This window comes from Oreochromis niloticus, linkage group LG3, assembly GCF_001858045.2.
Source record: "Oreochromis niloticus isolate F11D_XX linkage group LG3, O_niloticus_UMD_NMBU, whole genome shotgun sequence".
Taxonomy (NCBI): domain Eukaryota; kingdom Metazoa; phylum Chordata; class Actinopteri; order Cichliformes; family Cichlidae; genus Oreochromis; species Oreochromis niloticus.
The window spans coordinates 45,829,052-45,936,166 of record NC_031967.2 but is presented as its reverse complement, the minus strand read 5'-3'; the positions used below and the strand labels follow the sequence as shown (position 1 = coordinate 45,936,166).

Genomic DNA, 107,115 nt, shown 5'->3' with positions numbered 1-107,115 from the left:
ACTGTTTCCTTGTATGGTGTTTAGAAGAGAGAGGGATTAGATGGATTTTAGCAGTTTTACCCTTTTAGCTACCTGCACACAATAGTAAGTGTTCAGTGGACATTTAGGCAGATTTATGTATACATTTTAGCTTCTGTGGTGGAATTCTCTGTTAATACTGTCTGCGACATGGTCAGCTGTGGTCAAGCTATTTAATTACTGCATAAAGGAGAGCAAACACAGACATGAAACATCATCATACTCATCCAGGAAGTCACAAACTGATCATGATATGTGGTATACCGCATATCATGAGGCTCGCTATGAAACCTAACGGAACAATGGGCATGCTCTTTTGTCCCCTTGGCGTTATCAGCACCTGCAAAGGGAGTTGCCTTCTCCATCAACTGAGGCTGAAATAAGTTCATCTAGGTTTAGAAACTTTCACTATTACAGTGCTACAACAAAGCTTATGTATAAGCACTTAAACTCTTTAAATGAGATTATAGAAATTTTCCATTATGCTTCACTATAATATTTCAATATGGATGTTTAATTTAGTAAATTGTGTTCACAATTTTAATAAGACGTCTGTTTTGTCAAGATAAACATCAAATTACCACCAGTTAATAATAGTTTAATAAGGAAAGATCAGCGGAAGAATTTTAAAATGATTTATTGACACTTGCAAGGGGGAATGACAGATGTGAAGCAGTGGCACCCTTCATGCCACATAGTATGTGGCATGAAGGGTGATTAGCCTGAAGAAGGCCAGCAGAAAAAATGATTGGACTAGATGATGTCACAATTGTCAGGGACCTGGATATGAGCAACCCAGGGTCCCTGAGCAGTTATGGAATTGTATCATATTATATGTTTTTGCTGCACTGTGCTGCTGTTCCTGATGTCCACACTTGTGTGTATATAGGCAGGTGTGTGTGCTTGTGTGGGTGCGGCTGTGACAGGCACCTTCAAGTCTGATGGGTGTGGCCCTGCCAGGTGGTTGGTCACACCTAAAGATCATCACACACCTGCAGCTGATCAAGCCTCGTCGAAGGAGCTACTTAGGAGTGCGGCGGAGCTCTCTCCAATGCTGGGTCTCTGCGTGACTACCCATCAGTGTTTTAAACATATCAGTGAGTGTAAGCCTGTCACAGTTGGAAAGCCTCTAACGTCTGCCTCTATTATTTTCCCAAGAGGGGCCTGTCATGGACACTTGGGAGCGAAGGCACGGAGTACGGACACTGGGAGAAAGACATGGCACGGGAGTCTGAGGTGCACAGGGATTTATTGTTGTGTATTATTTTAAGTCACTGTAAATAAACACACTGCTTGCATTGAAGAGTCCTGCATTTGGGTCCTCCTTCCCCATGGCTTGCCATGGCAAACTGTGACAACAATTATCTTTACAGGATGGAAAAGTGTAAGTGATGTGAAGTTTAGATTAACTGCAAACACCTGGGAAGCAGAGATGTGACGACAGATCTTCCTTATTGAACTTCTGCATAAGCTTCATTTAAATCCTTTTTTAAGCCATTTAATGTCATTATTCATACACTTTATTCCTCCCTTAGGAAGGTTCTACTGATTAAAACATTGCTTTTCTGTTCTATAAATGCTACTCTCCACCTAATATTGTTTCATTTACCTCATGGATTTTAGCCTAGCCTATTACATCAACTTTATATGGGAAATAGTGGAGGAGATGAGGTTGATTTGTACTGTAGATCCATTTTTCTGCAGCAACTGACAATGTGACTGTTAGAGATGGACCGATCCGATATTTCCTATCGGTCCGATACTGACCTAAATAACTGGATGGGATATCAGAGAAATACAAAATGTAATCCGATCCATTAAATATCACAAAAGCACTTCACAAAACTTGCGATATGGCATAACTCGGCTCATTACGTTAGCACGTCGTAGCGGTATGCGTCACGTTATAGAGCGGCTGTGCGAGAGCTGTTGGTGGTCTGGTTGAGCATTTGGAGCCTCGTTACCAAACCGGCATTTCATCTCAGAGAAAGTTATCTCAGAGAAAAGTAAAGCAAGTGTGTAAGTTCATCTCTGAATTTTTGTGAAGTATTTCCACGTTAAGCTTAACAACCGATATATGGAGCGACTGCCTCTCTCTCTCCCTCCCTCTCCTGCTGCTTCTTAAATCATGAAACTGATCAATGATCAGCTGATCGACTTTTCTATCGCGACTCCTGTCTCTCTTGTTTATCGCCCAATTTGCACCAGAAAGAGGAAACCAGCGGATAAACAACAGCAGCACGTTTAAGCTTGATAAGCTGTTGTTAGAATTTATTTAATATTACTTTCTACACCAGGATCCTTTACTTAGCTGACAGCTGATAACTGTGCAGGGGCGGGTCTAGCAAAGTTTTGCCAGGGGGGCAGGTAAGGCATGAACAGGGAAAAGGGGGCACAAAGACATACTTTTCTTCCTTATTCTCATTTAAAATGTCTAGCTTTTAATAAATAATTATCTGAATCTTATAACCAAAGTTTTAATCTGATGTAAAATGTATAAACGTCCATTATTGTATATAGTAACTATTAACTCTAATATATACCCTAGTAAGCTATAGTACTTTTTCCTTTGGGAAAGTACCATCTGTGCAGTCTGCAATTCTGTTGAAGAAAGATGTTGAATCTATTTAATTATTGTGGAAAAATAATTGATTTCTGTGCATTTTTTTACACATGCATTAAATTAAAGTTGATTACGTCGATTTAGCATCATGAGGCGGAGGGTGGGGGGTGGTTCCCTATTTCTTTGCTGGGAGTTTGTAACCCTATTAGTTAGGTTGTTTCATATTTCCACTAAGTACTCATTATAATACCAGAAAAGGGAGGATGGTGTAGGTTTAGGTTTATTAGATTGATCAGTATTGCTGAACAATGAAATATTTTGGGTGCAGTGTATTTTTTACATAAAGGTATAACAGAATAGCTTTAGTGTTGTTGTTTTGTTTTTTAAACTTGAGTATGAACTTATACAAAATGCAGCAAGATATTTAAAGAAATAATTTTATTGATTATAAAATACACTATATCAGAATAATATTGGTATCGGCAAATATCAAACTTTATGATATCGGTATTGTACATAACAAAGTGGTATAGTGCCATCTCTAGCTTTTCATGGTTTAGTCTATTGCATTTCTTGCTCCCTTAGATATTCTTTAGTATTTTTTGATATCTAGTCTTCAGTGTTGGGAAGGTTACTTTTAAAATGTATTCCATTACAGAATACTGAATACATGCCCCAAAATGTATTCTGTAACGTATTCCGTTACGTTACTCAATGAGAGTAACGTATTCTGAATACTTTGGATTACTTAATATATTATCATGCTGTTTACAACTATGTGAATGTACTATTGCTGTGATTTATTACTGTTACTGAAGGTTAGCGGCTCCGAACAGTAGTAAAGGGACCTCTGGCTAATACGGTGGGTTCCCTGTCGGGCTGGTAGCTGAAAACTAGCTTTACTTTGTTGTCTGGGTCAACTTTGCTTGCCAGAGACAGAGAGAGGCGTTGAAAGGCTGCTCCAACGGAACTTATTTTTTCCGGAGGAAAACACGAACACAGTGTACAGTCGAGTCTTAATTACAAATGGGCTCGTCAGGCACTCTTCTTGGTACCCTGCTGTGGTTATTATTATATTTACATGCTTCCAGCTCCCGTTTTTGCTCCGTGACAGCTCGGACTTTTCCTTTCTCTCCCTCCCTCGCTCACAGACACATAACGTGTATGGCAGTCCATTCTCGCTGCAGCACGGACTACACTGCCCATGAGGCTACATTCTTTAGAGCTATGCCTGTAGCATTCTGCCTTTTAGCTTAGCACAACAACAACAACAAAAAAGCGCTCTCTCACCCAGGAAACACGCAGAGAGAGAGCGTCACCCTGTAACCATGGCAACCGTAACGCTGCTGCCTGGAACAACATTACGTAGCTGTCAAACAAACCCAAACAGTCCTGATCCGCGACAATATGAAACAGGAAAGTACCGCCGTGTAATCCATTTATTTCAACAAAGTAACTGTATTCTGAATACCACCTTTTTAAACGGTAACTAACGGAATACAGTTACTCATATTTTGTATTCTAAATACGTAACGGCGGTACATGTATTCCGTTACTCCCCAACACTGCTAGTCTTTAGGTTTTGTTGATGTGCCCCTCCTGTGTTTCTAGTCTTATGTCTAGTCATCCTTATCTCTATGTTTGTGTATTTCCTGTTTTACTTTGACAGTCCCATGTCCTGTGTTAGTGTATTCTATTTTGCTTCCTCCCGGTGTGTGTGTGTGTATGTGTGTGTTTGTATGTGTGTGTTTGAGAGAGATTAGTCTCAGCTATGTTTCCCTCCTGGTCTTTATTCCCTCATTACCCTCTTGTATTTAGTGTCTACATCTTCCTTTGCTTGGCGTCGTGTTCTCCCTCTTGCTGTGTGTCTTGTCTCTGTGGTAAAGCACCTGGTTCATTTTGTCTGTTTACTTCCTGCCAGTTAGCCTTCCCAGTTTGTTATGTCACTGTGGTCAGCAAAGCCTGCAGACCAGTACCACCAAACATAGGAACAGTTTCTTTCCCCTCGCCATCTCCCTCCTAAACAGTTGACTTGCCACACTGCTTCCACTTCCAGACTGCAACTGCACCATGTACATTCCTTGGTATTCATTTCACTTCATTTCATTTCTGTCATCCGGCATTTTATGTATATACGATTTAGATTAGGTTATTTATGGTTGGTTTACACAGCCTTGTGTATGTATGTGTATGCATGTGTACATGCATATATAAACACGTGTGTGTATGTGTGTGTGTATTGTGTTGTTTACATATTGTTGTGATTTACATTGCTGTGCTTGAGAGTCACCATCTACCAGAATCAAATTCCTTGTATGTGTCTGCACATATACATGGCCAATAAATGTGATTCTGAAATAAAACCTTTGTTAAGTTCAGTCCTGCCTGCGTGACTGCAGCTCTACCAGTCACACACAGCGCTGCCTGACAGTGACCTCAATTACCTAAAAAGTTCAATGTCAGAGTGAGCAATAACGTTTGTGAAATTATGTCTCAACTTCAATTTTAAATGATATTTAGAAAGCTCCAACTTCCTCAAAATTTCACCAGTGCTGTTGCTTAACGGTCTGTATGATAATTAGTTTATCCACAAGTCACAGACGTTGGCATGCTTTCCTTGGTTATCTCTAGCTTTGCCTTGTAAAATGAATAAGGGAAAAAAGTGTAAGAAGAAAAACTAGCAGAATATGTTCATAAGTTCAGTATATCTTTGGAGAAATGTTTTGAGATGTTTCTGTCATGACATATTTTTTCTTCACGTGTTTTCAGTTTTTGTGTAGTCGTCATATTTTTGTTTTGATATATTTTGCTCAAGATGAATTTTTAGTCCTCATAATTTGACATTGTGTCCTTAGCGCACCTGAGTTTCCTATCTTAGTTTCTAGTCATCTTTCTTGTTGTGTAATATTTAGTTATCATCTTTTTTTCAGTGCTATCTTTTGTTTTTTTGTTTTTTTATTTTCTTTGTATTATCGGGTATATTCTTATCTGCTCTGGTCCCCAGTTTCTGTATAACTTTGCTCTTTCCTTGAAATCTGTCATCTCTCCAGTTTGTTTCTTTGTTGTAATCTTTCTCTTAGTATCATTAAGTCCTTGTTTTAGTTCTGTGTGCGTTCTTCCTTTATTGGGCGTCCAGTTTTAGTTCCTCCATAGGCATTTTGTTAGTTATCCCCATCTGTGTTCTCACCTCTTCTTCTCCCTCCTTATCCTCTGTGTATATATTGTCTCAGGCTTACCCTGGCCTTTGCCGTGTTCTCCATCTTGCTGTGTATTGTTTTTTTTCTTTTTTTCCCCTTGTAGTTTCCAAGTTTCCTCGTTCCTTACTTTGTAGGTTCTACTACTAACTACTAAGGTTTTGATTATGAAATTCATATACTTAAATATAAAACAGTGCATTTTTCATTTTTCAACAACTTGACATGTTTTTTTTTTAAATTCTTTTTAGAGACTTGCAGCACAGATGCAGACACAAGTTCTGCAAGGGTTCTGAAAAATACTTGAAAACAGTCATACTTTTCTAGTTGGTTTACTCTTCCGTTATGGTGTTCATTATGAATCAGTGCTATTATACAGTAGCTTCTTCAGATTTAACTTTGTTGCAGTCAAAAAAGTTTATGTCATTTAGTCTGTCTCCATGATTCTGTCCCTGAGTAATTAATAAAAAAAAATGTCTGCTGCTTTTGTTTTGAGAGTGCACACATCACTCTTTCGATAAAAACATGGATGTTGCTAATGCATGATGCTAATATTTGATAAACTGTACTTGTGTTTATTGCATGTAATCACTTTTACAATTTCTACTAAATGTTCACACTCAAATCTTCAGTTTTACATTATTACATTCCTTTATTTTGTTTTTTCTAGTTCTTTGGTTTTGTCTTTGTCCCTCCCCTTTTTTATGCCCCTTGTATAGTTTCCTGTCGAGCGTCTCCTATTTTTCCCCTGGCAGCTGTGTCCCCTGGTCTAGTCTGTGTCTTTGTAAATTGTTGTGCTTCCTGTTTTACTTTGAAGGTCAGTGTCCTATGTCAATGTATTTCATCTGCTGTTATTCTCTCCACATTCCCAGTAGTTGGTTTCTCTTGGTTTCCTTTGCTTTGTGTAGTGTTTCCTTGGCCAAAGTATAGGCTTGTTTTTGGTCCGCCTTTCTCTCTGTTTGTCTGTGCTTGGGTCCTCTCACTCCACATGGTTTGCCTCGCAAATTGTGACAATACAATCTGACCACGATATGGACCCAGCACACTCCAAGATGTACGAGCATCGGGAGGCAGCCTTCACCCAGCTGGAGGAAGAGCTCCACTGGAAGCCGTGGTGCATCCCTGACTATGAGCGCATCTTCCGTGGAATTCAGCTGGCTTTTGGACGTCCCCGGAGCTTCTAAAAACCCCCACTGTACTGTCACTGACTGGGACAGAAAATGGACATAATAATAAGGGCTGTTTATGAAGTGATTTTTGATTGCAGATTTCTTTTTCCCATTTTTGATTTGAAATAAATGCAGTACTGTTATCACTTACTATGTTTGACCATTTCCAACAGCAGAATGAATGTTTTTTTGGTTTTTTCTCCATGAGCATTAGTGTTTAAAAACATCCAAATCAATTACAAAATGGTTAAAATTACAAATAGTTCTATGGTCACAAAAGCACCATGTTCAAAACCACAACAGCTTTGTGTGCATGAAACAGTGCCATGGTCTATGGATGGATATTAGTGAAATTCAACTTAAAACCAGTCTATTTGTCCTAGAAGAATACTGGAATAGGTTAGCAGGGGAGTCATGCTTTCAACTGATTTTTGAAACAAAGGGCAGAACTCATTCACTTTGACTGCAACAGTATATTTTGACAATCACACGATGATGAGGGAACAACTGCCTAAGTCATCGACGAATTGAAGATGAATGAATAGCAGTGATGGGAATAACGGAGTTAAAAGTAATGGTATGGTAAAAAATATAACTTTTTTTTTCTAGCATGATGTTGTGCTGAAAAGAATGATGCCAAACTAGGCAGATAAATAGCTTTTAAAGGTGAAATGCAGAGGTAAAAAGTAGTCAAAAACTGGACCCCAGAGCGTTAAGCTTTTTTTTTTTTTTTAAGTATTACTTTTCCTAAGGAGTTTCGAAAGAAAAGCATCTGGACTTCTTTAAGTTGCTTGAGGACATTTCACCTGTCATCCAAGAACCTTCTTCAGTACTAGGGTTAAATGGTGACTGAGAACATTCAATGACAGTTACTGTTCCTAATAATTATTTACTTTTATAATATTATAACTCAGTTACCAACTCATTTACTTTTTTGAAGAAGTAACTAGTAACTATAGATAATTCATTTTTCAAAGTAACTTGTCCACCACGAACCAGCAGTGAGGAATAGTTGCTGAATAGGCCACATCCTGCCACATTATTTTTCGCAACATCTTGTTTAGAGAAATTAAAATAAACAGCAATCAGAAAGTTCCATGTAAATGTGGAATGACGAAGAACTCTTGGTAATTTTCATTTTCCTAAGGTCAAATGGTGCAACCCACATCAGACAAGCAAGTAAAATCATATAGGAGAAAGGAGAAATGAGCCCAAATGTGACATGGATGACAAAAAGATACACCTTCCTATAACAATGCTAAGCCTATAAATCATCACATTTCCTTGGCACTGGCAGGTTTTCAAAGGTACACCCATAGTCATCCCAGCACATTTCAGCTGGAAGTTCAAAAAAAGAGAAAGTCACTGAAAAAAAACATGATTAAGTTTTCTTTGGTCAATGTTTCAGTCATTTTGTTCTGCTAATGTTTATTAAAACATTAGCAGCTTTTTTTTATTGCAGTAAACTTCAGTGAAAGGTTAACGATTTCTTCTTCTGGGAGCTTAAGGGTTCTGTGCAGTTCCTTTGCTGTTCCTAGAACTGAGCTATGGGCACAGATCCTAGAGGTTTTTCCTGAGATCTATCACTACTGCCTACCACCAATGCTGTGTGGTTATCCATCATCAGTTCCCATTTATATCTGGAATAACCCCAGTCAATCTACACCCTAGACAAGTGTCACTTCCTGGTTTTGCAACTATGTAAATTAAAGAGAGTCCTGTGTATAAACACTGGTCCAACTCTGTTCGCACATCTACTCTGGAAGACTGAAGCTACTGGCTGATATTGAAAAGAGTGAAGAGGCTCTACAAAAGGTCTGCTGCAAACTCTCAAATTATCATCTATCACTTATTTAATGAACTGTCAGTCATTTTGGGTCTTTGTTTTTACACAGAGGTACCATGAAGCTGTTGACTGTGTCTGCACTTCTTTGTGTGATGATGGCTTTGTCCACTGTTGCTGGTGAGTATTGCAGCACAATAGTCATTATGTAAAGAAATCATTGCATTATAAAGAGAAAACATAACAAAATTATAATTAAAAATTTAGTTAAAGATGAAATACAACTGCATATAATGGAGAAAGAGAGGAGGAAAGGATTGTCACATAAGAGAACTTGGATTAAGAACGATCATCCAAAAAGAGAAAAAAAAAGATACAAGCAACTCTATTGTTAATCTGACACAACAAGTGTGTTTAATATTTTTTGCTTGTACTCAGGAGAACACCACTCGGTTTTATTGTTTTTCTGAATTATTACAAAGAGTTATTTTCCCCCAGCACGGAGGTGCAGGGGTTGTCCGCAGGGTTGGACTCGGATCCGTCGTCGCTGCTTTCTCTATGTTCCAAGAGCCATGAATTGGGCTGCAGCTGAGGTAAATTTCTTACTTTTTCTCCAACACTTTAAACTGCTATTAAAATACATGTTAGTCCAGTTGTGACTTTGAAAAAACTCTGCTCTGTCTGTCACTCTTCATTAAAGAGAAATTGCCTGTCCATGGGAGGAAACCTTGCATCTGTGCACACCAGCACAGAGTACCATCTGATTCAGAGGCTGACTGCACATAATGGCTATGGAGTAACTTGGGTTGGAGGAACCGATGCACCTGGGGTATTTTTTTTAATCATTACAATATGTGTGCTACAATATGTCTTTTCTCCAGTCTTTTGAAGTTTTCTCTTTATCAGTTTAGCATCTTACAATATTAACTACTTTGAGGAAACTTGGCACCATATAAATAAAATTTAACTGAAATTATTTTTGTTTTTGTTTTTTTTAACTATTTCTTATATGCATCTTTTCCAATAGTTTGTATTCAGCTTGACTTCACTAAACTCAGTTTTGAGGGTTTTTCATTAGGTGGTAATAGGTGGTGCTACCTGATGCAAGTTTTCAAGCTGGTTCGATCTGAAAATACAGCGTCTACACACTGCATGCCACCAGCTGTCCAGTCAATGGTGTCATTTGATGAGTCATGAGAGTGACTCATCACCATCATTTTTGAAAGATTGTTGTCTATATGAATGGAGGATCTGAGATGGGCTACAGTGATTAATACAAAAAAAATTACAAGCAGCTTAAATAATATTGCCTATTAGAGATTTGCTAATTGGTTAGATTGAAAGTTATGATGGTGGGTTGATCTGTAAAAACTGTGGCTAGCCTCAATATTCTGACCTGAACTGTTCTATGTTCAATTTCTGTCCTCTAGGAGGGTATTTGGTTGTGGAGTGATGGGAGCCGTTTCAACTATCAAAACTGGTGCGGAGGAGAGCCCAATAATTATTTGAAACAGGATTGTCTGCAGATAAATTTTAGCGGTAATTCAACTCACATTGATTTACATGAGTTCTTGTGATTAAAAAAAATGTGCAGTATTTTACTGATTTCTGAATTTGAAAATTACAGGTTCCAAATGTTGGGATGACCAGCACTGTCATGTTAATCTGCCATCTATCTGTGCCAGGAAAATATCAAGACGCAGGGGCTGAAACTGAAGCATGAAAATGTCATTACAACACAAACACCCTGATATATTGGTGTTTGTATTCTGCTTGCTATTTTGCTTTATTTCACTTTCCATCATTGCATTTTTCCTCTCCCTCTAGCACCGAACCAGATGAACAAAGTGACAAGTCAACTGTGTTTTAGGCCTCATGTCTATAACAGTAGCAGAGTGATTGTGTTACCAAAGGATTGATTTTAGCACTTTTTTTCTGCAGAGTAAACTTTCTTTGTTTTTTACTCATCATTAAAGCTTTCAGTCAAGCATATTTTCTGTGTCATGTATCTTGTGTTTAGCCACATATAAGTGTAGATTAATATCTACCTGCAACCTCTAAAAAAACAAACAAACAAAAAATGATAACAGAAGAGTTGACAGAGATTTTAAAAATTAAGCCTAATATCCTTCATATTGAGGTTATACTTGCCAAGCACCAGTTAACTACAGTTAACAATAACTCTAGTGCCTTTTAAATAGAGTGTATATAGAGCTTAAAGCATTGAGGGTAGTTCTCATTTGTGCAGTATATCCAAAAACACACTATTTACCAGCTACTACAGAAAGGACAGTACAGAAGTTAAAAACTATTGATATTAATTAAATCAAGTGCAGAAAAAGTTATTGCTCTAAAGAAAGGGGTATTAAACTACAGTGCATGCTGAGGTGGCAACCCCTAACCCTACTCAAGTATATTTAAAAAAATGTAATTTAAAATAAACTAAACTTAAAATAGGGACGTATTCAAAAGTTTCAGGATACCGGTCCTCAGTGACTGGAGTTTGACACCAGGCCTGTGCACAGATGTTTGAAGGGGCGAGTGTTCAAAGTTAAAAACTGACACAGAACCAGGGTGAATAAGAGTAACCCACAAAGGAGCCAAAGAGAGAGCACAGAAAGACACGGGGAAGGAGCCAACTACAAGAACGAGGACTAGGACAAACAAGAACAAATCCAGTCGAAAATCCAAAACTTTTAACAATAAATTTGTTTTGACGTAAATTATTTGGGTGGAACATTCAATCAATGTTCCATTCTTTGAACCAGGGGCAGAAAAGGTAAAAAAGGTAAAAAACAAAAAACAAAAACACCACACAATAAAAAAAGAAAAATTAAGATTAATGTCCTGCACTGGGTTGAAGACCAAAGGGTACAGATATGTTGTGGGAAGAGTTTTAAAAATATTTTGCAAAAGCCAGTTCATTCCATGAAACATAAGCAGAAATCGGAAATGCTCTGTCTCCTCTGAGCTTCTGCTTAGATTTATTGTATGTGCAGGAGTTGGTGAGATAACCCGAGGCTCTGAGCTGGAGTGTAAGGGTTAAAACCATTTGAGGATTTAAGGCAGCACGGTGGCACGGTGATTAGCACTGTTGCCGCACAGCAAGAAGGTCCTGAGTTCAATTCCACCATCAGGCCGGGGTCTTTCTGTGTGGAGTTTGCATGTTCTCCCCGTGTTTGCGTGGGTTCTCTCCGGGTACTCCGGCTTCCTCCCACCGTCCAAAGACATGCAGCTTGTGGGGATAGGTTAATTGGATAATCCAAATTGCCACTAGGTGTAAATGTGCGAGTGAATGTGAGTGCGAATGGTTCTCCGTCCCTGTGTGTTGGCCCTGCGACAGCCTGGCGACCTGTCCAGGGCGTACCCTGCCTCTCGCCCTATGACAGCTGGGATAGGCTCCAGCGCCCCCCGCGACCCTGAAAAGGATAAGCGGAAGCGAATGGATGGATGTCCAAGGTACTCATTCACACTGTCATATAAACAGAAACACTATCTGGTTTAAAAACATGAGAACTTACACATGAGCTTTAAATGGGCAGTCCTTACCTTTAAATCTAACCTCTCTTCTTCCTCTCCTGTCCTCTTTCTTATTTACTGAGCTTTGATCAATGGTCATGAGAATTTGCATATTAATAATCAAGGAACTGACCTCCCAGCCCATTGTTCCTTTAGTGGTGCTAGTTTCAGTCATTGTGCATGTACTCCAATGCAAATGTTTATAAGGTTGCAGTCAGCTGAGACTGAAGAAGTCACTGAGCGATGAAACGTTTCACCCACTGAAAATGCTGCATCCAGATGAACAGAATCAACTTTTGGGGATTTACTAACTAACTAACTGGATGACTGAGCATGCATGAAGACAAAACAACATTAACCTAATGATATTAGCTATACACCACCTTTATAAAGCATCTGTCAAAAAGTAGAAATGAAAAAACAGAAGTGAAGACGTGGGTAAACATTCTGTCAGAGTAATTATTTTATATCTTTAATTCAGTGGGTTTGTGTATGTCTTATATGTATGTGGCATCAGCTGTTATCTGTGTCTTCCTTAGCTGTAGGGTGCTCAGATCTCTTAGTCACTAGTATAAACCAATGTTTCTAAAATAAGCATTTTTTTAAAATGTATTTACTTTTATTGTGCTTCAGTCCTAACATACATGGTGAATGCATTTCTTATGTCAACTTTTACCTAGATCTTTTTAGTGTGTTTAAAAAACTTTGGCCTACAGAACAGGCTGAACCTGTTAGCACTACCAGGTGATGAGTAGATGTCAGCTGGTCTAGAGTTTCAGCTTTCATTTAGCCACATGATAAATAAGCAGAGTTTCATGAACTTGAAGGCCTTACCTTTCAATCAAGTCTCTTACATGCATTTTAATTTGCTTTTCTTCTGGATTGTTTCCATCACAATTATAATGTGTATGTGTGCTTCCATTGGTGGATATGTGCTATGATAATTTTATGAGGTGTTTTGATCTAAATTTTGTTTGTTTAAATTGTTGATTTCTGTAAGTTTATAAGATTTCTGTAAGTTTCTGTGTACAAATCTAAACAAAAGTAAAGGTGCGCCCATAGAAACATTTTTTCACAGCAAGGTCTAACATAGTGTAGCTTTTAATGCGCAGCAGGTGAATATAAAACACTGCCATCTAGTGTAGTTTCATCCTGATGTACACTAAAAGGAAACCAGCATTTACAAAATCCACCTACATGAACCAAAATTACTTCCTCAGCACGTGTGCACAGAGCTGTTAGCAGTGTATAAAGGAGAAGTTACAGAGTCATACTCACCTTAAGGGACCACATTCAACTTTTGATCATTGAGGTAAATATTGACTGTTTGGTTATTTGGTATTTTAGACTGCAAACATATTTAGTATATTTATGCATGTCTTAAGTTATAATTATGCTAAAATGCCTCAAATTATTGTTCACATATCACTTGCTTTATTTTGACACCTAAACTATTCAAAATGAACTGAAAGAGAATAATGAGGTATAGGTTATTCATTTTAATGTAATTATTTTTTCTTCATTTAAAGAGTAAAATAAATATCTTAAAAGCTGGTTTGCATTCCCAGTCAGCGCAAGTAAGTTGACATACATATATATATATATATATATATATATATATATATGTATATATATATATATATATATATATATATATATATATATATATATATATGATGAATATAAAACATAGCTCTCTGTAGCTTAGCTAAACAACAGTTTCACCTGAAAATAAAATAAACAAAGTTGCAGTGTTCTCTTCATGTCAACATGAAGGCCATTTTAAAATGTCACATTTTTCCTTTCAGAAAAATTTCCCTTCTTTTGACCTTGTGCATTTTTGGTTTTGTTGTCCTTACTCTTTTTAACTGGAAACGAAAAGAAAACCATTAAGTATAAAAGTTCTAATGTGACGCAGGTTTATTAAGCAAAATTAATAAAGATTGAATGTATTTTCTTAATATTTCTTGTATTTTCGAGTTGCTACAAAGTCCAAGACTTCCTGGATAAATTAAGGCTTTTTGCAGACTGTACAATTAACAATATGAATATTATGTTTTTGTGAAAGAAGAAAGCTAAATAGAAGAGCATTTCAACATTTTTAACTTTCAGCTGAGAGGAAGTCAGCAAATATTTGAGTTCAGGTGAACCAGAAAATGAGACCGAACCAGTAAGTAAAAAAAACATTGTTCTATCTGCTTCCAAGGAAGAAGGAAACAGTGAGATGCTTGGTTCAGAAGTGACGTCTAATCTGAATAACAAAGATGTTCAGTCAGACATAAATCAGAAACACAAAGCTGAGAAATAGTAATTTAATAGACAGAGAAGGAGATGAAGAGATAGACAAATTACAAACAAATTTCTACTGAATGTTTCTCTGAACACAGGCATTGCGGTAAAGACTTTCGGGACTTTATTTACACAGTTACTTACAGAAGGGAAAATAAGGTTAGTAGGGTGAATGGGGGATCCAATTGTTTGCCAGGACAGAGGCAGAGACCAGCGTCTTTCTGGTGTGACTTCTGATTTTGAGAGGGACATCAGAAACAGGAAGTATTAAAATAGTTTGGTGCTTAACGGAGCCAGACACCACAGCTCTTCCAGTTGAGGGCAAGGGAGCAAAAAGCTTAGGGGCAATAGATTTGGAGACAGAGGGGAAATGTCCAGGAAAAACTGAGAGGAAGCACCTGAATTCACACCTATGGCAACAGAACAAAGTATCAGTGCTTTAGCAGATGGTGACTGATGGAGCTAATCTAACAGATTCTCCACCCCATAACTCATTAAGACCTCACTGACAAAGCCTTAGACACTGGTTGGCAACTCCTGGCAAACACAGGTTCCCTGAGTGGTTTGGTGGGTGGTTGTCAGCAGTCCCTTAGCATAACTGGTCTCAAAGAGCTATATGGTGGTGGATTGATAATGTCCTTGCTGCTTTGTTTCCTAGCAGCAGGGTTTGGTGCTCTGGGCATTCCAATTCCTTGGAGTCAACATCACCGAGGACTTCTCCTGGACCCTTCACACAGACACTGCTATCAGGAAAGCTCACCAGCGACTCTACTTCCTGAGGAGGCTGAGGAAGTTTGGCATGAACACTAACATCACCTCAAATTTCTACAGGTGTGCAATCGAGAGCTTGCTGACAAGCTGCATTACAGTTTGGTACGGAAGCTGCTCTGCTAGCAGCCGTCACTACAGAGGGTGGTGAAGGCAGCAGAGCACATCACTGACATGAGGCTTCCTGCCATTCAGAACATTTATCTTTGACGGTGCCTCCGCAAAGCACACAGCATCACAAGTAGGCTGTACAATCTGCACTGGTCACTTCACTTTATTGGTATTTATATTTAGAAAAAAAAATACAATACTGTAATAACTGCCATTAAATCTTTTCTAAGATTTTAGAAAACACATCAGTGCAAATTATAGGTCTATATCATAATGTCTTTAGTTTTTGTGTTTCTTGTAGGGCTGTCAACATTAACGCGTTAACGCCGTCATCACGATTAGCGCGATTACAATTTTTATTGCAATCAACCCATCTGGAGCGCAGAATGGACAAACTTTGGACAAACTGCCCGAAATGCATTGACAGAGACATTTCAGGGATTTTGAGTCATTCTGAGCTCCAGTTGGGCTGATTGCGTTAAAAATTTTAATTGCGTTAATCGTGATGACGGAGTTAACGTTGAACCCTACTTTGTTGATTTGTTTTTATTTTGTTTAATTAATTTCCTAAGCGGGTTATTAGGTGGTTATCCCCCACCGCCCCACTCCTCTCCTCTCTGTGTGGCAAGCAGCGGGCACACCTCGCAAACGGAGGGCGCCCTTACTTCTCACAAATGAGCAATAGAAAACAGATTGGTGTCCATGCAATCCCCAAAATGAGCTGGCATGTCGGGGCAGCGTGGATGCAAGGAACTTTTTTTTTGCCGATGCTGTGATGCGGCCCTCAGAAACTTCACAGACATGATGCCGCCCCCACTACGATGCTGCCCTGGGCAACTGCCCATGTCGCTCATATCAAAAACCACCACTGGCTAACAGACTGTGACATTCACCTGTATCTTGATCAGAGATGGGCAGTAACGCGTTACTTGTAACGCGTTACTGTAATCTGATTACTTTTTTCAAGTAACGAGTAATGTAAGGGATTACTATTGCAAAAACGGTAATTAGATTACCGTTACTTTCACGTAGGAACGCTGCGTTACTGCGTTACTAAAACCGTGATTTTTTGCGAGAACGTCTCATGACAGTGACGTAAGCGAGTGCGACGTTCATGACAACAGCTGTCTGCAGATCATAATATATCGAGTGCGGGACAGAGTGTAGCATGCAGCGTTTAAAGCGTGGAAGTACTGACCTTATTTTGAGTTTGAGTACATAAAAAGTGACAAAAACATTAGTGTCCGTTGTGCGTGGGAAGAAAACTTCTTTTTACAGCGAAAAAACCCCTAAACTTCCAAGCAAGCACCGAGTGTACTACGACGTAATGTGAAATTCACAGAGAAACTCGCGGAGTCTTCCACTGACCGCTGCGGCACACCTGCACCAGGGTAAACCTCCGCCTACCCCAGTCCTGCTTTACAGGTGAAAATAGAGCAACAGGACCGCTAGTCTTTGATTTTATTTATTTTCTGCTGTGTTTTACTTGCATCTATTTGAAAGAGTGAGTGTAAACACAAAAAATATTTTATGTGCTGGAATGTGCAGAAAATAGGTTTAAATGTTAAACAAATTTCTTCCAGTCAGAGAATGTTGCATATAATTTAATTTTTGCTTGATGCATAAAGTTAAAAGATTAAAACTAATAAAACAAGTTTTAAAAAGAGACTTTTCCATTTGATTACATTTTGTATGATGAATTATGCAGAAAAAGTAGAATTGGGCTGAAAGATCTATCGCTTTATCACCTATTCAGGTTGTAAATCGTGTTTTTAAAAAGTAACTAAGTAACTAAGTAACTAAGTAATTGATTACTTTTGAAAATAAGTAATCAGTAAAGTAACGGGATTACTTTTTGGGGGAAGTAATCAGTAATTAGTAACTGATTACTTTTTTCAAGTAACTTGACCAACACTGATCTTGAATAGAAGATGCCAACTTGTCTGCAAACACTCACGAACTATTTGCTGAGCAGTCGTGAAACTGTGGTTCACATTGCGCTTTTCTGAGTTTTACTATTGCCTGGTCATATATGTACAAACAAATACTGATTGTTTTTAAAACAGGGCCTGAATATTTTTTTATTCACCAAAAATGTCAGATCTTCTACCCAATCAATTATTACATTTATTTTAATGTCATTTTTTCATGATCATGAAAAACTCTTTAAATCATTTGTCTTCATCTATTGTGTAGCCAAGATTTTCACTGTTGTCAGGATGAGCAAAACTTATCTTTTAAGATGACTTTTTAAAGTCCAATTCTATATTTCTCACTTAGACTAGACTAAAGCAAATAAAGCTATGGACCAGACAGATGGGGAGGACAAGAACCGGGAACCTCGGAAGGAAGCGGAAAAGCAAGTGAACACGAATGAGGTGGAGATGAATGAGATTGAAACAAACGAAGCAAAGACAATAAATAAGGTCAAGATTAATGAGGTGAAGAATGAGCTGAAGATGAATGATGTAAAGACAAATGAAATCGAGGCCAACAAGGTTCAGACAAATGAGATAAATGAGGAGGACAGCAAGACCAACGAGGTGAACGTGAAAGATATTTCTTTATCTTCCCTTTAAGACAGTGATTAAGTTCCAGTAACATTCATATTTGGTTTCAGTTATTATTAACCACTATAGCATATTGTATATTTCTGTTAACCAAATAAACACAGTACTAAAATAATATGACCAAACATTTCAAATTTATTTTTTTTTTCAATCGCCTATGCTTCAATGAAAGGAGACGCCTGTAAGTGAGTCTCTGAGTAAAGACATAAAAGCTGATGTCCAGATGCTGCAGGATGAGAATGAACAGAATGAAAACCTGCAGACAGTCAACCAGTTGCAGAAGACACAAGCTGAACTCAAGAGCAAGGATGAGGAGATTGAGGAGCTCAAAAATGAGGTAATTCTATATAACAAATCAAACTATTGTTTTTGATTTGAGGCCCCAGGCCAGATCCAGGACACGGTGCAGACACATGTCTCTCCTGACCTGAGGACTACTCGGTGTTCCCCCATCATGAAGCAGGGGGTTGGGAATAACGAGGTCTAGGTTTTCTTGCTTACTCTGCTGCCCCCATTCCACAAACCTGGATGAGCAGATGAAGATGGATGGATGTGATAATATGTCACTGCTCTCTTCATTTTTGAGCTGAGACAGATCAGCAACTCTTCCCCCCATTCATTATGTAGCCATTAAGCTAAGCTCTAGGAGTATAACCAGTATGACTAATGTAATATTGATCCTCTCCACTGTGTTTGTTTTTGTTAGCTGGAGAGACTTCAGTGGCTGAGAAATGACATGCTTAAAGGGATGGATGAGTCACAACGGACGTTCACCAAGCTTACCCTTGCTATCAAAAGGATGGAGAAAGTAATTCTCAAATACACACACAAACTTGCTCATACAATATCAGCACTGTTCCATTAGGTTTCTGGTAGATTACAACACATGTCATCTCAAGGGACTTATATGATGGGGAGGCAAAACCACTTTGAGAATGAAGCCTTTGTTAAAAGCAGAGTGAGAATATGCAGCAATGTTTACTGTCTCTTTAGTTGGAAGGCAAAGTAAACAAATCTCTACATTGTGAGAATCAGTTTTATGTGAAAACATAAACTATAAATAAATATTAATAAAATTTCTAGCACCAAATCATGTCATCTCAAGTGACCCTGGTATTAGAGACACAGCAGAAATACATTTTAAGCTTAATACAACAACATGGTTCTTTATTTATTTTTCAGTTGGAGGAAAATGTAGACTTAGACAGGCTACAATCACTCTGTTCTAAGAATGAATCGTTGGAGAAAGACCTGCAGACCCTGAAGACAGAGCTCGAAGACAGACAATCAGAGGTTATTGTCTTTTATTTCCTTTACCTATGTACATTCAGTTTGATTTCAAGTTATATCTCAATGCACTGAATATTTTTACATGACCCCATCAACCTCCTGCTAAAAGAGGACTAGAAACAACAACATTTAGCTATTCTCTAGTGCTAAGATTGTTGCCAATCTTTACCATCAACATGAATGCTTGTTAACCAACCACCTGGCTTTCAGAGAGCTTTCTTCACTTTAGTTAGCAGTCAACTCAGCTGTAAACTGATTTCTCATTTTGAAATAATGTTTCCTTTTGCCAAAGTTAAAAGACAAAACTGATGAAGTCATGAAGCTCCGTGCTGAGAAACATAGGAGCACAGAAAATGAAAAGGAACTGCAAACCATGAAGCTGAGGATTGAGGACAAGAATAAAGAGGTACACGATTTACCATTTTTATTACTATTAAGCTTTCAAGCTAAGATAGGGCCTGTTTACATGAGACCACTGACATTTTTTTTTATTATATCTTTAGATATCAAACATGATTTCTTTTTCTTCCACTGATATCTGATGTGTTTTCAAAGCACTGTTTTAAACAAAGTATTAAAATCTGTTGTCTCCTAAAATGTTAAAATATAATTTAAAAAGTAGAGATTGAAAACTCTTGAAAAGATACCTTTCATATCTGTTCCCTCTCCTCACAGCTGAATGATGAACTAGCTGAAGTTCAACATCAGCTCAGGGAACAGCAGCAGAAGAAGAAGGATGCTGAGATAACCGTAGAGACACTGAAGAAAGAGCTGGAAACCAACAGTAAAAAGGTTATTTACTTCAGCTTTTGATTTTTGGTATCATTTCATTAACCCATTACACAATATATTCTCTTATATTGATTCTGTATTAACTCACACTTTATTAATTATAATTTCTCTCTGGACGTGACTATCTCAGTTCTCCATATATTTTGTTTTTAAAATAAATATTGATGTTTTTGTTATTGATATTGTTCTTTATTGTTATTTTTTTTTGATGGTCACTGCAATTTTGTCTCAAATCTGAACACAATACCAACTTTATTCCATCATTTTGGTTTGTAAATATGTTCCCTATCATAGTTGAACTGAAGTAAACTAAGTAAAATTTATTCATATAGCGCGTTTTAAAAAAGGAAGTTATTTCAAAGTGCTTCACATGGGAATAAAAGCATATCAAACGAAACATAAAAATAGTATTAAAACGATATAAAAGCAACAGAACAGATAGATAACCTACAGAGTACAATACAGAAACTTTTCCCCTTTAGTAAGAATGACTCTGATGTTTTCCTTTTCTCCAAGGTCAAAGATCTAGAGGCTGAAGTTCTTGAGCTCCGTGCTGAAAAAGTTAAGAGGTGGGCAGATAAGGAGGAGCTACAGACCACACAGAGGAAGTTTGAAGCTAATAATAAAGGGGTGAATTTTTCATTACTTACGATGAAGAAGCCGATGGTTTGAGGTCACTTAGAATCATTCTCAGTGAGTACTCTTACTCACAGAACACACACAGCAGATAGTGGTTAAACATTTATTTATAAACATTAAACAACCTGTAACCACCACAGCTTAAAACATTTTCTGCTTACTCAGCTGAATGATGAAGTATCAAAACTAGAACATCTGCTTAATAAAGAGAAGCAGAGGAGGAGCGATACTGAGATGGAAGTGCAATCCCTGAAAACAAAGGTGGAGACCAATGAAAAAGAAGTAATTTCATTTTCACGTTTCTTTTTATTATTACATGATTAACCTATTACCTTATATCTGTTATTTGATGCATTCAGGTTTGAACTTTACTCCAAATACAAACATTTTTGAGATATTATATTTCAGCTGCAGTTTCTCTCTGGAAATCACTGTCGCTATTCAATGTCTTTTTTTAAGACTACTGATGTTTACATTAATTACATAAACTAAAATAATCAGGTTAAATAATTAATATTTGATTTGTTCAGTTAAATGTGTCCATTGTTTCTCTTTCCCCTGAATTAAAAGAAAAAGAGGCTGAACTCTTGGAGCTCCGTGCTGAGAAAAATAGAAGAGAAAGAGATGAGAAGGAGCTGCAGACCATAAATTAGAAGCTTGAAGCCGAAAAGAAAGAGGTTCATATTTTGTTCATTAGATTTAATTTCACAATAAAAAAGTTGACATGCATTTTTTTCTCATTACAACTTTATTGTATGTAATTATATTGCATGCAGAACTCTTATAAATGTACCTTCACCATTTTCCCTCTCCTCCCAGTTGAATGAGGAAGTAGCTAAATTACAGCAGAGGCTTGGGAAAGAGAAGCAGAGGAGGCAGGATGCTGAGATGGCCCTGAAATCCTGAATGAAGGAGCTTGAGACCAAAGACATAAAGGTTCATATCTATAATTTAACTGCATTCATCAAGGTCTTCATTACTGATTTTTCATTAAAGGACAAATTTATTCAAATAACCTAAACTTTACATTGGAAATTCATCAAACTAACTATAATATGATTTTAATCCTTTTCTGTTAAATTGCATTGAAATATATCCTTTTTATATTTGTTAATACACAGTGTACACATACATACTCTAATTTTACTTGTACTTTAATGAAGTTGCTTTTAGTGATTAATTCATCCTTAGTAAGTCATCGTTGATGAGACTTTTGTTTTTATTTTGTTTTCCCCATTTTCTGCCTCTCAGCCATTTCTGCACATAGTAGGTCCCACCTCATTTACATGTGTTCATTTCAGTTTATTACTAACCTATACTACTACTAAAAGTGGCTGCGTGTAGCAGGAGATGCAGCTAATTTTGGCAAATTACATTTGACACATTTGTTTTTTGTTTGTTGTGTTTTGTCCAGAATTACACTGCACTTTTTAATCTTTGAATCTTAGAATCAAGATAAATGTAATAAATCTTGTAATCATATACATCATAACATGGATTTATAACAAATGATGGTCTGGGTGTGAAAAGTGAAGCCAATTAAGCAAAGTTTGTTCAACCTCTATTAAGTATAATGACCAGCAGGGGGAGACTACTCTGCAAATAAATGTACTCTGCTGTGACTTATGTAGGTGTTCATTACAGATTAACCTCATTTCTTATATTCCCTTTTCTCTCTTCCAAGTTTGAAGAAAAAGTAACTGAAGTCCAGCAGCAGGTAAAAGATGAACAGAGGAGGGAGGAAGCTGAGTAAGACGTGGAGGTCCTGAAACAGGAGTTGGAAAACTAGATTTACTTAACATGTATATCTTTATAAAATAGATAAAGAGTCATTTTATAGTCCTGAGTCTGTACGAGCCGAGTACATCACTATGATGTCATAGGCTGTGGATACGGTTCATGTAGTCTGGATCGAAAATGCTCAGATTGTTTCCTCTTTGTTCCCAAACCTCTGTTTGTCTTGTTTTCTCTGTATATGTCATATTATCACAGCACTAAAGTACAAGAACTGAGAATGAATACTTGAAGAGTGTTTTTTTTTTCTTTAGAGAAATCTATGACAGCATCTCACATCTTTGGAAGAAACTGTGATAAAAGGGATCCAGACTTCGTGTCAACTACATTGAAAAAAGAACATGTTGGATTTACTTAATTCAATAGTGTAATTGGTTGCACACAAATGTTTTGCTTTGGCTGAAACTTAAAAAACTGAGTTAAATTGACACGACTTATTCATATTCAATAAACCTGTGCATTTTGTGTTGATAAAATGTGATTGAAACATGTTTAGATGAAGTAAGTTGAGCTCTTGGAATATTTTAATCCTTCACAATTTTGTCACTTTATTCCAACAGTATTCAATAACTTTTACCCCAATACTACTTGGTCACTTAAATACTACATGTTGTCTTCATCTTACATAATGTTCAACAAAGTCTAGTGTTTGTTTAACATAAAAATTTCATGGATTTGCAACAACATCCACTCTATCTTCCTAACTTTTTCCGGGTTGCAGGGGGCCGGGGCATAACCCAAAAGTGATAAGAGGCAGGGTAAACCTTGGACAAGTCACCAGTCCATCGCAGGGCTAACAAAAAGAGATAGACACACATTTGCCCTCAGTCACACTTATAGGTAACTTGGAAACAGTAATTAACCTAACTCTATTAACTGCATGACTTTTAGCTGTGAGAGGAAACCGGAGTACCCAGAGAAAACCCACTCCAAACTAGCCTGATTGCAGATTTGAACCCAGGACCCTCTGAGGAAACAGCACTAACCACTACACCATCAAGCTGTCAAGCCAGGCTTAAAAAAGTAGTAAAGCTAAGATTAGGCTTGACAGAATTTTAATTACGTTTTTGTCCTTACAGGTTAAACCGCAATAAACAGCAATAGCATACACGTGATGTGTGTATAGTTGTCTTCCTCTTCTAACCCCAGTGATTTTCCTGTGGTTTAAAATCTTGTGTGATCTTGTGAATTCCGTGAGTCCAGCAACTAACCACTCTAACTAAATTGTATCATGTCATCTCAACAAGAACGAATTAAGTTGTTGAATTTCATGCAGATCCTACATCATTTTTTTGGTTCACCAGAGAAACATGAAATTATTTTGTTCAAATTACAAGTTAGACTTTTGTACATATAACAACCACCCAATTTGCTTGAAGACGTTTCACACCTCATCTGAGAAGCTTCTTCAGTTCTAGGGTCAAATGGTGGAGAGTCCCAGATTTAAACCCAGTGGGGGTAACCCACCGAGAGGGGCAAAGGACCCCCTGATGATCCTCTACCTAATCACATGAGCCAAGATGTGAAAATGGGCGTAGGTCACAATCAGCCAAGGTTTCGGGTGAGCTCATTGTGAAACATAGCCTCACCCTATCATGTGATTTCCTGAGGTCAGATGGCCCAGGATGTGAGTGGCCGTTAAGGCGTCTGGGACAACCACCCAATTTCCCTTTTTTGAGTGTACAAACACACAGGGGAGTGTCAGTGGCAGGCATTTTACCCTGAATGCTGACGGCTCACTTGTCTAAATTCCAAGCCCACAAACAGAAAACATCATAAATACAGTGGCTTGTATTTATGATTTTCCACATTTTGTCACATTACAGCCACAAACATGAATCAATTTTATTGGAATTCCAGGTGAAAGACCAATACAAAGTGGTGTACACGTGAGAAGTGGAATGGAAATCATACATGATTCCAAACATTTTTTACAAATAAATAACTGAAAAGTGGGGTGTGCGTAATTATTCAGCCCCCTTTGGTCTGAGTGCAGTCAGTTGCCCATAGACATTTTAGTTTGTGTATATATATATATATATATATATATATATATATATATATATATATATATATATATATTATGGAATGCCGTTTAGGAAAATATTATATATATATTACAATATATATTACAATCAAAGTCTGAATATATAGAATGAAACTTGAATATATAGAATAAAAGTTGAATATATAGAATGATCTTCTGAATATATGGAATGAAACTTGACGTCAAGGAGGCGCTTGCGCCATCTAGTGTTTTCCTTGTTTGTACCTGCGAGGAATGGCACTATGAGACAGTCCGCACGGAATCTTGTGGCCCAAATTCTAAGTAATGAGGAGCTAATAAACACCCTGGCAAATGCATGTTCTGGCCAACCTAATATTAGTACCAGTGTACCGCATCGTACTACTGATGAAGAAATTTATTCACTTTTTCATCGTGGAAGACCAAATGCAGTGAACCTCTCCGGTCAGATAGCCCCTGGTTATCCAGCTAACGTTATGGAGAACGTGCCTTCCACATCACAGGAGTGCCCCACAACGGGTCCCATCTACAATCTTAGACCTTTCACTCGAAAGGGCCCAAGGCAGAAGAGGTAAGAACAGAACTAAATGCACTGAAATTACTAGTGGAAGGTTAGTAATTGCCCGTAGGTTTCAACTGCTCGACGAAGCTAAGTAAACAAAAATATCACAAAAAAACAGAACAAAAAAACTGTGCGATAGACTGACAGCGTGTGGAGACTAAACTGTGTACAACAGTTAATTTGTTTAATTGTGGAAACATGCGATTTCTATAATATTTCACGTCCCGTAGGCTTAATCTGCAAACATCGTGTAAAAGCAAAGCACATCAGTTGTTACAGTACATAGTTTTTGGCAGTATCAATTTAATGAAACTTTTTTTAAAGCAACAAAAAGTACTCCGTGAATTTAAGAAAATTTTTTATGTGATTGTTAAGTTTCTCCACCCACCCATCCCACTATCTTACATCATCTATCCATCCATTCATCCATCCGTTCTCTTCCACTTATCCAATTCAGGATTCCAAGAGCCTATCCTAGCTACCATGGGGCTAGAGGGTGTTTATTAATGCAAATTAGACATGTGTACAGCATGGTGTATTTTTTTAATTAAATGTACTTCATTGATCAGAGAAATGTGAGTATATTACATGCAGAAATGTTTACTTTACCTTTATCCTCCATTAGGTTTCCAGCACAGCTAAGCAGGTCACATTCTGTGGCTCAGTCTTTCACCAAAGAAGTGATTCTCTTGCCAGACCATCTAACTGCACATGTGCCAAGGCGTAACAAAAAAGCTTGGCTTTTTGAAAATGGACATATAAAATCTGCACTGGAGTTTAGCTGTGACTGTTTGCATGGTAATGCAGGCAATAAGGACAGCCTTCCAGCCAGTTGTTGAAGGATGCAGGTAAGCTTTAGATCCTTTTTTATAAAAAGATTTTTTTGTTACTTAGATTATTATATTATTAAAGGTCAACTTTGGGTATTTCCAAAAAGGATCTGGGAGCACCAATCAGATGACTGGATTGATATCTTTTAGAGTTAACAAAAATTAAGCCTTTTAATGTATTGTATTGTATTGTAGTCTGTTAGCCTTAACAAAAATTTCATATACACTGTTTTCTTCCTCCCCTAGGCTGCAGATTCTGCTGGCATGCCACACCAAACTAGTTGAGCCATCACTCACTTCCAAACAGACTTTGAATGGAGACCTTGTGAAAAAACTGTTTCATCAGAAGTCAATTTATGTCAGACCTGACAAGGTCATCTTATGTGAGGACAATGAATCAGTAAGTAATCCTGAGCATTTCAGCAAATGTATGTATGTTCATAAAATGAGAGTCAAAAAGGCAAAGATGGATTTTAAACTCCCTTAAACATTGTCACTTGTATTATGTTTTAATACATAAACATATTACTAATATTTATTATGCCATTTTGCTGTCAGTATAATGAAATGTATTATCTGTTTTAATTTACAGACATATTCTGATGGAGAGAGTAGCCATACAAGCAGGCAGGATTTCACAGAAACGTTGAATTCTGACAAATGTGGTAAATATTTCTATCTAAAAGTCACTCCAAATAAACTGGAAATTAAGTTGGTTCAGTGTCTGTTACTTAGTCATCTTAGGCATTGTGTCTTTAGTTAAGTGTCAAGTCTTTGTTAAAATCATATTTAAATTTAGTTTAATATTTTGAGCAGGAAGAAATGTACCCCTAAATACATGAAAAGTAAAAGCTATATATGTGATTAGATATTATTCAAAAGTTAAACTCCTGTTCTTTGTGTTCTCACAGTTGAAACTTCTAAAGAAGTTCCCTCAGCCATTCCCATTGTTAACACACAGTCCATGACTGTTGATGATGAGGTCATCTGGTGCGTTGCTACCCAAGATGTTTGTACTGTTGAATCTTCCATCTCTGCTGACACCCTCACAATGTCCACCAATCCTTCTGTCATTGCTACTGATGAGGATGAGCCTTACTCCAGTGGAACATCTGCCTCTGTCAGTTACAACACACCTGGCTTATCAGTGGGTTCTTCTGCCAGTGTTACTGGTGACACACGTGTCTTCTCTAGTAACACCTCCAGTGTGTCCAATGGACCTACCCAGCCAAGTTTATCCAGCACATCCTACAGGTATGTGTTTGTACATGTTTGTATCTTTTAATCTTTTGAGCTATATTGTGCAAAAGTCATGAGCCACCCCTGCTTTCTTTGTATTTTGCTGGAAAAATAGGAAAGAAGCGCAGTGATTTACTGAAGTCTACAAACAGACATGGAAGCGCAGTATATTAGAGTAGAACAAAACTTGTAGAATTTTAATGAGCTTAAAATTCAAAATGTGATATGAGCTACTTTAGTCTTCAACATAGCTTGAACTCTCTTATCCAAGCTTTCTTGATGGTGATGTCTTCTTTTTATTGAATTTCTTTAAGCATGGTTCAGGAATAGTTTTCCAGGCTTTTTGTTCTGTTGTCTGTCAAGATGATCCCACACAACTTTAATAATGCTGAGGCCAATCTATGTATTGTGATAACGTAATTATGTCAACATAATTTATATGTAATTTAACTAAATAATTTACAAAACATTCTGGCTTTGCAGTACATATCTTGGCCTGTTTGAGGAAGAATACCTGTCAGATGACCCCGACCTCCAAGAAGCCATTTCAAGGTCTTTAGACTCAAGTGCAAGTGAAAGGTCAGTACAATACAAACTTTTACTTGTCATGTTGAAAGGTCAACATATTAACCATTATTTTATGTTTGTTGCGGAAAAGGAGTCACTTACTGTCTAGTTTTGGATCAGTTTGAATAAGCAAACTACAAACTGCAACCAGCGATTTCTGTTGTCATTTGAAGATTACCAAGGCTATCAGATTAATTATATTTTACTTGATATATGTTTTGGTTTATTTTTACTTTCTTGAATCGAGGTTGGTTGTCAGTGTTGGATCTTGTTGTTTTTCTTGTTTTGCTTGTATTTATATAGTGTATTTATACTATTTATAAATAATAGTGTATTTATGACAAGATCAAAATTTAAACTTAACTTAAACTTAATCTTTTTTCCATTATCACAAACATTCTTGATTTGTATCTCTTTTTTGTTAAATATCAGTTACAGTCTTAAGGATGGTACATCATTATTCTGTTGGTGGGTTATTGCCATTGAGACTAGTATATTTCTTTACTATTTTTTGTGTGTGTGTGTGTGTGTGTGTGTGTGTGTGTGTGTGTGTGTGTGTGTGTGTGTATGTTTCAGTGACGTCCAGAGCTTAGAGAGAATCTTGGAGCAGATTGTTACTAGAGTAAATAATGACAGCACTGTACGCTTCAACATCATAAGGCGAAATGTGTGGGATGGAGCATCCAGAGCCATGGGCAGATCCAATTTTTCACCAGAGAAAAAAATAGATGTGAAGTTTACTGATGACTATGGAATATCTGAGGGTGCTGTTGACAATGGAGGACCTACTCGGGAGTTCTTCCGACTTTGCCTCTGTGAAGTCAAGGACAAACTTGGCATCTTTGAAGGTCCACCCAATGCTAAAGTTCTTACGTGCAATTCTAAAGGTACTTATGATTTAATTAATTGTTGCCATTTGATTTATTTTACATCAATACATTATACATCAATTGGTTTGTGATTACATGTACGAGTTTAGTATCTCATACAGTTAACTAAACACATTTTTTTGGCAATGATAAAATTTTTGTACCACCACAGAGGATTATAAAAATTAAACCTAGATTGACTGAGGGGCAGATTCTCTGCTTTAATTGAAAGGTTTGAAACAGTACTGCATATTTAGAAATTCTGGCCATTTTTATACATGCTCTCTCATTTCTCAAAAGTAATTATTCAAATGACTGATATGGTGTAATTCAACAATCAGGAGATGCACTTATGAATGGAAACACAGATGTTTTAAAACATGGTGCAATAGTAAATAACTGGAAGGACTTTGCCAGAAAACATCTAAAAGAACTATGCTATACTACTATGAAGATATGGACAGATGGCACCAAGATTAACCAAAATGATGGAAGGAGAAAAGTATAGTAAAGAAAAGAATAGCTCAAGTCACACATAGTGGAAGCAGTGTTATGACATGGGCATGAGTAGCTGCCATAGAACCAAGCCACTACTGTTGTCAATGATATCACTGGTGATTTGTGAGGTGTAAAGGGCAATCTGTTCAGATTCAGCCAAATGCAAATGCTAAATTGATTGGACAGTGTAAATTGATAATAACCCAAAGCATACCAAGCCAGCTCAGTTACCTGATCTGACTGTAAGGCTGTAAAGAATATTAAAGAATTTTAATCCTTGTATTAAAAATAATACATAAAATGGTGTTAGCTTTCAATCACTTGTCTAAAGCAACCATCTTTAAAGATGGTGGATAATGTATAAAATTGACTGTAATTCCTAATCAGCTGGTGCCATTTTTTTAATAAAATATCTCGAAGGAATTGCACTTCAGTATCATCTTGATTGTTTGGTTTTAAAATCCAACGTGGTGGTGCACAGCAAAATTAAGATGATTTTGTCATTATCCAAACTCTTATGGGTGCAACTGTATGGGTTAATATTTTTTCAGAAATAACATTTGGTAACTTGTACTATAAAAAATGCCACAGTAACAAAAATAATGATGCAAGCTTTTGAGATGATGTTTTATTTTATTTGTTAACAGCAATGAAAGATAATGGATACTACTATGCTGGCCAGATCATGGCAATGTCAATTGCTCATGGGGGACAGAGTCCATGTTTCTTGTCTGAACTCTTGTATGAGTGTCTTCAAAAGGGTCCAGATAATGTAAAAGTCAGCACTGAGCATATTACTGATGAGGAAACAAGGTCACAAGTGCAGTCGGTGAGCATATTTTCCTTTGGTTCTTTCAATTTCATTGTAGGTCTTTTTTTGCTTGTCCAACATTTTTACTAACACTTTCCTAATTTTTCTTGCCCGAGTCCTGCACCTTTCTAGTAAAAGATCAAACATTTTAATGGCTACAAGAAGGAAGAACTAAAAATGTGTGTGGCAGGTTATGGTTCTGTTGGTTACTGCCCAAGAAACTCCAAGTTTCAGTTTTCAGAATTTAATGATTGGACTTGTTTTCCAGCTTAATAACTTATACCTCAGCCTCCTGATGGGTTATGGGGTTTCATAGGGTTAATGTACTAATTAAATACTGAAGCTACTAGTTGTGTATGTTCTACTAAATAGTACAGTCAAATAATTCATTTTTTAATTTCCTCATATTGTTTTTAGATCGTACAGGCCGAGAGTGATCTACAGCTGCAAGATGCAGTTGCACAGGCAGCCAGCTTGATCAGTCTTGCTGGTCACAATGTTTGCATAACACTTCAAAACAAACAAGAAACTGCTTTGGATCTGGCTCACTGGTATGTCCTTCAACGGACCCGTGCACCTTTTGAAAGGTATGTCTAAACACATACTGTATTGGTAAAAAATTAAGCCTGTCAAACTAAAGTCATTGTGTTGTGAAACAATGGTATTACCCTACTTATCTTTATTTGGTGGTACAGGTCTGTAGCGCTCCATTCTAGTACAGTTCATAACAAAACAGATATCTTTCATTCATGAAATTAAAATTCACATAAAACGTTGTATCTGTGCCAATGTAGGCATGTGTTTAAATATGTAAATAAAAATAGAATAAAATTGAGTAGCATTTGGGTTGACTGTAGACTGACAGAAAAGTTATGCCAATGGAAAAAGAGATCAGATGTATTTGAAAGCAATTTGTCACTTTTACTCCAATTCATGACAAGTCCCTGTGTATCATATTTCAGCTCAGTTGTTCCATGTATAGGCATTCTTTATCTGTATCTAAGACAGTCTGGCCCTGTAAGGGGAAAAATGTTCTTCACCCCTGATACAGCAGTCCACAGGAAAGTAAAATGTAATTAGTTCAGAAATGTCTCTTAATAAAACCTCAAAACCTCTTGTTATGATACAGGTTCCAAATCCCATCAAATACAAATATAATAATAGTAATATAAAATACAATTTGATTTTGTTTTATTTTGGCTAGGTTCAGAGATGGCTTGAGGTCTCTAGGTGTCCTAGATGCTCTACAGACATACCCTCTTCAGATGAAGTGCCTTTTCGTGAAAGCTGGAATGGCTCTGAGAGCAACTGATATGGAGAATCTGTTCCAGATCATTCACTCTGAACGAGGGAGTAATGCATTTCAAGACGAGTGCCGGACCCTGGCTTTCTGGCAAGACTATCTTCAGGAGGCAGAATGTGAGTTCACTATTTGGCACAATGTTTGACCATGAATCAAAATTCTCACTTTTGTGCAGCAGCATCATGAAATTACAGACATAGACGCCATAACAAAAAAGGTAGATAGATAGTACTGATGCAAGTGCTCGATTTACAAAGAACATTGTATCCAAATGTGATTTCAGTTTGACTTCAGTGTATTAACAGGATAAATAAATAACAGGATAAATAGGAGGATAACTAAATAAATAAATTATTACCAATCCTGTATACTGAGTACAAATAATAGGCTATTTCTGCATCCACGTACGCTTAATATGTTGTGGTCTCCACTAACTTCTTTTTTTGACATTGTGGTTTTACTGTATAGCCTAAATAAGCTTCATGTGTGTCTTTCAAATTACAGCTTAATTTAAAAAAATATACATGTTTCACTTTTGATTTAATCTTTTGGTAATTTAATGTATCTGTACATCAATAGTCTTAGTCAGAATCTCATTATCATTTTGTATTTTTCTATCTTATAGTTGAAAGTGATGTCTCTTTGGAAGATATTCTTGTTTTCTGCACTGGATGTGACAGCATACCAGCCCTGGGTTTTTCTCCAAAGCCAAGCCTTGAGTTCGTCACTAACTGCAGATTTCCAGTGGCCAATACTTGTGAAAATATCCTTCGTATACCAGTTCATGCAGTGTACACTACTTTCAAATCAGACATGGATTTTGCAATACGGAATTCACCAGGATTTGGAAGAGCATGATGTGTTTCCTTAAGGATTGTTGACATGATGAGGATTTGGGTTTTTTTTCTATTTTGCATATGCATTTTTAATTTTCTTGTTTTTTGTTAATGTTGTTAACCCCACATCAGAGTACACCCTGGACAGCAGTAGGACTGTATAGCCTAAATAAGCTTCATGTGTGTCTTTCAAATTACAGCTTAAATACCAGTTCATGCAGTGTACATTACTTTCAAATCAGACATGGATTTGATAAGCCGAAGAGAATGGATGGAATAATTTTGTTTCAGTTTATACATGTGAGGCATTTTTTTGTTTTTTGATTGTAGTTAATTTGTTTTCCTGCTTATATGGCATGTTTTGTCTCTGATATGACCCATAGTAACATTAGATTATTTAGTACCCCTGCAGTGAGCAAAATAATATGCCACAATCTCATTGTTATATAGAATTAAGTTTTCTCAAATGCTCCCTCTGTTCAACTATTCCACATAATGTGAATTTTCAGATGAGATGAGTTAAGCTTTATTTCAGTGTCCCATTTGAACATTTATGATTTACACAGAACTTTGTATTAATATCATTTACTTTTTAGCTTAACTCACAGGTTTAAAAAATGTTTTTGTTAGGTTTTGGTAAAGTTTTGAAAAGTATTACAGTAACCCTACATACTAAAAGGTGGAAAGACAGTATCTCCAACACTGGCAGCAAAGTTGTCTATAAATGTGACAGACATTGGTTTGATCAAACCTGGTTATGTTACAGGTTGAAATATGAACATTATATCACACTATATGACATTACAATCTTATCAAATTATTATATGTTATCAAAGTATTATAAACAATAATAATAATGATAATAATAATGATAATAAACATAACCTGCACTCTCAGAAATAGAGGTACGAGAGGAGAACATTTTTGTACCTATAGGTACATTTTTTGTAAATGTTCCCTTAAAAGTACAATACTGGTCTTTAAAAGTCCAGAAATGCCCCTTGAAAGGTTCAATTTGAAATAAAGTACAAATCTGTACCATTTTGACCTGTACTGCAGTGACAGTGGCAGAATATGGTAATGGGTCAGCATGGGAAAATCTGGATGGGCCTGGTTAATTGTAAAATTCATATGAGATGTGAGTGTGCTCATAAAAGCTACATGTTATAATCAAATCTGTTGGTCCTCTCCTCTGTACGTAAATTATCCTATGATGCAAAGAATATCTGTAACCTACTTTTGTGTAAGTTATGTTAAATTATATTAAAAAAAACACACACACACAATGACATGCAGGCACAACCAAATGATGTTAAAAAAAAAACTGGTCCATTTCCATTTTATTAAGTTCCAGTTATAATTTTTAATGTTTTAAATCTTGGTTGTAGCCTTCAAAAACGTGAAATCATTTTACTGTTATGTTTGGCCATTTACTTTTTCGCTTTTACTACATCCTAGAATTGTTCATTAATTGTGAGGTTTTTATGGAATTTGCAACATCAAGTTAAACCGAGGTTCTTTGGAAGTTAAAATGTCAAGCAGATTTTTATGTTACGGTGACTACATTTTGTAAGTTACAAATATAGTTCGCCAAGACAGCATAACGGTTTCTAAACAACTGCGCATTAATACCACAATGTTGTATTTTCATGTGTCAAGTTCGCAACGCGCATTAATCCCAAAGGCTGAAAAGCCAGCAGCGATGAGTGCTCCGCCTCCGCGCTGACTAGCTTTGACGCAGAAAATGACTCTCAGGGGGTTATTGATGGAGGAGCTCCTTAAAAAGTTGATGGAAGAAGGCATTGATGTGTCAGACGACGAGGCGCAAAGGTTTAGAGGTAAGTCGGGTGTGATTTTGTGTTTTTATAAAAATTACAACGTGTAATTTTACAGTAGAGTTAGTAAAAGTCCGAAGAGCTAGATTTAACATGGGTGAAAGCTAGCAGTTAGCTAAGTTTTAAACAAAGAAAGGTACAAATGTGGACTATTTAGACTGTTGGTGGAATGTTCAACTTCTGTCTGCCCGCCGTATTCGAGTGTTTTATCAATAAATAGTGACTAACCGTGTACAACAATGTAGAAAAATCAATAATTTCTCAAAACGTGCTAGTATGTAAATATAGCTATTAACAAAATCGTTTTCTAAGCAAAATTTATCGCATCTAACTTGTTTCCCGCTCAAAGGGATTTTAAACAATGGAAGGTACACATTTGTACCATTCCACCTACTTAGTGGGATTTGGGAGAGGTGTGGCTGTTTGTCCGCGCCCATTTTTAAAAAATTAAAATCAACTTTAGCTACATTGATTTGACATTGGTCTATAACATACTATTTACGGTAATAACAATATGATTAGAAGAATTGAAGAACACAAAAGCCCCCAGGAAAGGATAAGAGTAATCAGTGTACTGTGGGTTGTTTTTCTTATGTTTGAAACAGGTACCCAACCCACTCAGACTACATCCAGGTCATCAAAGCCCTGATTGTGAAGTATCCTTTCTTAAGAGATGTACACGGAAATGGTTATGTGAGTACCTCTCCTTTTTTGTTTCTTTTATAGATTATATTAATATAAAGTAAGCATAATTAACTACTTATATACATTTGAAACAACTAGGACACCTGGCACAGCCAACTCAAGAGAAAGTTCAAAGCAGAACGGGCTCCCCTAATCAGCAACGAAGAAGTGAACTGGGTTAAAGAAAAGTTTGGACGCACGCAGAAACATCGGACCACAGAGGAATCCAGCAGCTCCTGTCTGAAGAGACTGAAGCCCTCTCTCGTAAATCCTCACACCCTCAGCCTCTAAGAGCTAAGGTAACATATGTAGTCTTATTATGTTCACTGTAAAGCTAAAAGTAAACATTAATTGAAAGAAACATGTTAACAGATAACATTAACATAGAAAAAGGAACTTCACAGTTGATTTAACAAAAGTCAGCTAAACTTGCAATTCCTATTCAACATTTTTGCATTTTTTTCAAAGCATTTGGTGTACAAATTACTGCATTTCGAGTAACATTAACTTATCAGATTTTACTTATGATAATACTGATATCTGCTTTGACAAAGGATTCGTGCTTTGTGGGGGAAGATGCAGCCTCCGTTGATGCTCATATCAAGGTGCTAAATGATCAGCACAGGACGCTACATCCTGACACAGCACTGGTGAAAGACCGCATGACAAAAACCTTTGCATGGAGACGTCGAGAGGTAGCTGAAGGAATGTGTACTGTGGACCTATTAAAGAGATATCCATTCCTGGGGACATCTGCAGGGGTAAGAATTGTTAAGATGATTGGGGAAACAGCTAATGATTTTTTTGTCTGTAAATCTGATTATTATTTTCTGTACTAACTGATTAATCAATCTGTTTATTATCTTTAGAATTTTTGTTCAAGGGTTAAAGCACTTTACATTTATCTCCAGTCTGTGTCTTTAAACATGTCAAAAGTTTAAATCCTCAATGTAAAATGTCATTCTTTTGTCTATTCTGCTCTTTTCATTTCCAGTTGTGTGATGAGGTTGATTTAATGCATCCCTGCCAAGACAACATCTGTTGCCGCTTTAGCGAGAACTTCACTGCTGTTCTTCAAAATGTTCTTCAAATGACCAAGGATTTGCCACTGAAGAAGGTCTACATGGAGGCAAGAGAGAATGCACTGGCTGAAGACATTACAGGTACTAATTTGACCTCATACAAATAGTAAATTTTGTGACAATTCATTTGTGCTCTCTTCCAAAGATAATTGATGTACCATAGTGCCATGTCAAGAGCATGTTAATGGGAATTTGCATGCTATCAAAATCTAATGAAGTGCATTTGCATCTGTATGACCTAGGAATTGACTTCAAGGGGGCACTTCTCCTCTTGCCATCCATCTTCAAGGAGAAGATAGAAGATTTCATCATCCTTGGAGAGGTAAATGCATGATGCAATGGATAGCCTTTGGCCACAAGTTTCATTCTCGGTGTTTTGTTGGCATGGAGCTGAATTCAGCTGCGGTTCAGCATCACAGCTAAGCTAATGTAGGGGAAACACTGCTGTTAATCCACAGACTTACAGAATGCTCTGGAAATGAACAAAAGTTTTACAGATGTGCATTTTCAGGATAAAGTGCTTCAGCGTGTGTCTGCTATATCTGTCAGCAGTGTCAAATATGAACTTGAGGATGTTTTTGTAGTTGGCCATGTACACACTGAAGCCATACCTATATTCTTTAAAATCAAGTATATTTTGAATCTTGATACTTGTTGGGTATTGTGTGGGAAACTGTTACTTCCTTGCACTTATGAATGTCATTTCCATGCTTACCAAGTGGCAGTTCACAATGACTGGATCCTGTTCAATCCAGGAAATGAATTAGACTTTCAAGCTCTAGACACCTATTTAGTTGATGATAGGCTGTTTGTGTCCTTGAGGTATTCTGTGTGACGTGATTGCAAGCACATTTTCCACTTTGTCTATATATATGACATATATATATTCTGGCTTGTTGAAGTAGAGCAAAACATTTGTGTGGACAGTTTTTTAAATACATGCCATCTCTGTGATCCGTCAAAAACATTGTGTTCAGGTGTTTAATGTCTTTATGTGATTGTTTACTTTTTTTAAATGAATGTATTTTTCTTGACATGTCCTATGGCAATATACGAATGTAATCAAGGATGTATTCCTGTGGTTGTTTAAATGCTTTGATGTGATTCTATTATCGAAAATAAATGGTTAAATAACCAAATATTTTGGACTATTGGGGGTACATTTTTGTCTCTTTAGGTACGAAATAGGTTGTCGCTGGGGGGGTACCCTCATAGGTACCCTATTGTACCCTTTTCAAGGGAACATTTCTGTACTATAGTTTGAAGGTACATTTATGTCTTAGGAAAGTACATGATTGTACTTCAGATGGTACAACTTCATAAGGTACAAAAATGTACCACGCCTAAAGGGTACAGAAATGTCCTTCAAAAAGGAACACCCCCAGCGACAAGCATTTGTACCCTTTTTGGTACACTTTGGTACCCCTATTTCTGAGAGTGTGGTTTGCAGGGAGTGTTTTAAGGATTTTGTTTGCACATTTTACTATACTACTGGATAACACATGCTCATTGTAGATTGTTTGGGTTTTTTTTCCTCTTTCATTTGTGTTTTTTTAAGACCAGCCCTATTACTGCAGAATATTATTTCCTTCCTCTGGGTACTGGAAATACACAAATAAAGTGTTCTGTGTTCCTACTTTTTATGTAATTTGTGTCTTTTTTTTTTTTTTTTTTAAAAAGAGAGTTTAAAATGTATAACATATTTTATTTAATGAATGAATCATAATTCCTGTTTATTAACAGATAAATTAGTACATCATACAATCATATGTAACATATACTGTAACATTTTGTACTGTGACAAGTATGGTTTGTCATGAAAAAAAAGTGTAGTCTAAACACTTTATTTGTCTACTTTTATGATTTAAATGACACAAGTGAATATGAAGATAAAACCAGTCTTTTTACCTTACCTTACTTTTACCTAAATAATAGTCTTGGACCTTTTTCAGTATCATGATATTTCACAATTTTTAGTGTCTGGCACTCAAATACATTTTTTAATTAACACAAACAAATTTACTAATAACTTCACTGAAGCATGCGGCATGCTGTCAAAAAAACTTCTATCCCATGATTTCCATCGTCACTCAAGGGGTCGATCTGCCTCAAGTCAGCCGTCAACTGCTGGTGATGGTAAGAACGATGTCTGAAGTGCACTTGACTGAGCGGTCTGTGATGCTGAGGAAGTTGCAACATTCCAACAGTCCACAGCTGCAGCAGGGAGTTATTTTCCATTGTCCTTAAGCTGTGATGGTTCCACTGATTTACAAATTCATCCACAGATCTGTTAATTCTTGGAAGATATACATGGTGAAGAGCCCTAATATGAAATGGGTCAGTGCTATCTAAAATCCCAACATTTTCCATAAAGAGGAAAAGGTCTTTAAAGTATGCTGACACAACTCTGTTTAGTTCACCCCACAATCTTTCAATTCTTTGATTATGCACACTTCGTCCAACCATAAAGCTTCCTCTGTTTGGCCCTCGATGTTCAATCATAAACCGTGCAATATCAATATTCTCACTGCCAGCATCACCCCTGACACGTTGTGGGAGGCCAAAGAGATCAACGGCACTCTGGAAAAGTTGCATAGCAGTTGATGCTCTGTTATCTGTGCAGCATCTCATGTAGGTAATGCAGCGACTATAGCCGTCAACTCCTCCATGAAACACAAACCCCCAAGGATTTAACTTATGGTTTGTGTCAATATGCCTGGAATAAGAAGAAATATATTATTATTATGACACTAGATGTACATTAAAATAAAGGTCTATGACTTTGACATTGTACTTCTGTCATGTAACCTATTTCTGGAGATAAACAATATTTTAAACCCAGACATTATACAACATTGTTTATTAAAACACAAACAAAATATTATATTACTACAATGCAGGAAGTAATAATTAACATTAATCAAATTTAAAAAGTGAAAAAAGGCATACCACACTTGATTTGGGACAGTGACATTGTAGACCCTCCTCTGAATTGCTCTCCGTCTTCTCAAAGCTCTTCCCACTGGATCAACTATTCTTAAACGTTCTCGCACTCGCCACCGCTGAACTCTGATTCCTCTTCCTCTCAAACTACCACTAATGTAGGATTCTCCTGAGCCAGGGGTATGTGTAAGAATCTCAGTAATGAGATGATCAAGATCCACATTTGAAATATTATTAAAAGTTCCATAGTCCACTAAACCTAGTTGTATCCTGTGGTTGTACAGTGTTCGAACATTTACTGACAACATTTGAGATATGGCCATCCAACTAAACCCCAAGTCTCGCATGTCAGTCAGCTGAGTAGCTGGTATGTTGTACCTAAAAGAGTTAGACACAAAATAACAAATATGTTAACTTCTTTCTTATTTCTTGCATTCATTATCTTGTTTGCCATCTCTTGACTCTCTCAAGTGCCATACACATTATGAATAAATTTGTTTCCATTTTTATCACTTACCTTGGCCTTCCTCTTTGAGATGTAGAATGGTATAATGAGCCCATAACATGTGCTTCAGCTTCTGCTCGAAGTGTTAGCTCAGTTGACATCTCCATCAGTGATTGATAAATTCCCTCAAGAAGTGTGCATAATCTTATCCCAGAAACGTTTTGTTGAACATTATTCATGAGCACTAGAAATGTTGCAATAATGAAAACGTGTTCTTCAAGGTGACGTAGTATAAATTCCAAATTATTTCGACCATTTGTAGTTTGAACAGCTGTCGCAAAACAGTTGTCAAGCTCTAAAAAGTACTGAAATAGTTCAGCTGATGCCATTTTGTAAAGGCAGAGATTTCAGAAACACCTCATCTCTAAAAATGAGGTTCATACATTCTATATATTCAAGTTTCATTCCATATATTCAAGTTTCATTCTATATATTCAAGCTTCATTCCATATATTCAGACGATCATTCTATATATTCAAGTTTCATTCCATATATTCAGACGATCATTCTATATATTCAAGTTTCATTCCATATATTCAGACGATCATTCTATATATTCAAGCTTCATTCCATATATTCAAGCTTCATTCGATATATTCAGACGATCATTCTATATATTCAAGCTTCATTCCATATATTCAGAAGATCATTCCATATATTCAAGTTTCATTCCATATATTCAAGTTTCATTCTATATATTCAAGCTTCATTCCATATATTCAGACGATCATTCTATATATTCAAGTTTCATTCCATATATTCAGACGATCATTCTATATATTCAAGTTTCATTCCATATATTCAGACGATCATTCTATATATTCAAGCTTCATTCCATATATTCAAGCTTCATTCGATATATTCAGACGATCATTCTATATATTCAAGCTTCATTCCATATATTCAGACTTTGGCTGTAATATATATATATAACATTTTCCTAAACGGCATTCCATAATATATATCTATATATCTATATATATATATATATATATTATTATCTTTATTTATTTATTTATTAAGTGGGTTTACTTGAAAAGAGACCAATGAGGATTTCCAATGCTAGTGTATTTCTTTATTTTGTTCTTTCTTTCTAATATGTATATTTCTTTGCAGGTGCAGTGTGGAACACAGAGTGTACAGGTAGGTTAAAGTGCTTAAACATATCACCGTTATCGCTTCATCAGCTGTCGGCTTTATAAGTGAGCACAGTGCACGACGTGTGTGTGCAAACGCATCTGTATGCAGCCTTAGATGATAACATCAAGGACCTCTTCCTCAGTCGTCGACCTAACAAAAAGAAAAAGAAAAAAAAGATGCAAATGACCAGAAAGGAAATGAACGTGCTTAGCACCAACATGTCGGGGGCATTTCACTCATATGAGTCATTTCTGGATTGTGGGACTCAATGATTAAATTTGAATTGGTGCCATTATTATGATTATTATTATTATTATTATTTAGGTTAATAACAAGGTGTCTGTGTATGTGTGTTTACCTTTTCTCCTGCACTTTTGTGTGTAGATGACTTCAGTGTACGGCACGACCACAGGGTCAATTTTACCTGCAGCAAAAAAAAAAAAAGTGTTGCAGAGCATTTAAATTGTAAAAGTTGGACACATGTTTATTTATTTTTTTCATTTACAATATTTTAGCAGAGTTAAACTGTAACAGTCTTCTGAATGTTACTCTTCACATGCCAAAAGACAGGGATTTCTTCTGCATGCATACCTTTGCTGCTGAGACTGAGCAGAACTGCTGAAAACAATAAGAGGAAGATGCAAGCCACAGGAAACTGAATGTGTGTCAGACCAGGATGACGCAGTTCAGGATGTCCTGCTTCAAAACACAAAAACCACAGGTTAGCATGATGATGGAAACAACAGTGTCCACTGTGTACATGGCTCTTTATTATTCTTTATTTTCATCATCAGTGATTTAGGGCAGAACAGAACTGAGGATCCTTCGATTTGCCAACCAATTTATCGGGAACAGAACAGAAAGTCCACTGACACGATTGCATCATTTCACTTCCTCAAGTCTGTCAGATGAACATGCATGACACATCCAGTTTACAGGATTTCACTGTTGTCACTGGGGAAGGCTGTGAAGTCTAAGCTTAACCAAAACGCTCCTTCAATGTGTGAGACGTCACACTTTCTGAACATGTCGAGGAATTCTGCTGTTCTGACAAATTAACATGCATAACCATTACTGTACAATGCCAGAACATATGTAATGTCAACAGGTGATAAATCTCTGGCCTTGTAAGTTGGATAACTTGCATGAGCATAATCATCCTACTTCTACTTCCTCTCTGTATCTAAGATGGTGAATATTGACTGCAGGGAGTGGAATGAAGTACCAGCAATGTGTGTACTGGTACTTGTCTGCATTTTTCCCCTAATATAACATGTATAAATAAAAGATGAGATGAATTTATCTTTGTAAGCCAACAGTTATGTTGTTAAATGGAATTCACACAGTCATTAACAAAACTTTCAAACCACAACCTGATGTCATCACACAACCAGGAGCAGTTTGTTTGATTTAAGGCACCTTAGATTCAGTAACCATAAGCCAGTATACATTTGCTCCTAATAAAATTCACTGTACAGTTGAACAAAGTAATAATAACAACAATAATAATAATAATAATAATAATAACAATAATAACAATAATAATAATAATAATACTTGTCTTATCTCTGACAGTCATCCAGCTGTCAGGTGAAACTCCAACTCCAGAGATGTTGCACTTGTAGAGTCCCTCATCACATTTAGATACTCTGTAGATAGTCAGGTTTCCTGTTGAGCTGCGTCCAATAAGAAGCTCATTTTTGTAAAATTCAATGATGAGATTATCATAGACAGTGGTCATGTGATTACAGAGCAGAATTACAGTGTCTCCCTCCATCACAGGATGAACAGGACTCTCCAGGATCACAGAACCAGCTGAAAGACAAACATGTAAAAGGTCAATGCAATACTGGAGTCTACTCCGATCCGATTTAACTGAAACAAAAAGCAAGACTTCTTCTTCTTCTGTTGCCATAAATTTACACAATCAAGAACTCATGTTTATATAAAATTCTAATTGGGCCTTTGTTGAGTAATGAGAAATATTCATCAAGGCTTACATCATATTCAAACATGCAGGTGCACTCTCTCAGGTTAATATTAATGAATAGAACTGGGGATGTCAGCAGTGTCACCGGGAGAGCAGGAAGAAAGGAGAGAAATGTAAACACTGTGTTATTTAAGACTACTGAGCTGGGCAGAGGGGAGGGAGAGTTATGTCTTTGTGCAGACTGTAAATAAATGGACACAGAGGTGCTCAACAAGCTGGAAGAATTTCTCTGTTTCTGTTATCCCACCGCCTGAAAGCAGAAGTTCATGTATTCTGAACCCTACAACAGATAGTTTGCAGTTTATTCCAGCGCTGCATTTTTCAAACTGCTTAATAACAAATGATCCGATCTGCTTTTATCAGCTGGCCAGACAGCAATGGAAAATATGATTAAAAAAATCAGTTAAATCCTTTTCCACTACTTTCCACTAGTTTGTGATTTATGGTTATTTTAGTTTATTAAAGTTCAAATATGTCCATATTATCATGTTTGCTTGAGGATTTGAAACGCGTGACCTGAAAAGTAGATTCGCATTTTAAGTCCATTGTTAACAAAAGGCTGAAAAACATGGAATGTGGAAGCCCACCTGCCACAGTGATGGTGACAGCATCGAAGCACTCTCCTGCTGCAGACTCACACCAGTAAACTCCACTGTCTGCTGGGTAAAGGTCACTGATGAAACAGTGAGATTCATTTATTCCATTTGAGGATGAGGGACACGTGGTGTTTATGTGTGAGGACGTGTTCCTCTTAACTCTCCACTCTGAAGAGTTTTCCTGCTGCCCACAGCTGATTGAGATGGAGTCATACTGGAAGAACTGGGATCTGTTGGGAATGACTCTGAGTGAAGCTGCACAAAAGAAAAATGATTGAAAGCTGAGATATTTAATTAAACATGTTACACATGCACATATATTCGAGTTATAAGTGGAAACATTCTTATTGACTGCCATAAAGGCTTACTTTGCAGTAATGATAATTTATGAGTATTTTCATAATGGCTATGAAGTTGAAAATAAAGTGCCTAAACCATACATTAAATCAAAAGTTGCAGGGTGCTACAATGAATAAAGTCGGTCTAATTTAGCCGTTAAGACTTTAAACATCCTGGAACTAAAGTTCAATATTTTCTCAAAAAACACCAGAAAAAAAAGAAGAAAAACATGTAAACTTTAAACATCAAAAATAATACCAAGTTAAATATTTGCTACTTCTGCTAAATCATTTCACGTTGCCTCCAGTTGTGAGAGCAGATGTGAAAGTGAACTGTAAGAGAAACCACTTCCTCATCTCAGCCTGGACTAAATTTTGATGTTATTTGAATTTTAATGTCTCCATGGAGAACAAATTAAACACATTAGTCAGCGGCTCAAGTGGGTTGCATACAGCACACACATATAAATACAGTACTCACCAACAACAGCACAAAGTGTGATGACCTCCATGATACTTGGCTGCTGATATACGGACTGGCTCAGTCGTGGCCTGAGAAGGTTAAGTCACACCTCTGTCACAGAGGCCACAGCTTCCTGCTGGTGTGGAGACGTAAAGCATCACATCACACAGTCACAGTTTGTGGCTCCACCTTATTTACTTCAAATCAACCACCTTCACCTAAACAAGTAGAAAAGCCTTACCCACTGTGTGTATCGCATTAAATGTGTAACAATTAAGATTTAAAGACTTTTGCATTAATACTGTTCAAAATGTCATGATCCTGGCAGTCCGTCCTCCCACCCCACCACCTCCCCCCTCCTCTCTCTCTGTCTCTCTATTTGCTTGTTTAGTTTGAGGCCTTAAACAAAGTTTGGTGTGCTTCTATAGCAGGATCGACTTTTTAATCTGTAGACGACTATCATCTCGTTTTAGCTTACATTTGTGTTAATCTGCAAATGAGGACGTAGTTCCATGCTACAGCACATTAGGTGCTAAGAGAATATATATAAAAGCATTTCATGGGTGAAGTAGAAGAACACATCACATTTTAATATCTAGGTTTTCATCACTATACATGTATCTGTGTGTAGTTTTAATCATTTTTAGTCACATATTAAATGATCCTGTTTCAGTGAGATTTATTGTTACCCATTGATTTAGAGCTGAAAGATAGATTTTGGTTACATAACGTCATGACCCAGCTCCTAAGCCAATTAGTAACAAATTACCATAGTCGTATATATATTTATGATATTTATACTGACCAACTGCTAGATACATAAATGAGAAAAAAAACAGCCTCTGAAAAACATAAAGATATATAAAAAAAATTGTCAGGATTGTGTGTGTGTGTGTGTGTGTGTGTGTGTGTGTGTGTGTGTATTCATTCCTGTTTTCATTCCTGTCTCACCAGGGTCGTTAGGCAGGGTGTCACAACGATGTTATCTTGTGGGGAAGATTTTGTACTGAAAATGTTTTATTTTATAATTTAGAAAGAAGAAATTTATCCAAAAAAGGACAATTTAACAAAACAAAAACAAGCCCCTATTTTGTCTTTAGCATCATCTCATTGGCTGATTTACTGTGTAAAACTGTAAAACACATTGAAGACAAAAACACCTGGAATAACCTCTCAGTATATTTTAAATGGGAACTCAAATCCTGCATCTGGACTCCAGTTAAGGGGATTTGTATATAAAAAATAAGACACAACATGTAAAAAAAGTACACGAAAAGAAGTCTGTAGTGGAAGCATGTTGAACATTGACGAGGGTAGTTTCATCCACAACCATTGCTGTTTTCAGTAAATCATGTGTGAAGGCAAAATTTAGGACGGATCCATGTTTTTAGGCACATGAATCATTTGTGGACATATTACCCACATAGCAAAATTGGTATGGCCCAGATCTGGCCCACACAATGTGCTTACACATGGCCCACATACTGTAAAGAATGACGGCCCTTTGGTGGCCCAGATCTGGTTTGCCAGAGGTGGCCCACACATGGGCCAGTTGCAGACACACTGCTGGCCCTGTGCTGGCCAAGATGTCAGCCTAATGTGTACCTTAATCAAGCCATGTAATAACAACATGTGCCCGAACATAATAGTGCAAAAGTAAAATGACAAATCTCTGTTCAGACAGTAAAAAATAGGAACATTTTCCTATTTTGATGGAACATTGGCCATCACTGCCAGACCTGGCACACATCTGGTTGACATACACCCTGCCATGACACCAGTCAGTCAGAAGTGCCAGCTTGATGCTGGATCCGGGGAAGACCTGTTTTCTATGAGCCTGGGCCACATAAACCACACCATAATTGGGCCAGATGCGGCATGCCATCACATAAACAGTGCCATCTATGCCAGGCCTGACCCATATCTGGATGACATCCCACTTACCCTGCCAGAAGTCAGCCAGCAGTACCGGCTTGACACCAGATCCGGTCCAGATCTGTCTGCTATGTGGGTTTGATATGAGAGCTAATGAGTAAAAGTATTGAACTGCCAGGGCAGTGTGTGTGTTTAATTTTTAGAGTTAATTGACCCAGAAAAGTTCATTTCCCATTTTTTCAGTTGTACAAAGAGTAAATATCACAATAAAAATTTATTTATGATTCATACTCTACGATATTATTAACTGTCATTTATTTTTCAGTGATGTTTTTTTTTTCGTAAAAACTAATTTTAAAAAGGCTTTGCAGGCTTTGTGAGTCAGCTCATGGTGAGGCATTTATTTATAGACAAGTCTTTGGAGCCTCAGAAGAGAATAAAGAGGATCTCTTCCTCAGGGGTTCACCTGAAAAAAAAAAGGACGTAATTCATGAAAAGTGTAAACTGTTCTTCACACCTTACACCTACACTTTTATATGCCACCTTCCTGTATGCAGGCTTAATTCTTGTGACGCTTTCAAAATTGTACCACTCTCCATTTTATTTTTATTTATTTAATGATAAATTAAACACTAGAATGTGCTGTTTTCTACTGAAATCATTATTTTTTGACACAAATTCTACAAGGTTTCTTTTGATTTACATTCAAAATGTGAGAAACTTGCAAAAATGAACCTACTGATTAATTGTTGCCATCATTAATACTGAGATGTGTGTCAGTGTGTTTACCTCTTCTGTTGTAGTTTAGTTTGGTGGTGACTTCAGTGTAGAGCACAACTGAAGGGTCGATTTTACCTGCAGCAAAAAACAAATCAGAGAGCATTACAATCCTAAAATCCAGAGATGTTTTTAGGGTGGGTATGATGAAGTAAACTGAAAGCACAGCTGTGTTTAAAGTTAATTGTGAACCTTTAGTATGCTAAAACTGGGAACTGAAACTGTGACAAACATTTGAAACGTTACTATACAAAACATGTTTTCATTAATTTCTTTAAAAGTTAAAAAAAAAGAAAGTAAATTTGTTTTTTCATTTACAGTGTAGTGCTATTTTTCCATGTCCTGACCTTCATGGGTTTTCCAGAGAATGAGCAGCATTACTGAAACCACTGAGAGGTAGATGCATACCACAGGAAGGACAATGTGCATCAGGCCAGAGGGAGCCAGCTCACGGGACACTGCTTCAAAGCAGAAACACTCCAGGTTATCATCAGTGTGAACAAAACAAAGCTTACTTTACTCATTTTATATTTATGAGTCTCTCATGTACAGTAAATCATGAAATAAACAAAGTGGAGGATACTTTATTTCTAGCCAAACACTTTATTGGGAACACGAAACAAAAACAGCTCCCATGACTGCTTCACATATTTTATCCACATAAACTACAACTACACAAACATGACATGTCTCAGACCAACCACAGAGCTTTGTTTTTGTCTGTTCAGAGTAAAGTTGAAGTTACATAAAAAATTACGCCCCCTCACCCCTGATAGTGACAGTCAGCAGGCTGTCTGGTGATTGTCCAACTCCAGAGATGTTACACTTGTAGAGTCCTTCATCTGATTTGGAAACCCTGTGGATGGTCAGGTTTCCTGTAGAGCTGCTCCCAATGAGATCATCATTTTTATAGAATGTAGTAGTGAAACTGGAGGATGAGCCTGCATTGTGTCTACAGTGCAGAGTTACAGTGTCCCCCTCCATCACAGGATGGGCAGGACCTTCCAGGATCACAGAACCAGCTGAAAGATAAAGACGTCAGAGTACAAAATGAATAAATCAGCATATTGGAGTCTACTCTATTAGTTCAATCAGTTTTGAAATGAAGAGCAAGGTTTCTCTGAATTCTCCCCAATTACACCAACAAGTGCTGCTCACAGTTTTGCTGCAGCATTGCAATTGTGCCGAATATTCTTGGGCAAGATAGTAACCCTAAGTTGGAATGTGATGAATTTCAGATAGAAAGCACTTAAGGGTGAATGAGGCATGTTATATAAAGCCCTCTGAGAGCTCCAGGAGAGGAGAAAGGTGCTATATAAGAATCAGTTCGTTTACCAGAGCTTTTGAGAAGTTCATGATGAGAATTATTTTTGATAATGGTGGCAAAAATTTGTTAGGCTAAAATCCAATGTGGACGTCTGTAGTATGCAAGCATTTATGTCCTTAGCATCACAGAAGTCTTTAACTGTGTTGGGCATGTGGACACTGTTACCAAGAAAAAAAGGAGGATTGAGATGAATTTCTTAGGAAGGACATTAACAAACTGTCAGATTGTGTAAGACTACAAAACCTGGCAGAGAAGGAATACTTAGTAAATTAGTGAAATTTGATTAGATTAAAGTAAAAAGACAGAAGAACAGTTTCACAGCAGATATTAGCAAATGAAACTTTGTGTCTCCCAACGTTTCTGTGGTTGCTACTGAAAAGAGGGCAATTAAGATTTGTAACAAATGTCTCACTAGTTATATTTAAATGTTTGTGTTTATGGTTGAATGATGAGTAAGTGTTCTGTGTCCCATACAAAAAGAAAATAAAAAAAGTTTTCATTTCCTTGTTTGTTTAAACCCACCTGTCACAGTGATGGTGACAGCATCAAAACACTCTCCTGCTGCAGACTCACACCAGTAAACTCCACTGTCTCCTGGATAAAGGTCACTGATGAAGCAGTGAGACTCATCTATCCCATTTGAGGATGAGGAACATGTTGTGTTTATGTATAAGGATGTGTTCCTCTTAACTCTCCACTCTGAAGAGTTTTTCTGCCCCCCACAGCTCATGGAGATGAATTCATACTGGAAGAACTGGGATTTGTTGGGAACGACTCTGAGAGAAGCTGCACAAAAGGAAAAAAAAGGTGGAAAGCTGATATTTTTCTTTTGCCATCAACCAGGCATTTAGTCATATGATGATTTCAGAAAAACAATCAAAGTAATTCAAGCTTCCGGCTGAAATATGTGTTTCATTACTGCTAGAAACAGTTCAGAGATATAAACATAGACTTGTTTTCCAGTAACACTGCAGCTCCTGACTCTTGCAGCTCTAGTAAACAGCATTAATCGATACCACAGCAGAAACTGTTGGTTTAGGACATGATAAGCAACTTTATAAACAACCACTTCCTCATCACAGACCTGGCTAAAAACTTTAGTTACTGAAATGTTATCAGCTGCAAGGAGTACAGATCAATCTCATTATTCAGTGACTGAAGTGGATTTCAGACAGTGGACACATTTGTATACAGTACTCACCAACAACAGCACAAAGTGCAGCGACTTCCATGATGCGGCTGCTGATATACTGACTGGCTCGACGGCAGCTGAACAGTGTTAAGTCACGCCTCTGTCACAGAGGGCACTGCTTCCTGCTGGTGTGGAAACATACAGCATCACAGCTCATCACCTCACTACCTGACTCCACTCTAATTTAAACTTTTTTGTTTACCTGTATTTACCCACAATAAACTTCTAATAGCTTAAAATGTCACAGTAACTCTAACTCCTTCTTTCACACTTGAACAGGTAGCATTAGGTTGAATGTGTGTCACAAAATCTTTTATCTTTACCATCTCTTAGACTGATTTCTGTGGAAACCTTTTAGCATATTTTAAGAAAAGTTGACTGAAGACTTATGACATATAAAGCGTGTGTCTGTTTGTCTGTGTTAGCCCTGCGACAGACTGGCAACCTGTTGAGGGTGTACCCCACCTAATAGACTCCAGAAAGTTCACACAATATTAATGATAAGTGCTCATATTAAAATGCACAAGCACATTTAAAATACACTTTTCAATGTGACACTAGTATCAACACTTTTATTATCACTGTGAAATTTCAAAGGTTTTGATTAGTGACCACAGATGGGCAACTAACACTTAAAAAAACACACACAAAAAATAAAAATAAAAAAAGACCTGATTTCTGTTAAGAGATTAGAACATAAAAATAAGTAGGAGCCATTCTTCACACCTTACAGTTAGAGGTTTTTTGTGTTACCTTCAGTTTCACCTTTTGCACAGATGTATAATTTTCCTCCATAGAGACTACATTGTGGCATTATTCGCATAATAAATACAATATTGAAGTCCATAGCAATGTTTCTGTCTGTGTGTAAAATTACCTTCAACCTGTGTGATGGCAAATTCTGTGTACAAAACAACTATCGGGCAAAAATGTTGAAGAGCATTTAAATCCTGAGATTTTTGGTGTAGGTCTAATGAAACTATCCAAAAGTACATTTGAAAATGCCAAAGCATTGTTGGCACAATGTAAGTATAGCGAGAAAAAGAGGGGGATAATCACTCTTTTGTCCAGGTAATATCAGTGTATTAAAACGTCAACATTTGATGATATTTTCTCAAGAAAATATCATCAAATGTTGACATGTGGAATGTTTTCTATTCACAGTTCAATTCACTTCCTTCAAAGTACTGTCATTTCTTCTAAGCATTAACCTTTGGAGCTTCTTGAGAGACAGAGCAGAAGAGCTGAAAACAGTAAGATGTAAAGCAAAGTACAGGAAGTATGTGTGTCGAACCACAGTGAGGCGGCTCAGGAAGTCCTGCTTCAAAACACAAACACATGAGGATAGCATCAATGCAAATTTTCTCCCATCTAAACTCAGCTCTCTGTGTCTAGATGGATGAGTTCATATTTATTATTCCCACACTTAAAGTAAATTATAGTACAATTCTGTGACGTCATCAGTGAGCGCGAGAGGGAACACGAGTGAGTGGAGGCTAACACAAACGGCGTGAGAAGGCAGAGCATGGGTTAGCAATGCCACGCTTCATGTAAACGGCAAAACTGGAAAATAAAGTTGCCAAAAAGAGAATGGAGTGATATGATATTATGTCACAGCTGCAAGGTCTTGTGATGTTACAGCATGTTGTCATGTCACAAAATGAGATGTTAGGAAACTGGAATAAGTGAAAGACCCCCCCCCTCCCAGAGCCACTCATGTTATACCAAATTAGTAAGTAATAGAAAAACAATTAAATGACAGTAAAGTTTCTGTTTTTCACTGTCTAGTACAAAAATTTCTTCTAAAGTAAAAGACAAATTTCATCAAACAAAAAAACGTTATTTTTTAAAGAATAAAGGACAGTCTGGGAGCAGCCAGAACTTTTTTCTGTCATTTTACATATTTATCATGTTTAAAAACAGAGATGTGCTGTTAAAGTTGCACTTATTTCTCTTGTATTAAGATTTAACAGTGACTAAATGTGTTGTTAAACATTTTTACACTGACAGAAAGTGGAGATTCATTCATTCATCCGGCTCACTTGAGACCAAAGTGGGCTGTATATGCCCCTTGATGTAAAATGAGTGTGACCACCCACACATCCCTGCTTCAAATGCCAGCATCTGTGTTTAAGCTTCACCTGTGTGCATCCGGTGGTGACATGGGTGAACTTGAGACATGTTTCTTAGAATATCTGGTGTGCAGTATTTAAATTTCAGGCAGAGAAACAAGACATGACATGATAGAAGAGAAGAGAAAATAAAGCATGTTTAAACTGAACTGGTCTGACTGCTTTGTGAAAATATGCCTCTGTAGAATGGTTGACTTATATATTCAAAGACACGAGTAAGAGATAGGAGGCAGTGTATCAGCAGTGTCATATCAGACTACAACAGAAAGGTCAGTGGGTGGTTTTGGTTTAAGGTTTGCAGTGAAATAGAGGTTATAGAAAATCCTCATTGGGAGTTTGCATTCACTAAAGTAATGACTTTGTGAGGGCGTGCTAATGAGTGTTCATGAGTGTTAGAAAGTTGCTAAAAATAACACCAGTTAACTAAAACACTTCCTTCAGATTCTGCAGGTGTAACATAAGAAGAGAAGCCTCAAAGATCTTTATTTAACAGTTTACAAATAACTATATGGATCATACTTATAACACTGTGGAGCTGTGTGGAAAAAAAAAAAAACAAGAAATATGAAAATAACCATTACTGAGCACTATAGATGCTAAAGCACACATTACTAACAACATATAATAGGCAGTAAAATGTTGAATGAAAATGAGAACAGAGAGGAGAACATGGAAGCTGGTGACAGTAGACCTAATCCCCGGTATCAAGGGGAGCAGCCAAACAGCTGTTGTTTTTGGCTATTCTAACCTAAACATCCAGTCAAAATCCCACAGCATACTTGGCAAACTGAATCAAGGTTTTCACATAAACCGCAACAACAATTACAAAAGCCGGAGGTAACTGTATTGCAACAAAAGCTGTTCAAACAATCACATCATCTTGTTAAGCTTGCGTCCCGACTTGTAGTGATAGCTGTGCACACAAACACGTACAAGAAAATGTCAGTATCATCCAAAATAACAAGCATTTATCATTCAGGATAATAAATGATACGATCATTATCAACAGGATCAAAACTTAAAGGTAAATTTGGATTTGAGAAAATCTTCACATTTACCTGGCTGCTGCTGGTTAGTCGTTCCTAGCAAGGCAAAGACAAAAAAAACAGCTGCTGTTATCGGATATTCTCATTTAAACAACCAAGACATGCACTGAAACGCACACAGCAAGTTTGATTTAGGTTTTGATGAAAACACAACAATATTCACAGAAGTCAGCGAAAAGTGGTTCAGAACATTTACAAAGCTGTTCAAACACTTGTAAAATTTTGTTAAGCTTGTTTCCTGAAGTGTTGTGATAGCTTTGCATACAAACACACACACAAACAGGGAATCGTGAATGTAAACAAAAATAACAGGTTTTTTAATTATTTATCATTCAGGATTATCACTCTTTTCTTTAATAGTTTCTCATATTATTGATGCTAGTAAATATGAAGTGTTATCCTTGAGTATTAGAGTTTCAAATGTAAATTTAGATTTGCCCGTCTGCTGCTGCTCAGCCATTCCTATAAAGGCAAAAACAATCACAGCCACAATGACAACAGCAGTGATGATGCCAATGTCAAGGTAAATGCCTGCCTGCAGTCCTGAAAGAATAAAAAAAAGCACCAGTTGGAAAAAAAAAGTCCACAAATAATTACATAAATAATTATAATTATATTCGTTTAAGGTTTAAAATGTCGAAAAGTAAAGAAATATATCAAAGTTTAACATTAGTGTTACTGAAGAAAATATTTTCATATGTGTATCTGTCAACATTTGATTTTTGTCAGTGGTTGAAAATAAACCTGTAATAATCCTGTCACTCATTTGTGCTTACTGAACTTGTACTTACAGTACAGTCATATAGAAATATCAACAAATGTTATTTTATCATTTTCGTTTCACAAAAATGCTTTATCAGTTTGAAAAACACTTTGTAAATAATAATAATAATTATAATAATAATAAAAATACACATATACAGCAGTGAATTTAAAAATAGTAATTTTAGCTTGTTTCTTATGTGAATCCTCTGTCAGTCTTGAACCACTGTCTATTGGAGCTGTTGGACAAAATGATTGCGATAAATGTAAGAACATTGATTTACAGCTTACTCCCATTTTGATTATATATATACATACCAGACAGTTCCTTGGATGTTTAAACTGGAATAAACTTTGTTTGTATTATTCAGCTAGTGCCATATCTGTTGTAATATATAGTAGACTTGTAGTCAAGACCGCCTAATCCGAGACCAAGACAAGACCGAGACCGAGTCGAGACAAGACCAACACCAAGACCGAGACAAAAAAAGTCTTTAAACTGCAGCCAAATTGATTTCAATAATCTTTTTTAATTATTATTTTAAAACAACTTTATGTTGTTGTGTTTCACGCCATATTATCAGACCACCTTAAGTGGGTCCGCCTTAAATTTTGAGTTTGTGTGATCGCTGTTGATTGGTAGCTAAACTGCTGGTAAACTGTGTACAGACGTTTTACGTTCGAATTGCAGAGAAAAAAAAATTCTGGTAGCAACATTGTGCAGTATGAGCGAACCATTTCACCAAAAAAAGGGGAAGCAAGGCAAGATGTGGCTGCAGCGGTCTGCAGACGTGACTTCTGATCAAATTCGAACCTCCTCCTAAAGAAACAAAGAGCGACATTACATTGCGGGATGACGTCACCTGAAAATGACCAATAGCGGCGCGCCCGGCGTTTATAGATAATTTTAGCAGTTCGTTTTTTTTGAGTGAGGTTGTGAATTTAGTTAGCATTTGTGAGTTGAGTTAGCATTACTGTCGCGAGGGAAGCATTGCTCTGGATTAGTTTCTGTGTTTGGCGTGCTTAATTTGCTAGGGAGGAATTACCAAAGTACATGGAGTTATGTTAACCTGTAATTTCTGTGGTAAGGTAGTTCAGTCATCAAGGGGCTACGTGCTTCATTGTAAACTGCATCGGAATGAGCCACGTTGTTTCTTTTGGTGTATTGAAGCAGGCTGCAAGCAGACATACACCAGGTATGGCGCGTTTAAGGCTCATTTTTACCGAAGACACTCTGCCCCCACCCATGTCACTGGTGTGGCGGTGGTTTCTTCGTTTACATGTGCAATGGCGATGTGTGAACGTCAGTGTCAGAACTCTCTCTTTATGATTAAAAAGGTTTGTTTTGTTCCTGCCCTTTTCAGACACTGAATTTGAGCAGAAACCATAAGGATACTCAAAGGACCTGTGACTCTCAGGAAATGGTGAGATTTCAGGTCATAATCTTTTTTTCTTTTTTTTCCATTAAATTCATTTTCCTTTTTCCCTTTACAATATTGCTGTTTTGTTTTTGTAAACAGCATCAAATGAGAGGGACAGATGAAACAGTTTCAAGACAATGGCAGGAAAAACATGCTGAAGATTGAAACAAACCTTGGCTGGAAATATTTGGTATGTGTTTTACCGTAAATCAAATTGTTGAAAAACATTCAGCTACACTGCAACACAGGGAAACTTGATTTGCACTTATTTTGTTACTTTAATTTCTTGTCTCATTATTTTTGTCAGTTATTGTTGTTTATGGTGTATACCCTTCTTGTTTTCTTTCTGAATGTAGAAGGTATCTAGCCAGTCCACAATGAAAGCTTCGTTGCACCCCATGAGTCTTCTGGCAGAAATGATGGCGCCTGTATTCTTTGGTTTCCCTAAACATCACACCCTGCCTGTTTATACGAGGCTCTTCAATTAAGTCTGCACCCAAAGATTCAATAAGAGGTAAGCAGTGGTATTATTCAAGTTTTGCTAAAGAAAGATGGACAGGAGACACTAATCTTAATCAGCCGAGCTCAGGTTCATGTCCAGGTGAGCAGTTTCATACGCTATAAAATGTAGATTGAATGATAGGTCTCATCACCATGTATTCAGCCATTAACTTCAAGTTCTATGATAAATCAATAGGAAACTTAAATACGTTTTCCAACAAATTATGATTGTGATTAGGGCTGCGTTGTCTACAGGGAGTGCAGAATTATTAGGCAAGTTGTATTTTTGAGGAATAATTTTATTATTGAACAACAACCATGTTCTCAATGAACCCAAAAAACTCATTAATATCAAAGCTGAATGTTTTTGGAAGTAGTTTTTAGTTTGTTTTTAGTTTTAGCTATTTTAGGGGGATATCTGTGTGTGCAGGTGACTATTACTGTGCATAATTATTAGGCAACTTAATAAAAAACAAATATATACCCATTTCAATTATTTATTTTTACCAGTGAAACCAATATAACATCTCCACATTCACAAATATACATTTCTGACATTCAAAAACAAAACAAAAACAAATCAGCGACCAATATAGCCACCTTTCTTTGCAAGGACACTCAAAAGCCTGCCATCCATGGATTCTGTCAGTGTTTTGATCTGTTCACCATCAACATTGCGTGCAGCAGCAACCACAGCCTCCCAGACACTGTTCAGAGAGGTGTACTGTTTTCCCTCCTTGTAAATCTCACATTTGATGATGGACCACAGGTTCTCAATGGGGTTCAGATCAGGTGAACAAGGAGGCCATGTCATTAGTTTTTCTTCTTTTATACCCTTTCTTGCCAGCCACGCTGTGGAGTACTTGGACGCGTGTGATGGAGCATTGTCCTGCATGAAAATCATGTTTTTCTTGAAGGATGCAGACTTCTTCCTGTACCACTGCTTGAAGAAGGTGTCTTCCAGAAACTGGCAGTAGGACTGGGAGTTGAGCTTGACTCCATCCTCAACCCGAAAAGGCCCCACAAGCTCATCTTTGATGATACCAGCCCAAACCAGTACTCCACCTCCACCTTGCTGGCGTCTGAGTCGGACTGGAGCTCTCTGCCCTTTACCAATCCAGCCACGGGCCCATCCATCTGGCCCATCAAGACTCACTCTCATTTCATCAGTCCATAAAACCTTAGAAAAATCAGTCTTGAGATATTTCTTGGCCCAGTCTTGACGTTTCAGCTTGTGTCTCTTGTTCAGTGGTGGTCGTCTTTCAGCCTTTCTTACCTTGGCCATGTCTCTGAGTATTGCACACCTTGTGCTTTTGGGCACTCCAGTGATGTTGCAGCTCTGAAATATGGCCAAACTGGTGGCAAGTGGCATCTTGGCAGCTGCACGCTTGACTTTTCTCAGTTCATGGGCAGTTATTTTGCGCCTTGGTTTTTCCACACGCTTCTTGCGACCCTGTTGACTATTTTGAATGAAACGCTTGATTGTTCGATGATCACGCTTCAGAAGCTTTGCAATTTTAAGACTGCTGCATCCCTCTGCAAGATATCTCACTATTTTTGACTTTTCTGAGCCTGTCAAGTCCTTCTTTTGACCCATTTTGCCAAAGGAAAAGAAGTTGCCTAATAATTATGCACACCTGATATAGGGTGTTGATGTCATTAGACCACACCCCTTCTCATTACAGAGATGCACATCACCTAATATGCTTAATTGGTAGTAGGCTTTCGAGCCTAGACAGCTTGGAGTAAGACAACATGCATGAAGAGGATGATGTGGACAAAATACTCATTTGCCTAATAATTCTGCACTCCCTGTATGTATCACTTTTACATAAGTAGATTTAAAGGATAACTATTGCCAAAACGCAACCTGGGCTGTTTGTTTTTTTTACTGTATCGATTTTGATGCGCTCAAATTTATGCTCCGGCCCCCTAGTATTCCCATTCACTGGCTATTGACCACAAAACAAAATCACGGTCAATCTCAAAAACGGCTCGTTTGTCGTAATTATGCTTTTAGATATATGTTTGTCTCGTTTACAGTTAAAAAAAAACAAAACAGCCTAGGTTGCATTTTGACAATAGCTATCCTTTAAGAACTGTATATTTTACACTTAAGAAATCATTTATCATTAGATCTGTTTTTGGCAGCACGTTTTGTTCATTTCTGTGCATTTTGCTCAAGCACTGATTAGAGCAGGGCGATATGACCAAAAATATTTATCACGATATACATTTGAAAATTTGCGATAACGTTATAACTGACGATATAATTGACACTAGACAAAATACTTTACAACTCCACAACTTTATTAGTGCAAAAAACCCCATCAATGTATTTTCACTTAAACAAGGAGCTGTTTTTTATGTGCATTAAAGTTATATAAAAATTTAACAGTGCAAATGCAAATTCCTTGCTGACAGTTTAACCAAAAGGCATTTCCAGTGGAAATTGGCCGACATATCCTCAGCAAAACCATGTAGAATATCCACAAAACTTAAAAAGAGGTTATACACACACAATACAGTAATATTATGTTGAAGCACAGTACGTATCACTCCGCGAGGCTCCTGCCTACGATAGCCGTAATGCTCCGACAATCCATCAAGCGGTGCGGCTTCGTAACTTAGCAAAGTCTTAGTGAAACATTTGACAGATTTTCGAGCGCCGTGTACCACATAAAATCGTTTCGAGGTCAGTAAACACAACCAGAATTCATACATAAGGCACATGGGATTATAAGGGGCACTGACGATTTTCAGAAAAATCAAAGGATTGATTTTAAGTGTGCCCTATTTTCCAAACAACACGGTAATAACGACGGCCCGCTAGCATGGTCTACCAAAAATAGTGCTTTGTTATGTATCTGACGGACGAAAGCTAAACCAGTTCCACACCACTGAAGTTGCAGCATTTTTACAAACACATTCTGGTTCATCCGTTTCATTTAACGATCCACTTTCGCTCTTCTCATTCTGCGTCGCCGCCATGTGCATATGTAAACATAGGCACTGCGCATGCGCGTTTTACCCATATTCTATCGCGATATTTCATTTTCCTATCGTTGCCCAAAATTACACCGGTATTACCGTGAACGGTATGATATAGCCCAGCCCTAGCACTGATCAAACTTTGTCCATTTTTTGCTGCAGAGGCGATCCTGCCAGTCCAAAGTGAACTCCTGATGGACATTGAAGTACTCCTGCAGAGCTTGTATCTTCGACACCATGCGCATTAGAAACTCCACTGAGTCCTTTCCTTCACCAAGGCAGGACCCAGTGACTCATTACTGTTGATAGGTCAGGGGCAGGTAATATTTTGTTTCATGTTTATTCATTCCTCCATGGATTACCAGCCATATATATGGACACATGCTGTATTCTCAAGATCTATGCTGTTTTGTAGGAATAGAGAAAATGATATGTTTAGTCTGTTTTCAAATGGTATGTCAAATTTTCTCATTGTTTATCAGTAATATTCACTACCTTGGTTATATATGAGCATCTTTAGATTTTTCTATATTTAGCAGTTGCAAATGTAAAATGTACGTACGGTAAACCATTTATGTTCCTCATATTGTACTGTATTTTTAGCGGTAAAATACCGGCAGCTGTGGTTGCCAGGAATTTACCGTAAAATGTATCTGGTCAAAATAAAATGCTGTAATTTGTTATACAATTTCACTGTGTTTTTTACTGTCAAAGGTTTTAATAAGGTTTAACATATTTCTGTTATTTTTACAGTTATTTACAATAATAGGGTCTATCCTATTACTGTTAAATTAACAACAAATTACTGTAAATATTATTATATTATAACGTTTTTTTTTACTGCAAATATCCGTAAAAAGCTATGGAAAGTTGCATTTTTTACATTAAATTGCTGTATAATTGACAAATATATTTGTTTTTTTCTATCATGATTTTGGTAAAATAATACGTTGTCTACCTTAAAATTTAGGGTTACAAAACCAGTATACCGTATTGTCTTTTACAGATCCCACATTTTTTTCACGGTATATTCCTGGCAACCACAGCTGCCGGTATTTTACCGTAAATTTGACAGTTTTTTTTTTACAGTGCAGACACTATCTCTACTTTCAAGATTAGGCTTAAAACTTTCCTGTTTGCTAAAGCATATAGTTAGGGCTGGACCAGGTGACCCTGAATCCTCCCTTAGTTATGCTGCAATAGACGTAGGCTGCCGGGGATTCCCATGATGCATTGAGTTTTTCCTTTCCAGTCACCTTTCTCACTCACTATGTGTTAATAGACCTCTCTGCATCGAATCATATCTGTTATTAACCTCTGTCTCTCTTCCACAGCATAACTTTATCCTGTCTTCCTTCTTTCACCCCAACCGGTCGCAGCAGATGGCCCCGCCCCTCCCTGAGCCTGGTTCTCTCGGCGGTTTCTTCCTGTTAAAAGGGCGTTTTTCCTTCCCACTGTTGTCAAAGTGCTTGCTCATAGGGGGTCATATGATTGTTGGGTTTTTCTCTGTATTTATTATTGTGCGATCTACTGTACAATATAAAGCACCTTGAGGCGACTTTTGTTGTGATTTGGCGCTATATAAATAAAATTGAATTGAATTGAATCACTTCACTTCCTGGCTCCACTCTAATTTTACTTTTTTCTTTTCTTTGTTTATTTTTATTTACTCATAATAAACTTCTAATAGCTTAAAATATCACACTAAATCTTCTTTCACACTTGAACAGGTAGCCTCAGGTTGAATGTGTGTCTCAAAATTAAGATGTTTAATTTTTTTATCTTTACCATCTCTTAGACTGATTTCTGTGGAAGCCTTTTAGCATATTTTAAGAAATGTTGACTGAAGACTTATGAAGTATGTATAAATATAAAGTATGTATAAGTATATAGTAGTATGTAGTATGTATAGTAGTATGTAGTATAAAGTGTGTTTGTCTGTGTTAACCCTGCAACAAACTGGCGACCAGTCGAGGGTGTGCCCCGCTTGATAGACTCCAGCCCTCCTGACCCTGAATAATGGATGAAAAAAAAATGGATGGAGTTGATGAACCCAAAAGGGACTGAAAATTCGCCCAATGTTAATGATTAGTACTAACATTAAAATGAAAAAGCATGTTTAAGTATCAACACTTTTATTATCACTTTGAAATTTCAAAGGTTTTGATTAGTGATTACAGATGGCCAACTAACACTTGGAACCTCTTAATATTATACCAAATCAACTTTCCATTTAACACCTTATTTACTCATAATGAGCCTGATTATAGCTTATATGTGGGAAGCATCACTTCTGCAGCTTCTTCCTTAGTGGTTCACTTAAAAAAACAAACAAAAAAAAAAAACTGTTGACCTGTTTCCTGTTAAGAGATATAGAACATATAAATAAGTATGAGTCATTCTTCGCTTGGAGTGTTTTTTTGTTTTTTTTTTTGTTACCATCAGTTTGACCTTTTTCACAGACGTATAATTTTCCTCTATAGAGGCTTAATTCTTGTAATGTCAGAACGAAACTACATTGTGGCATTATTCACATAAAATACAAATATTGAGGTTCATAGCAATGTTTCTCTAAGTGTGTGTGTGTATTTACCTTCAACCTGTGTGTTGGCGACTTCTGTGTACAAAACAACAGGGCTGAGTTTACCTGCAGCACAGAAATGTTGTAGAGCATCATGACATTTTTAGTCTAGGTCTGATGAAACAATCCAAAAGTGCATTTGGAAATATGAAGTGTAGTGAAACTCTCAACAACTCTGGTTGACATATGATGAGCAGTGTTGATCTCTACATGTCTTAAAACTATGAAAAGCACATAGTTTATAGTTTAAAGCATCACTGGTGCTTTAAACTATGAAAAGCACCAGTGATGCATGGTTTATCTTCCCCAATGTTTTAAAGTACTAGTTTTTTAATTTACACATTAGAGACCTTTTCAAAATGATTAAACATTCAATTATTTCCCAGTTTAAAGAGTTAAATTGTTAATTTTTATTATGGACAAAAGTGCGCCATTTGCTTCCTCTGAAACCACATTTTCTTTCCTCTCTACCACTGCACTATAAAACCATGCATTCTGTAATGTCAGCATTTCATTTTGAAGAAAAGTAGTGATATTTTACATTTTTATAGTATTCTAGACCAGTGCATGAAATTCTTGTATTTTGGCCAATCATATTATGTCATGTGACCATCAGGGAACCTTAAGAGGGATTTGTGTGGATGTTTTTGTGAAACTTCAAATAAGCAACTGATTCATCAATAGAAACATTTATTATGCAAACTGGAACAAAACTGAAAACTTTAACAAAAAAGATAAACACAACAGAACATATAAAATATGAAAACATTTGAAATCGAAATGTCCTGGCTTCTAATATGTGATGTATGTGTGTGGTTGAGATAAAGACATAAATAGATTGAGAGAGGATATGTCATTCTGTGTGTGTGTGTGTGTGTGTGTGTGTGTGTGTGTGTGTGTACGTGTGGGTACATTTAGTTCATTTCTAGCAGGTCCTGCAGCATGTGACCAGGTGCTCTCTACAAATGCAGCTGCTACACTGGTTGGTGGTTCGATCCCTGGCTGCTCCAGACTGCATGCCAAATATCCTTGGGCAATATACTAACCCCAAATTGCTCTCTGATGCATCCATTGGAGTATGAATATGTGACGAATGAGCTTTTGGCCATGGAATCCCTAAAGGGGAAAACACGGGGAGAGGACTTGTATGACAGCATGTCAGAAGTCATCAAGAGGCACAAGCTACCTTGGAGTACACTCACCAACATAACCACAGATGGATCGCCAAATCTGACGGGAAAAAAAGACGAGTTGCTTAAAAGAATCCAGCACAGGGTAAGAGAGGACAACCCCTCATGTAGTGAAGCCAGTTGTAAAATGCATTAACTTTATTAAAGTGAGGGGAATTCAGCATCGTCAGTTTATTAAGTTTCTTGATGCTGATCACCAGGACTTGCTTTACCACTCCAATGTCTGTTGGTTAAGTTTGAGGAAAGCATGTCAACAAGTGTGGGAGCTCAGGAAGGAGATTGTCTCATTTTTGGAGCTACTTGAGAAAGATGGTGATTTTCCTGGGCTGAGTGACACAGATTGGCTTTGTGATTTAGCTTTTGCTGTGGACACACTGACACACATGAATGAGCTGAATGTGAAGCTGCAAGGGAAAGACCAGTTTGTGCATGAAATGTACACAAACATCAGGGCCTTTAAAACCAACCTTGTTTTATTCTCAAAACAAATGTCAAATAAGTTATTCGCTCATTTCCCCACACTGGCTATGCTGAAACAGGCACCTCAACCTGTGAAAAAATACAGGAAATCACTGAATGACCTGCATGGAGAATTCTGCCATCAGTTCTCTGATTTTGGGAAAATTGAAAAGTCACTTCAGCTGGTGTCATGTCCCGTCACACAAGACCAAAAACAGCGCCACAGGAGTTGCAGTTGGAACTGACTGATCTTCAATGTGACTTAAAGGAGAAGTTCAACTATCTTAAACAAAGAGGATGCTGGTGTTGTTTGGCTCTACGTATGTATGTAAACAGACTTTTAGTGTGATGAACAACAACAAAGCATCCCACAGATCCCAGTTGAGTGATGAACACCTCAGATCTGTTCTGAGAATTGCCTCAACAAAACTAACACCAGAATTCAATGCTCAGACAAAAAAGGGTGATCAGCAACACTGTTCCCACTAAAAGTGGATGCAAGTATTAAAATTATAATGCCTTCTTAATGTTTTTGTTTGATATGTATGCATCTGGTGCTGGTCTGGCCCATTTTTTACATTTTAAAACTCAGTGTGGCCCCTGAGCCAAAACGTTTGCCCACCCTGCTCTATCAGCACTCTTTCAGACGCTTTCTCTGTACAGCTCCTCCTGACCTTCTCTATACTCTTACAGCAAACAGCAAATCTGTAGTGGTCTTTCTATGAAGACAGAAAAGAGAACTACAGATTCTTCTTATTTCCCAATTTTCAGTTTTGTTCTATTGCTGCTCTTGTTATGCAGGAGCTCTGTATTTTTGCAACACTGCAAAATGTATTACAGTGTTAAAATATGTTAATAAATTAGTAGCTAGTCTTTTAGTCTATGCAGATAATCCCAAAAGAAAAGACAGACACACTTCAATCTGAAGAATGAAGACTCCCTTTGCCTTTGTAATCCTTGGTGAGGCAAACATAGAAAATTACATTCATATATTTAAATATTGCATATTGACTACTTCTGATTTTTTTTTAAATATCTTTACACAAGCAACAGCCATTTATTAAATGGGACAAAACCCTCATGGCAACTGCAGGTTTAAAGATATGTTGCAATGAGCATGCACCCACGTTCTTCACAGTTTAGTATATTTCGTTTGTCATGGGAAAAAAATAATGAAAAAAAAAATTAAACCCCGAAATGTGGATAATTAAAAGAAGATTAACTATAATAAGCCATGACTATAACCCAACATAAAGATTCAAGAACTAGTGATTTTTACTGTTGTCTTCTGTTTGAAGCTTCAAACTCGCTTTTTAAAGTGTCTGCAGTCTTTTTCGGAAACACAAAATGTAAAGTCAGAGATGTAGTGTGACCTGCTGGAGATAAACACCTTAATAAGCTGTTGCTTTGTTAGCTGTGTTTGAGTTGTCGCTCACAATTAGAAAATATAATGGACTTATCGTCATGTCTCAGTTGTGAAGTAAGAAAATGAAGCGCTTGCATGCTAAGAACTAGTTGAACAACTCGGTCACTGAGTAATAAAGCAACTTTTAGAAGTCTGGATGTTGTCTATGTGACTAATAAAAAATCTTGAGTTGCACATAGAGGATGAGATCAAAAAGTTATGTGTTATGGTCCATGTGAGCAGCAATCCGTTGCAATAGTTTTTAAAGGTGTGTAAGGAGTAAATATTTAAACAAGACATTCTTCAGGCGAAATAAAGACACTCAAGACAGTTTAGATGGTAACAACGTGCGCACGCTGGGTGAGCGCTGCTGTCTCAGGCTCACAACCAGCGTATGTGGCAGTTCTTTATTTATAGCGTTTCAGAGTATGTGTGTGTGTGTGAAGTTTATGATCTCAGAGTGTGTGTGTGTGATTCTGAAGAATGGGCCCCTCTTTGTATTTGGGAGTGTATAGATAAGAACGTCCTGCTCTCCCCTTCCTGGGAGTGAAACGGCTCGTAGAGAACCAGGTGCAGAGGAAATATACTGGGTGAATCATATCTGAGAACACTATGCTTTTGTCTTTCATTTAAGCTTCACTTCAGCGAAACAGTAAAATCATAAAATACGATTAAATGGAAAGAATAAATGGGTAAACAACTATTAACACTAAAATTAAAGATAAACTTTCAACAACGTACAAATGGCAGTGGGAATAATACTTGAAACATTTGAAAATCTCTTAACATATCCCTCCTGTTGTTAATTTGTTTTTACACATTTTAACTTTTATCAGCATACAGTCTCTGGACAGTGCATTTTTAACTGTTGCTTCATTATTAACAGGAGTGTCTTTTTCCTTTTAGTTACAGGTTGTTTCTTCATCTTCGTCGTCGGTGTTTGAGTCAGTGTCGGCGTGCTCCAGCAGTGTCATAATTTCTTTTTGGCCGACAGGGTCCGGTGTAATAGCTGTGGCTATCAGTCTGTTGATCATGGATCTTATGCAGGGAATACAACAACAGCCACATAGGGTCAATATGGCTGCAAAAACAGCTATTGACACTAGGATTGATGACACTAGGCTGCGGTACTTTCCAAACATGTCCATCCAGCTGTCCCACATGGAAGTGTCCACTCCAGAATGTTCTTTCATTCTCTCATTCAGGGTCTTCAGTCTTTCCAGGGCTCTGGTCAGACTGCCGTCAGCTGCAGTGTTGTTAGGTATGAAGGTCCAGCATTGTTCTCCACTTCTTTGTTTCTCGTTGCGCTGCGCGTTCTTCTGGGCATAGGCTGCAGCTTAAAAATGGTTCCCCTTTCAGGACACGTCACATTTGGAGCCTGCCGGTAAATCCTCGGGCAGTGTGGGTCACATGGGTTGCTGGTGCAGGCCGTGTTCATGCCTACCAGGGCCAGTGATAAGAATACTGTGAACACGAGCATGGAACACATCGTTGTGACAGTGGTCAGTTGGCATCCTCTTGTCCAGCATCGACGTCGTCTGTGCGGTTTCTCACCCTCAGGGGCATCCTGGTTTGCATTTAGTATTTCCATCTCCATCAGGTCTCCCTCTGTGAGCGTTTCTCCTCTTCTCGACCGTGGACACACCCTTGGCCTCCAATGAGTAGACACCCAGCAAGAGGAGCGAGTGTCTCAGTGTTGCCACTGATAGCCCTTCTCCCCACCGAGTGAACACCAGAGGTTAGAGCGGTCTGCAGTCTAGACTTTACTGCTCACTTTTCTATTCGGGAGATTGTGGTTCTTGGATTGGTTCAACCCTTTTTCAACCTGCAAGAAACTGGAAGAGAATCACTCGGCAGTTGATTGTTCAAAACTATTTCTCTGTTTTCCAGCAACTTTGTCATCCACTCTGCTAGAGTTGTTTCTCTTATTGACTTGTTTGAAATTTAATGTATAGAAGTGTCTTTAACTAGTGTTTTTAACTAATTAGACTCCCTCCTGTTGACACATGAACAACTTCATGTGTCACAAGAGCTACTGTTTTTGTATAAAGACTTCGGTTGTAACGGTTTCCCATCACATATGATCAGATCATCCTGTAGAATTGCTCCGCACCTCATCCATTTCTTTCGCTCTAGTAATGGCACAAATGTGTGGTTCATTTCTCAAGATATCCAGTGGAATTTGCATAGAGGTGTTGTCACCATAAGTGCGTCTACTGTTTGTACTGCTACTGATTTTGCTGCTTGGTCTGCAAAATTGTCGCCCTCTGTCATGCCATATTTTCAAAATGGCGTACTGCAGATCAAATTCATCATTGATAAGTCAAACCAACGAAAAAACAAAACTAGAAGTCAAAAAATAAAAAATAAAAATAAAAAAAAATATTCTTTCATTAACAGAAATAAAAATAAAAACAAAAGTAAAACTATCTAAAACTGCAATGAGTGGTCACAAAATTAACTGATTTTGTAGCAAAAATGTGTTTAGTTTTAAAATCTTAAGTCATAACTAAAGAAAAATAAAACTAATGAAAATTGCAAAACTATTAAAACAGTTAGAGTAAACATATTGGCTGTCTCTGTGTCTCTCTGTCTGTCTGCGTCTTGACACAGTCAGCTCCTTTGTATGGGCATGTAGTTCCTGTTACACGTTTTCCTGTTACAGACACATTTCCCGTTTCTCCAGAGTAATCGAACTCTTTGTTGAATTTAACTGTTCTCATCTAGTCTGCACTTCCACCTAAATGTAAGTAGAAAGGTTATATCCAAGTTACTGAATGCTATTTTTATAGATGCAGTAAGGAGAACAGAGCACATTCCACGGGAGCTTCACTCCCATCTCTGGTGGAGGCAGAAAAATAGGGAGCCAAGGTCATAACTCAGGCTCATTAAGAGTCAGAAAGAATGTGAATGCTTAGTCTTGTGGCTATCGCGCATTGTATATAGCTTCTTTTCTTTGTTTAGTAGCTTTCTGCCTTCACCTAAGGGTGTACCCTAAATATGTGACTCAGGTCTCCATAATCGGAGTTTATTTAAAGATAAATAAGATGATCCATTCATTGCTCGCAGATCATGCACTAGACGTATGTTGCAGTATTTAGCTTTCTTCAACACTTAAACAAAATATCACTTCTTATCCATTACCATTCTCTCGTATTAAAAAACAAACAAACAAACAAAAACAAACTAAGTTTAACTTTTCTGCTTTGTCACTTAAAACAAAGCATCGCTCTCAACCCAGCTCTCAGCTGGCTCCGAAATTATCATCATCAAGCATGAAGTTGCATGAAGAGAGCTGTTTCAGAAGTCACAGCATGGGGCACTTTGATGATTAAAGTGTGTCCTAAAACAATGTCAGCTGACCTTTTACTGCCTCTGCTGCAGCTACACCGGCCTGCACACAACAGAGTCTAATTTGCAGAAGTAAAATGCAAGCAGACGTTGTTTTTCTCCAAATGCCTGTGTTAAAACAGCTTTCATGCAACCTGCACTTCCATCTACATGCAAGTAGAAAGGCTATTTCCAAGTTACTGAATGCGTCTTCTTCCTTTTTTCTCTGTAGATACAGCACTACATATTTTCTTAAGGCATTTTGGACAATTTCTATTTCGTTTTAAAATAATTCATATATCTCATACATGTTACATACGTCAAACTTCTAAGTTGGGAAAAACTTTGCATTGCTTACAGCTCGTAGCTCACAGCTCTAAAACTAGGCATCAGTAAATCATGTGCCTAATAATTTCGTGTCACTGTGATCCTCAAGTATGATCACAGATTTGTTTTTCAAACCAACAAAACAAACAAACAAAAACAAGTTGCTGATGGCATGAAGGCCTTACACACGAGTTGGGACACAAAAAGAAAAAGAACTGCTGTCAGAAACAAAGCAGAAGTGTGAGAGAAAAAACTGAGATCACAGACTGCTGCATGTGTGAGCTTTTAATATCATGCAGCTTCTGCTCTGAAAAACAAAAGAAATTAATACAAAATAAAAAGTGTGTATCTTGCTCATTAGCTTGGTAGTATAGGTTTGCTCTTCATCTTAACAAAATCTCATCTAGGATGACAGGTTTACAAGCGGGTCAAGTGTCTCTATGCACTTAATTAGTTTACATATTTTCTTTATTTTCTTCATCTCATATGTCATTATACTGAATTTGAGCAAACCTTAAGCTTGATACAGATTACTTTTAACAATTATCCACCTCACATCACAACTGACTGAGGTGCCTCTTCATATTTAATATTATTTCATTATTAATGTTATTATCTTTTATATAACAGCAATAGTATATTACAATATTTTATTTGTGTCCACCAAGGGCTGAGGGTGAGCTGCAGTCTCACCCTTTCCCAAGCTGGAGACATTTTCCTTTTCACACACTTTCTTTGGCTGAACAATGACACAACCTTAATATACCTTATGCATCTCTCTATTTCATTTAATATGTGTTTGTGTGAGTTATCTGGTTTCATGCATTCTATCCATTCTAGGCACGGTCGTCCTGCCAACTATATTTCATTGTTAATACCAGTTTACAGGTTGTTATCCTTCTATTATCAATTTGAATACATTAAATAAGCTCTATTTTAATTTAACCTTTTGTTTATTCCACTTCATTCCTCTTTCCATGCTTTAAAACATTACACCTCTTGTGTACGCATTGTTTTCTTTTTAGCATCCTTTTCAGTATTTATTTCTGCTTGGAGGGTTTCTTATAATTTAGTTATACATTTTCCCTCCCACGTGGGACATTTAGGTCTCTTTAGGATTTCTCCATCTGTTTGTGCTTATTTGTCCTGCACTGGGGCATTTCTTTTCTAACCATAGTTCATCTGCAGTCAATTCAGGCTTTGCGGGTTTATTTCCCATTTTTTGGGCTTAGAGTTATCAATAATATTTTATTGTAAATTGCTTATAATTTATTTTGATTTATTGTATTTGGAAACACCTTGTTTTGCTTTTATTTATTAATACTGCCAACATACACTCTGTGTGACCTTCGCTGATATTAGAGTCGGGGGAGGTTATTAAGGCAGCCTTCTACCCTGGTCTAGACCCAGGGCGGCCTTAATTTTATGCGTTGAAGCGCAACCTTTGACCCCTTCTCACCAGTACATCGGTCAACACAGGAAACAGTAAGAGTGGTGCAGAAACCTGTTGTTTCTATTCAAAAGGTCACTCACTCTTCAACAACACATAAACTTCACACGCGGTACTACAATCCTATTTTAATTGACACGTTCTTTATTTTCATTCACTCGTGAGAGTGAGATCCCTTTATTTTCATTCACTCGTGAGAGTGAGATCCCTTTATTTTCATTCACTCGTGAGAGTGAGATCCCTTTATTTTCATTCACTCGTGAGAGTGAGATCCCTTTATTTCATTCACTCGTGAGAGTGAGATCCCTTTATTTTCATTCACTCGTGAGAGTGAGATCCCTTTATTTTCATTCACTCGTGAGAGTGAGATCCCTGACTTCCAACCTTTTAAACTGCGGAGTGACCCCACACAGGACCGTGAAACTCCGTCTTACAGGCGAGTCCTTTCACTCGTGAGAGTGAGATCCCTGACCTCCAGTCCTTAAAGGACGAGTCTTTTAAGAACCGTGTCAATCTAAAAAACGATTTTAGCCGCAATGTGTTCTTGAGTGTTTATATTCACCTGGTTCGGATGAAAATGCCGGTCAGAGAGAATCCTCCTCGCTCCCTGGGATCGTGGACCTCTTGGTAAAAACGCTGGCCAACGGCGAATTCACGTAGTTGGTCTTTACTGTTTCACTAGAAACAGGCTGTCATGACAGACTTTGCAGCGTGGGTTCACGAATCCAGGAAACGACGAGGTCACTCTGTTGGTTCGAAGGACCAAATAAATGTAAGGAGTAAATATTTAAACAAGACATTCTTCAGGCGAAATAAAGACACTCAAGACAGTTTAGATGGTAACAACGTGCGCACGCTGGGTGAGCGCTGCTGTCTCAGGCTCACAACCAGCGTATGTGGCAGTTCTTTATTTATAGCGTTTCAGAGTATGTGTGTGTGTGTGAAGTTTATGATCTCAGAGTGTGTGTGTGTGATTCTGAAGAATGGGCCCCTCTTTGTATTTGGGAGTGTATAGATAAGAACGTCCTGCTCTCCCCTTCCTGGGAGTGAAACGGCTCGTAGAGAACCAGGTGCAGAGGAAATATACTGGGTGAATCATATCTGAGAACACTATGCTTTTGTCTTTCATTTAAGCTTCACTTCAGCGAAACAGTAAAATCATAAAATACGATTAAATGGAAAGAATAAATGGGTAAACAACTATTAACACTAAAATTAAAGATAAACTTTCAATAACGTACAAATGGCAGTGGGAATAATACTTGAAACATTTGAAAATCTCTTAACAAGGTGAAATGTAGAGATAAAATCAAAAGTAGTCAAAACCTGACAATTATACCCTCGACCCCAGGGGGTTAAACTATTTTTGTAATGTAACACAATAGTTACTTTTCCTAGTAATTAGTAACTTTTCCAATATTTTAACTCATTTACTTTTTTGAAGAAGTAACTAGTAACTGTAACGTATTACTTTTTCAAAGTAACTTGCCCAACATTGTCAGTGATACATGGTTCATCAGGTTCACTGTATCCAAAAAGCAAGTGTTTGTCATCCTAACCAAAATGAAAATTATCGCTGGGAGTTAAATCCGAAAAGTAGGGTAGACAGGCAAGTAGGTTTTCAGCGCATTGTCAGACAGCCACAATAGAATGACAGATAATACCAAGATTTAGGTCACTGTGTCAGTGTGTGTGTTTGGATAGTGAAGGTAACACTGCTCTGTGTTGTCATGTTGAAGAGCATTTGTAAGTGTGTAGATGATGTTGTTGCAAGGAAGGCAATTTGAATGCATATGAGGAGTTTATGTAGTTATTAAAACACACACACACACACACACACACACACACACACACACACACAAAACCCAAAACAGCAATTTAAGGGACAAGTTTGTTGGAATAAGTAGTTGACCCACGAGCAGAACTGATGCAGACAAAATGTTTCCACAAAGGAGAAACGACGTGAAACCCCGATGACAACTGCAGGTTTGAAGCTACCTGGCAATGAAACATTGAGCATTCACCCATATTATTAACATTTTAGCATATTTAATCAGTTAAAATTCCAATTTCTATTCAAAAAAATTTCAGTAAATTTTTTTCACCAGCACTTAAAAGTCATTTTGTTTTTTTGTTTTTTTAGTTTAACATTATTTCAGATGAAGTAAACACAAGTTCTGTTGTAGTGTTCATTTAAAATTGTTGGTTTACCTCAGCACTTGTTTTGAGTGAGTCATCACTACCTTCAGAGTTTCAGCCTTGTAGAAGTTCAAGAATGATTCAGGGCAAGTGTCAGAATAAAAATTAACAAATATGAACAACAGTCAAAAACTGGAGCTTTTATTCTCGCAAAGGAGCAAAAGCATCAAATACAAGGTTTCATGCAAGTGCTCAAAGGTGGAAGTCCCCAGTGAGCTTTATTACATTATTATCAGTCCCAACCTCCTTTGTCGTAAAACTGTCACACAACAACACTTTTCCTTTTACAGGCTTCTCACAAGAACAGTTATAAGCATCTGTCGTTTAATAAGCAGATACTGTAATACTTTTTTTGGTAACCAGGCATGCTTATAGGCATTAAGTGTACTGACTGTGGCCTTGACTATCATACAACTCACACTAATTAGTACATTGCGTAACACATTTTTTCCATCATTTCCCTCCTGTTTATCCAGTTATGCCCCAAATTATAACATGACACAACACACAAAACAATTTAAAGAATATACACATATACATGCATATAATTAACTCAGTAACACATCTCTTCTTGTTAGGATTTTCGATATGCTCATCCTAAATGCTTTTCACTTCAGCTACTGCTGTTACATCATACTCTCTGTTCTCCAGCTCCATGATTCTTTGGGTCCATGCGTGGAATTTAGATACATCTCTGCTCACCCTTTCTTTTCTTTTTTTTTAGTGGGTGCTGTTTTTACGGTGAGGGCTTTAAAATGTTTAGGGGATTATTTTTACTGGTTCTGTTCCTAGTTTAGTCATTAAATTTCTCCCCTGCAAATTTACAGGGCCTAAGGATGAGCAACAGACGCCAGCACTCACAGTTTGTTTCTTCAGACTCCCCATTTTCACAGTTGTTTTTTACCCATTTTCTTTAGATAACATTAGATAGCATTTAGATTACTGCCCGTGTGATTCCACTATCACAGAGTAATATTATGTCTTTTCCCCCAGTGTTTAGGGTCACATGTGGTATATTATCCTCCATGTGTAAAATGTCTTTCAAATTGGCTCAGCAGATCATTTATTTTTTCTCGCCTCCTGCATCTGCTAACAGTCCCTGGTCATATAAGCAAGTCTTCCTCCCTTCTTTGCCAGGTTTACTTCCCCCTCTTTTGTTCTTTCCTAAGGAAGCTCGTGCCCAATGTGCGTGACAACTGCAGTTAAAGTAGTCTTCACTGTCCCTTTCTCTCACCATAAATTCCTTTTGTCTTTTGACTTGCGTAATTCCTTAGTTCGTATTTGGTTTACTAGGTTTTCGTATTTCCTTACATCTAGCTTCCTTTGGAAAACCTCTTTGCCCAACAACAACAATTTATTATTATTACTTTTGCTTTTAACGTGTACAAGCTGCCCTCTAGTCCCGGACTAGAAAAGTCAGAGTCCCGGACTCCCACCATTCGCTCCTCTGGTTTATGGAGCTCATCTCTCTCCCAGTCACCTCTACATCCTCAAACAGCTTTTTTGGAGGACGTCTTTCTTTTTAAGGAGTCCCAGACTCTAGTACCTCAAATGCAAGTGCTCAAAAGGGGAAGTTCCCAATGAGCTTTTTATTACATTTTATCAGTCTCACCCTCCTTTGCCTTAAAACTGCCACACAATAACACTCTTGCTTCTACTGGCTTTTCACAAGAACACTTATAAGTGTCCTTCTATGAACTGATAATGCGTTTTTTGCAAGCAGGCATACTTTCATCCAGCAACTGTACTGCTGTACTGAGTGTGCTCTTGACTATCACACTGCTCACACTAATTAGTACATTGCATAACATATTTTTCCATCAGTAACTATGCTCCAAAGGCTTGCAGAGTGTAAACAATAGCACGCAATAGCAGTCCATCTGGACGAAGGGAAGCAGCTTGCACTGTAAAGCAATGTTGTCCGTTTACTGAGTAGAAAGGTCATATCAAAACATATTCAGATACTTTCATGAGCATGGATAGCTGTATAACAGTAAAAATGATGTATAGAATATTCAAAGGATACTTTATAAAGGTACCATACATCCATAACCTAGAGACATGCAGCATATGTCACAAGCTTTGGAAAGCGATTCAGCACAACCTGAACAACAACAGGATAAAAGACTGCAACAATATTCAGAATATTTGTTGCAACATTTTGTACAGCGTGTTTCCTGGCTTGAAGTTGTACCTGCACACACATACACAGACACACACATATCAGTGCCCCCCAAAACAATAAACAGTTTTAATAATTTAATAATTCTGGTCAATGCATATTACCCACTTTAACCTAGTTTGCACACTAGTTTATATCAACAGCAAAGTCAAGAATACTCACCTTTATTTAACTTGACACGTTCGTCTAAAAAGAGTAAATGAAGTCAAAGTTAGTCAAAGAGGGAATATTGTTTTTTTATAACGTTGAACTCTAGCATTAAAATCTCGCTTACAGTGAATATGAAAGATGATGTTGTCAACTCTCAAATGTGTGTTTAAAAAAACAAAATACACTTACCATCTTGTTCCTGGTCAGACATTCCTATCAAGGCAAAGACAATCACAGTGACCATGACAATGCCAGCTATGATGCCAATGTCAAGGTAAATGCCTGTTTGAGGACCTGGAAGAATAAAGGAAAGCATTGGCTGTAAAAACATGTTTATAAAATGAAAGTACTTACTGTTGTAAATAATATTTTCTGATGTAAAACTATGCTTGAAATATTTTATGTTCTAAGTGCTAAAATTAAACCTGTTTTGCTCATTTGTGCCAAGTTCCTTTCTTATCATCTGGTATCATCCTTAGAATATAACCAGATAAGTGAAATGGTAAATGGTAAAGTATTCTCTTACTTGCATTCTCTGTTGCTGAAGCAATGTTTATTGGAGCTGCTGGAAAATTGAGAAAAATAAAATATGAATTAATTTTTTGTCAAATATCACTTGATCTCACCAAATCACATCCAGTGTAACATTCACTTTAGATATGATACTTCTATACACTGTACTAACCAGAATCAGAATTTATATATGACCATTTTAAATAAAACAGAAAAAAATGACTTACTGAGAACAGAGGAAATAAGTAAATTCGACCAGTTGCATGCTTTGAAATGTAATACCTGGAATAGTTAACCTTAGATCAAGTTTGTGTTATTACATAATAAAGACATATAACGTACCTGTTGAGGCATCATGACTGAGAAGGAAAATTAATAATCCTACTGCTGACTTCATGGTGTTCAGTAAATTCGTCATGCTAGCAGGGCCGTTTAAAAGTCTTTCCTGTTCAAAGGAACTGCAGTCAAAGACAGGAAATGCCAAATAAGGTAACTTAAAACATAATATAATCAGACTGGTTGACCCTGATCAGCACATTAGAAGTCAATGTTTGCATGTTTGGATTTGACATGCAAAAATATTCTGTCATCACTAGAGTCTCTGACAAATGTAAGTAATGTAATTATTGTAAATACATATATATGATAATGCATCATATTACATTAGATTACTTTTCATACAAGTAGTTTAAACAGACCAATAATTTTGGTTTAAAATTCAAACCACAAAATTTAAACCTGAAAGCAGTATTCAGCACTGATCACTGTCAAAATCTGTATATCTGCAAAGCACACAAACAACATGGTGAAGCATTGAGGCGTTTATTTTCATGTGACTGATTGTAGTTAGCTTACCTGTAGATGAAGGGCAAAAATCACCACAACTCGGCCTCCTTCCTTGGTCGTGTAAACTTTTCAGCTGAGCTGTTCTCTGTTCAGAAACGAGGCAGTGCAAATTCAAATAAGAGAAAAACACAATTACAGATTTGTATAACACAGTCAGCCCACACAAATATGTCTACCCCATGTTCTTGGTGCAGGGCCCATTAGTCAGACCAGTCTAGCTTGGATGCTAGTCAACCTTTCACATCTTAGAATATCTGGAAAAACATTATAAAAACAAATCCAACCTCAGAGTGTTTAAACTTGTTTCACCTCTGAGGGTTTGTAGAAAAGGACTTACTGTATAGCATGCTATATGTACACCATATAGCTTGTCCTGTAACTAGGCAATGACCCACCATTGTGGTGAAAACACTAAGCAACTTTGTGACTACAACACATTTCACTAATATTTTTAATCCCCCCGATAGAAGTTTAGAGTTTACACATGCCCTCACACACTATCAAGGTCTTTTAATTTACATGTTGAAATGTGATATGCATTGTGGGCACATAAAAGTAACAGTTATCTAAGCAGCTGCAAAATATGTGTCTGTCTAAATGTCACTCTGATGAGATAAAAAACAAATACAAACTTATTACTAGCAGAACTTAACAGACACTTCTCATTCTGCAGAATGAAGACTCATTTTCACTTCCTGATTCTTGGTGAGTCAAACAAAAACAAAAAAATCTAATTCGTATATTTGTTCATTAAATATTCAGTTCTCCCTTTTCTAGAAGCATTGCACTAGTTTTTTGGAAATGGAAGATCTTTGATCATTGAAGTAGTCTGACCTGCTGGAGTTTAATGTGTAAATAACCTGTTGCTTTGTGAGTTGCATTTGAGTTCTTTTTCCCAGTTATAAAATACAATGAACAATTAGTCATGGTTCACTTTAGGTGGAGGAAATGCTTCGATTACATGTTATAAACTTTTTGAGTGAATCTAAGGGAACATAATCATCTAGTTATTTTTCCAAGTGTGGGTGTCATCTGTGTGACTATGATAAGCAATCTTGAGCTGCACATGTCTAAACTAAAAGAAGAATGAGTGACGCATGTTTAATCTCGTCCAGTATATCAGAATGCCAGCGTTGCAGGGAGTACGACAGGCTGTTGTTTTCAATATCTTGCCAGATGGTCCACAACAGAATCACAGCACAGCATCAGTCAGGTTATTGTGTGTTTACACAATTACCAGCTGCAACCTCACATACTTCTCTGCCAGTGTTGATTTCCTATAGTAACACTTTCTAGGCACGTTATCATATTCTTTCTCCAGATCCAGAAACACAGTGTAACTCCTTTTGGACATTTCTATACTTCTTCATGAACACTATCAAACATCACATGTTTATCCATGCTTTTTTTAACTGCACTCATTGAAAACCTAGATTGCTCACCCGTTCTTGGGGGCGACCTACACTCTGGACTAAAGGAGGAAATGGACTGGCTCAAACAGCTGGAACTCAGCGCAACTGGCAATCCACAAATTTGGTTAAGCAGTAAATGAGCTATGGTGTTCTGTTGTACTGGCTGACATACCCGAGCACTGACTGTACTTAGTCGACTGATGCCTCTAAACATATTATGTATTATTTATACCTTGTGCTGCTCAGTGACATTTAATATTTCTTATTTAGTGTTACCTATGCATATGTTGTTTGCATAGGTAATACTAAATACCTATGCAAAGCAAAAACAACAGCAGCGTCCCTGCTGTTGTTTTTGCTTTTTCTAATCAGGTGGTGAAGCAGAGTTCTATCTCTTCCTCTCCCTCTGTTAACTTTCTCCTCAACTTTTCTTTCTTTCTTCTTTTTCTTTTCTGTCCACCAGTCTTGTCTGTTCTGATTATAATAACTCAAAATAAAGAATCCTAATAAAGATCTAATGTGACTGTCAAGTGGACCAGTATAGCAAAATGAATAATGATGCACTTGCAAAAGTAAATCTGTTGGCCTTTTTTTTGGTCTTCAAACAGCAATTCTTCTGTTTATATTTAAAAAAAAATCATGAGAAACATTTAACTACATTTTGTTACTTTACACAAGAAGATGCAGTTAACTAAATGGGATGCAGGTTTGAAGATACTTTGTATTAAAAATGATGTCTGTACACTGACATTGTTTAATTTTCCTATGGTAAGCTGGAGTGTTTGATATGATATGAATATTACATTAAAACATAGAAGCAAAGAACGTTCTGCTCTGTTTATTTGCATGTCTGTATAAATGTATTTCTTTGGTCATTTTCACATCAGAGAGAGGGAGAAAAGCTGCATAAAACAAGATGAAATATAATAGCTATTCAAAAGCAGTAATGTATTTCAGCTGCAAATGTAATCCATCATAATAATTCAAGAGCCAGTGATGTGTTCAGTTCACTCTCCTTTCCATTTAAAAGCCAGTGAGTCACTTACTTATTCTGGACTTACTGGATGTTTTCTGTATAATTACAATAAGTAATCTTGGGCTGTGCAGCTCTGAACTGTAAGAAGCACATAAGAAATGTGATTGTTTATGTGGCTGTGACACATTATACTGTGACACAGCATTCAATGCTGTGCAAAAAGCCAGGGTAGGAAGCCAAGTAGGTTTTCAATCCATTGCCAGGCAGCCAGCAATAGGATGACAGTAAATACTACCATTCAGATCACTGTGTCAGTGAGAGACACAGTGAGTGAGCCTGATTATGGTAAATTAGACAACGTCCACACAGCAGTCCTTCTTTTAATTCTTTATTACATTGAGACGGTCTCTCCACTCTATTACATATTCCACATATACATGGAATGACCCGTATCCCGTCACACTATAAGCTAAAGAGATTAGCCCTGTATTGATAAAAGCAGAGGAATATAGTCGCGTACCTTCAGGAAAAAGAGGAAAATGTGGGCGCTGTCCTGCTGCGCCTCCACTCGGAGCGACTATGGCAAGCGGAGAGTGCCACACTTCTGTGGGAGGCAATAGTAATAACATCATCACACAGATCCAGTCATATTTACGTATACCCGCCGTTCAGGCTCAAGAAGGCGTATTATCGGTAGGTGTCGCCACTTAAACAAAATCGCACCAAACGAGCTGATGAGAAGTCAAAACCGAAAGCGAAAATGTTAGTTTGTGGAAAGAACTTTGCAAAAAAAAGAAAAGAAAAGAAAAGAAAAAAACCTTGACAAACAGTTGTGTGTCTGTATATATATGTCTGAGGTTCTGCGCTGGAATATCAATAAAATAGTGGTAAAAACCAACACGATCGTACACTCGTGTCTTCAACTCAGCTGTAGAAGTTACAAAAATCAAGGAGTGCACGACCCGACGACGTGCCACAGAGACCTGACATAGCACCGCTGAGAGTAATGTCAAACTTGTCACGGGAGGCACGCAACGCAAGCCTCGGGAGTGAGAACGTGTTTAAACAAGCGACACACCGAGCATAAAAGTGGGGTTGCCTGTGCATAAAGCCCCGTGTGTTGCTCGTTCGCTTCTCTGTGCGTTAGATGCAGATTTATTATGAAATCTGTGGATTTTTGACCGTTCTCCAGATAACTGAAAAGTGTAATGAGATCATCTTGGACTGTAAGAAATTTTAACAGGAATTGTAATAGACCTTTTTTTTAAAAAATATTTCAGAAAATCAAATATTCAAATAAAGGAAAGGATTTATAGGATTAATATACTTAAATAATCGTCAGTTGCAGCTAAAAATGAACTAATTAACTGTATGAATGTAGCATTGTGTTAATATAAATTCTAAGCATGGGGAACAATTACAAATAATGCAGAGTGATTATAGTTTGGGAAATAGAATCATTTGAATTTTTTATACTTATTTTATATCAGAAGAGCATAAAATTGTTGTTAATAAGCATGTGAACACACATAGAGGCTGTGGTATTCACATGAATAGATAACAGCTGAAGAAGAGGTTTCAGCATAAATTCATCATAAATGAGCAATAATTGTGTAGTCCATCTGCACTTCCTTCATCTATAACAGGCAGCTGCACAAAGCACTTTCGTAACTGTCCAATATGACTGAAACACCTGCTAAAAACCCCATTGTTCCCTCATCCCTCTAAACACACTCCCACCCTCCTGTGGTAGCTCATTCTTGTGAACCCAGCAGAACAGCCCAGATGTTGTTGCACTAGAGAACAAAAACTGTGTCCAGCTGTGATCATTCTGGTGTTTTTTCTGCGGGTTGTGGGTTTAACACCCTGAGTTGAACCTCGCTGTGGTCTGACGCTGTCAGCCCAGTGAGTGAGAGTTTCTCCTGGTATTTGAGATGTGCCGTCTCCCACAGAAGTGTGGCACACCTTCCTCTTCACCCATTACACCACAGATTTCAGCCACTGCACACAGACCTGCCATCTTCAGAAGTTTTCTGATGACACTGCGGTGGTTGGATGCATCGGTGAGGGTGAGGGTAATGAGACAGAGTACTGGGCTGTGGTGGACTCCTGTTTCATGTGGAGCAGCAGAATAATCTGCACCTCAATGTGACAAAGACAGAAGAATTGACTGCTACCAGGAAAGCTGGGACCCCTGTTTAAATCCAGGGGGTTGACGTGGACAGAGTGGAGGACTAAACCTTGGAGTACACACAGAGAATAAACTGGACTGGGTTAAAAACACCACTCTAGAGTGTTTAACTGAAACAATCTTGGGTGGAGGAGTAAACATGATCATGTCAACAATGCTGATAGGGTAAGAGCAAACAATTTAAAAATACTGGTCACAAGTGGACACCAGTCATTTCTTAAATTTGTCAAAGCAAATAATGGTATAGTAATAATAAGTAGTTTTAATCCCACTTTTACCAACTTTACAAAAAAGAAAAAAAACATTGAATTCCTGTAATTTAGAGGATTTGGAAATCCTCTAAATGTATTTAGACTATTTATACTTTTATAAAGTTAAATTTGTCACACAAGAACCACACAACCTTTAGCCTATTTCTGTAAAATATGTGGATTCATGTCTTTTCCCTTATTTACAGCTTCGTCTGTGACTAACAACTTCCTGCTTTCTTTCTGGTCAGACTCTAATGCCATCTAGCAGTTATATCTGCATACTGCATTGCCACTGATCTTGTGGTTTCCATTTACTGCTGCAGGAAGATAGATTTGTAATTCTTGTTTTAAGCATAACTATAAATACATAAATTCCCTGCTGACCCCTTTTCCTTATATATACTAATTTTGATAATTAATGAGTTACCTATCGTTGTTTGCAGCCAATTCATTTGTAGAAAATGTGCACAAATTTACATAATAACACAATTTTTTTAACAGCAATTCACTGGCCTGATAACTTTCAGAGCTGGGAACCATCAAAAAATTGTACGTACCATATATGTTTGAAATCAATGTATATAAACTAATATAAACTACTATTAAGATGAATGAAGGTGAATTATACAATATGTGTTATATGCAGGTCAACTGACTACTCAAATCCAGTGAAAAACAATACACCTACAGTACAGCTTTCATGCTAAGCAGTTTTTAGCTCAGTTAAAGTTCCTTTAGTTACAAACTATGTTGCAGTTTCCTAATTCCACTGCAGTAATACCACCAGCTGTCAGCATGGAGATGGTGCAACACGCTGAAGATGAGTGGGCAAGTCCAGGTGACTTGAGTGAACTTGTTAAATGCAGGTATCTCAAAATACCTGCATATTGTAAATGTATGAACAAATGAGAGAGTATTTTCAAAGGAAAACAGGGGAAAGAACAAACATACAGCAGATACAGTGCTGTGAAAAGGGATCAGCCCCTTCCTGATTTATTAGGTTTTGCAAATTTTTCAGATCATCAATCAAATTGTAGTAATAGACAAACACAACATGATTATGTAGAATATTTTTTTAAGTTATGATTTAATTTATTAATGAAAAAAAAACCCAACATAAAAACTAACCAAACCTACTTGTGTAACAAATTAAACCAAAGCGCTTTGCCACCTTTGCTCTCTCTTTTTTGCCGAATTATTTGAACGCAGCCACATTGGAGGGTTTTCGAGCATGAACAGCATGTTTAAGGTCCAATCAAAGCATCTTAATCTGATGTAAATTAAGACTAAGCCACTCTAAAAATATTCATCTTGTTTTTTTCCGAGGGGTTCAACGATGGACTTGCTGGCATGTTTCAGATCACTGACCTTCTGCTTAACCTACATGTGCCTCAGCTTTACAATGTCAACTAATAGCCAGATATTCTATGCTTTTTGACGTCTTTTGGCCTACTTCAATTTCTCAGACAGCTTCTATTTAAATGATTTCTTGAGTAATCAGACCTGCCAATGAAAAGCCTGGGTGTGGGCTGAGATACTGAAAACAACTTTCAAAGAAATGTGGTTGATGTGTTAACAAGGGTGGAATTCTTCATGTAGCGTCAGGTAGGTTTGGAAAGATTCTTTTTCCCTTAATGAATTAAATCATCATTTAGATTGTATTTTATATTTAATCTAGTTATCTTTGTGTAATATTAAAGGACTACTGTCAACAACAACAAAACAACATAGTACAGATATATTCAATAAACACAAACAAGAAAATACTCTATATAACTAGTGCAGGGGAATATGGGATATCTCTGATGTGAAAAGAGAGGGGTGGGTATTTTTTTTCTATTATTTTATCATTTACTTATTTTGCATAAGATGACCTTGAGTGTTTTGAAAGGTGCTTAACATACAATGTATTGTTATTGTTATTATTATTGTTATTGTTTTTATTTATATATAAACACTTCGTATTCTGTGAAATGAAAGGTGAGCCCAGGCAATCAACTCACAATAACTGTAGTGTGTACAGCATCCAAAGGAGGAGGGAAACAGTTATTGTTGATGAATTTTTCCATTTAAAATAGACAGCAGCATATGTCACAAGCTATGTTGAGGGATTCAGTACAACAACAGGATACAAAACCTCTACAACATTTCCAGCAGTCGTTGCAACATTCTGCACAGAATGTGTCCTGACTTGTAGTTGTACCTACACACACACACACACACACACACACACACACACACACACACACAGGTGAGTGGCCTTAAAAACAATAAAGATTTTTCATGATTTAATCATTCTGGTCAATCTATGCACATGAAACAGCAAATTCAACCTTTATTTAAATTGTCACATTCATCTAAAAAGAATGAAGAAGTCAAAGTTAGGCAAAGAGTGAATACTGTTTTATATTGAACTGTAGCATTAAAATCTCACATACAGTGAAAATGAAAGATGATGTTGCCAAGCCTCAAATTGAATATTTAACTTGAGAAAATTTCACACTTACCAGCCTGCTCCTGGTCAGACATTCCTATCAATGCAAAGACAATCACAGTGACAATGACAATACCAGCTATGATGCCAGTGTCAAGGTAAATGCCCGTTTGAGGACCTGGAAGAATAAATGAAAGCACTTCTTATCATCTGGTATCATCCTTTCATTTCATTTGGTTTAGAAAGTATTCTCTTACTTGCATTCTCTATTGATGCTGAAGCAATGTTTATTGGAGCTGCTAGAACAGAAAAAATAAAATATGAATGACACTTTTATCAAATTTTGTCTGTTGATCTCACAGAATGACATCCAGTGTAAGTTTCACTTTAGATTTGATTCTTCTTTACACTGTACTAACCAAAATCATAATTTTAAGTCAAACAGAGAGAAACATGAGCAATATGACCATTTTAAAACAATAAAACCAAAAAAATGACCACCAGAAAGCAGAACCCAACGTACCGGTTGAAGCTGCATAAGTGAAAAGCAAAATCATGAATCCCACAAATAGCTTCATTGCCAGGTGAAATTAGTGTCCTGAAAATGATAGCAGAAACAAAAATGTTTCATATGTGAGGAGCTGATGCACAATAGTGTCAACAAACCAAGCATAGTAGTACTATTACGTGAACAGAGACAAGGAAATAAGATGATTATTGACAGTTAATATTTGAATATCAGGAAGGGCAAAAAAAAAACCAAGTGTGTCCCTAAATGTGACTTGTATGGCTGTTTCATAACATAAACAAAACGTGAATAAATTTACATTTATAAATTTACCTGTGAATAATTTACCTGTGAATAAATGTACATTTCTGGTTGTTAACATAACAACCAGAAATTTCAAGTCTCAGGCTTCAAAGATTTTATTTCACAAAAATGGCTCTCAAATGAATTGCATATTAAAACAGCATACACAAGAAAAACTCTCATTCATCAGCAGGGGCGGATCTACAGGGAGTGCAGAATTATTAGGCAAATGAGTATTTTGTCCACATCATCCTCTTCATGCATGTTGTCTCACTCCAAGCTGTCTAGGCTCGAAAGCCTACTACCAATTAAGCATATTAGGTGATGTGCATCTCTGTAATGAGAAGGGGTGTGGTCTAATGACATCAACACCCTATATCAGGTGTGCATAATTATTAGGCAACTTCCTTTCCTTTGGCAAAATGGGTCAAAAGAAGGACTTGACAGGCTCAGAAAAGTCAAAAATAGTGAGATATCTTGCAGAGGGATGCAGCAGTCTTAAAATTGCAAAGCTTCTGAAGCGTGATCATCGAACAATCAAGCGTTTCATTCAAAATAGTCAACAGGGTCGCAAGAAGCGTGTGGAAAAACCAAGGCGCAAAATAACTGCCCATGAACTGAGAAAAGTCAAGCGTGCAGCTGCCAAGATGCCACTTGCCACCAGTTTGGCCATATTTCAGAGCTGCAACATCACTGGAGTGCCCAAAAGCACAAGGTGTGCAATACTCAGAGACACGGCCAAGGTAAGAAAGGCTGAAAGACGACCACCACTGAACAAGACACACAAGCTGAAACGTCAAGACTGGGCCAAGAAATATCTCAAGACTGATTTTTCTAAGGTTTTATGGACTGATGAAATGAGAGTGAGTCTTGATGGGCCAGATGGATGGGCCCGTGGCTGGATTGGTAAAGGGCAGAGAGCTCCAGTCCGACTCAGACGCCAGCAAGGTGGAGGTGGAGTACTGGTTTGGGCTGGTATCATCAAAGATGAGCTTGTGGGGCCTTTTCGGGTTGAGGATGGAGTCAAGCTCAACTCCCAGTCCTACTGCCAGTTTCTGGAAGACACCTTCTTCAAGCAGTGGTACAGGAAGAAGTCTGCATCCTTCAAGAAAAACATGATTTTCATGCAGGACAATGCTCCATCACACGCGTCCAAGTACTCCACAGCGTGGCTGGCAAGAAAGGGTATAAAAGAAGAAAAACTAATGACATGGCCTCCTTGTTCACCTGATCTGAACCCCATTGAGAACCTGTGGTCCATCATCAAATGTGAGATTTACAAGGAGGGAAAACAGTACACCTCTCTGAACAGTGTCTGGGAGGCTGTGGTTGCTGCTGCACGCAATGTTGATGGTGAACAGATCAAAACACTGACAGAATCCATGGATGGCAGGCTTTTGAGTGTCCTTGCAAAGAAAGGTGGCTATATTGGTCGCTGATTTGTTTTTGTTTTGTTTTTGAATGTCAGAAATGTATATTTGTGAATGTGGAGATGTTATATTGGTTTCACTGGTAAAAATAAATAATTAAAATGGGTATATATTTGTTTTTTGTTAAGTTGCCTAATAATTATGCACAGTAATAGTCACCTGCACACACAGATATCCCCCTAAAATAGCTCAAACTAAAAACAAACTAAAAACTACTTCCAAAAACATTCAGCTTTGATATTAATGAGTTTTTTGGGTTCATTGAGAACATGGTTGTTGTTCAATAATAAAATTATTCCTCAAAAATACAACTTGCCTAATAATTCTGCACTCCCTGTAGAAGGGTGGCATGGGGTGGCAAGTGCCACCCTAAAATGATCCCTTGCCACCCCAAGTGCCACCCCAGTTTTGCATATGACAGTGTTGTTTATTAAAATAAGATAGCATTAACAGTTTGAGCGTAGTTACAGTCAACAGTGAATATAAATGCTAAAACTGAATATACTGCATAGTGTTCCCCCCCTCCACTATTAACAAATGGTTCAGCCCATAGCAGGACCGGCTTTTTTCTTGTTTTCAGTAGCAAGCGATGCTTATGATTGTGCCAGAGCACATTTTGAACAACACCATGGGAATTTTGCTTTTTACACAGGTAGTTGGATGTTACACTCTGGAAATGGAAGGAAGGTGAGTGTTATTAACCCTCTGTGGTCCACGGACACGCTGCACCTCCAAATCACATGACTGATGTAAGCTGACATAGCAACAAGCTGCAGCCACACCGAGTCTCTGTTTCAGCCCATATTGAAAGTTCGGACTTCAAAGTTCTTAAATTCTAATTACAGGCCAGTAAATCCAGAGTTATGATAATATATATAAGTCATGCTTTTTACTAAATACTGTCTCTAGATCTGCCCCTGTTCATCAGAGTATGAATGTATGTGAATGGTACATAGAAAGCACTTAGATTGCTTAGATTGTGTCATACAGGTTTTAGATCTGACCTTGGTTTTTAGCTTTTAGATCTCACCTTGGGTTAAGATACCTGAATCAAATGATTGGCATCTCATATATTTTAAAAGACCAAAATAACATTTACCCAGTTTGATCTCTTGGACAAACCTTACTGTACCTTAACAAACTTAACATACCTGTTTAAGGTGTATAAATGAAAAGCATAATCATGAATCCTACAGATAACTCCATTGTCCAAGTGAAATTATTGTCCTGAAAAAAGGTGTTGAAAATATTTTAACTGAAGAGCTGATGTACAGCAGTAAAACCAGCCACAGCATAGTACACTATTATATTAACAGACAATAATTGGTAAAAGTAGAGGGTATTATTTGAATATCAGGAAGGAACATAAGCCAGAGGGCTGGTGGTAGCAGCAACAGCCTCCTGTGACAGCGAGGATAACTGCATGAGAAGGGACACAGGAGAGGTTAAATTAACACAGTAAGAAATTAAATGGAGGGACATAATAGGGAAAGGAGAGGTTCAAGGAGTCTAGTAAAATGAGCGGCTATTAGTCATTGCTAATAGCTAAAGTGTAGCTTTTAATTGTGTCATGCTACAGTGCAACTAAGAATGAACCCAACAACTGTAACCTGATTGAAAAGACAAACTGTTTCAATATCAGTATCAAATCAAACTGCGCTCTTCTGGACAGAGAACTCTGATGTTGTTCCTGGGATCTGCTGGGGCCACTCGCCTAGCTTGGGGGTCACTACACCGAGTGCACCGATTACTACTGGGACCACTGTTACCTTCATCCTCCACATCTTCTGGAGCTCTTCTCTGAGCCCTTCGTACTTCTTCATCTTCTGATGCTCCTTCTTCCTGATGTTGCAGTCATTTGATATCACTACATCAACATTGGCTGTCTTCCTCTGCTTGTCCACCACTGCTATGTCTAGTTCAGGAGAAAGTGGTCCATTTACAGTTGCAGGCCCACCTTGATCTTAATGAGATCTCTGATAAGTTTTAATCCAGTTCTTAACTGCACTACTGTATAGTTCTGTGTAAATAATCATTCTGTACATACGATAATTTTTAATCCTACAACTGTTCATAACTTGCATAGTTCACATTTCTGTATAACTGTATATCTCAGATTTCTGTATAGTTTTTATTTCATATTTATATCCTGTTCATAGCCTGTACATAGCTTGTACTCACTACAGCCTGTACATACTTATAGTTATAGAATATTCATAACATACTTCATACCGTGTACATTATAACATACCATAATAGACCCGTTTCTGTAATATACTTACATATCTATATTATTGCTAATATATATTGTAATATATCTATATCACGGTTAAAGCACTTGATGGATGCAAACTGCATTTCGTTGCCCTGTACCTGTGATGTGTGCAATGACAATAAAGTTGAATTCTATTCTATTCTAATTCTATTCTAAATCACTACACATCACTGAGACGGCACTTTCAGGGGTTTTTAATGATATTCTTTTAACTCTGGATTCTGGCAGCCCTGCTGCCCTCTTGTTGTTGGACCTGTCAGCAGCCTTTCTGCCTATTCTGTTATCACGGCTGGAATCATTTGATGGACTAAAAGGGTCTATCTGCCTTTAAAAGCAAGGGCAGACTCACTTCAGCTATTATTATGCTGTCTTGATGACATTAAACCGTGGATGTCTTTAAATTTTTTTTAAATTAAATGAAAACAAACAGAAGCTTTCATTTTTGGTAACTTTGTTTCTAATCACATTAACAGTGCTCTGGGCCCATTTTCTTCCAATTGTAAGACAAATGTTAAAAACCTCGGTGTGTACCTTGATGGTTCCTTCAAACTGCGCAGGCAGGTGAGCACAGTAATCCAATCCAGCTTTTTGCATTTGAGACAGCTAGCCAAGGTAAAGCCATACCTTCCAGCTAATGTCTTTGAACGTGTATTTCATCTCTTCATTACTTGCAGACTGGACTATGGCAATTCTTTGTACTTTTGGTTTGACCAGGCCTCACTTTATCATCTCCAGAGGGTCCAAAGTGCAACTGCTCATCTTCTAACTGGCACTAAACAGAAGGAGCATATAACCCCAGTTTTGGCCTCTCTACACTGGCTCCCTATTCCTTACAGGATCCAATTTAAACTCTTACTTTTGTTTTTAAGTCATTTAACAGTCGAGCCACTTCTTACCTGTCTGAGCACCTATTTATTTATGATCCAGAGAAAACCATGAGGTCCAATTCAAGACTATTGTTATCCATTCCATGTACTAAACTTAAGTCTTGTGGTGACAGAGCCTTCTCTGTGGCAGTTCCCACACTTTGGAATAATCTTTCGCCAAATCTTAGATCTGCACAAACGCTCGAAAATTTAAAGTCGTTACTAAAGACACATTTTTTAACGCTTTTAACACACTTTGACCTAAACATCTTGGTTTTTAGCAGCCTTAGTTGTTGTTTTAGCTTTTTTTATTGACATATTTCATCTACTTATTTGTTGTAGCTCCACACTTCTTCTGGGGAAACAACAGAAGCAGCCGTCAGGACACTTTACAACTGCGCGCATATACACACTTACTTTAAGCTGAAGACTAACGTGGAGTCTCATGCAATGATCCCGCGTCGATGGAGGCTTCACCACACCATTAAGTAGCTCCCTCCGCCGACGCTGATCCGCTGCAGGTGTGTGGCATCCTCCTTGGGCGTGGCCGGTCATTCACAGCCCTGACGGTGCCTGTAGCCTGGCCTCCTGGCCACAGCCACAACCACACACACACACACACACCTCCCTATACATAGACACATGGAACAACACCCCCAGACAGCGGAACAGTGCACACACATACACATAAAACAACAACAACAACAACAGTCCACACTGCTCACGGACCCCGAGTCCTCCAGAGCTGGGTCTGTGACATTGTTAAGCACTTTGTGCAGCATGGACTGTTTGGAAATGTGCTATATAAATAAACTTGACATTGACCTTGACCTTCAAAGCCAGACATCATGCTGCAATCAAAGGAAATTCAGTGTTCTGCAGTACTACTTATTACACCAAACTCTGAATAACTGAGACATAGTTGAGTGAAATCCCCAGACAACAAAGCAAGAAAAAATGTGATGTTGTTAAAGACTTGTGCCTATAATGAACAAGAAAAGACTGTTTTCCTGCCTGTTATGTTAACAAACATGAGGATGTTTAGGTTGGTGGAAAAACTCCATTCACACGGCACACTTGTTGCACAGGTATGTTTTGCCACCATATGAAAGTGCAGACAAACACAGCATGCCGGCCATCCCAGTAAATCAGTGGCTCTTGGAATAACGCATCTGTTATGTATTTTTTGACCTCTACAGTGGCATCAGCCATTGCACTGTGGGTCCTTTGGGTTTCTATAACCCATTTGTTCCTTTGCTGCTGTGGTTGATGCCACTTCTGCTGCTGCTGCTGATAGTGGTGCCTGTTCTGGGCCTGTAGATATCGATCGCTGTGGTTCTGAATGAATGAAAACAATAGCTATATATGCAGCATAGACATAATAAATGCATAGCTTACATTATTTTTTTCTCATATCACCTCATACACTGAAATAAAAACTGAAACTGCTCACCTTATGGTGGTGTGGTGGCTGAGCGCCTCAGTGAAGCACACTTCAGAGTCAGGGTCCTCGCTGCTTCCTTGGCTCTTACTGGATTTCCAAATGCAAGACTTTTGTACCTTGGGTACGGCAGTGTGCCTAAGGCAAATACCTGGGATGTTTCATATGTCCCACATCTGATGTAAAGGAAATCCTTCAAGTGTGAGCCTAATGTAAAAAAACAGGAACAAACAGTAAAATATTAATACAATTAACAGACGCAGTATAATGTTTATGGCCAATTATGCAATAACTACATGTAACTATACTCTCATAGCAACTTACATAACTGTATGGTGGGCTCTAGTCCTACATGTTTCATTTTTGCAGACAGTCTGTTCAGAGTTAATTTGTGAAATTTAAGCTAAGCTGTCATCCCTGTTTGACAACATCTCCCAAAGTCTCCCACCCCCATGCAGAAGACTCTGACAGCACTGAGCAGATCCTACAGTGGCAGGCTGTAGCACCCACAATGTGGGATGGAGCGAATTCGCAGGTCTTTCGATGACAGCAACATGACATTCCATCATGAGTCATAGTTGGACCATCATTTATGTCTCAACAGGACAATGACCCCAAGCACACCTCCAGGGCTATTTGACTAAGAAGGAGAGTGCTGGAGTGCTGGCCCCCACAGTCACCTGACCTAAACCCAATCGAGATGAGAGCCAACAAGTGCTCAGCATCTCTGGGAACTCCTTCAAGACTGTTAGAAAACCATTTCAGGTGACTACCTCATCAAGCTTACAAAGAAAATGTGCAAGAGTGTGCAAAGTAGTAATCATAGCAAAGGGTGACAATTTTGAATAATCTAAAGTATAAAACATGTTTTTAGTTATTTACTAGTGTTTTTTGCTGCATAATTTCATATATCTTTCTTCATATATTTGATGTCTTCAGTCTGTATCTATAATGTCGAAAGTAGTAAAAATAAAGACAAACCAATACATGAGAAAGTGTGCCCAAACTTTTGACTGGTAGTGTACTGTATATGCCACTGACTTAATTAATCTGTCACTCCCAAAATTACGCTGTCAGTTGTTATATATCGCTCTGTTAAAATCTGCATTGCATGCAGTCACACTAAACATGATTTCTACTTCCTTTTTTGCTTTAATTCAAGTTTTAAATTTATTATTGTGATGCACTTACAGCAGTATTTATAAATGTTTCGCTAAAGTCTGCTCAACACCAGAAGTGACCTGCACAGGAAGAGGAAAACCTCAGGTACATATTAAGCTTTAATGTTGCTTCAGTCTCACAGTGAGCAAGACAGCATGGAGGTCATACTTTTCTACAGTAGACTCTGTGAGTACAGTATGTCTCTTGTCTCATGTACTTTACTTAAATATACAACTGTTTTTGTTTTTTTATGGTGAATGTAAGTAAGTGCTTACTACTTATTCTACCACGTGTTTTCTTTTAAAGAAAATTATTGTTAATATTATTATATTTTATCTATTGGATGTCTACGCAAAGAATAAAGTTCAAGAATAAAGCTTAATGAAATAATTCATAATTTGCTAATTTAAACACAATTTTATAGTACGGCCATTCAGTCCTTATACGACCTTTGCAAGATCTTGGTCCGCATAGCCAGCAATAAATCGGACTTGTTCCTGGTGGGTGATGGGCTCCGCCAGGGCTGCCCTTTGTCACCGATTCTGTTCATAATTTTTATGGACAGAATTTCTAGGCATAGCCAAGTGGCGGAGGGCTTTCACTTCGGTGGTCTCAGGATCTCATCTCTGCTTTTTGCAGATGATGTGGTTCTGTTGGCTTCATCAGGTGAAGGCCTCCAGCTCGCCTTGGAACGGTTCGCAGCTGAGTGTGAAGCGGCAGGAATGAGGATCAGCACCTCCAAATCTGAGGCCATGGTCCTCAGCTGGAAAAGGGTGGAGTGCCCACTTCGGGTCAGGGACGAGACCGGCGCCCCAAGTGGAGGAGTTCAAGTATCTCGGGGTCTTGTTCACGAGTGATGGGAGAAGGGAGCCGGAGATCGACAGACGGATTGGTGCTGCGGCTGCAGTGATGCGGACGCTGCACCGGTCCGTCGTGGTGAAGAGGGAGCTGAGTGTAAAAGCGAAGCTCTCAATTTACCGGTCGATCTACGTCCCTACCCTCACCTATGGTCACGAGCTGTGGGTAGTGACCGAAAGAACGAGATCGCGGATACAAGCGGCAGAAATGAGCTTCCTCCGAAGGGTGGCTGGCCTCTCCCTTAGAGATAGGGTGAGAAGTTCTGCCATTCGGGAGGGGCTCAGAGTAGAGCCGCTGCTCCTCCACATCGAAAGGAGCCAGTTGAGGTGGTTCGGGCATCTGACAAGGATGCCTCCTGGGCGTCTCCTGGGCGAGGTTTTCCAGGCATGTCCCACTGGGAGGAGGCCCCAGGGCAGACCCAGGACACGCTGGAGAGATTATATCTCTCGGCTGGCCTGGGAACGCCTTGGTGTTCCCCCTGATAAGCTGGAGGAGGTGGCTGGGGAGAGGGAGGTCTGGGCTTCTCTGCTTGGGCTGCTGTCCCCGTGACCCAACCCCGGATAAGCGGAAGAAAATGGATGGATGGAATTTTATAGTACTCGTTATATAAAATGTTTGTGCAAGTAATGAACTACTTCATGATGATATTGGTCAGATCATAATTACTGATAAAGTTAATACAGTTAATGTTAAAGGTAGAATAATACACATTAGTAAGAAAATCATCTTCATACAAAAAAATCTGTTTATTTCTACAGGGTTGATGGTGGTGACTGCACATGTGCATAAAAGTTATTCTAAGATCTCTTGTAAGTAGCATGACTTGAAATCATGTTTTCCAGCCCTTCTGCCTAAATCCTTATTTTGTACCACTGACCCTGTATTAGGCTTGGATTTTGTGTTGGGAATGGTAAACCTCCATTTTTGGATCTCTGGGAACTCAGCTGATATTTTACTGCATTTTTCTTCTTATTTTCAGATTCACCTTTTTCCATCATTCCATCCAGACTGCAGCTCTTTGAATATGAGTCAGTCTCTTTTACCTGTGAAGGGTTTAACATTTCAGCAGGATGGAAAGTAAGGAGCACTAAGAAAATCCCTTTGAAATGTTCCAGCAGCACTGTGACGAAGACTTGTGGGATCAAATATGCTTTTGCTTCAGATAGTGGAGAATACTGGTGTGAGAGTGGAGCAGAGAGAAGCAACACTGTCAGTATCACTGTTTCAGGTATGTTATTATCAGAATTAAAATCTGAAATATGAAGGTTATAATGACTAAACCATTGCACATTTGTAACATTTCTAAATTTCTTTGCATTTTCAGCTGGTGCTGTGATACTTGAGAGTCCTGTCCATCCTGTGGTGGAAGGAGATGCTGTTATTCTGCACTGTAGAAACAAGACAGACAAACAAGACGCAAATTTCACAGCTGATTTCTACAAAGATAGCTTGCCCATGGGTACCAGCTATGATGGAAAGTTAGAAATCCAAAAGGTTTCAAAGTCTCATGAAGGATTCTATAAATGCAAAATACAGGGAGTTAGGGAATCACCAGAGAGCTGGCTGGCTGTCAGAAGCAAATCCAATGCACGGAAAGGTATAGTTTTTTTTCTGTTTTTCCCTTTTTGTTTAATGGTGGCACGGTGGTTAGCACTGTTGCTGCACAGCAAGAAGGTCCTGAGTTCAATTCCACCATCAGGCCGGGGTCTTTCTGTGAGGAGTTTGCATGTTCTCCCCGTGTTTGCATGGGTTCTCTCCAGGTACTCCGGCTTCCTCCCACAGTCGAGAGACATGCAGTTAGTGGGGATAGGTTAATTGATTAATCTAAATTGCCCATAGGTGTGAATGTGAGTGCGAATGGTTGTCTGTCTCAGTGCATTAGACTGGCGACCTGTCCTGGGTGTACCCCGCCTCTCACCCTATGACAGCTGGGATAGCCTCCAGTGCCCCCCGCGACCCTGAAAAGGATAAGCGAATGGATGGATGTTTAAATTTATTTTTTTATTGATAGCATGGATACATTTATATTCACAGAACATCCGGGCTTTCAGTGAGCTGTAATTTTTACTGAATCCCAGCAATCCTGGCTACCATAATGGGCTTGCATTTAAAATAGTTAGTTGGTCAAAATTTAAAATAAAGAAAGCAAAATCCACAATAAACATTCAAAGTTTTACTGATATTGGGTTCCTGAAACAGAAGGAATAATGATGACTTCCTGGGGGAACCAGATTTAGCTTTTACACTTACAGGAGTACTTATCAATGCTAAAGAATCTTTTTTTTTTAATTTTTAATTTTTATTCTTCCAGTATCTCATGAAGAAATTGCTTTTTCACTCAATTTCTACATCTTGCGGTGCACAGCTGTGACGGTTGGGTTGGCCCTGCAGCTGCTGGTGTTGGGACTACTTCAGTGGAAGCTGCAACTGGGTATATAATGCTGTGCTTGACAGTAAATTGTATGGTCTGCAATGTGTTTCCTTTTTGGTTTCTTTAACCCTCTTTTAATGACTAAAATTACAAAGTGGACTCATTTATTTATTTATTTTTCACTTTAATTTATCCACTTTTGTTTATCACATTATACTGTTTCCTTTATCTAAGCAATACATAGCCAACATTTCTCCAAGCATCCTTACAGCATGTCAACGTAATGCCCTCTTTCTTTCTTCCTCCAGTGCTCAGTGTGCTCTTGCTTCTGACCTCACATTTTCATTGAAATTGTGCCCCGAGAAGTGGTAAGTACTCATTGTTGCCCTTAGAAAAAAATAAATAAATATATATATATATATATATATGCAATTTAAAAATTACATTGTTCTCAACTTGGTAAATGTTAAGAGGTAAATTAATTTTGATCAGCATGTATTCATATTGATAAACTTGATCTCTTTCAGTTGATGCTGTGATCCGAGAGTCCTGCTCATAATCTGATAGAGGAATAAGCTGCAATAATAACACATTATCTGCCAGCCTCCTGCCAGTGTTCCATAAGAATTGGCATAATCTGCATGTGACTCTACAAGTGCTTATTATAATTGGGCCAGACAACTCAGAGAAAGCTGGCTATCAGAGTTGAGACATAGACTTGCTTCCAAGCCTTATGATTAATACTTATACAGATGCAGTTAGAACTTTAAAATAACTTTAAAATGCTGACTTAGAAGAATGACTTTTTTTCCTCCAGAGGGAAATAAGTGCACTGTGGGAAATTCATGTTTTTAATACGTGACTACATGTACTTACTGGTGCCTTTGCTTCACAGACAGCTTGTCTCCTTTTAAAGGTTGTTCTAACTATTGTAATGATGGCTCTGCTACTGCAGCTGCTGGTGAAGGATGCCTTTACTGTCAGCCAGCAAGACAAGGATTAAATGTGTCTTTAAACATAGGTGTACCGAAAACTTCCCTCACAATGAAATAGCCTTTGAGGTATTTGTCATCTATCATTATATTATTAAATGTATGTTTATATTTTTGCAGTCAAGTGAAAGTAGAATCATTCTAAGTGTCAAACATCTAAAAGGTATTTTGCAAAATGCTTTTTTCTCTTTTTCTTTGAAACGTGTAGTTGGGGTTATGGGCTATGGTTGTAGTTTCTCATGATGTCTTGACCCTGGAAGGCTAAAACAAAACATAGGTGTAATATGGTATTGACATGTTGCTGTCTCCACATTTAGTTTTGCAAATACTGTTGCCAAAAATTAAAAACCACAGCCTCTAGACACATGTACATTTTTAAAGGCCTGGATGGGGTTTTGTCAGCATTCTTTCTACAGGTTCTACTACATGTACTTCAGTAAGTCCCAAACATCTGAAAGAAAGACACAATTTAAGTGAATAAGAACATGCTTTCACAAAAAGCTTTTTAAAATTATTTAAAATCCAGCTCTTTGTACAAAAAAGAGCTAAATTTAAACATAAATAATAGTTTTATGACTATACTATATTCTCCAGTAAAGGAAATCATCAACAGTAGGTGAAACCAACGAGACTCAGTACAGATGAATTTATAAAATCGACAGAAAAATACAACTAAAGGCTAATTTATAGAAGCCACCAGAAGCACACAAAAAGCTTTTAATGTCATAGATTACACTGAAAATAATATATACAGACTAATAACATTCTCACAACAAAGATTTTCATTTTCATCCTTATATATCATGTTTTTGTTTTACTTTTTTACAACATTTTTACTTTGTATTGGTGTAACTTTCTGTGATATACAAATAATACATTTACAAGATTTTTCTCATAAAGATGTCTCAGCTTTTACAGTATAAAATGTCTTTCTCACTAAGCTGGTCTATATTTTTTTAACCAAGTGTGCTATAACTTATATTATAACAAAATTAAAATAAATTGTGGTTAAAACAGGAAGTCTAACAGATGACTTCAGCTTGTATGTCCACATAAAACAATGAAAACTGTGACCACCATGGTTCCAGAGTGTCTTGTTTTGGCCTGCCTTTTTTTTCCATTGTTTCTCTCTCTCTCTCTCTCTCTCTCTCTCTCTCTCTCTCTGCTGTCCTGTAGGCTACTCACCTGTCAGCCAATTAATTGACAGGTTGAGCGCTTAAGGCTGGAAAAAATATTCAGTTGTTGAATAGGCCAGGTACGCTCTGGACCTCCGTCTCATTTTGATTTTCTGTTTTCTGATGGCTTGAATTAAATCATATCTCTGTGCCCTTGGAAGTCTAAAATCTGGCCCAGTGTCTGGAGAAGAATCACAGCTCACAATAATTCTATTGAGACTGTGATCAGCTGATCTGTGCAACCGCTGCTGCTGAAGTTTATTGCTGTTTGTGGACCTACACAATTGAATTCAACCAGATGTCAGTAGATGTTTCATGAGTTGAACTTGGTGATTTCCATCCTCTACACTCACACTCTACACTGTTCATGCTGTCTTTATATTAGACATTATGCAGCTGGTATGAAGGAGGAATTCAGTGAACACATCTAAGCGTCATCAGCTTAACTTCAAATTCATCTCAGCTACACTTGATGTAACCAAACTCGGAGCATGAAACCACAGCCACTGTGCAGCAGTTCAACAAACCTGCAGAGGATTTTCATGCAACCTTATAATTACACAGTCTACCCCAGTGTGATTTTTATGTTTCACAATATGAAAAGAACATAATGTCACATGTACAGACACAATATCTGATTTAGAAACATGGGAACTTACATATAAGCTTTACATTTTTAATTTATCAAATCCCACTGAGCAGTCATTACCTTTAAATCTAACCTGTCCTGTCTTACTTATTTTTCTCCATCTCTGAGTAAAGTTAGCTCTCTTTCTTTTCTCTCTGTGAAATACAGCAGCTGGACCTTTAGTTAATGACTAGGTGAACACACCTTAAATCAAAAGTAGCACGTCTGTTTTGAAGATGTAAGGAGTGGGAAAGTCACAGGGCGTGAAAACATGGCTCCGGGGCACCACCAAAGTCAGACACAGCAGCTACCCCACCCACCACAAAGATCAGTCTAGAGTGTGCAGGTGAGTGCAAAGTCTTGTGGCTCATATGCACACTGCAACACCAATCACCCACTCAAGTGACAGCAGACACACACAGTAAAGGCACAAGACAAACTGAAACACAAGTCTGAAACAAGCTGCACCCAGCAATAAATGCTCCCTCACCTGATACCTCGTCCTTCCCAAAGGACCCAAGGCATAGACAAAAAAACAGCCAGGGGGGTACAAAGCACCCCCACGCAAGAAGGGACCTAACCAGCTAACCCCAGCCACCAGGGTCTCAGGCACCACAGCATAACCTGCCCAGAAGAGGCCATCCACATCACCAAGGAAAAGCACCTCTCTCCAAAAGATATGGGTTTTCACTAAATTCAAATTTTAGACCTACAGACAATTTAAAAGAAAAGCAATGAAGTTATGCATCTTGGTTAGCAACTAATTTGTCAATTGCCATTTTAGTAGGAGCTCTGTACATGAATGCATTGATCATGATTGTGTGTGCCGACCATGCCCTGTAGAGGTCACTGGGTCACTTTATATATTTAAACATGAACATTTGCAACACTGACAGTTATTGAACTGTTTTGTTCTCATTGCTCCCCGTGTGTGTTGTTATTAAAATCAAATGCCTCACTTAACCTTTTTTTTTTTCAAATAAAATGTTAGTTATTTCCTTGACCAGCAACAAAGTGACATGAGATAATATGCCACAACAATTTTTATTTTGTACTGGGGAGCTCCAGAATCACCATGTTTTAGTTAGTTTTTAGTACTTAATCTAGGAGGTTCCCATGAGGTATCCTGTAAAGGTATTTTTTGGGCAGATCAGTTGCCTGTATGGGGTCATAATACCAGACAAGACCTCATGCTACAGTAGAAAGTTGACACCTCTATACTTCAGCAGTAAGCCAAACAGGAAGAGGTTGTTAGTTATATTAAACTGCATATCGGTGTGATGATCTGTCAACAAGACAACATGGAGGTTACATTTTCCTGCATTAGATTGTGTGAGTACTGAGTTTGTTACACATCTGAGGTGTTGCTGCTGCTTTTTATCTAGCAGTTGTAACAATTTGTAGCTCAATACATTAGTATTAAACTAAGTTTCACCAGAAGATTATCAGCACTAGTGATTCTACAAATATCAGAATCTCCAACTGTGAGCATAACTTTCACTTTTCTGTAAAAAATATTCAGTATTTTGATGATTTTGGTGACGAGCCTTGTGCAATGCTGTTTTCTGGCCAAACACAAAGCAGGATCACATGCAAAGTCTGATAAGAAGAAATACAGATTAATTCAATGACCACATTAGGCTGTGAAGTTTTGCAGACATGAATGCTGCTCAAACCCTTTGCAGAGTTTTCAAACCACACAGTGTTTCTATATTCATATTTCTGTAACTCGTTTATTCTTTTTTTAATCTTAGTGTTTCAGCCTGACAAACTTTCTGCAGTACAACCGCAACACTTCTTGAACTGTGTGAAAAGAGGCTCTCAATTTGTTTTTGTGAGGGTTATTTAATGATTACTAAGGTCAAGATTTTTTTATCCAGGGGAAATGAAAGTTTGAACATATACTAATTTACATTAAAGAACAGGAGTAAAAAAAACAACAGTCAGTACAAGCAGGAGTGAACAGGTTAGCTATCTAAGCAGAGATGGCCACACCACCTTCTCTTCGACCATCTTCAGTTTCTAAGCCAGCTGAGAGACGTGATCTCTCTGGTTAGTTCTGGGTCTGCTTCTGTCTTCAGGACATGCCTGAAACACTTAATCAAGGAGGTTTCTTTAAGGTATCCTTATCAGATGTCCTGATATGTTCAGCCTAAAAATATTGTTCTCTCTTAAATACCATATATTTAAATCAGAAATATATTTATTAAGTTGTAAGCTGATGGCAAAGTCACAGTGATGCAGTAAAATCTGATATATTACAATAACATTATCTATTTTTTGGACCTTTTGGGAAGGGTAGGTTTATAAACAAGTTCGCTATCAAGACTATAGCATATAATTCACGTCATTTTGTCATAGCCATTAAACCATTCAGCAGAATTCTCTCCAAAGTCTAACAAAGCCATAAGATCACCTATGGGTCAAGTTGAGTTATCTTTTATGTATCACTTACCTTTAAAACTTTCACTTGTTATTTGTTTCTTCAGTGATAAATACCTGGCTGCTGCTGGTGATACAAATTTGGGATAGTTGTGATGCTCAAACAGCTTGTAAGTGAAAGTTAATTTGATTTCTTTGCACAATTCAGTAACTTTCTGAATAATGTTCGTCTGGATTCTGTGTTTGATTTGTTAATTGTCACTTGACATATTTTTAATGGTCCTGTCTTTCTCTTTGTCAATATATTCAGCTTTTCCTCATGTTGTTCCAAACACTTCTCAGCACTATGAATACAGCACAGTGTCTTTTGACTGTAAGGGGTTTGATGGGTCTCTTGGATGGAAACTAATGAGGAAAGCAGCAGATGTTGATACAGCGTGTGGGACTAGCTGGGGAGTTTTCAGTGGGTCCATTTGCATCTTCAGAAATGTTTATATCGAAGACAGCGGACAGTACTGGTGTGAGAGCGGAGACGGAAAGAAAAGCAGCCCTGTCAACATCACCATTACACGTAAGTTTACTGTACCTGTGATCACTGATATTTGTGTTTATATTGGTAAAGAAATCTGTGGTTAATTGCATATTAAAATCTGTTTTATGAGCTAAAGTACACCACCATACAGAGGGCTTGTTGAGAAATCAGCTGATAAATATATATCTGTTAAGTGTTAGCCTGTGCAAGTGAAAAGAAAAGAAAAGAAAATTAGTGATACTAAGTGATACTACTATCACTTAAATGAGAAACAGGTTTCAAACACATGATTTTCATTTGTGCTGAGCTATAAACGTCTAATTATACCATATGTTATAATTATACCAGCTGGTCCTGTGATCCTGGAAAGTCCTTTATTTCCTGTGATGGAGGGAAACACTGTGAGTCTGCACTGTAAAAACAGGACAGATTTCACCAAAACCTCCACTTCCATAACCTTCTATAAAAATGGGATCTTTATCAAGAGCATCTCCACCAGCACTTTGATCATCCACAATATTAACAAGTCTCATGAAGGACTTTACAAGTGCAACATCTCAGGAGCTGGAGAATCACCTGAGAGCTGGCTGGCTGTGAGAAGCAGAGACAACACATGTCAAAGCACACATTACTGGTATACATAAGTGTGTGTGTGTGTGTGTGTGTGTGTGTGTGTGTGTGTGTGTGTGTGTACGTGCGTATGTGTGTGTGTGTGTGTACGTGCGGTTTAATGTATTTTGGGATGTGTTTCAGGTCCCATACTTTTCAGGCTGTTAGAGGCCTAAACTTCATATAAAATATGGACGTATATTAATCCCCCACTAAACGTTGGAACTCAGTTTGGTAGCCAAAGAGACAAATAACCACTTCTTCAAAATGAGAGACAAAAGCTTCCAACCAACACTGGAGGGTTTGTTTCTGTAAAGACACGGCAAAACTGCAAAAACCAAAAAAAGGCATTTTGGAAAATAAATCTTAGTGCCTTATATTACATTACTTATATTACTCTAAAGCTTTATTAAATCACACTGTACCTAATATATCCACTAGAAAAGAGTAGAACATAGTTAGCATTTATTCTGTTAGCTTAATGCAGAATAAGTGCATTAATAATAAATAACATTAGAAATTCACTAAAAATTCATTGCATGTGCTAATGTAATTAGCATTGGCAGTGTGGTCATATGATAGCATCATAACTTACATAACATAACCTGAAATGTATTCACCCGCCTGAAATATTTGACCCTTTTATTGCTTTAATAAAGAAACTCATTATCAGTATGATTAGGCTTGCACCCCTGCCTGTATGGTGGATACGTGTTTGAAAGTATGACGGAGCATCATTCTGGGGCATCATTTATCCTCTACAGTGAGAGTTTTGTATTGTAAATTCAGTAATTTCTTTTTGAGAAGAAAAAATAATAATTGGTTATTTAAGCCTGAAATTTGTTTTTTGTATATATTTAGTAAGGGTGTTTCTTGTTGTGTTTTTTTTTTTTTTTTTTTTTTTTTTTACAGACGATCACATGATGACTCTCTTTTGTTATGATCAACTTCCTGTTCTTCTCTACTTCCTGCTAAGGACTGTTGGCACCATTTTATGGGTCACTCTGCAGCTGGTGGTGTTAAGAAAACGTCAGCCTTGGAATGACCATGCTATATAGAAAATGTGCACAATTGTAAGCAACAAAATTGCAAAAATTCATTTGCATTTTCTATATTATAATAGAATATATATTATAATAGAAGCTTTTGAAAATTATTTCTTCTGATAAGTGACAAAAATAGCATATCTCTAGTTTTGCAACAGAGACATGAGGCATTGTTATTACTTCAAATTACTTCAAATTCAAATGCAATTTAGACAGACTGTTCTGTCTACCACTGGTAAACAGAGCAGTCACCCGAGACTGCAAGACCATACTGACGAGTCTGTGCACCGCCTGGAGTGACTGCATGAAAGCCTATGACTTGATGCCCCACACTTGGATCCTGGAACTGTACAAGATCAACAGGACCCTAAGAGCCTTCATCAGGAACTCTGTGGGGATGTGGGGAACAACACTAGAGGCCAACTTTAAGCCAATAGCATAAGTTGCCATCAAGTGCAGGATCTGCCAAGGAGATGCTCTGTCCTCACTCAAGGAGCAAGAGGAGGAGCCATCATGGAAGGGTCAAGACGAGGTGGCGAGAGGGGAATTTTTTGAATAGATATATAGATAGATAGTTTTATCACCACCTAACCTGTTTAGATATTCAGATATTTTGTCATGCACTTCTTTTAAAAACCCAAAACAAGGAAAAAAAACACATTATCTCTCTAAAATAACTATAATAATATTGTAGGCATAGAAGTAGATCAGCTGTATATATTAATTATTTTACGTGCCACAATCTCATGAGTTTAATGTCTTTTAATCTTCTCAGTTTTTAAGTCTATCTACGATACAACCACAGCATCTCCAAAGCTCTGTCAACAGAGTCTGCAAGTTTGCAGACAGCTCATTGAAAGACTACTGTGGTCATGAAAGGAAGAACAAATAAAGTATTCAGTTACTTCTAACCTTTTAAAATGTATTTATCATGTGAAATAAACCGTACATGTGTGTCATTTGGACTACAAGTGGATGTAAGATGGACTCGACTAAATCTGTGTTTCTTAACTGTATTATTATATATTATATTATTAGAAACCCCATAGAAATTCTAGTGTTAGTTTATGTGTCATATATCTTGAGCTGAATTTAATTTGAATGTCGTGTGTAGGTTTCAGAAATGCCCAGTGGTTAATGGAATGTGTTAATGGGATTGCAGTGTATAAAAACAGTGTGTTATCATTTTGATAGCAAACTGCAGTGAATTTATTTAAGAAGCCGACCCAGCTGTGATTTGTCTGATTTGTGGCTGTGGCAGCTGACCTACATTCATGTTCGATAAATTCAGGTCAGCTGCCAGTAACTCACACTATGAATCTGCACAGAAACAACATCCCCTGATTTATTTATTGTGTTTTTTAAATTTTATTTCTTTTTAGATAACTCTAAAAATGTAATTTACATTTTGAAAGTAGTGTATTTTGTTAGATTATTGGTGTTTATCGTTGGTATTTAACTAAAGTTCCTCTCTGACACTGAAATTCTAATCCAGACTCCTTTAGACACAAGATATAATTGTTTGAGCATGAGGAACTGAAACTAAAACTTTGTAGGGGCTTTTTCGTTTGTTTTTGTTTGATTCTGTTTGGTTTTAAGAACTGAAATTTCTTTGGCTCTCTAAGTGGTTTCTGTATTTAACGTACTTCCTGAAATCCTGGTTTTTGAGGGTTCATGTGCTGTGATACTCATCACTAAACAATACTGGACATAAAGCCTGTATTTATTTATTTTAGTGTTAATGAATCATTTTAATTTTAAGCCATGAATAAGAATTCCTGAATAAACAAAGATTACAACTTGAATCAGCTCTTTCTCCCCTCTGTTGGGTGTCTGGTGGGTCTTAGACCTCTGGCAAGAGGCTGTTCTCGGCTCTTGTTAGCTAGCCTCTAGCAGGACTGGCAGCCCGTTTCCTGTACTTCTTTGGGGCTCTTGGCGTTGGCTTTGAGAGCTCTGTCTGGGAGCTTCCTCCTTTTTCCTCTTAGGTGGACACAGGTCTGTCATTGAGATTTGTGGCTTTGTCTCTTGGAGAGCTATGGAAGATTCTGGGTCTTCATCCTTGTTGCATCTTTTTACCCTTATTATTAAATGTGTTTCGTGGCAAAGACATTTGTAACTTTCTTCTACAGTGTATCTTTCTTTTTCTTTTTCTTTTCTTTTTTCCCTTTTCTCTCCCTCCCCTCAGGCCCCAGTCAGTAGCAGCAGATGGTTTTTCCTTCCCACTGCTGCCAAGTTCTTGAACATAAGTTTTCTGATTGTTGGGGTTTTCTGTGTATTAATATAGTCTTTTGCTTAAAATATAAAACACCTTGAGGGGGCTGTTGTTGTGATTTGGTCATATTTAAATAAAATTGAACTGCCTGCATTTTAAACACACCTCAGAGGAGATGAGATGATGTGGTCTCAATTGAACTTAAATTACTTTAAACATGCAATGGAGTTAAAAATGATCCTGTTTGTGTTTCTAGTAATGAAATGTGCTGTTTCTAAGCATAGTGTCCTGCATAGACACACCAAAGATGACAGGCAGAGGTTTCACTGTTAGACTTAAATAAGCTGCTTACTCTTAAATCGACAGTCATTACGTGACTTACCAGACAGACCTCACCTGCTTTTCTTAAGCTACACACACATCTTGTACTTCTGTTTTGTTCCACTCAGCTGTTAGACAATTTTAAAGGTGTCATGATGTCTTCTCACTAATAATTCAAACAGACCAAAAGGTGCATAATCAGAACTTTAGAGATGCCAGTTGGTGATTGGCAAAAAATATCTGGTTACAAGTTTTGTTATGTTAAAAAAAGTCACTCTTTGTATATATATATATATATATATATATATATATATATATATATATATATATATATATATATATATATATATATATCTAAAAGTGTATCTTCCCTACCAATAATAAGAACAACATCTTACATAATTTAAACAGACATCTACTGGAGATCCCCTTCACATTTTTTGTAGAGAAAACATCGAGTGATCTTTTCCTCAGTAAACTATAGAGGACACAAGAAATAAACCTTTTTCACAGGAATGAAATATAACAAGCACCTGAAAAAAGATCCTATACCTGCACCAGTCATATGTATGCTCACTGACCACTGCAGGGTTTGAATTAAATCATGCAGTTCACTGCAGCTTTTCTTTGAATGTTGTTTTCACAAACTATATATATTTTCAGTTTATAGTGGGAGGCCGAGCCTTCAGCTTTCAGGCCCCTCTTATAGGGAACCAGCTCCTAGTTTGGATTTGGACAGCCTCTCTACATTTAAGATTAGGCTAAAAACGTTTTGATGAAGCTATTTTAATAAACTGGATCAGATGACCCTGGATTCACTCTTAGTTATGCTGCCATGGTGCATCATGGGAAGCCCCACCACCCTAGAAATAGGAGTATTTCTTCTACACGCTGCTCTTTTCATTGTTTATACACACTTTTACCTTTAATCAGTACTTTTTTAATTGTAGGGTCTTTATCTAGCAATATAAATCACCTTGAAGCCACTGTTGTTGTTATTTTGTGCTATATAAATAAAATTAAACTGTAGTAGGCGGTGATGCTATATTGGGATGCATATATAGTTGGACACTCACTTACATGTAGCTTCCTTTTTCACAGAGACAGTATAAATATGACTTTCTGCAGCAGTTTTCTGTGAAGAGGTCAGTTAACTCTGGGTTTTCTGTACTCCAAAGGTGGTTCATTTCTTTTCAGGGCAGATCATCATAGTAAATGATGCCAGATTAGAGATCAGGAGGTATGAAATGACTCATGGAAGATCCCTCAGACCCCTGCGGGATAAGTAGGAGGGTCTAAAGTCGTTCAGTAGCATATTGTGTTGCTGTAGCCCATTTGCTAGGTTTGATGTCTTGTGTCTTCAGAGCTGCTCTTTTGCATACTTTTGTTGCAACAACTTGTTGAGTTACTGTCGAGTTCCTATTATTTTGAAGCAGTCTGGCTTTTCTCTTCTAACCTCTAATATAAATAAACCATTTTCTCCCACAGAACTGCCTCTGACTGGAATTTCCTCTTTTGGAATATTCTCTGTAATCTATATAGATGATTGTGTGGTAAAATCCCAGTAGATCACAGTTTTTGACCGAGATACATAATTATATTATTCGCAAGAAATTAATGCATAAAGTCATTAATTTGGCCACAAGATGGATTCGGACAAGCACATACAGGCACTAATAGTCTGTATTTGTGCGCTAGTCAGATGATATCTATCAACCCTTTGAGAAGACATGCAGCATGTGAGGGATTTATATTGATTTGTTGAAATGTGAAAGTGCAGATAATCTGGTCTTAACCAACATTAAATGTGGAGACTTTGTTTTGAAGAAAAATATCAGTATCGGTCCTTTGAGCCAGTTTCACTTATGAACATAAGACACAATAAGTCCCTCTAGTGGCTGTAGGACTTATGACAAGTTTTTTAAGAACAATGGAAGAAGTCAGGTGATCATGTAATAGTTTACTTGTGTGTGCGTGTGTGGAATAAAATAATAGTTTGCAGAAAGAGGAGAGTGGGTTGAATGGATTTATAAATTAAGTGTAATGAATGTGAAAATTCACAGCATAACTTGTGTTCTTGGCACATGTTGGCAGGGACTTAATTTAATGGTCTTATCTTGTGATACTGATTTATGTGAAACTCCTTTTTTATTCACTGGGGTACCTGTGACAGGATTTTATCCAATGTACTCCTGTTCTGCCCTTTGTTTTCATAAGTTACACACATGTCATCTGTACTTTAAGAGAGAAGTTAATCCACTGTTGCACCTAAGAAGATGTTTGATATTCTTCAGTATAGCAGAGTTAGAGAGTAACTGTTTTTGTGACAGGTCATTAGATGCCATTACTGCTATTAAGAAGTTCAAAGTCAAATTTTATGTTCATCATCAAACCAGCACTTTAAAAAAACTTTGTGTAAATGAACTCTCTGTGTGTGTGTGTGTGTGTGTGTGTGTGTGTGTACAGCACAAGAGACAGTAAAACTAGGTGAACACACTCAGTTTTCATTGTCCAGGGTCAAGGATAGTGAAATTAATGTTATTCACGTATATTTACTTTGTTGAACATCGGAACTAAAGCAAGCTGAAGCTTTCACACAACTTACAGACATGTGGACACTTACAGAAGTATTTTTTTTATTTGTAATGGGTGGTAATGAAAAAAAAAATGAATACCAGAATTGTTTATGAACATAACTAAAACAAAAATTGGTCATTTTACAAAAGATTGAAAAACCTGACTGCAGTTTGCAATTTAAAAAAGTTAAACTTTGATACAAGGCAATTTTAACAAATGTGCCACTGACTGTGTGAAAAATATACCCTTAATTACATGTTTGTAAAAATCTCTTAGTGAATGCCACTGATGTGTTTTGTCCTTTGATACAATTAATCACAGAAGATCAATTTGATTGTTATTTGATAGTTACTCTTAAAAGAGTGTTCTTATCTTAAAATGACAGATTGGCAGGGTGTCCAGAGTGTACTGTATCTCTCACCTTTGGCAGCTGGGATAGGCTCCAGTCCACCCCCCGCGACCCTGAATTTGATAAGCGGAAGAGAATGTATATATATATATCTATGTATATATATATATTCTTACTCTAATTATGTTTGGCCTCCTTTCTGCATCACAAAAGTTTGAGCCAGGTTGTGAAAAAGAGAAAGATTAAGTCTAAAGAGTAATGCAATACCACTGATTAAAAGTATCAACATTGCAACCCAAAGGGATGATTTAAAAAGTGCAGTTTTGGTGGAGTTCACAACAGGTTGACCACTCCAAAACTGTAGGTTGTCACTTTATTTATTCTTATTTTCATTGCCTTTGGACATTTTTTGTTCTGAATTTCTGTAATTGAAAAACTATAACCTTAAGTTTTAAAATTGTTTTGCTTGCAAATGGTGTTTGTGTGTTGCTAAGCAATAGACCACAGCAAGTCGATTTAAAAACTGTAACAGTTGCAGTCGACTCCTTTCTGACTTGTGGTTAAGGTGGTTTCACTATTATATTATCAAAATAAAAACCAAAAAACAACAAAGATGACAGGAATCCCAAAGCATATTTTTAAAGTACTCTCTTCGTAGTGCATTGTTATTTATATAGATATTTTTTGTAATGACACTGCCAACACTATATACTGGAAAAATATATATAGACCAATATTATTGGTGTAGTGGATTTTTGTATGACATGTATACCTATAAATCTAACATGATGGATTTTTGTACTTATATATCGATCTGAATAACTTTCATGTGGAGTTTTAGGCATGCAGTGGTTCACACACACACACACACCCACAAGTCATGCAGCACACTCATGAGGCATATCTTCACTGTCCTGTACACACACACACACACTATAAACCTACACTGGAGTGTTTTATTTTTATGTTATGCATTTAACTCATATATTTGATGTAGTTAGGCCAAGTATTATTCACATTAATATCATAATTATCTTTTATAAACTATGCTATTTGCTGTACTAATGTGTGACCTTTGACCACGTTGTGACCTATTGTCAGAGGGTAAAGCAAAGGGTTAACCTAGGGGTGTCACTTTGGACCGGGCGCTCAGCCAGCGCCAGGTGTGAACTCTGGCCGGCATTTGACCCTGCACCTGCTGCCCCTGGGTGCGTGGGAAAGTTACTCAGCAGCAGGAGGTGGGACTACTGGTACCTTTAAAAGGGGGCCGGGGACAGCCCTCTGGGCTTTTTCCTGCTGTCTGTCCGTGGGGTTGGTCCCTACCTGCATGCGCTTATTGCGAACACCCTAGGGGAGCTTTGCTTTTCCTTCTGTTTTGCTGAGCTACACTGTTCAATAAAACAGCTGGCATAGAACTTTGTTCCTCTCCTGTAATTTTTGTGTTTTTGACTTTAATTGGAATTGGGAAGCTGAGATCTACCTATTGCTAATCTGAGGAATTACTCTCCATTGTGGCAACTACATTGGGAAAAATATCAATACA

General features: G+C 37.5%; 9 protein-coding genes and 4 long non-coding RNA genes across 17 annotated transcripts; 9 read left to right on the top strand and 4 right to left on the bottom strand.

The window, feature by feature from the left end:
• Positions 1–8,604: 8,604 nt before the first annotated feature.
• LOC100694817 (ladderlectin-like) lies at positions 8,605–10,719 on the top strand. Its single transcript, XM_003455869.4, has 6 exons — positions 8,605–8,759; positions 8,840–8,907; positions 9,226–9,320; positions 9,428–9,556; positions 10,158–10,266; positions 10,355–10,719. Exons 2-6 carry the CDS (start codon positions 8,847–8,849, stop codon positions 10,435–10,437), a joined length of 477 nt encoding a protein of 158 aa, XP_003455917.1. The 5' UTR covers positions 8,605–8,759; positions 8,840–8,846; the 3' UTR covers positions 10,438–10,719.
• Positions 10,720–15,507: 4,788 nt separating this feature from the next.
• On the top strand, positions 15,508–18,471 carry LOC109196651 (putative leucine-rich repeat-containing protein DDB_G0290503). Its single transcript, XM_019350988.1, has 4 exons — positions 15,508–15,544; positions 17,695–17,957; positions 18,157–18,321; positions 18,364–18,471. The coding sequence occupies exons 2-4, from the start codon at positions 17,718–17,720 to the stop codon at positions 18,469–18,471; spliced, it is 513 nt and encodes a 170-aa protein (XP_019206533.1). The 5' UTR covers positions 15,508–15,544; positions 17,695–17,717.
• LOC109196653 (BICD family-like cargo adapter 2) lies at positions 18,308–21,070 on the top strand. The gene is made up of 7 exons (XM_019350991.2): positions 18,308–18,321; positions 19,167–19,277; positions 19,574–19,680; positions 19,950–20,066; positions 20,583–20,696; positions 20,871–20,987; positions 21,065–21,070. Exons 3-7 carry the CDS (start codon positions 19,591–19,593, stop codon positions 21,068–21,070), a joined length of 444 nt encoding a protein of 147 aa, XP_019206536.2. The 5' UTR covers positions 18,308–18,321; positions 19,167–19,277; positions 19,574–19,590.
• Positions 21,071–21,279: 209 nt separating this feature from the next.
• LOC109197110 (uncharacterized) lies at positions 21,280–22,973 on the top strand. Its single transcript, XR_002058424.2, has 3 exons — positions 21,280–21,382; positions 21,525–21,641; positions 22,390–22,973. It is a non-coding gene; the product is annotated as an uncharacterized LOC109197110 (long non-coding RNA).
• A 3,210-nt stretch (positions 22,974–26,183) lies between these two features.
• LOC102075513 (G2/M phase-specific E3 ubiquitin-protein ligase) lies at positions 26,184–32,498 on the top strand. Its single transcript, XR_003215436.1, has 9 exons — positions 26,184–26,317; positions 26,510–26,582; positions 26,829–27,171; positions 27,640–27,735; positions 28,300–28,610; positions 29,738–29,919; positions 30,319–30,488; positions 31,106–31,320; positions 31,830–32,498. It is a non-coding gene; the product is annotated as a G2/M phase-specific E3 ubiquitin-protein ligase (long non-coding RNA).
• A 1,286-nt stretch (positions 32,499–33,784) lies between these two features.
• LOC112845668 (uncharacterized) lies at positions 33,785–36,789 on the top strand. The gene is made up of 7 exons (XM_025905084.1): positions 33,785–33,878; positions 34,225–34,243; positions 34,481–34,568; positions 34,659–34,823; positions 35,114–35,320; positions 35,554–35,722; positions 35,884–36,789. Exons 1-7 carry the CDS (start codon positions 33,785–33,787, stop codon positions 35,973–35,975), a joined length of 834 nt encoding a protein of 277 aa, XP_025760869.1. The 3' UTR covers positions 35,976–36,789.
• A 549-nt stretch (positions 36,790–37,338) lies between these two features.
• Positions 37,339–39,673, bottom strand: LOC109196654 (uncharacterized). 2 transcript variants are annotated; one of them, XM_019350997.2, is made up of 3 exons: positions 39,102–39,673; positions 38,591–38,962; positions 37,339–38,357 (listed from the first exon to the last, which is right to left on the bottom strand). In XM_019350997.2, exons 1-3 carry the CDS (start codon positions 39,416–39,418, stop codon positions 37,673–37,675), a joined length of 1,374 nt encoding a protein of 457 aa, XP_019206542.2. In that variant the 5' UTR covers positions 39,419–39,673; the 3' UTR covers positions 37,339–37,672. The 2 variants fall into 2 exon arrangements, with proteins under 2 accessions (XP_019206542.2, XP_025757270.1); XM_025901485.1 differs by having other exon boundaries at positions 38,591–39,673.
• A 453-nt stretch (positions 39,674–40,126) lies between these two features.
• Positions 40,127–45,153, bottom strand: LOC106096553 (uncharacterized). 2 transcript variants are annotated; one of them, XM_013264477.3, is made up of 6 exons: positions 43,635–45,153; positions 42,807–43,070; positions 41,787–42,044; positions 40,821–40,928; positions 40,588–40,653; positions 40,127–40,379 (listed from the first exon to the last, which is right to left on the bottom strand). In XM_013264477.3, exons 1-6 carry the CDS (start codon positions 43,663–43,665, stop codon positions 40,273–40,275), a joined length of 834 nt encoding a protein of 277 aa, XP_013119931.1. In that variant the 5' UTR covers positions 43,666–45,153; the 3' UTR covers positions 40,127–40,272. The 2 variants fall into 2 exon arrangements, with proteins under 2 accessions (XP_013119931.1, XP_025757455.1); XM_025901670.1 differs by having other exon boundaries at positions 40,821–40,925.
• A 4-nt stretch (positions 45,154–45,157) lies between these two features.
• On the bottom strand, positions 45,158–49,754 carry LOC102080466 (high affinity immunoglobulin gamma Fc receptor I-like). 2 transcript variants are annotated; one of them, XM_025901683.1, is made up of 6 exons: positions 48,797–49,754; positions 48,118–48,381; positions 47,036–47,290; positions 46,616–46,726; positions 46,281–46,346; positions 45,158–45,957 (listed from the first exon to the last, which is right to left on the bottom strand). In XM_025901683.1, the coding sequence occupies exons 1-6, from the start codon at positions 48,825–48,827 to the stop codon at positions 45,896–45,898; spliced, it is 789 nt and encodes a 262-aa protein (XP_025757468.1). In that variant the 5' UTR covers positions 48,828–49,754; the 3' UTR covers positions 45,158–45,895. The 2 variants fall into 2 exon arrangements, with proteins under 2 accessions (XP_025757468.1, XP_005460687.1); XM_005460630.4 differs by having other exon boundaries at positions 45,160–45,957; positions 46,616–46,729.
• Positions 49,755–53,650: 3,896 nt separating this feature from the next.
• LOC109194250 (uncharacterized) lies at positions 53,651–58,328 on the top strand. Of its 2 annotated transcripts, none has more exons than XR_003215591.1 (4): positions 53,651–54,151; positions 54,248–54,338; positions 54,505–54,662; positions 55,497–55,514. It is a non-coding gene; the product is annotated as an uncharacterized LOC109194250 (long non-coding RNA). The 2 variants fall into 2 exon arrangements; XR_002059905.2 differs by lacking the exon at positions 55,497–55,514 and adding an exon at positions 57,803–58,328 and having other exon boundaries at positions 53,652–54,151.
• A 21,731-nt stretch (positions 58,329–80,059) lies between these two features.
• Positions 80,060–85,451, bottom strand: LOC102077008 (uncharacterized). The gene is made up of 5 exons (XR_003215601.1): positions 84,929–85,451; positions 82,060–82,134; positions 81,794–81,835; positions 81,610–81,714; positions 80,060–81,305 (listed from the first exon to the last, which is right to left on the bottom strand). It is a non-coding gene; the product is annotated as an uncharacterized LOC102077008 (long non-coding RNA).
• Positions 85,452–89,675: 4,224 nt separating this feature from the next.
• Positions 89,676–93,360, top strand: LOC109199603 (uncharacterized). Its single transcript, XM_025901704.1, has 8 exons — positions 89,676–89,706; positions 91,137–91,187; positions 91,358–91,455; positions 91,541–91,606; positions 91,703–91,975; positions 92,690–92,809; positions 93,058–93,117; positions 93,277–93,360. The coding sequence occupies exons 3-7, from the start codon at positions 91,449–91,451 to the stop codon at positions 93,096–93,098; spliced, it is 507 nt and encodes a 168-aa protein (XP_025757489.1). The 5' UTR covers positions 89,676–89,706; positions 91,137–91,187; positions 91,358–91,448; the 3' UTR covers positions 93,099–93,117; positions 93,277–93,360.
• Positions 93,361–96,828: 3,468 nt separating this feature from the next.
• LOC109196655 (high affinity immunoglobulin gamma Fc receptor IB-like) lies at positions 96,829–99,102 on the top strand. The gene is made up of 4 exons (XM_019351002.1): positions 96,829–96,876; positions 98,034–98,096; positions 98,237–98,497; positions 98,807–99,102. Exons 1-4 carry the CDS (start codon positions 96,846–96,848, stop codon positions 99,100–99,102), a joined length of 651 nt encoding a protein of 216 aa, XP_019206547.1. The 5' UTR covers positions 96,829–96,845.
• Positions 99,103–107,115: the final 8,013 nt, after the last annotated feature.

Coding starts and splice junctions, on each gene's coding strand:
- LOC100694817 (XM_003455869.4), top strand. CDS start 8,847: ATGAAGCTGTTGACTGTGTCTGCACTTCTTTGTGTGATGATGGCTTTG. Junction 9,557..10,157: donor GAGGAACCGATGCACCTGGG/GTATTTTTTTTA, acceptor TCTGTCCTCTAG/GAGGGTATTTGGTTGTGGAG. Junction 10,267..10,354: donor TCTGCAGATAAATTTTAGCG/GTAATTCAACTC, acceptor TGAAAATTACAG/GTTCCAAATGTTGGGATGAC.
- LOC109196651 (XM_019350988.1), top strand. CDS start 17,718: ATGGACCAGACAGATGGGGAGGACAAGAACCGGGAACCTCGGAAGGAA. Junction 17,958..18,156: donor AGGACAGCAAGACCAACGAG/GTGAACGTGAAA, acceptor CTTCAATGAAAG/GAGACGCCTGTAAGTGAGTC. Junction 18,322..18,363: donor TTGAGGAGCTCAAAAATGAG/GTAATTCTATAT, acceptor TTTTGATTTGAG/GCCCCAGGCCAGATCCAGGA.
- LOC109196653 (XM_019350991.2), top strand. CDS start 19,591: ATGAAGCTCCGTGCTGAGAAACATAGGAGCACAGAAAATGAAAAGGAA. Junction 19,681..19,949: donor TTGAGGACAAGAATAAAGAG/GTACACGATTTA, acceptor CTCTCCTCACAG/CTGAATGATGAACTAGCTGA. Junction 20,697..20,870: donor TTGAAGCTAATAATAAAGGG/GTGAATTTTTCA, acceptor CTGCTTACTCAG/CTGAATGATGAAGTATCAAA.
- LOC112845668 (XM_025905084.1), top strand. CDS start 33,785: ATGACTCTCAGGGGGTTATTGATGGAGGAGCTCCTTAAAAAGTTGATG. Junction 34,824..35,113: donor AGAGACTGAAGCCCTCTCTC/GTAAATCCTCAC, acceptor GCTTTGACAAAG/GATTCGTGCTTTGTGGGGGA. Junction 35,321..35,553: donor TCCTGGGGACATCTGCAGGG/GTAAGAATTGTT, acceptor TTTCATTTCCAG/TTGTGTGATGAGGTTGATTT.
- LOC109196654 (XM_019350997.2), bottom strand. CDS start 39,418: ATGGCATCAGCTGAACTATTTCAGTACTTTTTAGAGCTTGACAACTGT. Junction 38,963..39,101: donor TCTCAAAGAGGAAGGCCAAG/GTAAGTGATAAA, acceptor TAACTCTTTTAG/GTACAACATACCAGCTACTC. Junction 38,358..38,590: donor ACTGTCCCAAATCAAGTGTG/GTATGCCTTTTT, acceptor TTCTTATTCCAG/GCATATTGACACAAACCATA.
- LOC106096553 (XM_013264477.3), bottom strand. CDS start 43,665: ATGGAGGTCATCACACTTTGTGCTGTTGTTG. Junction 40,929..41,786: donor GACTGTCAGAGATAAGACAA/GTATTATTATTA, acceptor TGTGTTTTGAAG/CAGGACATCCTGAACTGCGT. Junction 40,380..40,587: donor ACAAAAGTGCAGGAGAAAAG/GTAAACACACAT, acceptor TCTTTTTGTTAG/GTCGACGACTGAGGAAGAGG.
- LOC102080466 (XM_005460630.4), bottom strand. CDS start 48,827: ATGGAAGTCGCTGCACTTTGTGCTGTTGTTG. Junction 48,382..48,796: donor TGCACTTTGTGCTGTTGTTG/GTGAGTACTGTA, acceptor CCTTTTGTGCAG/CTTCTCTCAGAGTCGTTCCC. Junction 46,730..47,035: donor GCTGACTGTCACTATCAGGG/GTGAGGGGGCGT, acceptor TCTGCTTTGAAG/CAGTGTCCCGTGAGCTGGCT.
- LOC109199603 (XM_025901704.1), top strand. Junction 91,607..91,702: donor TGTCAGTATCACTGTTTCAG/GTATGTTATTAT, acceptor TTGCATTTTCAG/CTGGTGCTGTGATACTTGAG. Junction 91,976..92,689: donor CAAATCCAATGCACGGAAAG/GTATAGTTTTTT, acceptor TTATTCTTCCAG/TATCTCATGAAGAAATTGCT.
- LOC109196655 (XM_019351002.1), top strand. CDS start 96,846: ATGGAGGTTACATTTTCCTGCATTAGATTGT. Junction 96,877..98,033: donor ATTTTCCTGCATTAGATTGT/GTGAGTACTGAG, acceptor TTGTTTCTTCAG/TGATAAATACCTGGCTGCTG. Junction 98,097..98,236: donor TTGTGATGCTCAAACAGCTT/GTAAGTGAAAGT, acceptor CAATATATTCAG/CTTTTCCTCATGTTGTTCCA.